The following is a 144,179-nucleotide window of genomic DNA, read 5'->3' on the forward strand; positions in this document are numbered from 1 at the left end:
GATAGAGAGGCCCACGGTACACACAAACAATGGTATTTCAGAGTTTCCTGTTCATTTCTCTAAGAAGTGCACTCAAAGCACCAAACATTAACTTCCATTTCAAAAAGATCATATAATACAGCCAACATATAAAACAACAGTTCTCTACATGAATCAAATCTGTCACCAGATAGATAGATAGTACATAAGATAGTGTCCGTCTCAAATTACACCCTATTCCCTATCTAGTGCACTACTTTAAATGAATGCATCATATAGGGGGGATAGGGTGCGATTTGATAGACAGACACTGTCTAAAACCTATTGATTATGAACACATTACATCGTAAGGCACGTAATAAGTAAATACACAGTAAATATGATTCTGATTTCTCGTCTGATTATAGTGGTACAAAAACCCAGTGAGGTTTTCACATGACTTTTCTTCTTTTCTAGAAAAAAAAGAAGAAAATGACCAAAAAATAAGTAACGTTTTCTTTTTCTTTAAAGAATCTTGACAATCATTTAGGATATAGACTTGAATCGTTCTGCTTTTTGTTAAGATTGTAAACTTCAAAACAATTATTTCAATTGATTTCTTTCTTTTTCTTTTTTTTTGTTGTAGAAGGATTTACCGTTGTTTAGCTTAAGGTAAATCTTAACAGGGACACCATCTCTTGACTTGGGGATATTTTTATTAGTATTCTTCTTCCCCTGGCTATTATGAGACATGACATGGGTAGCGTAGTGGTTAGAGCATTGGACTAGTAACCGAAAGGTTGCGAGGTCAAATCCCCGAGCTGACAACGTAAAACTCTGTCGTTCTGCCCCTGAACAAGGCAGTTAACCCACTGTTCCTAGGCCGTCATTGTAAATAAGAATTTGTTCTTAACTGACTAGCCTAGTTAAATAAAGGTTAGTTTACACAGACACAGTCCTAAATTACCCAGAATGCTACTCAGCGGGTCCACATGACCCTCCTTGGAATGTTAAGGCTAGAACACAGCAGCACCAGACAGACAGCACCTGGAGAGAACCCATAGAATCAGAAGGAATCCATTCTAGAAGGGAATCCACATGGACCATCTCTTGGTTTCTGAAGGACAACTCACTGTCATCTCTTTTTTTGGTTTGATCCCATATGGACGCATGGATGATCTGTAAAACTGCAAGGCGAAAGAGAGGGGAGCCAATCCACTCTGCTAACTGTGTGGGATGGAGAGGTGCACACCCAGAAGAGAGCAAGGAGAGGGACAGGATCGGGGACAGAGTGAATAAGAACAAGGCCATAAGTGCCAGGACACCGAAGCTCTCATCTGTTGAAGAAAAATAGAAAACGTTTGAATCGAGTTAAAGACGTCAGATCAGGGTCAGATCAGGGCTAACAAACAGATCCACTGTTATTCCCATCATCCAAAACCATCGTTACGAGAGCCAGACAGACAGACAGACCATCGTTATGGGAGCCAGACAGACCATCGTTATGGGAGCCAGACAGACAGACAGACAGACAGACCATCGTTACGGGAGATAGACAGACCATCGTTATGGGAGCCAGACAGACAGACAGACAGACAGACCATCGTTATGGGAGCCAGACAGACAGACCATCGTTATGGGAGCTAGACAGTCCATCGTTATGGGAGCCAGACAGACAGACAGACAGACCATCATTATGGGAGCCAGACAGACAGACAGACCATCATTACGGGAGATAGACAGACCATCGTTATGGGAGCCAGACAGACAGACAGACCATCATTATGGGAGATGACAGTCCATCGTTATGGGAGCCAGACAGACAGACAGACAGACCATCATTATGGGAGCCAGACAGACAGACAGACCATCATTACGGGAGATAGACAGACCATCGTTATGGGAGCCAGACAGACAGACAGACCATCATTATGGGAGATGACAGTCCATTGTTATGGGAGCCAGACAGACAGACAGACCATCGTTACGGGAGATAGACAGACCATCGTTATGGGAGCCAGACAGACAGACAGACAGACAGACCATCGTTATGGGAGCCAGACAGACAGACAGACCATTGTTACGGGAGATAGACAGACCATCGCTATGGGAGCCAGACAGACAATCATTATTGGAGCCAGACAGACCATCGTTATGGGAGCCAGACAGACAGACAGACAGACAGACAGACCATCATTATGAGAGCCAGACAGACAGACAGACCATCGTTACGGGAGATAGACAGACCATCGTTACGGGAGCTAGACAGACAGACAGATCATCGTTACGGGAGCTAGACAGACCATCGTTACGGGAGCTAGACAGACCATCGTTACGGGAGACAGACAGACCATCGTTACGGGAGACAGACAGACCATCGTTATGGGAGCCATACAGACAGACCATCGTTACAGGAGACAGACAGACATGGGATGCATCCAAAATGGCAAAATATTCCATATTTAGTGCACTACTTTGTGTACTGGATAGGGAATAGGGTGCTATTTGGGACATTCACATGTCCATTCCCCTCTCAGCAGAGGTTCTCCTCCAGCCAAGCGGAGCTGTGCAGTCCGGTGTGGGCCAGTTGACCTGGGTCGTATTCAGTAGTGTACAAAGTAGCAAAGCGGTTTGCAACGGAAAACAAGAGTTTCGTTTGTTACAGTCCCATCGCTGAAACTCCCCTACGGACTCGGGAGAGGCAAAGGTCGAGTGCCATGCGTCCTCCTGAAACATGACCCTGCCAAGCCGCACTGCTTGCTTAACCCAAAAGCCATCCGCACCAATGTGTCGGAGGAAACACCATCCAGCTGGTGACTGAAGTCAGCTTGCAGGCGCCCGGCCCGCCACAAGGAGTCGCTATATCGCGATAGGACAAGGACATGACGGCTGGCCAAACCCTCCCCTAATCCAAACAATGCTGAGCGACTTGTGTGCCGCCTCATGGGTTTCCTGGTCACGGCCGGCTGTGACACAGCCTGGGATCGAACCCGGGTCTGTAGTGATGCCTTAGACAGCTGCGCCACTTGGGAGGCCCTGAAAACAAGAGTTTCTTATTGGACCAGGTTCAGGATAGTTCATCCCTCTTTCGGTATGTTTTTTTCCCGTTAGTTTCTATTGAATACAACCCAGGACTATGGCTCTGGGAGGCTGTTCTGATAGGTGGATAGACCAGACCTCAGGGTCAAAATTAAAGCACATTGAATTAGCTATGCCTATGATTCACAGGTCATTACTGGAGTCTACTGTACTCCCTGGTCTGGTCTGGTCTGGTCTGGTCCAAGGACTCTGCACAGTAAATTACATTCCCCTTTTCGCTTTTAACTGTTTCACTCTCTTTTTGACATTTCAATGATAACCATCACGGTTAAACAAAACAAAACAGCTGTTGTTGTTGTCATGGTGATCTGAGTGGTGTGGTACAAACGTTTAGCGGAGCTACTCTGATACTCAGCTTCACGCCATGATGATGTCACACCGTGACGTCACAGAGGATGAGGAGGAGGCCTGATCATTGGTCCCCCTCAATCAATGTCCTAATGTTACTTCAAAATGGAGGCGGCCCATTGGTCTGAAGGCGCGTCGCTATCGGCTTCATCAGCCCTTCGATCCTTCCTCAGTGTCCGTGATAATAACCGTTAAACACGTTGTGTCTCGGATTCATCTGTTTATTCTCATCCGGTAAGTCATCCGGTAAGTCATCCGGTAAGTCATCCGCTCAGAAGACATCCAGTAACTGAAGAGAAGCCAGACTACAGGTACACGTGGTTTAAACGACAACGATGTTCACAGTTCACCACTACATGACGTTGGTGTGCTGTTAGTTAAGGAGAAGAGGGGGGTTGGTCTGTAGGTGGGTCTGTAGGTGGTGGGTCTGTAGGTGGTGGGTCTGTAGGTGGGTCTGTAGGTGAGTCTGTAGGTGGTGGGTCTGTAGGTGGTGGGTCTGTAGGTGGGTCTGTAGGTGGTGGGTCTGTAGGTGGTGGGTCTGTAGGTGGGGGTCTGTAGGTGGGTCTGTAGGTGGTGGGTCTGTAGGTGGTGGGTCTGTAGGTGGTGGGTCTGTAGGTGGGTCTGTAGGTGGTGGGTCTGTAGGTGGTGGGTCTGTAGGTGGTGGGTCTGTAGGTGGTGGGTCTGTAGGTGGTGGGTCTGTAGGTGGGTCTGTAGGTGGGTCTGTAGGTGGTGGGTCTGTAGGTGGGTCTGTAGGTGGTGGGTCTGTAGGTGGGTCTGTAGGTGGTGGGTCTGTAGGTGGGTCTGTAGGTGGTGGGTCTGTAGGTGGTGGGTCTGTAGGTGGTGGGTCTGTAGGTGGGTCTGTAGGTGGTGAGTCTGTAGGTGGGTCTGTAGGTGGTGGGTCTGTAGGTGGGTCTGTAGGTGGTGGGTCTGTAGGTGGTGGGTCTGTAGGTGGGTCTGTAGGTGGTGGGTCTGTAGGTGATGAGTCTGTAGGTGTACCTGTGGTATACTTGGCAGAAACCTCCCAAGAGTGTTGAATACCTCTCTCCCATCCCGTGGGTTAGGGTCCTATAATGCCAGATAAAGGATTTAATGATTCACCATGCCACCTCATCCCAACTCACTGTTCTCTTCCCTGCCCTGAATAAATCAACCATCACTCCTTCCAGACCAGCTCAGTCTCTATCTGAAGGCCTTGCATTACAGTAGTCTATTACTCAACAATATCATCTAAACTAGTCAATTGTCTGTTGTTGTTTTTAAGTCAAAGTGGGTCATTCTGTCCCTCACTGCCGCTAGGAGTGAGGCCCTAGGGGTGAGGAAGTGGGGAAGTGGGGTCAGTCGGGTCAGATGGTGCTCTTGGAGAAGGACACGCGGAGGTGATGGTTCTCTCCCAGGTCGTGGTTGTGGAGGTCGATCAGGGCCTGGATGGCCTCCTCCACTGAACCCAACTGGATCAGAGCCATCTTACGGTCCTTCCTGAGAGGACAGACACACAGACAGAGAGACAGGATAAGATAGGTGGATGCATGGATAGATAAATGGATCTCCAAAGGAAAATTCATTCAAAATCATGAGTATAGTGCAGAGAAAGTGGAGTGGAGTTAATTTTCTTGCAATTCTATACAATTTGCCATGCCTAATATTTATTTATGTCGAATGTGATATTTGACTGGCTACAGATACTTGGCTGACGGTATCTCTCCAGGAACAGGGTCGGAGAGTCCTGGACTACATAGATGTAAACCTACAGGATGGTATCTCTCCAGGAACAGGGTTGGAGAGTCCTGGACTACATAGATGTAAACCTACAGGATGGTATCTCTCCAGGACCAGGGTTGGAGAGTCCTGTACTAGATAGATGTAAACCTACAGGATGGTATCTCTCCAGGAACAGGGTTGGAGAGTCCTGGACTACATAGATGTAAACCTACAAGATGGTATCTCTCCAGGAACAGGTTTGGAGAGTCCTGGACTACATAGATGTAAACCTACAGGATGGTATCTCTCCAGGAACAGGGTTGGAGAGTCCTGGACTACATAGATGTAAACCTACAGGACGATATCTTAGAGAACCCTGGACTAGATAGATGTAAACCTACAGGATGGTATCTCTCCAGGAACAGGGTTGGAGAGTCCTGGACAAGATAGATGTAAACCTACAGGATGGTATCTCTCCAGGAACAGGGTTGGAGAGTCCTGGACTACATAGATGTAAACCTACAGGACGATATCTTAGAGAACCCTGGACTACATAGATGTAAACCTACAGGATGGTATCTCTCCAGGAACAGGGTTGGAGAGCCCTGGACTACATAGATGTAAACCTACAGGATGGTATCTCTCCAGGAACAGGGTTGGAGAGCCCTGGACTACATAGATGTAAACCTACAGGATGGTATCTCTCCAGGAACAGGGTTGGAGAGCCCTGGACTAGATAGATGTAAACCTACAAGACCTGCTCTAGGTTTATACTCATTAGAACATGTATGCTGTGTATTGCAGAAGTATTGAGGAAGTAGAAGAAGTACTGTAGGTGTCTGAAAGAGAACTCACTGGAAGAACTTGAAGGCCTTGACTGTGTATCCATTTCCAGAGAAAAGGTCCTTTAGGATGTCATCTGTTATAGACGGGCTGTTGGAAGGAGACGGACGGGTTACAAAGGAAGGAGTGTATAGTTTTAACATCATGTTTAGTATCTCTACTGAAATAGACCACCTTGCCCCCCTGCAGCAACTTGCCTAATAGACCACCCCTCATCACTGTCAAATGCTCCCTAAAACACTTCAGCGAGCAGGCCTTTCTAATCGACCTGGCCCGGGTATCCTGGAATGACATTGACCTCAACCCGTCAGTAGAGGATGCCTGGTTGCTCTTCAAAAGTGCTTTCCTCACCATCTTAAATAAGCATGCCCCATTCAAAAAACGTAGAATTAAGAACAGATATAGCCCTCGGTTCACTCCAGACTTGACTGCCCTTGACCAGCACAAAAACATCCTGTGGCGTTATGCATTAGCATCGAATAGCCCCCGCGATATGCAACTTTTCAGGGAAGTCAGGAACCAATATTCTGAGTCAGTTAGGAAAGCTAAGGCTAGCTTTTTCAAACAGAAATTTGCCTCCTGTAGCACTAATTCCAAAAGGTTTTGGGACACTAAAGTTAATGGAGAATAAGAGCACCTCTTCCCAGCTGCCCAATGCACTGAGGATAGGAAACACTGTCACCACCGATAAATCCACGATAATCGATAGTTTCAATAAGCATTTCTCTACGGCTGGCCATGCTTTCCACCTGGCTACCCCTACCCCGGCCAACATCTCAGTACCCCCTGCAGCAACTGGCCCAAGCCCCCCCCTTCACCTTCACCCAAATCCAGATGGCTGATGTTCTGAAAGAGCTGCAAAATCTGGATCCCTACAAATCAGCCGGGCTAGACAATCTGGACCCTCTCTTTCTAAAATTATCTGCAGAAATTGTTGCAACCCCTATTACTAGCCTATTCAACCTCTCTTTCGTATCGTCTGAGATCCCCAAAGATTGGAAAGCTGCCGCGATCATCCCCCTCTTCAAAGGGGGTAACACTCTAGACTCAAACTGTTATAGACCTATAACTATCCTACCCTGCCTTTCTAAGGTCTTTGAAAGCCAAGTCAACAAACAGATCACCGACCATTTCGAATCCCACCGTACCTTCTCCACTATGCAATTTGGTTTCCGAGCTGGTCATCGGTGCACCGCAGCCATGCTCAAGGTCCTAAATTATATCATAACCGGCATCGATAAATGACAATACTGTGCAGCCGTCTTCATCGACCTGGCCAAGGCTTTCGACTCTGTCAATCACCGCATTCTTATCGGCAGACTCAATAGCCTTGGCATCTCAAATGACTGTCTAGCCTGGTTCACCAACTACTTCTCACATAAAGTTCAGTGTGTCAAATCGGAGGGCCTGTTGTCCGAACCTCTGGCAGTCTCTATGGGTGTGCCACAGGGTTCAATTCTCGGGCCGACTCTTCTCTGTATACATCAAGGATGTTGCTCTTGCTGCTGGTGATTCTCTGATCCACCTCAATGCAGACGACACCATTCTGTATACATCTGGCCCTTCTTTAGACACTGTGCTAACAAACCTCCAAATGAGCTTCAATGCCATACAACTCTCCTTCCGTGGCCTCCAACTGCTCTTAAATGCAAGTAAAACTAAATGCATGCTCTTCAACTTTTCGCCGCCTGCACCCTCCCGCCCAACCAGCATCACTACTCTGGACGGTTCTGACTTAGAATATGTGGACAACTATAAATACCTAGGTGTCTGGTTAGACTGTAAATTCTCCTTCCAGACTCATATCAAACATCTCCAATCCAAAATTAAATCTAGAATCGGCGTCCTATTTTGCAACAAAGCCTCCTTCACTCACGCTGCCAAACATACCCTCGTAAAACTGACTATCCTACTGATCCTTGAGTTCGGCGATGTCATTTACAAAATAGCCTCCAACACTCTACTCAGCAAATTGGATGCAGTCTATCACAGTGCCATCTGTTTTGTCACCAAAGCCCCATATACTACCCACCACTGCAACCTGTATGATCTCGTTGTCTGGCCCTCACTACATATTCGTCGCCAAACCCACTGGCTCCAGGTCATCTATAAGTCTTTGCTTGGTAAAGCCCCACCTTATCTCAGCTCACTGATCACCATAGCAACACCCACCCGTAGCACGCGCTCCAGCAGGTATATTTCACTGGTCATCCCCAAAGCCAACACTCCCTTGGCTGCCTTTCCTTCCAGTTCTCTGCTGCCAATGACTGGAACGAATTGCAAAAATCACTAAAGCTGGAGACTTATATCTCCTTCTCTATCTTTAAGCATCAGCAGTCAGAGCAGCTTACCGATCACTGTACCTGTACACAGCCCATCTGTAAATAGCCCACCCGACTACCTCATCCCCATATTATTACTTACCCTCTTTCTCTTTTGCACCCCAGTATCTCTACTTGCACAGCATCATCTGCACATCTATCACTCCAGTGTTAATGCTAATTATTTATTTTTTCATTCTCTACGGCCTATTTATTGCCTTACCTCTCTAACTCTTCTACATTTGCACACACTGTACATAGATTTTTCTATTGTGTTACTGACTGTACGTTTGTTTATGTGTAACTCTGTTGTTTGTGTTGCACTGCTTTACTTTATCTTGGCCAGGTCGCAGCTGTAAATGAGAACTTGTTCTCAACTCGCCTACCTGGTTAAATAAAAGTGAAATAAAAAAATAGGCTTTTCTGTTTCAGTATAACTTCATGGAAATAATGCGTTTTTGAAGCGTACGGTTTCTAATCTACCAGCCCTTATCCTAATAAAACCTGGTTACAGTTCTCTTGTGACCAGCGTTGGGACTCCTTACATTTAACAAAAGTAATCTTGATACACTATTATGTTGCATGGAAAGTAATCTATTACCTGTTATATTACCTTTTTTTAATGCTGTCCATTCAGCAGGGAGCTAGTCTATAGACCTACCTAGGCTATCAGCATGGAGCTAGTCTATAGACCTACCTAGGCTATCAGCATGGAGCTAGTCTATAGGCCTACCTAGGCTATCAGCATGGAGCTAGTCTATAGACCTACCTAGGCTATCAGCATGGAGCTAGTCTATAGAGGGAGGTATAGTTGGAGAGGGGGAGGAGGAGGGAGGTATAGTTGGAGAGGGGGAGGAGGGAGGTATAGTTGGAGAGGAGGAGGAGGGAGGTATAGTTGGAGAGGGGGAGGAGGAGGGAGGTATAGTTGGAGAGGGGAGGAGGAGGGAGGTATAGTTGGAGAGGGGGAGGAGGGAGGTATAGTTGGAGAGGAGGAAGAGGGAGGTATAGTTGGAGAGGGGGAGGAGGGAGGTATAGTTGGAGAGGGGGAGGAGGGAGGTATAGTTGGAGAGGAGGAAGAGGGAGGTATAGTTGGAGAGGGGGAGGAGGGAGGTATAGTTGGAGAGGAGGAGGAAGGTATAGTTGGAGAGGAGGAAGAGGGAGGTATTGTTGGAGAGGGGGAGGAGGAGGGAGGTATAGTTGGAGAGGAGGAGGAGGGAGGTATAGTTGGAGAGGGGGAGGAGGGAGGTATAGTTGGAGAGGGGGAGGAGGGAGGTATAGTTGGAGAGGGGGAGGAGGGAGGTATAGTTGGAGAGGGGAGGAGGGAGGTATAGTTGGAGAGGAGGATGGAGGTATAGTTGGAGAGGGGGAGGAGGGAGGTATAGTTGGAGAGGGGGAGGAGGAGGGAGGTATAGTTGGAGAGGGGGAGGAAGGTATAGTTGGAGAGGTGGAAGAGGGAGGTATAGTTGGAGAGGAGGAAGAGGGAGGTATAGTTGGAGAGGGGGAGGAGGGAGGTATAGTTGGAGAGGAGGAGGAGGAGGGAGGTATAGTTGGAGAGGAGGAGGAAGGTATAGTTGGAGAGGAGGAGGAAGGTATAGTTGGAGAGGGGGAAGAGGGAGGTATTGTTGGAGAGGGGGAGGAGGAGGGAGGTATAGTTGAAGAGGGAGGTATAGTTGGAGAGGGGAGGAGGGAGGTATAGTTGGAGAGGGGGAGGAGGAGGGAGGTATAGTTGGAGAGGAGGAAGAGGGAGGTATAGTTGGAGAGGGGGAGGAGGGAGGTATAGTTGGAGAGGGGGAGGATGGAGGTATAGTTGGAGAGGGGGAGGAGGAGGGAGGTATAGTTGGAGAGGGGGAAGAGGGAGGTATAGTTGGAGAGGAGGAAGAGGGAGGTATAGTTGGAGAGGGGGAGGAGGGAGGTATAGTTGGAGAGGGGGAGGATGGAGGTATAGTTGGAGAGGGGGAGGAGGGAGGTATAGTTGGAGAGGGGGAGGATGGAGGTATAGTTGGAGAGGGGGAGGAGGGAGGTATTGTTGGAGAGGGGGAGGATGGAGGTATAGTTGGAGAGGGGGAGGAGGGAGGTATAGTTGGAGAGGGGGAGGAGGAGGGAGGTATAGTTGGAGAGGAGGAAGAGGGAGGTATAGTTGGAGAGGAGGAGGAGGGAGGTATAGTTGGAGAGGAGGAAGAGGGAGGTATAGTTGGAGAGGAGGAAGAGGGAGGTATAGTTGGAGAGGGGGAAGAGGGAGGTATAGTTGGAGAGGGGGAGGAGGAGGGAGGTATAGTTGGAGAGGGGGAAGAGGGAGGTATAGTTGGAGAGGGGGAGGAGGAGGGAGGTATAGTTGGAGAGGAGGAGGAGGGAGGTATAGTTGGAGAGGAGGAAGAGGGAGGCATAGTTGGAGAGGAGGAAGAGGGAGGTATAGTTGGAGAGGGGGAGGAAGGAGGTATAGTTGGAGAGGAGGAAGAGGGAGGTATAGTTGGAGAGGAGGAAGAGGAGGGAGGTATAGTTGGAGAGGGGGAGGAAGAGGGAGGTATAGTGAATCTCACGGGATGTTGGAGAGATGGAGGGTGGCAGAGGGAGGGAAGATGTTCTGAAAGTTCTTGGATCCAGGCTTCTTGAAGCGGTGTTTTTTTTTTTTTGTAGCGGGGAGCCGCTGAAGTCTTTAGTGAGGCCCTGGTCTTCCTGTCCCTCCCTGGGCAGCTGGACCGTCTGGTGCTTAGAGATGGTCACTCTGATCACCTTACCGTGCAGCCGCTGGCCATTCAGATGGGACATAGCTGGGGGGGAGACGAGACAGTCAGACACAGTACAGCCTGACACAGCTAGCTATGTATGTCTGCTGGCCATTTGCAGTAGATAACAGGACCAGGGAGAGGAGAAGGGGCCAGGTCAGAAAACTGTACAGACTGATCATTTACGACTGGTTTCCTGGACAAATTAAGACCTCGACTAAAAAGCCCTTTCAATGGAGATTCTCTTTTTTAGTCCAGGACTAGGTAAACCAGCCCTTAGTGATTTACCAAAAGAAAACGGTGTCTAATTCGTTATTCTGAACATTTTATAGAGATATAATAAATTATCATAATATGTTATGATATCCTATTTTCACAGGTGTTTGTGTGTTTATCTGTTCTGTTCTCTCAGTATAACAGTGGGATCTGTTCTCTCAGTATAACAGTGGGATCTGTTCTCTCAGTATAACAGTGGGATCTGATCTGTTCTCTCAGTATAACAGTGGGATCTGATCTGTCAGTTTAACAGTGTGATGGCAGTGGGATCTGTTCTCTCACCAAGCTGTGCCTGAGTAGCGTCGGCCATCTGGATTAAGGCGTTCTCTTTCTTGTTGAACAGAATCTTGACCCGATGCACATCACCATACACCCCTAGAGAGAGAGGGGAGGGGGAGGGAGAGATAGATAGAAGGGGAGGAGGGGGAGGGAGAGATAGATAGAAGGGGGGCAGAGAGGGGGGGAGGAGGGGGCAAGAAGAGATAAGGGGAGGGTAGAGAGGTGTGTGGACATACAGTACATTACTTCTCTGCATTGTTTAGTCCCGTGTGTTAGAGGGAGATAGAGGTTTGTGTGTGTGTGTTTGTGTGTGTGTTTATATGCGTTGACTGACAGAACAGAGAGGATTCCGGATGAGTGGTTGGACAGGAAGTATCCTTATCAGCCAATCACAGATTACCGTGGTTACTGTTAGTCACGGTAACCACGGTAGCCACACACGCAGGCTATGCAGTGCCTAACAACCAAAGCCATTACTACATTTGTCCCATTTCAATGGTTGTCTTTATGAAATCTAATAAATATATTTCAGCCAATAATAAATCCAAGCCTCCTTACCAAACAGGATGAACAGTTCGTGTGGTGATATGCTCTGCAGGGAGGAAGAGGAAGAAGAATGAGGAAGTCAGTCAGCTGGTTAAGTTAAGACCGTTCTGGTGTGGTGTGATATACATTGTTCTCTAATTAAACTGGCTCAGTAGCCAACCAAGCCTGTTCCCTTCCTTGTCTCATATTGATGGCATCATCAGACGTAGCCACCTAGCCATGCAGCCAGCCTGCCAGCCAGGCAGCCACCCAGCCAGACAGCCAGCCAGCCAGCCACCCAGCCAGGCAGGCAGCCAGACACCAGGCCAGCCAGCCAGGCAGCCACCCACCCAGGCAGCCAGCCAGCCAGCCAGCCACCCAGCCAGGCAGGCAGCCAGACACCAGGCCAGCCAGCCAGGCAGCCACCCACCCAGCCAGCCAGCCACCCAGGCAGCCACCCAGCCAGCCAGCCACCCACCCAGCCTGGCAGGCAGGCAGCCAGACACCAGGCCAGCCAGCCAGCCAGGCAGCCACCCACCCAGCCAGGCAACCAGACACCAGGTCAGCCTCCCACCCAGCCAGGCAGCCAGACACCAGGCAAGCCAGCCAGCCAGCCACCCACCCAGCCAGCCAGCCAGGCAGCCAGCCACCCAGGCAGCCAGCCAGCAGGAGCTCAGCCAGCCAGGCAGCAGTAGCTCAGCCAGCCAGCCAGCCAGCCAGCCAGCAGTAGCTCAGCAGGCCAGCCAGGCAGCAGTAACTCAGCCAGCCAGCCAGGCAGCAGTAGCTCAGCCAGCCAGCCAGGCAGCAGTAGCTCAGCCAGCCAGCCAGGCAGCAGTAGCTCAGCCAGCCAGCCAGGCAGCAGTAGCTCAGCCAGCCAGCCAGCCACCCACCCACCCAGCCAGCCAGCCAGCCAGCCAGCAGTAGCTCAGCCAGCCAGCCAGGCAGCCAGGCAGGCAGTAGTAGCTCAGCCAGCCAGCCAGCCAGCCAGCAGTAGCTCAGCCAGCCACCCAGGCAGCCAGCCAGGCAGCAGTAGCTCAGCCAGCCAGCCAGGCAGCAGTAGCTCAGCCAGCCAGGCAGCAGTAGCTCAGCCAGCCAGCCAGGCAGCAGTAGCTCAGCCAGCCAGGCAGCAGTAGCTCAGCCAGGCAGCAGTAGCTCAGCCAGGCAGCAGTAGCTCAGCTAGCCAGCCAGGCAGCAGTAGCTCAGCCAGGCAGCCAGGCAGCAGTAGCTCAGCCAGGCAGCAGTAGCTCAGCCAGCCAGCCAGGCAGCAGTAGCTCAGCCAGGCAGCCAGGCAGCAGTAGCTCAGCCAGGCAGCAGTAGCTCAGCCAGCCAGCCAGGCAGCAGTAGCTCAGCCAGGCAGCAGCAGCTCAGCCAGCCAGGCAGCAGCAGCTCAGCCAGCCAGCCAGCCAGGCAGCAGTAGCTCAGCCAGCCAGCCAGGCAGCAGTAGCTCAGCCAGCCACCCAGCAGTAGCTCAGCCAGCCAGCCAGCCAGCCAGCAGTAGCTCAGCCAGCCAGCCAGCAGTAGCTCAGCCAGCCAGCCAGCAGTAGCTCAGCCAGCTGACCAGGCAGCCATAGCTCAGCCAGCCAGCCAGGCAGCAGTAGCTCAGCCAGCCAGCCAGGCAGCAGTAGCTCAGCCAGCCACCCAGCAGTAGCTCAGCCAGCCAGCCAGCCAGCCAGCAGTAGCTCAGCCAGCCATCCAGCAGTAGCTCAGCCAGCTGACCAGGCAGCCGTAGCTCAGCCAGCCAGCCAGGCAGCAGTAGCTCAGCCAGCCAGCCAGGCAGCAGTAGCTCAGCCAGGCAGCAGTAGCTCAGCCAGGCAGTAGTAGCTCAGCCAGCCAGCCAGGCAGCAGTAGCTCAGCCAGCCAGCCAGCAGTAGCTCAGCCAGGCAGCAGTAGCTCAGCCAGGCAGTAGTAGCTCAGCCAGCCAGCCAGGCAGCAGTAGCTCAGCCAGCCAGCCAGGCAGCAGTAGCTCAGCCAGGCAGCAGTAGCTCAGCCAGGCAGTAGTAGCTCAGCCAGCCAGCCAGGCAGCAGTAGCTCAGCCAGCCAGCCAGCAGTAGCTCAGCCAGGCAGCAGTAGCTCAGCCAGGCAGTAGTAGCTCAGCCAGCCAGCCAGGCAGCAGTAGCTCAGCCAGCCCGCCAGGCAGCAGTAGCTCAGCCAGCCAGCCAGGCAGCAGTAGCTCAGCCAGCCAGGCAGCAGTAGCTCAGCCAGGCAGCAGTAGCTCAGCCAGCCAGCAGTAGCTCAGCCAGGCAGCCAGGCAGCAGCAACTCAGCCAGCCAGCCAGCCAGCAGTAGCTCAGCCAGCCAGCCAGCCAGCCAGGCAGCAGTAGCTCAGCCAGCCAGCCAGGCAGCAGTAGCTCAGCCAGCCGGCCAGGCAGCAGTAGCTCAGCCAGCCGGCCAGGCAGCAGTAGCTCAGCCAGCCGGCCAGGCAGCAGTAGCTCAGCCAGCCGGCCAGGCAGCAGTAGCTCAGCCAGCCGGCCAGGCAGCAGTAGCTCAGCCAGCCAGCCGGCCAGGCAGCAGTAGCTCAGCCAGCCGGCCAGGCAGCAGTAGCTCAGCCCTAATGCTGCTTATCTGAAGAATCCAATAAGACCCAGCAGAATTCTATTCAACACGTTAAGTCCCTAATGTCACCCTATTCCCTATGTAGTGCACTACTTTAGACCCAAAACCCATTGTGCCTTGGTAAAAAGTAGTAAACTATGTAGGGAATAGGGCGCCATTAGGGACGAAGAGGATAGAGGGGATATTTACGGGGTGACAGGGGGTCACTCACATCGGGGTTGAGGTTGGAGACAAGGAGAACAGAGTGAACGGCGGTGGGAGCCATGCCGTGCAGGGTCATCCGTCCCGAGACGAGGGGTCCCATTCCTGCCATCGTGTGCATGGATAGACCTGGGGGCACACACGAGAACAGGTCAAAGGGCGGGCCTACTAGAGAAGGGGGAGGACTCAGGGTAAGTAGGAGGAGGGAGGGGAGGAGAGAGGGCCCAGGGTCAGTAGGAGGAGGGTTGGGAGGAGGGAGGGCCCAGGGTCAGTAGGAGGAGGGAGGGGAGGAGTGAGGGCCCAGGGTCAGTAGGAGGAGGGAGGGCCCAGGGTCAGTAGGAAGAGGGAGGAGGGCCCAGGGTCAGTAGGAGGAGGGAGGGGAGGAGGGAGGGCCCAGGGTCAGTAGGAGGAGGGAGGAGGGCCCAGGGTCAGTAGGAAGAGGGAGGAGGGCCCAGGGTCAGTAGGAGGAGGGAGGGGAGGAGGGAGGGCCCAGGGTCAGAAGGAGGAGGGTTGGGAGGAGGGAGGGCCCAGGGTCAGTAGGAGGAGAGAGGGGAGGAGGGAGGGCCCAGGGTCAGTAGGAAGAGGGAGGAGGGCCCAGGGTCAGTAGGAAGAGGGCCCAGGGTCAGTAGGAGGAGGGAGGAGGGCCCAGGGTCAGTAGGAAGAGGGAGGAGGGCCCAGGGTCAGTAGGAAGAGGGAGGAGGGCCCAGGGTCAGTAGGAGGAGGGAGGAGGGCCCAGGGTCAGTAGGAGGAGGGAGGGCCCAGGGTCAGTAGGAAGAGGGAGTAGGGCCCAGGGTCAGTAGGAAGAGGGAGGAGGGCCCAGGGTCAGTAGGAGGAGGGAGGAGGGCCCAGGGTCAGTAGGAGGAGGGAGGAGGGCCCAGGGTCAGTAGTAGGAGGGAGGAGGGCCCAGGGTCAGTAGGAAGAGGGAGGAGGGCCCAGGGTCAGTAGGAGGAGGGAGGAGGGCCCAGGGTCAGTAGGAGGAGGGAGGGCCCAGGGTCAGTAGGAGGGAGGAGGGCCCAGGGTCAGTAGGAGGAGGGAGGAGGGCCCAGAGTCAGAAGGAGGAGGGTTGGGAGGAGGGAGGGCCCAGGGTCAGTAGGAGGAGGGAGGAGGGCCCAGGGTCAGAAGGAGGAGGGCCCAGGGTCAGTAGGAAGAGGGAGGAGGGAGGGCCCTTGGTCAGAAGGAGGAGGGTTGGGAGGGAGGAGGGCCCAGGGTAAGTAGGAAGAGGGAGGAGGGAGGGCCCAGGGTCAGTAGGAGGAGGGAGGAGGGCCCAGGGTCAGTAGGAAGAGGGAGGAGGGCCCAGGGTCAGTAGGAAGAGGGTTGGGAGGAGGGAAGGCCCAGGGTCAGTAGGAAGAGGGAGGAGGGCCCAGGGTCAGTAGGAAGAGGGTTGGGAGGAGGGAGGGCCCAGGGTCAGTAGGAAGAGGGAGGAGGGCCCAGGGTCAGTAGGAGCTATATAGGGGGTATGGGGCAGGAGGAGGGTAACCTACCTATATAGGGGGTATGGGGCTAGAGGAGGGTGATAGTGGAGTGGTACCCACCTATATAGGGGGTATGGGGCTGGAGGAGGGTGGTACCTACCTATATAGGGGGTATGGGGCTGGAGGAGGGTGGTACCTACCTATATAGGGGGTATGGGGCTGGAGGAGGGTGGTACCTACCTATATAGGGGGTATGGTGCTGGAGGAGGGTGGTACCTACCTATATAGGGGGTATGGGGCTGGAGGAGGGTGGTACCTACCTATATAGGGGGTATGGGGCTAGAGGAGGGTGGTACCTACCTATATAGGGGGTATGGGGCTGGAGGAGGGTGGTACCTACCTATATAGGGGGTATGGGCAGGAGGAGGGTGGGTACCTACCTATATAGGGGTATGGGGCTGGAGGAGGGTGGTACCTACCTATATAGGGGGTATGGTGCTGGAGGAGGGTGGTACCTACCTATATAGGGGGTATGGGGCTGGAGGAGGGTGGTACCTACCTATATAGGGGGTATGGGGCTGGAGGAGGGTGTACCTACCTATATAGGGGGTATGGGGCTGGAGGAGGGTGGTACCTACCTATATAGGGGGTATGGGGCTGGAGGAGGGTGGTACCTACCTATATAGGGGGTATGGTGCTGGAGGAGGGTGGTACCTACCTATATAGGGGGTATGGGGCTGGAGGAGGGTGGTACCTACCTATATAGGGGGTATGGGGCTGGAGGAGGGTGGTACCTACCTATATAGGGGGTATGGGGCTGGAGGAGGGTGGTACCTACCTATATAGGGGGTATGGGGCAGGATGGGGGTGGTACCTACCTATATAGGGGGTATGGGGCTAGAGGAGGGTGTACCTACCTATATAGGGGGTATGGGGCTGGAGGAGGGTGGTACCTACCTATATAGGGGGTATGGGGCTAGAGGAGGGTGGTACCTACCTATATAGGGGGTATGGGGCTGGAGGAGGGTAACCTACCTATATAGGGGGTATGGGGCTGGAGGAGGGTAACCTACCTATATAGGGGGTATGGGGCTGGAGGAGGGTAACCTACCTATATAGGGGGTATGGGGCTGGAGGAGGGTGATAGTGGGGTGTACCTACCTATATAGGGGGTATGGGGCTGGAGGAGGGTGATAGTGGGGTGGTACCTACCTATATAGGGGGTATGGGGCTGGAGGAGGGTGTACCTACCTATATAGGGGGTATGGGGCTGGAGGAGGGTGTACCTACCTATATAGGGGGTATGGGGCTGGAGGAGGGTGATAGTGGGGTGGTACCTACCTATATAGGGGGTATGGGGCTGGAGGAGGGTGTACCTACCTATATAGGGGGTATGGGGCTGGAGGAGGGTGATAGTGGGGTGTACCTACCTGCTTGGGAGAATCCGATAGTGGGGCAAAAACCTGCTGCCCCAGCGTAAGGCGAAGAGATGATACCTGGAGCACCTGGAAACACAAATCAATCAATCAATTAATCAAGTGTGTATTATAAAGCCCTTTTAACCCACCGTAAACCCCAAAGAGCATGCAAATCAGAAGTGAGAGAACAGTCGAAAAACTCCTTAGACCACACAAAGACATATAGGGGAGAGTGGGGTAAAATCTCCTTAGATCAGACAAAGATATATAGGGGAGAGTGGGGTAAAAACTCCTTAGATCAGACAAAGATATATAGGGGTGAGTGGGGTAAAAACTCCTTAGATCACACAAAGACATATAGGGGAGAGTGGGGTAAAAACTCCTTAGATCAGACAAAGATATATATAGGGGAGCGTGGGGTAAGTTAAGCAATTTTTTATATTCAGCATCTCTCTGTCAAGGGAAATTTAGTTTCATTTCTAACAAAGGTATCTACATATATTTCAGGATGTTATTTATCATCAATCAAAATTCATGTAAACATTACAGTTTTGAAAACATAGCTTGCCCCCAAAAAGCGATCTTTTGGCACAACTTACCCCGGGTATGGAGTAAGTTGACCCGCGTTAATCAGCGTACAAATTTCTGTACTGAATGAAATATTACTACTACTATTTCAAAACACGTTTTTTGTTGTTGTATTTTTAAGCATTATTTAAATCTGTAATGTTTACAGGAATTTTGATTGATGATAAATAACATCCTGAAATATATGTAGATACCTTTGTTAGAAATGAAACTAAATTTCCCTTGACAAAGAGATGCTGAATATAAAAAATTGCTTAACTTACCCCACTCTAAAAAAACACTTGGTTAACACAGGCTTAACACCTAACAAACACTTGTTTAACACAGGCTTAACACCTAACAAACACTTGTTTAACATAAGCTTAACACCTAACAAACACTATAGGCAAACATTTTGACTATATTAGCCCACACAGCTACGAGGATGCACTTTCATGCTCAAGTCCTCAACTAGCAGCTTCGTTAAATAGTACCCACAAAACACCAGAGTTCCTCTGTCCAGTGTCTGTGTTCTTTTGCCCATCTTAATATTTTATTTTTATTGGCTAGTCTGAGATATGGCTTTTTCTTTGCAACTCTGCCTAGAAGGCCAGCATCCCGGAGTTGCTCTCCTCTTCACTGTTGACGTTGAGACTGGTGTTTTGTGGGTACTATTTAATGAAGCTGCCAGTTGAGGACTTGTGAGGGGTCTGTTTCTCAAACTAGACACTCTATGTACTTGTCCTCTTGCTCAGTTGTGCACCGGGGCCTCTCACTCATCTTTCTATTCTGGTTAGAGCCAGTTTGCGCTGTTCTGTGAAGGGAGTAGTACACAGCGTTGTATGAGATCTTCAGTTTCTTGGCAATTTCTCACATGGAATAGCCTTCATTTCTCAGAACAAGAATAGACTGACCAGTTTCAGAAGAAAGGTCTTTGTTTCTGGCCATTTTGAGCCTGTAATCGAACCCACAAATGCTGATGCTCCAGATACTCAACGAGTTTAAAGAAGGCCAGTTTTATTGCTTCTTTAATCAGAACAACAGTTCTCAGCTGTGCTAACATAATTGCAAAAGGGTTTTCTACTGATCAATTAGACTTTTAAAATGATAAACTTGGATTAGCTAACACAACGTGCCATTGGAACACAGGAGTGATGGTTGCTGATAATGGGCCTCTGTACGCCTATGTAGATATTCCATAAAACATCTGCCGTTTCCAGCTACAATAGTCATTTACAACATTAACAATGTCTACACTGTGCTGTGTGTAATTTGGGTATAATAAAATACCCTATTACACATTCCTGCGCCTGTCTCCCGACCCTTTATACCAGGGTGACATACACTGTATTTCTGATCAATTTGATGTTATTTTAATGGACAAATGTGTTTTTCTTTCAAAAACAAGTACATTTCTAAGTGACCCCAAGCTTTTGAATGGTAGTGTATATATACATTTGCAAAATATACTTTGGTTTAGATACAAGCATTATATTTGAGTTGGTGAAAATTATTTTTGGAGCCTAACTTGCTTACCAGTTTTTTCATCTGGTTTCCCCTTCACAAACTCCATGAAATTATCACCTCTTCCTAAATATTTGGTCAAATTATTAATTTTGTGTAAAGTGTCCTAGAAACAAGGGTGGATCAACTTACCCCACTCTCCCCTACTGTATAAAACTAACCATTCACAACATTCGGAATATTCAAAGCTGAGATTCGAGCTCCCTACAATCTGTGGAATTCCATAAGACACGTTCCTCTTTTTGCCTCTCAAAACAACACAAAGCAATATCCCAAACGCAACACTGCATTTCAATTTCCTCATAGAGGGAGTTGTTGGATTGGCAGTACAGGAAATTAAAATGTTTACAGTTCATTAAAGAAGAATGTTCACAGGCTCAGTCCCTACAAGCATTTCACTCTCACAGACAGGAGAGTTAGGTTACATCCCAAACGGCTCGTTATTCCCTACATATTGCACTACTTTTGACCAGGGCCCATATAGTGAACTATATAGGGAATGTTACCATTTGGGACGCAGACAGTCTCTACACTACAGAACCAACCAGTTTCCTCCTCAGGACAGCAGAGAGCTAGGTGTCTCAACAACAACACTTGATGATGGTTGGTTCAACCAGTTGACTGTGGTTTAATAATGGGACATCATGGTTTACTAATCTGACATCATGGTTTAATAAACTGACATCATGGTTTAATAATCTGACATCATGGTTTAATAATCTGACATCACGGTTTAATAATCTGACATCATGGTTTAATAATGGGACACCACGGTTTAATAATCTGACATCATGGTTTAATAATCTGTCATCACGGTTTAATAATCTGACATCATGGTTTAATAATCTGACATCATGGTTTAATAATCTGACATCATGGTTTAATAATGGGACATCATGGTTTACTAATCTGACATCATGGTTTAATAATCTGACATCATGGTTTTATAATGGGACATCATGGTTTAATAATCTGACATCATGGTTTTATAATGGGACATCATGGTTTAATAATCTGACATCATGGTTTAATAATCTGACATCATGGTTTTATAATGGGACATCATGGTTTAATAATCTGACATCATGGTTTAATAATCTGACATCATGGTTTAATAATGGGACATCATGGTTTAATAATCTGACATCATGGTTTAATAATCTGACATCATGGTTTAATAATCTGACATCATGGTTTAATAATCTGACATCATGGTTTAATAATGGGACATCATGGTTTAATAATCTGACATCATGGTTTAATAATCTGACATCATGGTTTTATAATGGGACATCATGGTTTAATAATCTGACATCATTGTTTAATAATGGTGAATTCACCAGCAACCACCCCCCTTGGGTTGCCCGTGTGTGTGTGTGTGTGTGTGTGTGTGTGTGTGTGTGTGTGTGTGTGTGTGTGTGTGTGTGTGTGTGTGTGTGTGTGTGTGAGAGAGATTAGGAAGGTGGTGGGTGGTGATGCATCTTGTTGTTCCAGGCTGCTTTATAAATCAGAAGAGCTGTCTGAACAGAGGGTTGCTGGAGATACTGAGAAAACAGACACAGACACACACACACACACACACACACACACACACACACACACACACACACACACACACACACACACACACACACACACACACACATTGAGCGGTGGCTCAGTTCTGTGGGCAGTAGAACAACGTGGCCTTTGTGGCCTTTGTATTGAATGATAAAAAGACACGATTTCTCTTTGATGTATGTGTGCTGCAGTGTACTCCAAGCTGCTAGCATTAACATCACATAGACACACAGGAACACTGTCACCATCATCATCATCATCATCATCATCATCAGCCAGGGAACCAGCCAACCAACAGCAGACATCCACAACATCCCTGGCTAGGTAATAACCATTTAAAAATGGCAGTAATAGGAGAAATCGCATCATTCTAAGGGAAAATATTTATCCAAATCAGCCCAACACAACAGTGATAAGAGGTAGAGTGTTCAACCGTAAACAGAATAACCATTAAACCATGCAGGAGATGGATGACAGGGTATTGTCGAACAATCTATCCCTCGCCAGGGCACTTATCATTCGCTGACGTCACACTTCCACAAGGAGCTTTGTATAGAGTGAGAATAGTAGCTTATTGGACGAGTTGTGAATGAGACAGAGGGAGGAGAAGAGACAGACAGACAGGACATGGAATGGACAGATAGGAAGGGTGAGAGGGGACAGAAAGGAAGGGTGAGAGGGGACAGATAGGAAGGGTGAGAGGGGACAGAAAGGAAGGGTGAGAGGGGACAGAAAGGAAGGGTGAGAGGGGACAGATAGGAAGGGTGAGAGGGGACAGAAAGGAAGTGGATGAGACTGTTAAGCATGGGGGCTAAGAGTGACATTACCTATGGCAGATTATAACTGTTCTTGGTCTTAGTAATAACTGTGTTTGATCTCACCGAAAGCAGCGGTCATAGCAGGGTCCATGGTGGGCTGTCCGTCTCCGGAGGGAAGGTCCAGACGGGTGAAGTCTCGGCTCTTGTCGTTGTTGTACTTCACATTCAGGCTGGTCAGCTTGGAGAACTCCACGCGAAGAGTGCAGCACGCGTTATAGATGTTCTGGCCATCCAAAGTCTAGAGAGACAGACAAACAGAAAAGGGTGTTAGATCAACCAATTGAACAGGACAGACTTTCATTGGGCCAATTGTATACCAAAGTATTCAGAAATGTGTAAACAATTTCATGGTAACTGGTACACAGTTATGTTTTAGTATCTCTCTGACCTCTATAACATGTTGAGTATCTCTGACCTCTATAACATGTTGAGTATCTCTCTGACCTCTATAACATGTTGAGTATCTCTGACCTCCATAACATGTTGAGTATCTCTGACCTCCATAACATGTTGAGTATCTCTGACCTCCATAACATGTTGAGTATCTTAGACCTCTATAACATGTTGAGTATCTCTGACCTCCATAACATGTTGAGTATCTCTGACCTCCATAACATGTCGAGTATCTCTCTGACCTCCATAACATGTTGAGTATCTCTCTGACCTCCATAACATGTTGAGTATCTCTGACCTCCATAACATGTAGAGTATCTCAGACCTCTATAACATGTTGAGTATCTCAGACCTCCATAACATGTAGAGTATCTCTGACCTCCATAACATGTCGAGTATCTCAGACCTCTATAACATGTTGAGTATCTCAGACCTCTATAACATGTTGAGTATCTCAGACCTCCATAACATGTTGAGTATCTCAGACCTCCATAACATGTTGAGTATCTCAGACCTCTATAACATGTTGAGTATCTCAGACCTCCATAACATGTAGAGTATCTCTGACCTCCATAACATGTCGAGTATCTCAGATCTCTATAACATGTTGAGTATCTCAGACCTCTATAACATGTTGAGTATCTCAGACCTCCATAACATGTAGAGTATCTCTGACCTCCATAACATGTCGAGTATCTCAGACCTCTATAACATGTTGAGTATCTCAGACCTCTATAACATGTTGAGTATCTCTGACCTCTATAACATGTTGAGTATCTCTGACCTCTATAACATGTTGAGTATCTCTCAGACCTCTATAAGATGTTTTAGTATCTCTGACCTCCATAAACAGAGACATGTATCACTAGCCACTTTAAACAATGCCGCTTTATATGTTTTCATACCCTACATTACTCATCTCATATGTATATACTGTACTCTATACCATCTACTGCATCTTGCCTATGCCGTTCGGCCATCACTCATTTATATATTTGTTTATGTACAAATTCGTATTCATTCCTTTACACTTGTGTGTATAAGGTAGTTGTTGTGGAATTGGTAGATTACTTGTTAGATATTACTGCATGGTCGGAACTAGAAGCACAAGCATTTCACTACACTCGCATTAACATCTGCTAACCATGTGTATGTGACAAATACATTTGATTTGATACAGAGAAAGACATGGTCCTAGTGAAGAAGGAATTGCCCCTTTATAGTGTAGTGCACAGAGGGACAAATAACTTCTCCCATCATCAGAAAACCACAGTGTTTACATCTAGAAGAAGGAAATTACAGTAATGACATAATATGGGTCACTACAGTTACTGTATCACTCAGAGAATACAGAACAACAAGCTCCTCTGTAAAGCAGCAGTTAGTGAACCACTCAGAGAATGTAGAACAACGAGCTCCTCCATAGAGCAGCAGTTAGTGCATCTGCATCTAGTCCACCCCAGGCCACTGCATCTAGTCCACCCAGGCCACTGCATCTAGTCTACCCCAGGCCACTGCATCTAGTCTACCCAGGCCACTGCATCTAGTCCACCCCAGGACACTGCATCTAGTCCACCCCAGGACACTGCATCTAGTCCACCCCAAGACACTGCATCTAGTCTACCCCAGGCCACTGCATCTAGTCCACCCAGGACACTGCATCTAGTCCACCCCAGGCCACTGCATCTAGTCCACCCCAGGCCACTACATCTAGTCCACCCCAGGCCACTGCATCTAGTCTACCCCAGGCCACTGCATCTAGTCCACCCCAGGCCACTGCATCTAGTCTACCCCAGGCCACTGCATCTAGTTCACCCCAGGCCACTGCATCTAGTCCACCCCAGGATACTGCATCTAGTCTACCCCAGGCCACTGCATCTAGTCCACCCAGGCCACTGCATCTAGTCCACCCCAGGCCACTGCATCTAGTCTACCCAGGCCACTGCATCTAGTCTACCCCAGGCCACTGCATCTAGTCCACCCCAGGCCACTGCATCTAGTCCACCCCAGGCCACTGCATCTAGTCTACCCCAGGCCACTGCATCTAGTCCACCCCAGGCCACTGCATCTAGTCTACCCCAGGCCACTGCATCTAGTTCACCCCAGGCCACTGCATCTAGTCCACCCCAGGATACTGCATCTAGTCTACCCCAGGCCACTGCATCTAGTCCACCCAGGCCACTGCATCTAGTCCACCCCAGGCCACTGCATCTAGTCTACCCAGGCCACTGCATCTAGTTCACCCCAGGCCACTGCATCTAGTCCACCCCAGGCCACTGCATCTAGTCCACCCCAGGCCACTGCATCTAGTCTACCCAGGCCACTGCATCTAGTCCACCCAGGCCACTGCATCTAGTCCACCCCAGGCCACTGCATCTAGTCTACCCAGGCCACTGCATCTAGTCTACCCAGGCCACTGCATCTAGTCTACCCCAGGCCACTGCATCTAGTTCACCCCAGGCCACTGCATCTAGTCCACCCAGGCCACTGCATCTAGTCCACCCAGGACACTGCATCTAGTCTACCCCAGGACACTGCATCTAGTCTACCCAGGACACTGCATCTAGTCCACCCAGGACACTGCATCTAGTCTTCCCCAGGCCACTGCATCTAGTCTACCCCAGGACACTGCATCTAGTCTACCCCAGGCCACTGCATCTAGTCCACCCCAGGCCACTGCATCTAGTCCACCCAGGACACTGCATCTAGTCTTCCCCAGGCCACTGCATCTAGTCTACCCAGGCCACTGCATCTAGTCCACCCAGGCCACTGCATCTAGTCCACCCCAGGCCACTGCATCTAGTCTACCCAGGCCACTGCATCTAGTCTACCCAGGCCACTGCATCTAGTCTACCCCAGGCCACTGCATCTAGTTCACCCCAGGCCACTGCATCTAGTCCACCCAGGCCACTGCATCTAGTCCACCCAGGACACTGCATCTAGTCTACCCCAGGACACTGCATCTAGTCTACCCAGGACACTGCATCTAGTCCACCCAGGACACTGCATCTAGTCTTCCCCAGGCCACTGCATCTAGTCTACCCCAGGACACTGCATCTAGTCTACCCCAGGCCACTGCATCTAGTCCACCCCAGGCCACTGCATCTAGTCCACCCAGGACACTGCATCTAGTCTTCCCCAGGCCACTGCATCTAGTCCACCCAGGCCACTGCATCTAGTCCACCCAGGACACTGCATCTAGTCCACCCAGGCCACTGCATCTAGTCCACCCATGACACTGCATCTAGTCTTCCCCAGGCCACTGCATCTAGTCTACCCCAAGACACTGCATCTAGTCTACCCCAGGACACTACATCTAGTCCACCCAGGACACTGCATCTAGTCCAGACAGAAAGACAGACAGACAGGAGCCACACCTGTCACCACAAAAGGGTGGTATTCCTTAGACATCAAATAGAAGAAAACGGATTACAACAGGGAGGGACGACCTGAATTTTTCCAATAAGAAATAATTATTTAACTAATTTTAGTTTTTTTGCCTAAAAAAGCAACACTGATTTGATACTGTGCGTCCAAATGAATACGACCCAGCCTTCCACTCCACTGTCAGCATAGAGAGATGTAACCTCCACACAACACTGATTACGTAAAAAATGGCACCCTATTCCCTTTATACTGCACAACTTTTAACCAGACCCAATATAACACAGTCACTGTCTGTCTATATCTACCACTCTATCCAGGGAGACAGGGAGACTGCTCTATCACTCCATCCAGGGAGACTGCTCTACCACTCCATCCAGGGAGACTGCTCTACCACTCCATCCAGGGAGACTGCTCTACCACTCCATCCAGGGAGACAGGGAGACTGCTCTACCTCTCCATCCAGGGAGACAGGGAGACTGCTCTTACTCTCCATCCAGGGAGACAGGGAGACTGCTCTACCACTCCATCTAGGGAGACAGGGAGACTGCTCTACCACTCCATCCAGGGAGACTGCTCTACCACTCCATCCAGGGAGACAGGGAGACTGCACTACCACTCCATCCAGGGAGACTGCTCTACCACTCCATCCAGGGAGACTGCTCTACCACTCCATCCAGGGAGACTGCTCTACCACTCCATCCAGGGAGACAGGGAGACTGCTCTACCACTCCATCCAGGGAGACAGGGAGACTGCTCTACCTCTCCATCCAGGGAGACAGGGAGACTGCTCTTACTCTCCATCCAGGGAGACAGGGAGACTGCTCTACCACTCCATCCAGGGAGACAGGGAGACTGCTCTACCACTCCATCCAGGGAGACAGGGAGACTGCTCTCATCCATTAGTGAAGACCTACAGCCGAACTTCATAATGAATGAACGAGAGCAATTTGAGAGCCATTTACAAGCAAACAGTCATAACGGAGAACATGGTCTTGTTTTTCCTTTCCCCTAGCAATTTACAGAGTAGGGATTCTACCTCACTCTCAACCTCTCTTCCCCTGCCCCCCCTCGTCCCCCAACCCCTCCCTCAAAGAAAGCTTGCACTGGACACAGGGCATGTAACATCTGTTCTTCAGAAGCAAAAAGGGAAATAGCTCAAAAGGTAAGAACCTGTAGGACAGTGGTCGCCAACCTGGTCGATCTTCAAGGCATTCCTAGTCGATCACCAAACATGTGGCTATGAATTTGTGCATGAGGCAGATTTCAGTGCGACTGGAGTTTTGCCATCAAGTGGAAGACAGTGTCCCCTCTCTCTGGTTCAGTCTCACCGGAGGAAAGCAAGGAGAGAGTAGGGACCATGAGAGGCTCCCTCCCTCCGCTGAGACTAATGCCGTGTTCAAAACAACTGGGAACTCGGAAATCTCACACTTCCGACTTCAGTGCGTTCAAGACAACTAGAAACTCTAAAAAAATCCCGATCTGACTGGGAAAAATCATTCTGACTGGGAAAAATCACTCAGAATTCCAAGTTGGAAACTCTGGCATCTTTCTAGAGCTCCGACTTTCCGACCTGAAGATCACCAACGTCATGATTTGACCTGTTTTTTTTCGTTTTTTTTTCCAGTTCTCTTGGAAGCACCATAACCATCAGATGCAGATACAAAGCAAATTAAATCTGTGCCTTGCTGGAAGCCCCACCTTCCACAGGTTATAAGTGAGGCTTCGATTCATTATTTCAATTATTCTACTCTTCACCTTGGTCTGAACAGGAACGATTCATGCTACTAAAACAAACAAAGTGGAACACAAGGCTGTCTTACATTGACCCAACTAAACTGTCCCTTAGTGGTAAAGCGTGCTCACCCCCTGGACCCCCTTTCACTCTGCAATAAAACAATGTCAGTGGGCGTTTACAAAAAAGTAGCTGGGTGCCTGAATTACCATTAATTTATAAATAAGTAGTGAAACAGAGGCATTGAGTAGAACCTGTGAGGTTAGTGATGAAAAGTAAATTAGTTGGGTCTTTTCACGAGGATGTGGTGATATACTGCCATCTGGTGGCGACTAGAAACAATTGCATAATAAGACCTATTATAAATTGATAGACTCGACTCGTGACTCGACCATTGGGGACTCGGACTTGGACTCGACTCAGACTTCAGCCATAGGGACTCGTGTCTCGACTTGGCCTTGAGTTTTAGTGACTCGACTACAACACTGGTGGCTGGTGTGTGTGATTTGAGATTTGTGGGCTCTAGCTACAGCCAGGTATAGCATGGAGATGGAGGAGGCCAGGCAGTAAAACACATGGTCCAATCTCTCTTCCTCCTAAAACATGGGAGCTAGACAGCATGTTTATGTTTGCCCTGTGAATAAACAAACATCTATGCTGAAACCGAGTGCTCCGTTTTCTTTATTTTGGGATAGTGACCTGTTGAAGTGTCCTGGAGTAAGGAATATTCTTTGGGATAGTGACCTGTGGAAGTGTCCTGGAGTAAGGAATGTTTTTTGGGATAGTGACCTGTGGAAGTGTCCTGGAGTAAGGAATGTTTTTGGGGATAGTGACCTGTTGAAGTGTCCTGGAGTAAGGAATGTTTTTTGGGATAGTGACCTGTGGAAGTGTCCTGGAGTAAGGAATGTTTTTGGGGATAGTGACCTGTTGAAGTGTCCTGGAGTAAGGAATGTTTTTTGGGATAGTGACCTGTGGAAGTGTCCTGGAGTAAGGAATGTTTTTTGGGATAGTGACCTGTGGAAGTGTCCTGGAGTAAGGAATGTTTTTGGGGATAGTGACCTGTTGAAGTGTCCTGGAGTAAGGAATGTTTTTTGGGATAGTGACCTGTTGAAGTGTCCTGGAGTAAGGAATATCTTTGGGGATAGTGACCTGTTGAAGTGTCCTGGAGTAAGGAATCATTTTGGGGATAGTGACCTGTTGAAGTGTCCTGGAGTAAGGAATGTTTTTGGGATAGTGACCTGTGGAAGTGTCCTGGAGTAAGGAATGTTTTTTGGGGATAGTGACCTGTTGAAGTGTCCTGGAGTAAGGAATGTTTTTGGGGATAGTGACCTGTTGAAGTGTCCTGGAGTAAGGAATAATTTTTTCGGATTATCAAGTCCCTCAGTCGAGCACCTGATTCCCTTCATGTTCAAGCTAGACTGAAGCGTGTTTGGGTATGCTTTGCTACACCCGCAATAACATCTGCTAAATATGTATATGTGACCAATCAAATTTGATACGATTTTTAAGCTCAGGTTTAAAGCATGGTTGGGGTTGTATTGGAAAAAAGACCAAAAGGCTAGATTGATAAAACCAAGGGTTGTAATGGAGACCAAGACTTATCTGGGCTAAACTGAGCTGAGAGGGAATATATGTGACATTATTAAGGCTTTTATCCAAACACATCAGGACATATCTGACATTATTAAGGCTTTTATCCAAACATATCAGGACAGACACAGACAGACTGTAGATCCGGCTTCAGAATAAGATCTTTGTTATGCTCTCTCCTGCCTCTTCTGACTGCTGCGTGATGTTTTAGAGCTGCGCTGCTATTCCTCACAGTTACATCAGGATGTCTGACATCCAAAGACCTAGCCAAATATCTAGCCAGAGACCTAGCCAAAGACCTAGCCAGAGACCTAGCCAAATACCTAGCCAAAGACCTAGCCAGAGACCTAGCCAAATATCTAGCCAGAGACCTAGCCAGAGACGTAGCCAAATACCTAGCCAGAGACCTAGCCAGAGACCTAGCCAGAGACCTAGCCAAATATCTAGCCAGAGACCTAGCCAGAGACCTAGCCAGAGACCTAGCCAAATACCTAGCCAAATACCTAGCCAGAGACCTAGCCAGAGACATAGCCAAATACCTAGCCAGAGACCTAGCCAGAGACCTAGCCAGAGACCTAGCCAGAGACCTAGCCAGAGACCTAGCCTAGCCATTTCAACCCCATGTGAGGAGGTACGTACCACTGGTGTGGTGGGCATTCATCGGGTCAGTACGTACCACTTTGGCGTGATGGGCATTCATCGGGTCAGTACGTACCACTTTGGCGTGGTGGGCATTCATCGGGTCAGCATATTGTAGCAGGGCCTGGAACTGGTTGTTCTTGGTGAATGTGATGATCTTCAGGACTGTCCCGAACTTAGAGAAGATCTATGGAGACATAACAAAAAACCCAGTTCATATAAACATATCTCTTAGGCTACTTAGCACCATACTCTCATTCAGTATTTTGTGTTATGACCTGGGCTCCTCTCAATTCATCTTTCCTTGATTCCTCTCTCCACATCTTCTCAAAGCGCATTTCGGAGAAGGTCAGAGGGGAGGGACTATTAAGATAGAGCCATAGTGCAATGGTGCAGCACCTCCAGAGAGACAAGGTAGAAGAGGTTAAAGGTCAGGGTTACCTGGTGTAGGACCTCCAGAGAGACAGGGTAGAAGAGGTTAAAGGTCAGGGTTACCTGGAGCAACACCTCCAGAGAGACAGGGTAGAGGAGGTTAAAGGTCAGGGTTACCTGGTGTAGGACCTCCAGTGATACAGGGTAGAAGAGGTTAAAGGTCAGGGTTACCTGGTGTAGGACCTCCAGTGATACAGGGTAGAAGAGGTTAAAGGTCAGGGTTACCTGGTGTAGGACCTCCAGAGAGACAGGGTAGAAGAGGTTAAAGGTCAGGGTTACCTGGAGCAACACCTCCAGAGAGACAGGGTAGAGGAGGTTAAAGGTCAGGGTTACCTGGTGTAGGACCTCCAGAGAGACAGGGTAGAAGAGGTTAAAGGTCAGGGTTACCTGGTGTAGGACCTCCAGTGATACAGGGTAGAAGAGGTTAAAGGTCAGGGTTACCTGGTGTAGGACCTCCAGTGATACAGGGTAGAAGAGGTTAAAGGTCAGGGTTACCTGGTGTAGGACCTCCAGTGATACAGGGTAGAAGAGGTTAAAGGTCAGGGTTACCTGGTGTAGGACCTCCAGTGATACAGGTTAGAAGAGGTTAAAGGTCAGGGTTACCTGGTGTAGGACCTCCAGTGATACAGGGTAGAAGAGGTTAGAGGTCAGAGATCAGGGTTACCTGGTGCAGGACCTCCAGTGATACAGGGTAGAAGAGGTTTTCTACAATGATGCGCAGCACGGGGCTCTGTCCTGGCATCAAGGCTCCATCACTGCCCGATGCTGAACCGCCCAACGCCATGTTCCCAGAATGCACTGCGTTGACCGCCTGCAACGCTGCCTGAGCTCTCTGTTGGGGAAAGGAGTAGAGAGGGGAAGAGAGGGAGGAGAGAGGGAGGAGAGGGGGAAGAGAGGGAGGAGAGTTGAGGAGGAGAGGGGAAGAGAAGGAGAAGAGAGGGAGGAGAGTTGAGGAGGAGAGGAGGAGAGGGGAGGAGAGGGAGGAGAGTGGAGGAGAAGAGGAGGAAGAGACAGGGTAGAGGGGGAGGAGAGTGGAGGAGAGAGGGAAGAGAGGGAGGAGAGTGGAGGAGAGAGGGGGAAGAGACAGGGTAGAGGGGGAGGAGAGTGGAGGAGAGAGGGGGATGTTGGGTTTAACACCCCAAACAATAAAAATATGATATACAATAACTTAATAATTTATTGTCATAATGTGGAGAGAGAAAGAGGAAGACAGAGATTGAGAGAGAAAGAGAGACAGACAGAGACAGAGACAGAGAGACAGAGAGAGAGAAAGAGGAAGACAGAGATTGAGATTGAGAGAGAGAGAGAGAGAGAGAAAGAGAGAGAGAGAAAGAGAGAGAAAGAGAGACAGAAAGAGAAAGACAAAAGAGAAAGAGAGAGAGGTTGTAACATGATATTGTACAGTAGATTAGTGCTAGCTAGAATCAGCAGAACATTGTGGACTGGACATGCCTGCTGCTGGACTGGTCATATCACACAATCTATTTCCAAATGGCACCCGATAACCTACAGTATAACCTGTAACCTACAGTATAACCTGTAACCTGTAACCTACAGTATAACCTGTAACCTACAGTACAAACTGTAACCTACAGTATAACCTAAAACCTACAGTATAACCTGTAACCTATAGTATAACCTGTAACCTACAGTATAACCTGTAACCTACAGTATAACCTGTAACCTACAGTATAACCTGTAACCTGTAACCTACAGTATAACCTATAACCTACAGTATAACCTGTAACCTACAGTATAACCTATAACCTGTAACCTGTAACCTAATGTATAACCTATAACCTACAGTATAACCTGTAACCTACAGTATAACCTGTAACCTGTAACCTACAGTATAACCTGTAACCTACAGTATAACCTGTAACCTGTAACCTACAGTATAACCTATAACCTACAGTATAACCTGTAACCTACAGTATAACCTATAACCTGTAACCTGTAACCTACAGTACAACCTGTAACCTATAACCTACAGTATAACCTGTAACCTGTAACCTATAACCTACAGTATAACCTGTAACCTATAACCTACAGTATAACCTGTAACCTACAGTATAACCTGTAACCTACAGTATAACCTATAACCTACAGTATAACCTGTAACCTACAGTATAACCTGTAACCTGTAACCTGTAACCTACAGTATAACCTGTAACCTACAGTATAACCTATAAACTACAGTATAACCTGTAACCTACAGTATAACCTGTAACCTGTAACCTGTAACCTACAGTATAACCTGTAACCTACAGTATAACCTGTAACCTATAACCTACAGTATAACCTGTAACCTATAGTATAACCTGTAACCTACGGTATAACCTGTAACCTACAGTATAACCTGTAACCTATAACCTACAGTATAACCTGTAACCTATAGTATAACCTGTAACCTACAGTATAACCTGTAACCTACAGAATAACCTGTAACCTACAGTATAACCAGTAACCTACAGTATAACATGTAACCTATAACCTACAGTATAACCTGTAACCTATAGTATAACCTGTAACCTATAATCTACAGTATAACCTGTAACCTACAGTATAACCTATAACCTACAGTATAACCTATAACCTACAGTACAACCTGTAACCTACAGTATAACCTATAACCTACAGTATAACCTGTAACCTACAGTATAACCTGTAACCTATAATCTACAGTATAACCTATAACCTGTAACCTACAGTATAACCTATAACCTACAGTATAACCTGTAACCTACAGTATAACCTGTAACCTACAGTATAACCTGTAACCTATAACCTACAGTATAACCTGTAACCTACAGTATAACCTGTAACCTACAGTATAACCTATAACCTACAGTATAACCTGTAACCTATAACCTACAGTATAACCTGTAACCTACAGTATAACCTGTAACCTATAACCTACAGTATAACCTGTAACCTACAGTATAACCTGTAACCTACAGTATAACCTGTAACCTACAGTAAAACCTGTAACCTATAACCTACAGTATAACCTATAACCTACAGTATAACCTGTAACCTATAACCTACAGTATAACCTGTAACCTACAACCTACAGTATAACCTGTAACCTACAGTATAACCTGTAACCTACAGTATAACCTGTAACCTACAGTATAACCTATAACCTACAGTATAACCTGTAACCTACAGTATAACCTGTAACCTACAGTATAACCTATAACCTACAGTATAACCTGTAACCTACAGTATAACCTGTAACCTATAACCTACAGTATAACCTGTAACCTACAGTATAACCTGTAACCTACAGTACAACCTGTAACCTATAACCTACAGTATAACCTATAACCTACAGTATAACCTGTAACCTGTAACCTATAACCTACAGTATAACCTGTAACCTATAACCTACAGTATAACCTGTAACCTACAGTATAACCTGTAACCTACAGTATAACCTATAACCTACAGTATAACCTGTAACCTACAGTATAACCTGTAACCTGTAACCTACAGTATAACCTGTAACCTACAGTATAACCTATAACCTACAGTATAACCTGTAACCTACAGTATAACCTGTAACCTGTAACCTGTAACCTACAGTATAACCTGTAACCTACAGTATAACCTGTAACCTACAGTATAACCTGTAACCTATAACCTACAGTATAACCTGTAACCTATAGTATAACCTGTAACCTACAGTATAACCTGTAACCTACAGTATAACCTGTAACCTATAACCTACAGTATAACCTGTACCCTATAGTATAACCTGTAACCTACAGTATAACCTGTAACCTACAGTAAAACCTGTAACCTACAGTATAACCTGTAACCTACAGTATAACCTGTAACCTATAATCTACAGTATAACCTGTAACCTGTAACCTACAGTATAACCTATAACCTACAGTATAACCTATAACCTACAGTACAACCTGTAACCTACAGTATAACCTTTAACCTACAGTATAACCTGTAACCTACAGTATAACCTATAACCTACAGTACAACCTGTAACCTACAGTATAACCTTTAACCTACAGTATAACCTGTAACCTACAGTATAACCTGTAACCTATAATCTACAGTATAACCTATAACCTGTAACCTACAGTATAACCTATAACCTACAGTATAACCTGTAAAATACAGTATAACCTGTAACCTATAACCTACAGTATAACCTGTAACCTACAGTATAACCTGTAACCTACAGTATAACCTGTAACCTATAACCTACAGTATAACCTGAAACCTACAGTATAACCTGTAACCTACAGTATAACCTATAACCTACAGTATAACCTGTAACCTATAACCTACAGTATAACCTGTAACCTACAGTATAACCTGTAACCCATAACCTACAGTATAACCTGTAACCTACAGTATAACCTGTAACCTATAACCTACAGTATAACCTGTAACCTATAGTATAACCTGTAACCTACAGTATAACCTGTAACCTACAGTATAACCTGTAACCTATAACCTACAGTATAACCTGTAACCTACAGTATAACCTGTAACCTACAGTATAACCTGTAACCTATAACCTACAGTATAACCTGTAACCTATAGTATAACCTGTAACCTATAATCTACAGTATAACCTGTAACCTGTAACCTACAGTATAACCTATAACCTACAGTATAACCTATAACCTACAGTACAACCTGTAACCTAAAGTATAACCTATAACCTACAGCATAACCTGTAACCTATAATCTACAGTATAACCTATAACCTGTAACCTACAGTATAACCTATAACCTACAGTATAACCTGTAACCTACAGTATAACCTGTAACCTATAACCTACAGTATAACCTGTAACCTACAGTATAACCTGTAACCTACAGTATAACCTATAACCTACAGTATAACCTGTAACCTATAACCTACAGTATAACCTGTAACCTACAGTATAACCTGTAACCTATAACCTACAGTATAACCTGTAACCTACAGTATAACCTGTAACCTGTAACCTACAGTATAACCTGTAACCTACAGTATAACCTGTAACCTACAGTATAACCTGTAACCTACAGTATAACCTATAACATACAGTATAACCTGTAACCTACAGTATAACCTGTAACCTACAGTATAACCTGTAACCTGTAACCTACAGTACAACCTGTAACCTACAGTATAACCTGTAACCTACAGTATAACCTGTAACCTGTAACCTACAGTACAACCTATAACCTACAGTATAACCTGTAACCTACAGTATAACCTGTAACCTATAACCTACAGTATAACCTGTAACCTAAAGTATAACCTGTAACCTACAGTACAACCTATAACATACAGTATAACCTGTAACCTACAGTATAACCTATAACCTACAGTATAACCTGTAACCTAAAGTATAACCTGTAACCTACAGTACAACCTGTAACCTACAGTATAACCTGTAACCTACAGTATAACCTGTAACCTGCAACCTACAGTATAACCTGTAACCTACAGTACAACCTGTAACCTACAGTATAACCTGTAACCTATAACCTACAGTATAACCTGTAACCTACAGTATAACCTGTAACCTACAGTATAACCTGTAACCTATAACCTACAGTATAACCTATAACCTACAGTTTAACCTATAACCTACAGTATAACCTGTAACCTACAGTATAACCTGTAACCTATAACCTACAGTATAACCTGTAACCTACAGTATAACCTGTAACCTACAGTATAACCTGTAACCTGTAACCTACAGTATAACCTGTAACCTATAACCTACAGTATAACCTGTAACCTACAGTATAACCTGTAACCTACAGTATAACCTATAACCTACAGTATAACCTGTAACCTACAGTATAACCTGTAACCTACAGTACAACCTGTAACCTACAGTATAACCTGTAACCTATAACCTACAGTATAACCTATAACGTACAGTATAACCTGTAACCTACAGTACAAACTGTAACCTACAGTATAACCTGTAACCTACAGTATAACCTGTAACCTGTAACCTACAGTATAACCTGTAACCTATAACCTACAGTATAACCTATAACCTACAGTATAACCTGTAACCTACAGTACAACCTGTAACCTACAGTATAACCTGTAACCTGTAACCTACAGTATAACCTGTAACCTACAGTATAACCTGTAACCTATAACCTACAGTATAACCTGTAACCTACAGTATAACCTGTAACCTATAACCTACAGTATAACCTGTAACCTATAGTATAACCTGTAACCTATAACCTACAGTATAACCTGTAACCTACAGTATAACCTGTAACCTACAGTATAACCTGTAACCTATAGTATAACCTGTAACCTGTAACCTATAACCTACAGTATAACCTGTAACCTACAGTATAACCTGTAACCTACAGTATAACCTGTAACCTAAAGTATAACCAATAACCTACAGTATAACCTGTAACCTACAGTATAGCCTGTAACCTACAGTATAACGTGTAACCTACAGTATAACCTGTAACCTATAACCTACAGTATAACCTGTAACCTATGACCTACAGTATAACCAATAACCTACAGTATAACCTATAACCTACAGTATAACCTGTAACCTACAGTATAACCTGTAACCTACAGTACAACCTGTAACCTACAGTATAACCTGTAACCTATAACCTACAGTATAACCTGTAACCTACAGTATAACCTGTAACCTACAGTACAACCTATAACCTACAGTATAACCTGTAACCTACAGTATAACCTGTAACCTGTAACCTACAGTATAACCTGTAACCTACAGTATAACCTGTAACCTACAGTACAACCTATAACCTACAGTATAACCTGTAACCTACAGTATAACCTGTAACCTGTAACCTACAGTATAACCTGTAACCTGTAATCTACAGTATAACCTGTAACCTACAGTATAACCTGTAACCTATAACCTACAGTATAACCTATAACCTACAGTATAACCTGTAACCTACAGTATAACCTGTAACCTACAGTATAACCTGTAACCTGTAACCTACAGTATAACCTGTAACCTACAGTATAACCTATAACCTACAGTATAATCTGTAACCTACAGTATAACCTGTAACCTACAGTGTAACCTGTAACCTACAGTATAACCTGTAACCTACAGTATAACCTGTAACCTACAGTACAACCTGTAACCTACAGTATAACCTGTAACCTGTAACCTACAGTATAACCTGTAACCTACAGTATAACCTGTAACCTATAACCTACAGTATAACCTGTAACCTACAGTATAACCTGTAACCTATAACCTACAGTATAACCTGTAACCTATAGTATAACCTGTAACCTATAACCTACAGTATAACCTGTAACCTACAGTATAACCTGTAACCTACAGTATAACCTGTAACCTATAACCTACAGTATAACCTGTAACCTACTGTATAACCTGTAACCTACAGTATAACCTGTAACCTACAGTATAACCTGTAACCTATAACCTACAGTATAACCTGTAACCTATAGTATAACCTGTAACCTGTAACCTATAACCTACAGTATAACCTGTAACCTACATTATAACCTGTAACCTACAGTCTAACCTGTAACCTAAAGTATAACCAATAACCTACAGTATAACCTGTAACCTACAGTATAGCCTGTAACCTACAGTATAACGTGTAACCTACAGTATAACCTGTAACCTATAACCTACAGTATAACCTGTAACCTACAGTACAACCTGTAACCTACAGTATAACCTGTAACCTACAGTATAACCTGTAACCTACAGTATAACCTGTAACCTATAACCTACAGTATAACCTGTAACCTACAGTAAAACCTGTAACCTGTAACCTACAGTATAACCTGTAACCTACAGTATAACCTGTAACCTACAGTATAACCTGTAACCTATAACCTACAGTATAACCTGTAACCTACAGTAAAACCTGTAACCTGTAACCTACAGTATAACCTGTAACCTACAGTACAACCTGTAACCTACAGTATAACCTGTAACCTACAGTATAACCTGTAACCTACAGTATAACCTGTAACCTATAACCTACAGTATAACCTGTAACCTACAGTATAACCTGTAACCTATAACCTACAGTATAACCTGTAACCTATAGTATAACCTGTAACCTATAACCTACAGTATAACCTGTAACCTACAGTATAACCTGTAACCTACAGTATAACCTGTAACCTATAACCTACAGTATAACCTGTAACCTACTGTATAACCTGTAACCTACAGTATAACCTGTAACCTACAGTATAACCTGTAACCTATAACCTACAGTATAACCTGTAACCTATAGTATAACCTGTAACCTGTAACCTATAACCTACAGTATAACCTGTAACCTACAGTATAACCTGTAACCTACAGTATAACCTGTAACCTAAAGTATAACCAATAACCTACAGTATAACCTGTAACCTACAGTATAGCCTGTAACCTACAGTATAACGTGTAACCTACAGTATAACCTGTAACCTATAACCTACAGTATAACCTGTAACCTATGACCTACAGTATAACCAATAACCTACAGTATAACCTATAACCTACAGTATAACCTGTAACCTACAGTATTACCTGTAACCTACAGTACAACCTGTAACCTACAGTATAACCTGTAACCTATAACCTACAGTATAACCTGTAACCTACAGTATAACCTGTAACCTACAGTATAACCTATAACCTACAGTATAACCTGTAACCTATAACCTACAGTATAACCTGTAACCTACAGTATAACCTGTAACCTATAACCTACAGTATAACCTGTAACCTACAGTATAACCTGTAACCTACAGTATAACCTGTAACCTACAGTAAAACCTGTAACCTATAACCTACAGTATAACCTATAACCTACAGTATAACCTGTAACCTATAACCTACAGTATAACCTGTAACCTACAACCTACAGTATAACCTGTAACCTACAGTATAACCTGTAACCTACAGTATAACCTGTAACCTACAGTATAACCTATAACCTACAGTATAACCTGTAACCTACAGTATAACCTGTAACCTATAACCTACAGTATAACCTGTAACCTACAGTATAACCTGTAACCTACAGTACAACCTGTAACCTATAACCTACAGTATAACCTATAACCTACAGTATAACCTGTAACCTGTAACCTATAACCTACAGTATAACCTGTAACCTATAACCTACAGTATAACCTGTAACCTACAGTATAACCTGTAACCTACAGTATAACCTATAACCTACAGTATAACCTGTAACCTACAGTATAACCTGTAACCTGTAACCTACAGTATAACCTGTAACCTACAGTATAACCTATAACCTACAGTATAACCTGTAACCTACAGTATAACCTGTAACCTGTAACCTGTAACCTACAGTATAACCTGTAACCTACAGTATAACCTGTAACCTACAGTATAACCTGTAACCTATAACCTACAGTATAACCTGTAACCTATAGTATAACCTGTAACCTACAGTATAACCTGTAACCTACAGTATAACCTGTAACCTATAACCTACAGTATAACCTGTACCCTATAGTATAACCTGTAACCTACAGTATAACCTGTAACCTACAGTAAAACCTGTAACCTACAGTATAACCTGTAACCTACAGTATAACCTGTAACCTATAATCTACAGTATAACCTGTAACCTGTAACCTACAGTATAACCTATAACCTACAGTATAACCTATAACCTACAGTACAACCTGTAACCTACAGTATAACCTTTAACCTACAGTATAACCTGTAACCTACAGTATAACCTATAACCTACAGTACAACCTGTAACCTACAGTATAACCTTTAACCTACAGTATAACCTGTAACCTACAGTATAACCTGTAACCTATAATCTACAGTATAACCTATAACCTGTAACCTACAGTATAACCTATAACCTACAGTATAACCTGTAAAATACAGTATAACCTGTAACCTATAACCTACAGTATAACCTGTAACCTACAGTATAACCTGTAACCTACAGTATAACCTGTAACCTACAGTATAACCTGTAACCTATAACCTACAGTATAACCTGAAACCTACAGTATAACCTGTAACCTACAGTATAACCTATAACCTACAGTATAACCTGTAACCTATAACCTACAGTATAACCTGTAACCTACAGTATAACCTGTAACCTATAACCTACAGTATAACCTGTAACCTACAGTATAACCTGTAACCTATAACCTACAGTATAACCTGTAACCTATAGTATAACCTGTAACCTACAGTATAACCTGTAACCTACAGTATAACCTGTAACCTATAACCTACAGTATAACCTGTAACCTACAGTATAACCTGTAACCTACAGTATAACCTGTAACCTATAACCTACAGTATAACCTGTAACCTATAGTATAACCTGTAACCTATAATCTACAGTATAACCTGTAACCTGTAACCTACAGTATAACCTATAACCTACAGTATAACCTATAACCTACAGTACAACCTGTAACCTAAAGTATAACCTATAACCTACAGCATAACCTGTAACCTATAATCTACAGTATAACCTATAACCTGTAACCTACAGTATAACCTATAATCTACAGTATAACCTGTAACCTACAGTATAACCTGTAACCTATAACCTACAGTATAACCTGTAACCTACAGTATAACCTGTAACCTACAGTATAACCTATAACCTACAGTATAACCTGTAACCTATAACCTACAGTATAACCTGTAACCTACAGTATAACCTGTAACCTATAACCTACAGTATAACCTGTAACCTACAGTATAACCTGTAACCTGTAACCTACAGTATAACCTGTAACCTACAGTATAACCTGTAACCTACAGTATAACCTGTAACCTACAGTATAACCTATAACATACAGTATAACCTGTAACCTACAGTATAACCTGTAACCTACAGTATAACCTGTAACCTGTAACCTACAGTACAACCTGTAACCTACAGTATAACCTGTAACCTACAGTATAACCTGTAACCTGTAACCTACAGTACAACCTATAACCTACAGTATAACCTGTAACCTACAGTATAACCTGTAACCTATAACCTACAGTATAACCTGTAACCTAAAGTATAACCTGTAACCTACAGTACAACCTGTAACCTACAGTATAACCTGTAACCTACAGTATAACCTGTAACCTGCAACCTACAGTATAACCTGTAACCTACAGTACAACCTGTAACCTACAGTATAACCTGTAACCTATAACCTACAGTATAACCTGTAACCTACAGTATAACCTGTAACCTACAGTATAACCTGTAACCTATAACCTACAGTATAACCTATAACCTACAGTTTAACCTGTAACCTACAGTATAACCTGTAACCTACAGTATAACCTGTAACCTATAACCTACAGTATAACCTGTAACCTACAGTATAACCTGTAACCTACAGTATAACCTGTAACCTGTAACCTACAGTATAACCTGTAACCTATAACCTACAGTATAACCTGTAACCTACAGTATAACCTGTAACCTACAGTATAACCTATAACCTACAGTATAACCTGTAACCTACAGTATAACCTGTAACCTACAGTACAACCTGTAACCTACAGTATAACCTGTAACCTATAACCTACAGTATAACCTATAACGTACAGTATAACCTGTAACCTACAGTACAACCTGTAACCTACAGTATAACCTGTAACCTACAGTATAACCTGTAACCTGTAACCTACAGTATAACCTGTAACCTATAACCTACAGTATAACCTATAACCTACAGTATAACCTGTAACCTACAGTACAACCTGTAACCTACAGTATAACCTGTAACCTGTAACCTACAGTATAACCTGTAACCTACAGTATAACCTGTAACCTATAACCTACAGTATAACCTGTAACCTACAGTATAACCTGTAACCTATAACCTACAGTATAACCTGTAACCTATAGTATAACCTGTAACCTATAACCTACAGTATAACCTGTAACCTACAGTATAACCTGTAACCTACAGTATAACCTGTAACCTATAACCTACAGTATAAACTGTAACCTACTGTATAACCTGTAACCTACAGTATAACCTGTAACCTATAACCTACAGTATAACCTGTAACCTATAGTATAACCTGTAACCTGTAACCTATAACCTACAGTATAACCTGTAACCTACAGTATAACCTGTAACCTACAGTATAACCTGTAACCTAAAGTATAACCAATAACCTACAGTATAACCTGTAACCTACAGTATAGCCTGTAACCTACAGTATAACGTGTAACCTACAGTATAACCTGTAACCTATAACCTACAGTATAACCTGTAACCTATGACCTACAGTATAACCAATAACCTACAGTATAACCTATAACCTACAGTATAACCTGTAACCTACAGTATAACCTGTAACCTACAGTACAACCTGTAACCTACAGTATAACCTGTAACCTATAACCTACAGTATAACCTGTAACCTACAGTATAACCTGTAACCTACAGTACAACCTATAACCTACAGTATAACCTGTAACCTACAGTATAACCTGTAACCTGTAACCTACAGTATAACCTGTAACCTACAGTATAACCTGTAACCTACAGTACAACCTATAACCTACAGTATAACCTGTAACCTACAGTATAACCTGTAACCTGTAACCTACAGTATAACCTGTAACCTGTAATCTACAGTATAACCTGTAACCTACAGTATAACCTGTAACCTACAGTATAACCTGTAACCTACAGTATAACCTATAACCTACAGTATAACCTGTAACCTACAGTATAACCTGTAACCTACAGTATAACCTGTAACCTGTAACCTACAGTATAACCTGTAACCTACAGTATAACCTATAACCTACAGTATAATCTGTAACCTACAGTATAACCTGTAACCTACAGTGTAACCTGTAACCTACAGTATAACCTGTAACCTACAGTATAACCTGTAACCTACAGTACAACCTGTAACCTACAGTATAACCTGTAACCTGTAACCTACAGTATAACCTGTAACCTACAGTATAACCTGTAACCTATAACCTACAGTATAACCTGTAACCTACAGTATAACCTGTAACCTATAACCTACAGTATAACCTGTAACCTATAGTATAACCTGTAACCTATAACCTACAGTATAACCTGTAACCTACAGTATAACCTGTAACCTACAGTATAACCTGTAACCTATAACCTACAGTATAACCTGTAACCTACTGTATAACCTGTAACCTACAGTATAACCTGTAACCTACAGTATAACCTGTAACCTATAACCTACAGTATAACCTGTAACCTATAGTATAACCTGTAACCTGTAACCTATAACCTACAGTATAACCTGTAACCTACATTATAACCTGTAACCTACAGTCTAACCTGTAACCTAAAGTATAACCAATAACCTACAGTATAACCTGTAACCTACAGTATAGCCTGTAACCTACAGTATAACGTGTAACCTACAGTATAACCTGTAACCTATAACCTACAGTATAACCTGTAACCTACAGTACAACCTGTAACCTACAGTATAACCTGTAACCTACAGTATAACCTGTAACCTACAGTATAACCTGTAACCTATAACCTACAGTATAACCTGTAACCTACAGTAAAACCTGTAACCTGTAACCTACAGTATAACCTGTAACCTACAGTATAACCTGTAACCTACAGTATAACCTGTAACCTATAACCTACAGTATAACCTGTAACCTACAGTAAAACCTGTAACCTGTAACCTACAGTATAACCTGTAACCTACAGTATAACCTGTAACCTACAGTATAACCTGTAACCTATAACCTACAGTATAACCTGTAACCTACAGTATAACCTGTAACCTATAACCTACAGTATAACCTGTAACCTATAGTATAACCTGTAACCTATAACCTACAGTATAACCTGTAACCTACAGTATAACCTGTAACCTACAGTATAACCTGTAACCTATAACCTACAGTATAACCTGTAACCTACTGTAGAACCTGTAACCTACAGTATAACCTGTAACCTACAGTATAACCTGTAACCTATAACCTACAGTATAACCTGTAACCTATAGTATAACCTGTAACCTGTAACCTATAACCTACAGTATAACCTGTAACCTACAGTATAACCTGTAACCTACAGTATAACCTGTAACCTAAAGTATAACCAATAACCTACAGTATAACCTGTAACCTACAGTATAGCCTGTAACCTACAGTATAACGTGTAACCTACAGTATAACCTGTAACCTATAACCTACAGTATAACCTGTAACCTATGACCTACAGTATAACCAATAACCTACAGTATAACCTATAACCTACAGTATAACCTGTAACCTACAGTATTACCTGTAACCTACAGTATAACCTATAACCTATAGTATAACCTGTAACCTACAGTATAACCTGTAACCTACAGTATAACCTGTAACCTACAGTATAACCTGTAACCTGTAACCTACAGTACAACCTATAACCTACAGTATAACCTGTAACCTACAGTATAACCTGTAACCTGTAACCTACAGTATAACCTGTAACCTACAGTATAACCTGTAACCTACAGTACAACCTATAACCTACAGTATAACCTGTAACCTACAGTATAACCTGTAACCTGTAACCTACAGTATAACCTGTAACCTGTAATCTACAGTATAACCTGTAACCTACAGTACAACCTGTAACCTACAGTATAACCTGTAACCTACAGTATAACCTGTAACCTACAGTATAACCTATAACCTACAGTATAACCTGTAACCTACAGTATAACCTGTAACCTACAGTATAACCTGTAACCTGTAACCTACAGTATAACCTGTAACCTACAGTATAACCTATAACCTACAGTATAACCTGTAACCTACAGTATAACCTGTAACCTACAGTGTAACCTGTAACCTACAGTATAACCTGTAACCTACAGTATAACCTGTAAGCTGTAACCTACAGTATAACCTGTAACCTGTAACCTACAGTATAACCTGTAACCTACAGTATAACCTGTAACCTACAGTATAACCTGTAACCTATAGTGTAACCTGTAACCTACAGTATAACCTGTAACCTACAGTATAACCTGTAACCTGTAACCTACAGTATAACCTGTAACCTACAGTATAACCTGTAACCTACAGTATAACCTGTAACCTGTAACCTACAGTATAACCTGTAACCTACAGTATAACCTGTAACCTACAGTATAACCTGTAACCTGTAACCTACAGTATAACCTGTAACCTACAGTACAACCTGTAACCTACAGTATAACCTGTATAACCTGTAACCTACAGTATAACCTGTAACCTACAGTATAACCTGTAACCTATAACCTACAGTATAACCTGTAACCTACAGTAAAACCTGTAACCTGTAACCTACAGTATAACCTGTAACCTACAGTATAACCTGTAACCTACAGTATAACCTGTAACCTATAACCTACAGTATAACCTGTAACCTATAGTATAACCTGTAACCTACAGTATAACCTGTAACCTATAACCTACAGTATAACCTGTAACCTACAGTATAACCGGTAACCTGTAACCTACAGTATAACCTGTAACCTACAGTATAACCTGTAACCTACAGTATAACCTGTAACCTACAGTCTTTAGTGCTTTTGACCAGGGCCCATAGGGAATAGGTTGTTTGGGACGCACACACAGTGGCTGTTCAGGGCAAGGACCATGTACTGTCCATGTGGTGGGCTCTGATTGGTCAGGTTGGACTGTCCTAAACCCCTGATTGGTCAGGTTGGACTGTCCTAAACCCCTGATTGGTCAGGTTGGACTGTACTCAGCCCCTGATTGGTCAGGTTGGACTGTACTCAGCCCCTGATTGGTCAGGTTGGACTGTCCTAAACCCCTGATTGGTCAGGTTGGACTGTACTCAGCCCCTGATTGGTCAGGTTGGACTGTACTCAGCCCCTGATTGGTCAGGTTGGACTGTACTCAGCCCCTGATTGGTCAGGTTGGACTGTACTCAGCCCCTGATTGGTCAGGTTGGACTGTACTCAGCCCCTGATTGGTCAGGTTGGACTGTACTCAGCCCCTGATTGGTCAGGTTGGACTGTACTCAGCCCCTGATTGGTCAGGTTGGACTGTACTCAGCCCCTGATTGGTCAGGTTGGACTGTACTCACCCCCTGATTGGGTAGGTTGTCTGTCTTGAGTTCGCGGTGGTTGGAGTACTGGATGTAGACTGGCTGGTTGCGGACGTGAGGTGTTGCTGTGGTGTAGTAGTTCACCATGGTGATCGCTGCCTCTTCAGAAGCCATTTCTATAAAAGCCTGGTTGGTTAGGGAGGGAACACAGGGACACTAAAGTTAGACACTTAGTACAAGACAAAGCTATAGGGGGAAAACGGAAAAGGAAACGTTAACGTGGTATTTCGTTGGCCCTGATCTCACTTCATTAAAGTAGTGTTGAACGTGAGACTGTTGAATGAGAATGATGCTGGGTAATAATCGACCATAGTTTGTTTCAGAAGACAGCTGCACGTTAGCTAGGTAGGTACTGGGCCTGATCATTTCTTACGGATGCTACAGAAGCCTAGGAAATCTCATAAAATCATCTAGTCGTCTCAGTGGTACAAATGTTAACATCTGATCTGCGATGTCATTTAGTTGTCCTTCTGGCTTCTGCACCTTCAAGAGACAATACTATAGGGACAATGAAACTGATTCAGGAAAACCCGTGCAGTGGAGTATAATATGACTAGGATGGTATTGAATAAGAATCACTCAGACTCATCTCATTATGAGATGCTGAACTCTTCGCAGGTAGAACATAGCACCTCTTATGACAGCTAATCAAACCCATCAAGCCAAATAAATTGGACAGTATCAAATACAATACAATGGTATTCGTCACATGCTTGGTAAACAACAGGTGTAGACTAACAGTGAGATGCTTGGTAAACAACAGGTGTAGACTAACAGGTAAATGCTTGGTAAACAACAGGTGTAGACTAACAGGTAAATGCTTGGTAAACAACAGGTGTAGACTAACAGTGAGATGCTTGGTAAACAACAGGTGTAGACTAACAGGTAAATGCTTGGTAAACAACAGGTGTAGACTAACAGTGAAATGCTTGGTAAACAACAGGTGTAGACCAACAGTGAAATGCTTGGTAAACAACAGGTGTAGACTAACAGGTAAATGCTTGGTAAACAACAGGTGTAGACTAACAGGTAAATGCTTGGTAAACAACAGGTGTAGACTAACAGTGAAATGCTTGGTAAACAACAGGTGTAGACTAACAGTGAAATGCTTGGTAAACAACAGGTGTAGACTAACAGTGAAATGCTTGGTAAACAACAGGTGTAGACTAACAGTGAAATGCTTGGTAAACAACAGGTGTAGACTAACAGTGAAATGCTTGGTAAACAACAGGTGTAGACTAACAGGGAAATGTTTACTGACAGGACCTTCCCAACAATACAGAGAGAAAGAAAATAGAGAAACAATAGAAAAGTAATAACACCTAATAATAAATACACAATGAGTAACAATAACGAGTAACGTTAACGGGTAACGATAACGAGTAACGATAACGAGTAACGATAACGAGTATGCATCAGAATTGAGCCTACATCAGTTTTGTGCTGCTGCCATGTTGTGTTGCTACCATGTTGTTGTCATGTTGTGTTGCTACCATGTTGTTGTCATGTTGTGTTGCTACCATGCTGTTGTCATGTTGTGGTGCTACCATGTTGTTGTCATGTTGTGTTGCTGCCATGTTGTTGTCATGTTGTGTTTCTACCATGTTGTTGTCAAGTTGTGTTTCTACCATGTTGTTGTCATGTTGTGTTGCTGCCATGTTGTTGTCATGTTGTGTTGCTACCATGTTGTTGTCATGTTGTGTTGCTACCATGTTGTTGTCATGTTGTGTTGCTGCCATGTTGTTGTCATGTTGTGTTGCTACCATGCTGTGTTGTCATGTGTTGCTGCCATGTTGGTGTCATGTTGTGTTGCTGCCATGTTGTTGTCATGTTGTGTTGCTACCATGCTGTGTTGTCATGTGTTGCTGCCATGCTATGTTGTTGTCTTAGGTCTCTCTTTATGTAGTGTTGTGTCGTCTCTCTTGTCGTGATGTGTGTTTTGTCCTATATTTATATTGTATTTATTTATTTATTTTTAATCCAAGGCCCCAGTCCCCGCAGGAGGCCTTTTGCCTTTTCATTGTAAAATAAGAATTTGTTCTTAACTGAGTTGCCTAGTTAAATAAAGGTTAAATTAAATTAAATTAAATTCTATTAAATGAAAAGAACATCCAGGACATGGAGTACCTCTATTCTGGTCTTAACATTATATTTCCATTTGAATGGGAAAGGGTCCTTGAGCAGAACGTGGGGACACAGGGCATTTCCTTATCTAGCCTCCAATTAACCTTCATTAAAATGTTGAACCCTCCAACCCTGTCCTGCACCCCATTGGTGCTCATTAAAAGTAGTGCACTACATAGGGAATAGGGTGCCATTTGGGACGTCTCCAAAGTTTCCTACTTCTGGTCTGAATTGGCATCTTCGTAATAAAGGCGGACCTCCGTATCCCATGCAGTAGGCCCGCATTAAATCACATCACATTTTATTTGTCACATGCTGAATACAACAAGTTCACCTTAGAGTGAAATGCTTACTTACAAGCCCTAAACCAACAATGCAGTTGAAGAAATAGAGTTAAGAAAATATTTACTAAATAAACTAAAGTAAAAAAATGTAATAAATAGTAACACTATACAATAACGAAGCTATATACAGGGGGTACTGGAACAGAGTCAATGTGGAGGCTATATACAGGGTGTTACGGTACAGAGTCAATGTGGAGGCTATATACAGGGGGTACCGGTACAGAGTCAATATGGAGGCTATATACAGGGGGTACCGGTACAGAGTCAATGTGGAGGCTATATACAGGATGTACCGGTACAGAGTCAATGTGGAGGCTATATACAGGGTGTTACGGTACAGAGTCAATGTGGAGGCTATATACAGGGTATTACGGTACAGAGTCAATGTGGCGGCTATATACAGGGTGTTACGGTACAGAGTCAATGTGGAGGCTATATACAGGGGGTACCGGTACAGAGTCAATGTGGAGGCTATATACAGGGTGTTGCGGTACAGAGTCAATGTGGAGGCTATATACAGGGGGTACTGGTACAGAGTCAATGTGGAGGCTATATACAGGGTGTTACGGTACAGAGTCAATGTGGAGGCTATATACAGGGTATTACGGTACAGAGTCAATGTGGAGGCTATATACAGGGTGTTACGGTACAGAGTCAATGTGGAGGCTATATACAGGGGGTACTGGTACAGAGTCAATGTGGAGGCTATATACAGGGTATTACGGTACAGAGTCAATGTGGAGGCTATATACAGGGGGTACTGGTACAGAGTCAATGTGGAGGCTATATACAGGGTGTTACGGTACAGAGTCAATGTGGAGGCTATATACAGGGGGTACCGGTACAGAGTCAATGTGGAGGCTATATACAGGGGGTACCGGTACAGAGTCAATGTGGAGGCTATATACAGGGGGACCGGTACGGAGTCAATGTGGAGGCTATATACAGGGGGTACCGGTACAGAGTCAATGTGGAGGCTATATACAGGGTGTACTGGTACAGAGTCAATGTGGAGGCTATATACAGGGTGTACTGGTACAGAGTCAATGTGGAGGCTATATACAGGGGGTACTGGTACAGAGTCAATGTGGAGGCTATATACAGGGGGTACCGGTACAGAGTCAATGTGGAGGCTATATACAGGGGGTACTGGTACAGAGTCAATGTGGAGGCTATATACAGGGTGTACTGGTACAGAGTCAATGTGGAGGCTATATACAGGGGGTACCGGTACAGAGTCAATGTGGAGGCTATATACAGGGTGTACTGGTACAGAGTCAATGTGGAGGCTATATACAGGGGGTACTGGTACAGAGTCAATGTGGAGGCTATATACAGGGTGTACTGGTACAGAGTCAATGTGGAGGCTATATACAGGGGGTACTGGTACAGAGTCAATGTGGAGGCTATATACAGGGGTACCGGTACAGAGTCAATGTGGAGGCTATATACAGGGGGTACTGGTACAGAGTCAATGTGGAGGCTATATACAGGGGTACCGGTACAGAGTCAATGTGGAGGCTATATACAGGGGGTACTGGTACAGAGTCAATGTGGAGGCTATATACAGGGGGTACCGGTACAGAGTCAATGTGGAGTCTATATACAGGGGGTACTGGTACAGAGTCAATGTGGAGGCTATATACAGGGGGTACTGGTACAGAGTCAATGTGGAGGCTATATACAGGAGGTACTGGTACAGAGTCAATGTGGAGGCTATATACAGGGGGTACTGGTACAGAGTCAATGTGGAGGCTATATACAGGGTGTTACGGTACAGAGTCAATGTGGAGGCTATATACAGGGAGTACTGGTACAGAGTCAATGTGGAGGCTATATACAGGGGGTACTGGTACAGAGTCAATGTGGAGGCTATATACAGGGGGTACTGGTACAGAGTCAATGTGGAGGCTATATACAGGGGGTACCGGTACAGAGTCAATGTGGAGGCTATATAAAGGGGGTACCGGTACAGAGTCAATGTGGAGGCTGTGGAGACTATATACAGGGGGTACCGGTACAGAGTCAATGTGGAGGCTATATACAGGGGGTACCGGTACAGAGTCAATGTGGAGGCTATATACAGGGGGGTACCGGTACAGAGTCAATGTGGAGGCTATATACAGGGGGGGTACCGGTACAGAGTCAATGTGGAGGCTATATACAGGGGGTACCGGTACAGAGTCAATGTGGAGGCTATATACAGGGGGTACCGGTACAGAGTCAATGTGGAGGCTATATACATGGGGTACCTGTACCAAGTCAATGTGGAGGCTATATACAGGGGGTACCGGTACAGAGTCAATATGGAGGCTATATACAGGGGGTACCGGTACAGAGTCAATGTGGAGGCTATATACAGGGGCCACCGGTACCGAGTAAATGTGCGGGGGTGCAGGTTAGTTGAGGTAATTTGTACATGTAGGTGAAGTGACTATGCATAGATAATAAACAGCGAGTAGCAGCAGTGTAAAAACAAAGGGGGGGGGGGGTCAAAAGTCAAGGTAAATAGTCCGGTGGCCATTTTATTAACTGTTCAGCAGTCTGATGGCTTGGGGGTAGAAGCTGTTAAGGAGCCTTTTGGTCCTAGACTTGGCACTCCAGTACCGCTTGTCATGCAGTAGCAGAGTGAACAGTCTATTATTTGGGTGACTGGAGTATCTGACAATTTTATGGGCCTTCCTCTGAAACCGCCTGGTATAGAGGTCCTGGATGACGGGAAGCTTGGCCCCAGTGATGTACTGGGCCGTACGCACTACCCTCTGTAGCGCCTTACGGTCAGATGCCGAGCAGTTGCCATACCAGGCGGTGATGCAACCAGTCAGGATACTCTTGATGGTGCAGCTGTAGAACGTTTTGAGGATCTGAGGACCCATGACAAATCTTTTCTGTCTCCTGTGAGGGAAAAGGTGTTGTCGTGCCCTCTTCACGACTGCCCTGGTGTGTTTGGACCATGATTGTTCGTTGGTGATGTGGACACCAAGGAACTTGAAACTCTTGACCCGCTCCACTACAGCCCCGTCAATGTTAATGGGGGCTTGTTCAGCCCGCCTTTTCCTGTAGTCCACGATCAGCTCCTGAGGAGAGGTTGTTGTCCTGGCACCACACTGCCAGGTCTCTGACCTCCTCTCTATAGGCTGTCTCGTCGTTGTGGGAGAGGTTGTTGTCCTGGCACCACACCGCCAGGTCTCTGACCTCATAGGCTGTCTCGTCGTTAAGGGAGAGGTTGTTGTCCTGGCACCACACCGCCAGGTCTCTGACCTCATAGGCTGTCTCGTTGTTAAGGGAGAGGTTGTTGTCCTGGCACCACACTGCCAGATCTCTGACCTCATAGGCTGTCTCGTCGTTAAGGGAGAGGTTGTTGTCCTGGCACCACAGTGCCAGGTCTCTGACCTCATAGGCTGTCTCGTCGTTAAGGGAGAGGTTGTTGTCCTGGCACCACACTGCCAGGTCTCTGACCTCCTCTCTATAGGCTGTCTCGTCGTTAAGGGAGAGGTTGTTGTCCTGGCACCACACTGCCAGGTCTCTGACCTCCTCCTATAGGCTGTCTCGTCGTTGTCCGTGATCAGGCCTATCACATGATCTTGACACTAGATATACATCCCAAATGGCACCCTATTCCCTATAATAAAATCCCTATGGGCCCTTGTCAAAAGTGCACTACTGTGGGCCCTGACCTATATAGTACACTACTTTTGACCAGGGTCGATAGGGCTCTACCTGGTTTTAACCTGGTTGGAGAATCTTTTTTCCTACCTGGTTTTTCCCTTTCAGCATCAACAGGTTGGTGACTCTACCGAATGGGACTCCTAGAGAGATGAGCTCAGCCTCAGACACCTCGATGGGAACCTTGCGGACGTGGAGCACTCGGGAAGGACCACAGGGAGAACGGTCTCCTTTAAACTGTCTGCTATCGTTGCCATTAGCTGTAGGAGGAGGAGGAGGAAGAAAGAGAGAGAGAGAGAGAGAGAGAGAGAGAGAGAGAGATCCACAAAGAATTTGAAAACAAACCCAATTTTGATAAATCTGATAAATTCATCCCATTTAACCAGCCAGCAGATCCCATTTAACCAGGCAGATCCCATTTAACCAGGCAGGTCCCATTTAACCAGCCAGCTGATCCCATTTAACCAGCCAGCAGATCCCATTTAACCAGCCAGCAGATCCCATTTAACCAGGCAGGTCCCATTTAACCAGCCAGCAGATCCCATTTAACCAGCCAGGCAGATCCCATTTAACCAGGCAGGTCCCATTTAACCAGCCAGCAGATCCCATTTAACCAGCCAGCAGATCCCATTTAACCAGCCAGCAGATCCCATTTAACCAGCCAGCAGATCCCATTTAACCAGCCAGCAGATCCCATTTAACCAGCCAGATCCCATTTAACCAGCCAGATCCCATTTAACCAGGCAGGTCCCATTTAACCAGGCAGATCCCATTTAACCAGCCAGCAGATCCCATTTAACCAGGCAGCAGATACCATTTAACCAGGCAGATCCCACTGCATATAGAGTAGATTCATGTTGTTTGATCTCTAATTTGCAGTGGAAATTAAATGAATAAAATGATAGCACTGATTGAACTGTGAAAGAGGATCCATCGAATGTTCTGATCATCAGTTGATTGACATAAAGTATGGCTGTGCCCAAAATAGCACTATATTCCCTATAGGGCGGCAGGTAGCCTAGTGGTTAGAGTGGAGGGGCGGCAGGTAGCCTAGTGGTTAGAGTGGAGGGGCGGCAGGTAGCCTAGTGGTTAGAGTGGAGGGGCGGCAGGTAGCCTAGTGGTTAGAGTGGAGGGGCGGCAGGTAGCCTAGTGGTTAGAGTGGAGGGGCGGCAGGTAGCCTAGTGGTTAGAGTGGAGGGGCGGCAGGTAGCCTAGTGGTTAGAGTGGAGGGGCGGCAGGTAGCCTAGTGGTTAGAGTGGAGGGGCGGCAGGTAGCCTAGTGGTTAGAGTGGAGGGGCGGCAGGTAGCCTAGTGGTTAGAGTGGAGGGGCGGCAGGTAGCCTAGTGGTTAGAGCGTTGGACTAGTAACCAAAAGGTTGCAAGATTGAATCCCCGAGCTGGATAGGTAAAAAATATATCGTTCTGCACCTGAACAAGGCAGTTAACCCACTGTTCCTAGGCCTGACATTGAAAATAAGAATTTGATCTTAATTAACTGACTTGCCTCGTTATATAAAGAAACAATAGGACTCAAAGTATTTGCTCCAGTTGATGTGATGTATTGTACTGGTATAGTGCATAATGGCTGCTTGTAGCTATAATATTACTGGAGTTGACATAAGACATGATGATCATTGCATTTCCACCACTAGCTACCTGAAATAAGACCGGTCCTCATGGGTTAACTGAGAGGCAATGTGCGCATCCCAAACGGCACCTTATACGGCCCTGGTCAAAACTGAAAGTAGATTGGAACACTCCTAGTACTACTACTCCTACTATACTATTAGAATACTATCCCTACTACCATACTACTCCTACTATACTATTAGAATACTATCACTACTACCATACTACTCCTACTACTATTAGAATACTACTACTCTACTACTGCTACTACCACTACTACTATACTATTAGAATACTATTACTACTACTATACTACTCCTACTATACTATTAGAATACTATTACTACTAATATACTACTCCTACTGTACTATTAGAATACTATTACTACTACTATACTACTCCTACTATACTATTAGAATACGACTACTATACTACTACTACTCCTACCACTACTACTATACTATTAGAATACTACTACTACTCCTACTACTCCTACCACTCCTACTATACTATTAGAATACTACTACTCCTCCTACTCCTTCTCCTACTCCTACTACTACTACTCCTACCACTACTACTACTACTACTCCTACTACTACTACTCCTCCTACTCCTTCTCCTACTCCTACTACTACTACCCCTCGTACTCCTACTACTCCTACTACTCCTACTACTCCTCCTACTCCCACTACTACTACTCCTACTCCTACTACTCCTCCTACTCCCACTACTACTCCTACTACTACTACCCCTACTCCTACTACTACTACCCCTACTCCTACTACTCCTACTACTCCTACTACTCCTACTACTCCTACTACTCCTCCTACTACTACTACTACTACTCCTACTCCTACTACTCCTCCTACTCCCACTACTACTCCTACTACTACTACCCCTACTCCTACTACTACTACCCCTCGTACTCCTACTACTACTACTACTCCTCCTACTCCTTCTCCTACTCCTACTACTCCTCCTACTACTCCTCCTCCTCCTACTCCTCCCACTACTACTACTAGTACTACTACTACAACTACTAATACTACTACTCATACTCCTAGTACTACTACTCCTACTACTCCTGCTACTACCACTCCTACTATTACTAGTACTACTACTACCACTCCTAATCCTACTACTACTCCTACTATTACTACTATTACTAGTACTCCTACTCCTCCTACTCCTACTACTCTTCCTACTACTACTACTCTGACTGAAGCAGGTCTAAACAATCTGTCGAATCAAACAGGCCTCTCCCCTGAGGCAACCATGACACAGTACTTTGGCTATAGAGAGCTAGGGAAGTCATAGCTGATTGGGTATGTTAGACCACATTAGAGAGGAACCAATGACAGGCAGACACAAGGGAAGAGGGGAAAGTAAAGCCTTTGCTCCTCTGACAAGATATTCAGAGAATGTCCTCAGCAGAGATGACAAGGTATTCAGAGAATGTCCACAGCAGAGATGACAAGGTATTCAGAGAATGTCCTCAGCAGAGATGACAAGGTATTCAGAGAATGTCCTCAGCAGAGATGACAAGGTATTCAGAGAATGTCCTCAGCAGAGATGACAAGGTATTCAGAGAATGTCCTCAGCAGAGATGACAAGGTATTCAGAAAATGTCCTCAGCAGAGATGACAAGGTATTCAGAGAATATCCCCAGCAGAGATGACAAGGTATTCAGAGAATGTCCTCAGAAGAGATGACAAGGTATTCAGAGAATGTCCTCAGAAGAGATGACAAGGTATACAGAGAAAGTCCTCAGCAGAGATGACAAGGTATTCAGAGAATGTCCACAGCAGAGATGACAAGGTATTCAGAGAATGTCTTCAGCAGAGATGACAAGGTATTCAGAGAATGTCCTCAGCAGAGATGACAAGGTATTCAGAGAATGTCCTCAGCAGAGATGACAAGGTATTCAGAGAATGTCCTCAGCAGAGATGACAAGGTATTCAGAGAATATCCCCAGCAGAGATGACAAGGTATTCAGAGAATGTCCTCAGAAGAGATGGCAAGGTATACAGAGAATGTCCTCAGCAGAGATGACAAGGTATTCAGAGAATGTCCTCAGCAGAGATGACAAGGTATTCAGAGAATGTCCTCAGAAGAGATAATAAGGTATTCAGAGAATGTCCTCAGAAGAGATGACAAGGTATTCAGAGAATGTCCTCAGAAGAGATGACAAGGTATTCAGAGAATGTCCTCAGCAGAGATGACAAGGTATTCAGAGAATGTCCTCAGCAGAGATGACAAGGTATTCAGAGAATGTCCTCAGAAGAGATGACAAGGTATTCAGAGAATGTCCTCAGAAGAGATGACAAGGTATTCAGAGAATATCCCCAGCAGAGATGACAAGGTATTCAGAGAATGTCCTCAGCAGAGATGACAAGGTATTCAGAGAATGTCCTCAGAAGAGATGACAAGGTATTCACAGAATGTCCTCAGAAGAGATGACAAGGTATTCAGAGAATGTCCTCAGAAGAGATGACAAGGTATTCAGAGAATATCCCCAGCAGAGATGACAAGGTATTCAGAGAATGTCCTCAGCAGAGATGACAAGGTATTCAGAGAATGTCCTCAGAAGAGATGACAAGGTATTCACAGAATGTCCTCAGAAGAGATGACAAGGTATTCAGAGAATGTCCTCAGAAGAGATGACAAGGTATTCAGAGATTGTCCTCAGCAGAGATGACAAGGTATTCAGAGAATGTCCTCAGAAGAGATGACAAGGTATTCAGAGAATGTCCTCAGAAGAGATTGGTTATTAGAGCGTAAATAACATGGACATATCAGCTATGTTCCGGGGATTCCAAGGTGTCCTGGCAACACTACAAGGGGGCGGATCCTGCTGTATGGCATGATAGACTGGCTCATAACCTACCTGCCGCAAGGCTGTAAAGACTGTCAGAGCTAGGTTATTAGTGAAAGTCAACAGTGCCACCATGCAAATGATAAGCAAATAGTGTCAACTCACTAACTCACGCAGTTTGCATTGGGTGTGTTAGTATGTAGTCAGGCCTCAGTAGAAACAGACAGTCTGGGTGTGTTAGTATGTAGTCAGGCCTCAGTAGAAACAGACAGTCTGAGTGTGTTAGTATGTAGTCAGGCCTCAGTAGAAACAGACAGTCTGGGTGTGTTAGTATGTAGTCAGGCCTCAGTAGAAACAGACAGTCTGGGTGTGTTAGTATGTAGTCAGGCCTCAGTAGAAACAGACAGTCTGGGTGTGTTAGTATGTAGTCAGGCCTCAGTAGAAACAGACAGTCTGGGTGTGTTAGTATGTAGTCAGGCCTCAGTAGAAACAGACAGTCTGGGTGTGTTAGTATGTAGTCAGGCCTCGGTAGAAACAGACAGTCTGGGTGTGTTAGTATGTAGTCAGGCCTCGGTAGAAACAGACAGTCTGGGTGTGTTAGTATGTAGTCAGGCCTCAGTAGAAACAGACAGTCTGGGTGTGTTAGTATGTAGTCAGGCCTCAGTAGAAACAGACAGTCTGGGTGTGTTAGTATGTAGTCAGGCCTCAGTAGAAACAGACAGTCTGGGTGTGTTAGTATGTAGTCAGGCCTCAGTAGAAACAGACAGTCTGGGTGTGTTAGTATGTAGTCAGGCCTCGGTAGAAACAGACAGTCTGGGTGTGTTAGTATGTAGTCAGGCCTCAGTAGAAACAGACAGTCTGGGTGTGTTAGTATGTAGTCAGGCCTCAGTAGAAACAGACAGTCTGGGTGTGTTAGTATGTAGTCAGGCCTCAGTAGAAACAGACACAGAGTCTTGGAGCTGTTCTACAACACATCATATGATGTGAGGGAAGCTTCCCATCTGATAGCCATACCCTACCCATCCATTTCCTGTCTGAGAGCCTGTGTGTGTGTGTGTGTGTGTGTGTGTGTGTGTGTGTGTGTGTGTGTGTGTGTGTGTGTGTGCGTGTGTGTGTGTGTGTGTGTGTGTGTGTGTGTGTGTGTGTGTCCATTACAGGAGATGGGATCTTAGTTAATCTCTTTAAAGCCAATAAGATCAGTCAACAGCACAATTAGATTAATCTCCTCTCTGTCAGCCAACCAGAGGTTACCAGCACGTTACCATGGAAACACAGGGTCAAGGATGGGAATGGACCAATCAGGAGCTGCTCTTTTCACTCACTTGTTATGCGTTGTATTCTGCATCACGTCTCCAGGGGAACCTCCTGGGTAGCATTGCATTATAACCAGTAACCAATGCTCTATGGGACCAACGAGGGTACACGATAATGTTCTTACCATAGGCCAACTGGGTCGCAGACTATGGGCCGGGATGAAATCCCACCGTGTCGACAACGCAGCTTTTATTAAAGGAAATCTCCAATTGAGCCGTTATCTACGCAGCATTTACCGTGAATGCCGTCTCCAAAAACCCAATGAGGGATGGGGTTGAATCCCAGCCTACAGTACATGTTCACAGATGCAGGGTAGAGGTCAGAGGCATGTTTATGAGGATGGTGAGAGAGCAGACGTACCTGTGGATGGAGTAGAAGTGCTCATGGTAGTACGGCCGCACAGGACAGCAGAAGAAAGAGGCAGAACAGATCCCTGTTGACAGACAAGACAGGACAGAGACGTTAGGTTACTGGTACTCCCTGCTGACAGACAAGACAGGACAGAGACATTAGGTAACTGGTACTCCCTGCTGACAGACAAGACAGGACAGAGACGTTAGGTTACTGGTACTCCCTGCTGACAGACAAGACAGGACAGAGACGTTAGGTAACTGGTACTCCCTGCTGACAGACAAGACAGGACAGAGACATTAGGTAACTGGTACTCCCTGCTGACAGACAAGACAGGACAGAGACGTTAGGTTACTGGTACTCCCTGCTGACAGACAAGACAGGACAGAGACGTTAGGTAACTGGTACTCCCTGCTGACAGACAAGACAGGACAGAGACGTTAGGTAACTGGTACTCCCTGCTGACAGACAAGACAGGACAGAGACATTAGGTAACTGGTACTCCCTGCTGACAGACAAGACAGGACAGAGACGTTAGGTAACTGGTACTCCCTGCTGACAGACAAGACAGGACAGAGACGTTAGGTTACTGGTACTCCCTGCTGACAGACAAGACAGGACAGAGACGTTAGGTAACTGGTACTCCCTGCTGACAGACAAGACAGGACAGAGACATTAGGTAACTGGTACTCCCTGCTGACAGACAAGACAGGACAGAGACATTAGGTAACTGGTACTCCCTGCTGACAGACAAGACAGGACAGAGACGTTAGGTAACTGGTACTCCCTGCTGACAGACAAGACAGGACAGAGACGTTAGGTTACTGGTACTCCCTGCTGACAGACAAGACAGGACAGAGACGTTAGGTTACTGGTACTCCCTGCTGACAGACAAGACAGGACAGAGACGTTAGGTTACTGGTACTCCCTGCTGACAGACAGGACAGAGACATTAGGTAACTGGTACTCCCTGCTGACAGACAAGACAGGACAGAGACGTTAGGTTACTGGTACTCCCTGCTGACAGACAAGACAGGACAGAGACGTTAGGTTACTGGTACTCCCTGCTGACAGACAAGACAGGACAGAGACATTAGGTAACTGGTACTCCCTGCTGACAGACAAGACAGGACAGAGACGTTAGGTTACTGGTACTCCCTGCTGACAGACAAGACAGGACAGAGACGTTAGGTTACTGGTACTCCCTGCTGACAGACAAGACAGGACAGAGACATTAGGTAACTGGTACTCCCTGCTGACAGACAAGACAGGACAGAGACGTTAGGTAACTGGTACTCCCTGCTGACAGACAAGACAGGACAGAGACGTTAGGTTACTGGTACTCCCTGCTGACAGACAAGACAGGACAGAGACGTTAGGTAACTGGTACTCCCTGCTGACAGACAAGACAGGACAGAGACATTAGGTAACTGGTACTCCCTGCTGACAGACAAGACAGGACAGAGACATTAGGTAACTGGTACTCCCTGCTGACAGACAAGACAGGACAGAGACGTTAGGTAACTGGTACTCCCTGCTGACAGACAAGACAGGACAGAGACGTTAGGTTACTGGTACTCCCTGCTGACAGACAAGACAGGACAGAGACGTTAGGTTACTGGTACTCTCACCGGCCCCTCCTCATGTCGACTAGCTTAGCAAATCAACATAACAAACAGAGACTGATGGACAAATACTATAGAGACTGATGGACTAATAGTATAGAGACTGATGGACTAATAGATTGGACTGATGTACTAATAGTATAGAGACTGATGGACTAATAGTATAGAGACTGATGGACTAATAGTATAGAGACTGATGGACTAATAGTATAGAGACTGATGGACTAATAGTATAGAGACTGATGGACTAATAGTATAGAGACTGATGGGCTAATAGTATAGAGACTAATAGTATAGAGACTGATGGACTAGCAGTATAGAGACTGATGGACTAATAGTATAGAGACTGATGGACTAATAGTATAGTCCATCCGTCTCTATACTATTAGTTCGTCAATCTCTATACAATTAGTCCATCAGTCTCTATACTATTAGGGAATGGTGTGCTATCAGGATCTGATCTAAAGTAGTGCACTATATAGGGAATAGGGTGCCATTAGGCTCTGGTCTAAAGTAGTGCACTACATAGGGAATAGGGTTCTATTAGGCTCTGGTCTAAAGTAGTGCACTACATAGGGAATAGGATGCCATCAGGCTCTGGTCTAAAGTAGTGCACTACATAGGGAATAGGGTGCCATCAGGCTCTGGTCTAAAGTAGTGCACTACATAGGGAATAGGGTTCTATTAGGCTCTGGTCTAAAGTAGTGCACTATATAGGGAATAGGGTGCCATCAGGCTCTGGTCTAAAGTAGTGCACTACATAGGGAATAGGGTGCCATCAGGCTCTGGTCTAAAGTAGTGCACTACATAGGGAATAGGGTTCTATTAGGCTCTGGTCTAAAGTAGCTTAATTTAATATGGATCACACCAGCTAACAGGATGTGTTGTCATTTAATATGGATCACACCAGCTAACAGGATGTGTTGTAGTGTCATTTAATACGGATCACACCAGATAAAGATGGTATAGAGTGTGTTTAATACGGATCACACCAGATAAAGATGGTATAGAGTGTGTTTAATACGGATCACACCAGATAAAGATGGTATAGTGTGTGTTTAATACGGATCACACCAGATAAAGATGGTATAGAGTGTGTTTAATACGGATCACACCAGATAAAGATGGTATAGTGTGTGTTTAATACGGATCACACCAGATAAAGATGGTATAGAGTGTGTTTAATACGGATCACACCAGATAAAGATGGTATAGAGTGTGTTTAATACGGATCACACCAGATAAAGATGGTATAGAGTGTGTTTAATACGGATCACACCAGATAAAGATGGTATAGAGTGTGTTTAATACGGATCACACCAGATAAAGATGGTATAGAGTGTGTTTAATACGGATCACACCAGATAAAGATGGTATAGAGTGTGTTTAATACGGATCACACCAGATAAAGATGGTATAGAGTGTGTTTAATACGGATCACACCAGATAAAGATGGTATAGAGTGTGTTTAATACGGATCACACCAGATAAAGATGGTATAGAGTGTGTTTAATACGGATCACACCAGATAAAGATGGTATAGAGTGTGTTTAATACGGATCACACCAGATAAAGATGGTATAGAGTGTGTTTAATACGGATCACACCAGATAAAGATGGTATAGAGTGTGTTTAATACGGATCACACCAGATAAAGATGGTATAGAGTGTGTTTAATACGGATCACACCAGATAAAGATGGTATAGAGTGTGTTTAATACGGATCACACCAGATAAAGATGGTATAGAGTGTGTTTAATACGGATCACACCAGATAAAGATGGTATAGAGTGTGTTTAATACGGATCACACCAGATAAAGATGGTATAGAGTGTGTTTAATACGGATCACACCAGATAAAGATGGTATAGAGTGTGTTTAATACGGATCACACCAGATAAAGATGGTATAGAGTGTGTTTAATACGGATCACACCAGATAAAGATGGTATAGAGTGTGTTTAATACGGATCACACCAGATAAAGATGGTATAGAGTGTGTTTAATACGGATCACACCAGATAAAGATGGTATAGAGTGTGTTTAATACGGATCACACCAGATAAAGATGGTATAGAGTGTGTTTAATACGGATCACACCAGATAAAGATGGTATAGAGTGTGTTTAATACGGATCACACCAGATAAATATGGTATAGTGTGTGTTTAATACGGATCACACCAGATAAAGATGGTATAGAGTGTGTTTAATACGGATCACACCAGATAAAGATGGTATAGAGTGTGTTTAATACGGATCACACCAGATAAAGATGGTATAGAGTGTGTTTAATACGGATCACACCAGATAAAGATGGTATAGAGTGTGTTTAATACGGATCACACCAGATAAAGATGGTATAGAGTGTGTTTAATACGGATCACACCAGATAAAGATGGTATAGAGTGTGTTTAATACGGATCACACCAGATAAATATGGTATAGTGTGTGTTTAATACGGATCACACCAGATAAAGATGGTATAGAGTGTGTTTAATACGGATCACACCAGATAAAGATGGTATAGAGTGTGTTTAATACGGATCACACCAGATAAAGATGGTATAGTGTGTTTAATACGGATCACACCAGATAAAGATGGTATAGAGTGTGTTTAATACGGATCACACCAGATAAAGATGGTATAGAGTGTGTTTAATACGGATCACACCAGATAAAGATGGTATAGAGTGTGTTTAATACGGATCACACCAGATAAAGATGGTATAGAGTGTGTTTAATACGGATCACACCAGATAAAGATGGTATAGAGTGTGTTTGAAACAAGAACACCTACTCTCAGATGGACAAAGAGGTTCAGAGTTGTTTTTGCTAAACATCCAACTCGCTGTTTGCAATATTTGCAAATGGCTTTGAATTTCTCTGCAGTATTTTCAGGTATCATTAAATTAATTGCAGCTTTCGACCTTTTTAGTGGCATGTTGAAAGAGTCATACAGAAGTTGAGCGTCACACCATATTTATACTTATCTGTGCAAAATATCATTGGTTAATTGGTTTGACTTGATTGTGTACACCTGGGGACATTGATATTTAGGAGAATGACATTTACAAAATGTTCAGATAGACATCCAATCCAACATGCAGTTCCAGATACAGTCCTGTCATTAGTAGAAGACAGCCAATCCATGTAGATACAGCCCTGTCATTAGTAGAAGACAGCCAATCCATGTAGATACAGCCCTGTCATTAGTAGAAGACAGCCAATCCATGTAGATACAGCCCTGTCATTAGTAGAAGACAGCCAATCCATGTAGATACAGCCCTGTCATTAGTAGAAGACAGCCAATCCATGTAGATACAGTCCTGTCATTAGTAGAAGACAGCCAATCCATGTAGATACAGCCCTGTCATTAGTAGAAGACAGCCAATCCATGTAGATACAGTCCTGTCATTAGTAGAAGACAGCCAATCCATGTAGATACAGTCCTGTCATTAGTAGAAGACAGCCAATCCATGTAGATACAGTCCTGTCATTAGTAGAAGACAGCCAATCCATGTAGATACAGCCCTGTCATTAGTAGAAGACAGCCAATCCATGTAGATACAGCCCTGTCATTAGTAGAAGACAGCCAATCCATGTAGATACAGTCCTGTCATTAGTAGAAGACAGCCAATCCATGTAGATACAGTCCTGTCATTAGTAGTAGACAGCCAATCCATGTAGATACAGCCCTGTCATTAGTAGAAGACAGCCAATCCATGTAGATACAGTCCTGTCATTAGTAGAAGACAGCCAATCCATGTAGATACAGCCCTGTCATTAGTAGAACACAGCCAATCCAATGGTTTCTGAAATGTAGTTATTTACTGAGATCTCAATTCAAAAAGTTTTAAAAAGTAGTAATTTTTTGGGATCTGTATTCAAATAATTGTAGTCACCTCCCCTGGGAATTAGAAGAAAAAAAAATCCACAAAGCATAGTTAAAACTATAGTTATCCCAGGTCTGATAAATAAACAATGAAGTTATGGTAAACTATGTGACAAACAGTCACCATGGAAACAGTGGTAAGGTCTATATGGTCAAGCTACATGCAACAACAGCATATCTTGTGCTTTTGACTTCATCTGAAGCCTATATCACACGATATGCCTAAACACAGGAGGTTGGCGGCACCTATTATTATAAGCCTGTCCTCCACTCAGCAGCTCCAACTGATGCCTAAATATTTACATACAACCACAAGCCACTAACAAATAATCACATATTTTGATTTTGATTATTTAATCAACACACATCATGTTATCTCTTTGGAGTGCAATATCCTGTTGCTAAAAAAAATATATAAATTGGGCATGCCTATAAGTTGGGCAATTAAAGGCATCTAGGGCTATTGTTAAATTTGATTGTGCTCGATGAACGTGATAAACTTTTCAAACATTATTGGCAAGTGACTTGATACCTACTGTGCCAAAGAGATTTAGGGTTTGTTGAACGGAAGTGATGAGTGTGTTAATATAATGGTAATATTATCAAAATTCCACTTCTAACAAGCATCAGATATTGGTTAAAAAAAAGGTGACGCATGCCAAACGATTTAGCTTTACAACATTTGATGCCCAGTCACATTCACTGTGGTTGTCTGAACTGTGCTGTAGAGTTCACAGCAGGCGATGCCTCGTCGTGATTGGTTATTGCCAATCATTTGCAACGATGTCAATGAACATCATCACCATCTTTCCTTTCCTCCAACTGTCGTGATTACCAGCTGATATAAACTCTTAGGGAGTTGATTTTACTCCTGGCTCAGAGTTTGTCTAGGAAGTGTCTTATTATAACATCATCCTAAAACCTACTCTGAACAGTGTCTTAACATCATCCTAAAACCTACTCTGAACAGTGTCTAAACATCATCCTAAAACCTACTCTGAACAGTGTCTAAACATCATCCTAAAACCTACTCTGAGCAGTGTCTAAACATCATCCTAAAACCTACTCTGAACAGTGTCTAAACATCATCCTAAAACCTACTCTGAACAGTGTCTTATCACATCCTAAAACCTACTCTGAACAGTGTCTTAATAACACCATCATGCTTGATTGGTTTTCAGACTATTAATTAGCTGGACAAAAAGTAGGCTCCATGAGAAGTGCAATACTGTTTATACGGTATAACCGTATGTTACTTTTGGTTTTCTCTGAATGAATGTAAATCACAAAGCTCGTCTGCATTTTCTGCGGTGCAGGAAAATTCTCGCGCCACAAGAGTAATCAAATTAATATCCGACATCTGTAGGCAATAGGGTGCCATTTGGAACACCACCTCAGTGTAAAAAGAACAAAATGGCAGCCGACAGAATATGAATGGCTGCACCTGGCAATATAAAGACACTTCAACAGAAACCTTCTAGTATTTCTCTATTACAGAGAGACCTCAAGAGTCTGACAAAGCAACAAAGCTAGTTTACTTCACTTTAAATATATTTGGTTTATTATACACTTTATCAAAAATGTAAAAAGTCAACAACCAGATATGGCTGAAATAAGAGAGTTACATACTAAGACTCAGAACACAAAGTATGTTCAAAGGTGTTTGTTTACATGTAAACGTACAGAAGCTAAAGGTTAGTACACCTCGTGGTTAAAGGTAGGACGTTTACCCTCCTAGCTCTCCAGGTGAACAAACAAGTTCCACAACTAATTCTAGTATTTTACATTACTATAAACTGCTTCTCGGGAAAGCAGGTAACCTAGTGGTTAGAGTGCAGGGCCGGTAACCCGAAAAGGTCGATAGTTTGAATAACCGAGCCAACAACGTGAACAATACGTCAATGTGCCCTTGAGCAAGGCACTTAACCCTAAATTTGTTCCAGTAAGACGCTCTGGATAAGAGTGTCTGATAAATGACTACAAACGTAAATGTCCTCAAAACCAATACAATACAAAACAAAACAAAAAGCAACACAGAATGGTCTGTCTGTTCAACAGGTGATTAGTAACACCAAGCAGCAGTGAGTAGCAGTATTGTTCCCATGAATACCACCAGCTAGTGGTACGGTACTATACCTGAAAGTCATTGGTCAGTCTAGTCCTCAGTAATAATAGATATTCAAAGAGGAAGGGTAGAAGAACAGAGAGAAGAGGGAAATAAAAGACAGGTTTTCAGGACCAAGAGAAGAAGAGTGAGAGAGACAAAGCACTAGATAAGCAAGTGGAACAGTGTGTTGGAGAGAGAGAGAGAGAGAGAGAGCGAGAGCGAGAGAGAGAGAGAGAGAGAGCGAGAGAGAGCGAGAGAGTGAGAGAGAGAGAGAGAGAGAGAGAGAGAGAGAGAGAGTGAGAGAGTGAGAGAGAGCGAGAGAGAGCGCGAGAGAGAGAGAGAGACCACAGAATAGGAGGAGGGATAAAAGAGGGGGAGGGAGGATGTGTTCATGCACACAGGTCTAGTGGATGATGATGTGTTGAAGACAGATTGACGGAGGAAAGAGAGAACAGAGAGAATATGGTCTGTTGTCCATACATACATAAAAAAAAAATAACTTACGATAAACAAGCTGGATTCAGCGGAAAGAAAAAATTATGTTGTTCTGATGGTAGGAAAAATACATAGCAACCACATGACAGAGAGGGGTGAGGGAGAGAGGGGGAGGCTGGAGACTGGGAGACTAGGGGGCAGGGCTGTGGGAGGCAAGGGGGCAGGGCTGTGGGAGACTAGGGGGCAGGGCTGTGGGAGGCAAGGGGGCAGGGCTGTGGGAGGCAAGGGGGCAGGGCTGTGGGAGGCAAGGGGGCAGGGCTGTGGTAGACTAGGGGGCAGGGCTGTGGGAGGCTGAGTTGGGATGCATGCGCTCCATTGTCTGTGATATCTATTATTGAAACTGGCCTGGCCCCTTCATCAGTAACCTGATACCACTGACCAAACAAACGCTGCATAACACTCCAATTAACAAGTGCTGCTGAAAGACACACACACACACAAACCAAGCCTGAAAGGCGAGCAGCAGCTGAGTCAGGTCTGTATCTCTACGTACAGAAAGATGATGTTTGACCACATCAGACAGAGAGGCCATAAGGCTGTACCACAGTAGGGGAGAGCACATCAGACAGAGAGGCCATAAGACTGTACCACAGTAGGGGAGAGCACATCAGACAGAGAGGCCATAAGACTGTACCACAGTAGGGGAGAGCACATCAGACAGAGAGGCCATAAGGCTGTACCACAGTAGGGGAGAACACATCAGACAGAGAGGCCATAAGACTGTACCACAGTAGGGGAGAACACATCAGACAGAGAGGCCATGAGACTGTACCACAGTAGGGGAGAACACATCAGACAGAGAGGCCATGAGACTGTACCACAGTAGGGGAGAGCACATCAGACAGAGAGGCCATAAGGCTGTACCACAGTAGGGGAGAGCACATCAGACAGAGAGGCCATAAGGCTGTACCACAGTAGGGGAGAGCAGGATAAGGTGATCCAATGGTTGAGCCACTCTTGTTTCTAGGAAATCCATACACAAAATTAAGAATTTGACCAAATATTTAGCAAGAAGTAAATCATTTCATGGAGTCTGTGAAGGAAGAAACTACATGGAAAAAGAGGTAAACAAGTTAGGTCCCTAAAAACAGATTTTCACAAAGTCAAATTATATTTGTGTTAAGAGGTTTCATGATGGTTGTATTTAAACTAAAGTAGATCATTTTAACATTGTTCTATACATCAGCTGGGGGTCTCTATAAGCTTCAATATGAGGTCTTAAACCTAGCATGAAAGTGTATCCTTGTATTTGTGTGGGATAATATTTATTTACTTAACCTTTATTTAACCAGGAAAAGCCCATTGAGAGCCAGAGTGTCTTTTTCAAGGGAGACCCGGACAAGAAGGCAGCAACAATCAATACATTATAGAACTAAAACATACAACAATACAATATAACAACATGATCCAGCCTAAAAAAAAAAAGCATTTACACTCCTCTGTAATAGAGTCTCCCATCAATATGGTCAAAATGTTTGCCTTGGGGTAAGTTGAGCCAATGGCCATGGGGTAAGTTGAGCCAATGGCCTTGGGGTAAGATGAGCCAATGGCCATGGGGTAAGATGAGCCAATGGCCATGGGGTAAGTTGAGCCAATGGCCTTGGGGTAAGATGAGCCAATGGCCATGGGGTAAGATGAGCCAATGATTAAGCCAATGGCAAGTTGAGCAAATTGAAGTGTTTCTTCTCAGGGGTAATGCAAGTCATTATCGCTGGGATATGAGGTAACAACAGGGTCTGGCCTACGTTAAAAGTATTTTTTTTTAAAAGTACAACGTGTTTGTTAGGTGTTAAGCCTGTGTTAAAAGATGTTTAATATATATATATATATATATATATATATATATATATATATATATATATATATATATATATATATATATATATTTAAACAAAACTATTGTGATTGTGTTGAATTGTGGGAAACAGAGATAATAGTCTATTAAAAAGCACACACAGAGAAAATGATTTTGTGTCAAGGTGCTGACTAACGCTGAATAAAGTGGAAGCTATAAAAACAGAGAGAGTCACACACTCCATATGTATAACCTCCCAGTCATTTATTGGGTAAAAAAACACCAACGTCTCAGGCACAGTTATGCAAAAAAAATGTAAAATAAACAATTTGACCCAATAAATTACTAGGAGGTTATAAATATGGAGTGTGCGAATCTTTTTATTTTTATGGGAAATAAAGATAGATATGGTTTTTAAAAAGTTAGTATTTTAATATTTCATTCAGTACAGAAATTTCTAGGCGGATTAATGTACCCTGTCCCGTGGCTCAATTTACCACATAACCGAGGTAAGTTGTGCCAAGAGATCACTTATTGGGACAAGCTATGTTTTCAAAAGAGTAATGTTTACATGAATTCTGATTATTTCCAGAGATACACAACATCCTGAAATATATGTAGATATCTTTGTTAGAAAGAGTACTATATTTCCCTTGATGGAGTGATGCTGAAAGCCAGTGAGGGCTATGTCAAAAACTGAGCATTTTCTACCAAAAAAATACATATTTAAATGGCTAAATAATAGAACAGTGCAGCAGGAGGACTTGTTACTGTGATTCCTGAAATGCAGAGCCTGTTGATGGAGTATTTTCTGATCCGAAATTATACTTTTGTTACATTAATTGCTATCTCAGCTTGTTAGCTAGCTCTCGGTCTCATTGACCACCAAACATTGCCCAACGCTAGCTAGCCACCTAATATAACTTGTTTTCTCAAAATGTATGTTAGCTAGCTAAGTTAGCCATGTTATGAAACTCCCATCTGCTGTCGACATCAGGATACGATTTGAGAGCGCTAGTTAGCTCAAAAAGTGGTTACAGCTTTGACTGCATGCTGACAGTGAATTTAGAGCCATTCAGTGGCTGGCTACACCACAAACACAATTTTACCAAGTTGTCGTGAAGCAGTTATAATGACAGTCCACCGCAACATAACCAAGACGTTCCTGATTAGCAAGGGGGTAGTCTGTGTTCAATTTCATGATGTATTATTAAACACAGTTTGAAATCATTGTGAGGTTATTTCACCAGTGGATGATTGGGGAGTTGGGTTGCAACCTGTAACCTGGGGGCGGGGCGGGGCTTAGAGAAAGGTCAATTCAGTTCTATTTTACTACTTGTAGGCTACGGTCTGTAATTTATCTCACTATATTTCATGATGTGTAGCCTAACGTGCCCAATGATGTGGCAAATTTGGGATTTAGTGCATTAATATTGGGTAAGCATTAGAATAAGTCGCCTCAATATTAGCAGCGGTAGGTGGTAATATGTCTTCTAGGAGCTGATCCTTCATCAGTATTGTGAAATAATTCTAATGTTAAAGTAAGAGGGGTTTGAATGGAGAAAGCTGGTCTGAGAGCAGCGCTCCCTTTATTTTCGATCATATCAGTATCGACACTATGCCTCAACGACGCACTTAGCGACCGCTCTCTCTCTCTGTGCATAGTGTTTTGGGAAACGCACGTTACATCTTCGGTCGTTGTAGAAAAGACGCATCGTTAAAACACTCCGTAACCGTAAATTCTATCGTTATGCGGACACCGGGCCCAGTTTATTTATGTGGATCATAAAGCACAAACAGATCCAACAAGTGTCTCAAATTGCACCCTATTCCCTATAGCCTACAGTGCACTACTTTTGACCAAAGCCCATAGGGTAGTGCACTGCTTTTGACCAGAGCCCGTAGGGAATAGGGTGCCATTTGGGATGGAGTACCAGGTATCTGAGAGGGTGAGGAGATAGGGATGTCTCTCTGTCTAGTCATATGGTATAGTGATCTCTGCTTGGATGTAGACAGAACATGATGTCAACACACAGCTAGCACACAACGTTCTGAGAACCATATGTTTCTTAGAGCCATGGTTAATTGGCATTCAACCTTCCCACAACGTTCTGGGAAAGGTGCAGGATAGTTGGAACATTAAGTAACTTGACAAAATCAAGTCATTTTCTTGGTATTTCATTACTTTAACAGAACATTTCCTAAAAAGTTCAAACATGGCTAGTTACGTTCTCCAACTGTTTTGGCATTGGGAAGGTTCTCAAATAGTTCAGAGAACGTTAAGAAACGTTAAGATATTTCAATACTTCAGCATAATGCTTCCATCAGGTTTCCTCATGGTTTTATTTAAAGTAATATTCTCATAACATTAAGAACATTGGGAATGTTCTCAAATAGTTCAGAGAACGTTAAGAAACAACATTCTTCTGTGGGAATTTCAATAGGTTTTCTGCAGGTTTCCTCAAAGTTCTATTTAAAGTCATGCTCTCAGAACATTAACAACATTTTTCATAAAAAAAAAAAAAAAAACATTAGTAACGTTCAAAAAACATTCTAAGAATGTTATTGAAAAACATACATTCTGTTCTCAGCATCAACAAAACTATCTCTATCCTCTATCTTGTTAAGTGTGTTCAGGTGTGTTGGCCACTCAATAATTGGCCACACCTGATCTTAATGACTGCTTGTTTACTTTGAAATGGGGTCTGTTTGAATAGACTAAAATTAACAGCTTTTTAAGAGTAAAATAGATCAGGCATGCTAGCTCCATCCTGGTGGTGCAGTGGTCTAATCCCATGTGCCAAGAAACAGAAGATCATAGGTTCAAATCTTAATGACGCTGTGCTACAATAAAAAATGTTTTGATTAATGCCTAAGCAAATTAATTTCCATATATCCTATCTGAGCTTGGAGTTCAAAACAGTTAACCTAAGCTAGCAGTCTTACTAAAATGTTCAGTTAAAGTTTTAAGAAAGGTATTAAAAAACCTCCAAACTGTTAACCCAAACTCAGCTAGCAGTATTATAAGAATTTATTGAAACGTTCAATTAAAGGAAAATTACTCCAAATAACCTAAAATGTTCTCAGAACCTCCTTGCAACATAAAAATGTATGTTCCCAGAACAGGAAAAATGTTCACTTCCGTTCTCAGAACTTTTAAAAACATTCAGTTAAACCGGTCAGGAAACTTAAGGCTTCGTTCCCAGAACCAATGGAGAGGAAAAACTTACGTTACCACAACTACCAAGGAACTAAATGTGCTACCTGGGCGGTCCTTCGCAGGATATGTTATCAACAACCAGACCCAGCTAGCTAATATCAGCAACTAGACACTATCAACAACTAGATACTATCAACAACTAGATACTATCAACAACTAGCTACTATCAACAACTAGCTATTATCAACAACTAGCTATTAACAACAACTAGATACTATCAACAACTAGCTACTATCAACAACTAGCTACTATCAACAACTAGCTACTATCAACAACTAGCTATTATCAACAACTAGCTAATATCAACAACTAGCTACAGTATTATCAACAACTAGCTACTATCAACAACTAGCTACTATCAACAACTAGATACTATCAACAACTAGATATTATCAACAACTAGATATTATCAACAACTAGATACTATCAACAACTAGCTAATATCAACAACTAGCTAATATCAACAACTAGCTACAGTATTATCAACAACTAGCTACTATCAACAACTAGCTATTATCTAGAATCTATAGTCAACAAACAGTTACAGTCTTTTCTTTCTGCTAACAGTATTCTTAGCACCAATCAATCTGGTTTTAGATCTAAACACAGTACCACATCGGCCACTATGCTTGTTGTAAATGATATTGCAAATGCCTTAGATGATAGAAAGCACTGTGCTGCGTTGTTTGTAGATTTGTCAAAAGCTTTTGACACTGTAGACCATGCTATCCTTTTGAGTAAGCTGTCATCTATAGGAGTGGGCACGGATGCCTGCCGATGGTTTTATGACTATCTTAAAGATAGAACTCAGGCCGTCATGGTCGACGGGGTCAAGTCTGACTCCTTACAGTTACTTAAAGGGGTCCCTCAGGGTTCAATAATTGGCCCACTATTGTTCTCACTTTATATAAACAACATTGGTGATGATGTCAGATATTGTAAATTCCATTTATATGCAGATGACACAGTAATGTACTCTATTGCTCCAACAGCGGACCAAGCTTTAATGCAGTTGGAGTCTGATTTTAGGATACTACAGGGGTCTCTTTTAAAGCTTAAACTTGTTTTAAACGCTAAGAAAACAAATGTCATGTTTTTTTCTAGGTCTAAACTCTCAGTTAGAAACACTTTTGTAATCACTAGCTTGGATGGTACTCAAATCAAACAGGTCTCTGCATATAAATATTTAGGGGTATGGTTAGATGATAGGCTTTCTTTTAAAAAACATGTCACTGAATTGGGAAAAAAGCTCAAATTCAAGATAGGGTTCCTTTATAGAAACAGGGCTTGTCTGTCCTTTGTAAATAGAAAACAAATTGTGCAGGCTACTTTTATGTCCGTTTTAGATTATGGTGAAATTATCTATATGCATGCATCGGCAAACACATTAAAACCACTGGATGCTATTTACCATTGTGCACTCAGGTTTATCACGGGTGATAGTTACAAAACTCATCACTGTATCCTTTATCAACATGTGGGTTGGGCCTCTCTATCTGTTAGGCGAGAGCAACATGCTCTCTTGTTTATTTATAAAGCGCTTCTTTTAAAACTACCTCCATATATATCATCATTAATTTCCACTAGATATACAAATTTTAAAACCAGATCACAGATGTGGATTACATTAGAGACTCCTGCGGTCTCCACAGAGTTGGGTAGGACTGCCTTTAGTTCCTTTGCGCCTTATTTATGGAACAAACTGCAGATCCAACTTAAGTTAGACACTCTGGTGTCCCTTGCCATTTTAAAAATGTTATGGAGGATCAATATGATGTTATCTGTGATTGTTTCTGTTGAATTGTGTCTTTGTTTTGTATGTTAGAAATGTTCTTGTCTGTATGCCTAAAACTGTATATGTCAACATGTTTACACAGGGCACAGCCGTAAAAGAGATCCAGGTCTCAGTCTGTTTTCCCTGTTAAAATAAAGATTTTAAAAAATTTAAAAAAAAATTAATAAATAAATTATCAACAACTAGATACTATCAACAACTAGCTAATATCAAAAACTAGACACTATCAACTAGCTACAGTATTATCAAAAACTAGATACCATCAACAACTAGCTATTATCAACAACTAGCTACTATCAACAACTAGACACTATCAACTAGCTACAGTATTATCAAAAACTAGATACCATCAACAACTAGCTATTATCAACAACTAGATACTATCAAAAACTAGATACTATCAACAACTAGCTACTATCAACAACTAGCTATTATCAACAACTAGATACTATCAACAACTAGATACTATCAACAACTAGCTACTATCAACAACTAGATATTATCAACAACTAGATATTATCAACAACTAGCTACTATCAACAACTAAATACTATCAACAACTAGATTTTTAAATTTTTTTATTTTATTTCACCTTTATTTAACCAGGTAGGCAAGTTGAGAACAAGTTCTCATTTACAATTGCGACCTGGCCAAGATAAAGCAAAGCAGTTCGACAACATACAACGACACAGAGTTACACATGGAGTAAAACAACATACAATCAATGATGCAGTAGAAAAAAATAAAAAATAAGACTATATACAATGTGAGCAAATGATGTGAGATAAGGGAGGTAAAGGCAAAAAAATGCCATGGTGGCAAAGTAAATAAAGTATAGCAAGAAAAACACTGGAAAGGTAGATTTGTAGTTTGAAGAAAGTTCAAAGTTAAAATATAAATAATATGGTGCAAAGGAGCAAAATAAATACAGTAGGGGAAGAGGTAGTAGATTGGGCTAAATTATAGATGGGCTACGTACAGGTGCAGTGATCTGTGAGCTGCTCTGACAGCTGGTGCTTAAAGCTAGTGAGGGAGATAAGTGTTTCCAGTTTCAGAGATTTTTGTAGTTCGTTCCAGTCATTGGCAGCAGAGAACTGGAAGGAGAGACGACCAAAGGAGGAGTTGGCTTTAGGGGTGACCAGAGAGATATACCTGCTGGAGCGCGTGCTACAGGTGGGTGCTGCTATGGTGACCAGTGAGCGGAGATAAGGGGGGACTTTACCTAGCAGGGTCTTGTAGATGACCTGGAGCCAATGTGTTTGGCGACGATTATGAAGCGAAGGCCAGCCAACGAGAGCGTACAGGTCGCAGTGGTGGGTAGTATATGGGGCTTTGGTGACAAAACGGATGGCACTGTGATAGACTGCATCCAGCTTGTTGAGTAGGGTATTGGAGGCTATTTTGTAAATGACATCGCCGAAGTCGAGGATTGGTAGGATGGTCAGTTTTACGAGGGTATGTTTGGCAGCATGAGTGAAGGATGCTTTGTTGCGAAATAGGAAGCCAATTCTAGATTTCACTTTGGATTGGAGATGATTGATGTGAGTCTGGAAGGAGAGTTTACAGTCTAACCAGACACCTAGGTATTTGTAGTTGTCCACAAATTCTAAGTTAGAACCGTCCAGAGAAGTTATGCTGGACGGGCGGGCAGGTGCAGGCAGCGATCGGTTGAAGAGCATGCATTTAGTTTTACTTGTGTTTAGGAGCAGTTGGAGACCACGGAAGGAGAGTTGAATGGCATTGAAGCTCGTCTGGAGGGTTGTTAACACAGTGTCCAAAGAAGGGCCAGAAGTATACAGAATGGTGTCGTCTGCGTAGAGGTGGATCAGAGATTCACCAGCAGCAAGAGCGACATCATTTATGTATACAGAGAAAAGAGTTGGCCCAAGAATTGAACCCTGTGGTACCCCCATAGAGACTGCCAGAGGTCCAGACAGTAGGCCCTCCGATTTGACACACTGAACTCTGTCAGAGAAGTAGTTGGTGAACCAGGCGACGCAATCGTTTGAGAAACCAAGGCTACTGAGTCTGCCGATGAGGATGTGGTGATTAACAGAGTCAAAAGCTTTGGCCAGGTCAATGAATACGGCAGCACAGTATTGTTTCTTATCGATGGCGGTTACGATGTCGTTTAGGACCTTGAGCGTGGCTGAGGTGCACCCATGACCAGCTCTGAAACCAGATTGCATAGCGGAGAGGGTGCGGTGGGATTCGAAATAGTCTGTAATCTGTTTGTTGACTTGGCTTTCGAAGACCTTAGAAAGGCAGGGTAGGATGGATATAGGTCTGTAGCAATTTGGGTCAAGAGTGTCACCTCCTTTGAAGAGGGGGATGACAGCAGCTGCTTTCCAATCTATGGGAATCTCAGACGACACGAAAGAGAGGTTGAACAGGCTAGTAATAGGGGTTGCAATAATTTCGGCAGATAATTTGAGAAAGAAAGGGTCCAGATTGTCAAGCCCAGCTGATTTGTAGGGGTCCAGATTTTGCAGCTCTTTCAGAACATCAGCTGAATGGATTTGGGAGAAGGAGATATGGGGGAGGCTTGGGCGAGTAGCTGTGGGGGGTGCAGTGCTGTTGAATGCAGTAGGGGTAGTTAGGTGGAAAGCATGGCCAGCCGTAGAAAAATGCTTATTGAAATTCTCAATTATAGTGGGCTTATCGGTGGTGACAGAGTTTCCTATCCTCAGTGCAGTGGGCAGTTGGGAGGAGGTGTTCTTATTCTCCATGGACTTTACAATGTCCCAGAACTTTTTAGAGTTGGAGTTGCACGAAGCAAATTTCTGTTTGAAAAAGCTAGCCTTGGCGTTTCTAACTGCCTGTGTGTATTGGTTTCTAACTTCCCTAAAAAGTTGCATATCGCGGGGGCAGTTCGATGCTAATGCAGAACGCCACAGGATATTTTTGTGTTGGTTAAGGGCAGTCAGGTCTGGGGAGAACCAAGGGCTATATCTGTTTCTGGTTCTAAATTTCTTGAAAGGGGCATGCTTATTTAAGATGGAGAGAAAGGCATTTTTAAAAAATAACCAGGCATCCTCTACTGACGGGATGAGGTCAATATCCTTCCAGGACACCAGGGCCAGGTCGATTAGAAAGGCTTGCTCGTTGAAATGTTTCAGGGAGCGTTTGACAGTGATGAGTGGAGGTCGTTTGACCGCTGACCCATTACGGGTGCAGGCAATGAGGCAGTGATCGCTGAGATCTTGGTTGAAAACAGCAGAGGTGTATTTAGAGGGCATGTTGGTTATGATGATATCTATGAGGGTGCCAGTGTTTGCGGCTTTGGGGTTGTACCTGGTGGGTTCATTAATAATTTGTGTGAGATTGAGGGCATCAAGCTTGGATTGTAGAATGGCTGGGGTGTTAAGCATGTCCCAGTTTAGGTCACCTAGTAGCACGAGCTCTGAAGATAGATGGGGGGCAATCAGTTCACATATGGTGTCCAGAGCACAGCTAGGGGCCGAGGGGGGTCTATAGCAGGCGGCAACGGTGAGAGACTTGTTTTTGGAGAGGTGAATTTTTAAAAGTAGAAGTTCAAATTGTTTGGGTACAGACCTGGATAGCAGGACAGAACTCTGCAGGCTATCTCTGCAGTAGATTGCAACACCGCCCCCTTTGGTCGTTCTATCTTGTCTGAAAACGTTGTAGTTAGGGATGAAGATTTCACAGTTTTTGGTGGACTTCCTAAGCCAAGATTCAGACACAGCTAGGACATCCGGGTTGGCAGAGTGTGCTAAAGCAGTGAATAAAACAAACTTAGGGAGGAGGCTTCTAATGTTAACATGCATGAAACCAAGGTTATTACGGTTACAGAAGTCATCAAAAGAGAGCGCCTGGGGAGTAGGAGTGGAGCCAGGCACTGCAGGGCCTGGATTCACCTCTACATCCCCAGAGGAGCAGAGAAGAATAAGTATGAGGGTACGGCTAAAAGCTATAACTAGATACTATCAACAACTAGATACCATCAACAACTAGCTATTATCAACAACTAGATACTATCAACAACTAGATACTATCAACAACTAGCTACTATCAACAACTAGCTACTATCAACAACTAGATACCATCAACAATTAGCTATTATCAACAACTAGCTATTATCAACAACTAGATACTATCAACAACTAGCTATTAGCTACAACTAGCTCATAGAAATCAGATCAAAGGTTATTACATCACCAAGTATGGATCCAGAATGAAACATCACCTGAGACCTACAACACTGGGTCAGCCCTACAACACTGGGTCAGCCCTACAACATTGGGTCAGCCCTACAACACTGGGTCAGCCCTACAACACTGGGTCAGCCCTACAACATTGGGTCAGCCCAACAACACTGGGTCAGCCCTACAACACTGGGTCAGCCCTACAACACTGGGTCAGCCCTACAACATTGGGTCAGCCCTACAACACTGGGTCAGCCCTACAACACTGGGTCAGCCCTACAACATTGGGTCAGCCCTACAACACTGGGTCAGCCCTACAACACTGGGTCAGCCCTACAACATTGGGTCAGCCCTACAACACTGGGTCAGCCCTACAACACTGGGTCAGCCCTACAACATTGGGTCAGCCTTGCAACATTGGGTCAGCCTTGCAACATTGGGTCAGCCCTACAACATTGGGTCAGCCCTACAACATTGGGTCAGCCCTGCAACATTGGGTCAGCCTTGCAACATTGGGTCAGCCTTGCAACATTGGGTCAGCCCTACAACATTGGGTCAGCACTACAACATTGTGGGTGTCCCAAATGGCATACTGGTCCCTATATAGTGCACTACCTCTGACCACAGCTCCATGGGCTGGTCAAACTGGTACACTACTTCTGACCACAGCTCTTTGGGTTGGTCAAACTGGTACACTACTTCTGACCACAGCTCTATGTGCTGGTCAAACTGGTACATTACTTCTGACCACAGCTCTTTGGGCTGGTCAAACTGGTACATTACTTCTGACCACAGCTCTTTGGGCTGGTCAAACTGGTACACTACTTCTGACCACAGCTCTTTGGGCTGGTCAAACTGGTACACTACTTCTGACCACAGCTCTCTGGGCTGGTCAAACTGGTACACTACTTCTGACCACAGCTCTTTGGGCTGGTCAAACTGGTACACTACTTCTGACCACAGCTCTATGTGCTGGTCAAACTGGTACACTACTTCTGACCACAGCTCTTTGGGCTGGTCAAACTGGTACACTACTTCTGACCACAGCTCTATGTGCTGGTCAAACTGGTACACTACTTCTGACCACAGCTCTATGTGCTGGTCAAACTGGTACACTACTTCTGACCACAGCTCTATGGGCTGGTCAAACTGGTACACTACTTCTGACCACAGCTCTACGAGTTGGGCAAACTAGTAGCAACTACCAGGCCTGTGCTCTGTAGAAACAGGAAGTAACAGGAACTGTTAACTCGGGTTGCGATGGCACGGCCGAGCATGGTGTTGGTTTCCTTTTAATATTGGATGGGGGGGTAATAAAGAAGAGTAAACTGAAACCCAACCAGGAACAACAGACAACCATTTCCCTTGCTCCTCCTCTGCTGGTCTCCTTGTCTTCCTCCCATTCCGTCACTCCACCATGGGTGCCCGGGCCTTCAGCTGCTCTGCACCCAGGCTGGAATGCACTCCCGCCACACATACAAGATGCAGACACAGTCATCTCATTCAAAAACCTCTTCAAGGATGCCTATAAACCTATAGAATGTCTTCTATGATTGACCGTCTGTGCATTCTCAGTATCCCTATGTATTCCCCAACCCACACCCTTACCCTAAACTGGTTCCCTATGCTATACCTAGCCTTACCCCCTAGACCGGGTCTGTATCCTATACCTAGCCTTACCCCCTAAACCCGGTCTGTATCCTATACCCAGCCCTACCCCCTAAACCGGGTCTGTATCCTATACCCAGCCCTACCCCCTAAACCGGGTCTGTATCCTATACCCAGCCATATCCCCTAAAACGGGTCTGTATCCTATACGCAGCCCTACCCTCTAAACCGGGTCTGTATCCTATACCCAGCCCTATCCCCTAAACCGGGTCTGTATCCTATACCCAGCCCTATCCCCTAAACCGGGTCTGTATCCTATACCCAGCCTTATCCCCTAAACCGGGTCTGTATCCTATACCCAATCCTACACCCTAAGCTAGGTCTGTATCCTATACCCAGCCCTACCCCCTAAACCGGGTCTGTATCCTATACCCAATCCTACACCCTAAGCTAGGTCTGTATCCTATACCCAGCCCTACCCCCTAAACCGGGTCTGTATCCTATACCCAATCCTACACCCTAAGCTAGGTCTGTATCCTATACCCAGCCCTACCCCCTAAACCGGGTCTGTATCCTATACCCAGCCCTACCCCCAAAACTAGGTCTGTATCCTATACGCAGCCCTACCCCTTTACCCTACCAACAGGACATTAAAAACTGTAATGTGTGTCTATTTGTCAATAACTGCTGGTGTGCGATGACTAATATTAAAGAAGTCCCGAGGTATTGCTCGCCTGAGGTAGAATACTTCATGATAAGCTATAGACCACACCATCTACCAAGAGAGTTATCATCTATATTATTCGTAGCTGTCTATTTACAACTACAAACGGACGCTGGCACTAAGACCGCACTCAACGAGCTGTAACAGGCCATAAGCAAACAAGAAAATGCTCATCCAGAAGTGGCGCTCCTAGTGGCCGGGGACTTTAATGCAGGCAAACTTAAATCCGTTTTACCTCATTTCTACCAGCATGTTAAATGTGCAACCAGAGAAAAAAACTCTAGATCACCTTTACTCCACACACAGAGACGCATACAAAGCTCTCCCTCACCCTCCATTTGGCAAATCTGACCATAATTCCATCCTCCTGACTAAACTAAAGCAGGAAGTACCAGTGACTTGCTCAGTACGGAAGTGGTCAGATGACGCGGATGCTACGCTACAGGACTGTTTTGCTGCACAGACTGGAATATGTTCTGATGACAATGACATTGAGGAGTATACCACCTCAGTCACCGGCTTCATCAATAAGTGCATCGACGACGTCGTCCCCACCGTGACCGTACTTACATTTCCCAACCAGAAGCCATGGATTACAGGCAACATCCGCACCGAGCTAAAGGCTAGAGCTGCCATTTTCAAGGCATTAATGTGGATGCTACCATGATTAAGGATAGTCCTGAATGAATTGTGAATAATGATGAGTTAAAAAGTTACAGACGCACAAAAATCATACCCCCAAGACATGCTAAACCTCTCAACATTACAACAACAGGGAAGGTTAGCATTTTATATCATACCCCCAAGACATGCTAACCTCTCATTAATACAATAACAGGGGAGGTTAGCATTTTATATCATACCCCCAAGACATGCTAACCTCTCACCATTACAATAACAGGGGAGGTTAGCATTTTTGGGGGGAGGGTTCTGATATTTGCGCGTCTGTAACTTTCTCACTCATCATTATTCACGATACACTGAGGATTATCCACATTAATATTGACATGTTTTGAAACATATTCTATTCATATTTACAAAAAAAATGACTCCAAAACGACACAATACATTATTTACCATTCATTTCTATTGGTCACAAAATAATCAGAAACACAACCAAAACAAACAGCAAATTTCTATAGTCACAAGCTTGATGTAATCATTGTGTGCTAGGATTATGGGACCAAATACTAAACTCTGGACTACTTTAATACACATACAGTGCCTTCGGAAAGTATTCAGACCCCCTTTGACTTTTTCCACATTCTGTTACGTCACAGCCTTATTCTAAAATGTATTAAATTGTTTACACATAATGACAAAGCAAAAGGTTTAGATTTTTTTTGCCAATTTATAAAAAATTAAATACTGAAATATCACATATACATAAGTATTCAGACCCTTTACTTTGCTGCAGCACCTTTTGCAGCGATTAAATCCTCGAGTCTTCTTGGGTATGACACTACAAACTTGGCACAACTGTATTTGGGGAGTTTCTCCCATTCTTCTCTGCAGATCCTCTCAAGCTCTCTCAGGTTGGATGGGGAGCGTTGCTGTACAGCTATTTTCAGGTCTCTCCAGAGATGTTCGATAGGGTTCAAGTCCGGGCTCTAGCTGGGCCACTCAAGGACATTCAGAGACTTGTCCTCCCAAAGCCACTCCAGTGTTTTCTTGGCTGTGTGCTTAGGGTCGTTTTCCTGTTGGAAGGTGAACCTTCAGCCTAGTCTGAGGTCTTGAGTGCTCTGGAGAAGGTTTTCATCAAGGATCTCTGTGCTTTGCTCTGTTCATCTTTCCCTTGAGCCTGACTAGTCTCCTAGTCCCTGCCGCTGAAAAATATCCCCACAGCATGATTCTGCCACTACCATGCTTCACCGTAGGGATGGTGCCAGGTTTCCTCCAGACAAGCAGGGTCTGCAAACTCCAAGCAGGGTGTCATGTCCCTTTTACTGAGGAGTGGCTTCCGTCTGGCCACTCTACAATAAAAGACCTGATTGGTGGAGTGCTGCAGGGATGGTTGTCCTTCTGGAAGTTTCTCCCATCTCTACAGAGGAACTCTAGAGCTCTGTCAGAGTGACCAATTGGGTTCTTGGTCACCTCCCTGACCAAGGCCCTTTTCCCCCGATTGCTCAATTTGTCCGGGTGGCCAGCTCTAGGAAGAGTCTTGGTGGTTCCAAACTTCTTCCATTTAAGAATGATGGAGCCCACTGTGTTCTTGGGGACCGCAGAAATGTTTTGGTACCCTTCCACAGATCTCTGCCTCAACACAATCCTCTCGGCGTTCTATGGACAATTCCTTCAACCTCATGGCTTGGTTTTTGCTCTGACATGCACTGTCAACTGTGGGACCTTATATTGACAGGTGCCTTTCCAAATCATGTCCAATCAATTGAATTTACCGCAGGTGGACTCCAATCAAATTGTAAAAGCATCTCAAGGATGATCAATGGAAACAGGATGCACCTGAGCTCAATTTCGAGTCTCATAGCAAAGGGTCTGACTACTTAAGTAAATGAGGTATTTCTGTTTTTTTTTATTTTTAATACATTTGCACACACAAAAAAACGTTATCGCTTTTGTCATTATGGGGAATTGTGATGTCATTATGGGGTATTGTGATGTCATTATGGGCTATTGTGTGTAGATTGCTGAGGATTTTTTTTATTTAATCCATTTTAGAATAAGACTGTAACGTAACAAAATGTGGAAAAAGTCAAGGGGTCTGAATACTTTTCGAATGCAATGTAAGTGAATTTGTCCCAATACTTTTGGTCCTCTAAAATGGTGGGACTACAGTATGTACAAGAAGTGCTGTAATTTCAAAACGGTTCACCTGATATGGATGAAAATCACTAATCAAATCCAAAGTGCTGGAGTACAGAGCCAAAACAACACAAATATGTCACTGTCCCAATACTGTTGGAGCTCACTGTAGGTGTTCCTCTTGTCCAGATATATTACGTCTCTGTGTATGGCGACGTAAATGGCACCTTCTGTGGATCTTTTAGTAAATTGTGTGTCCAGTGTGCCTGGCATGCTGGCCTTGACGTGAGCCAAAACCAGACTCTTGAAACACTTCATGATGATTGGGGGTGAGTGCGATGGGGGCGATAGTCATTTAGGCATGTCACCTTTGTTTTTCTTGGGCACACAGACAATTGTAGTCTCCTTGAAGCAGGTGTGGACTATAGGTACAGGTCAAAGATGTCTGAGAAGATGCCTGCCAGCTGGTCAGCACAGACTCTGAGGATGCAGCCAGGGATGCCATCTGGACTGGCGGCTTTGTGAGTATTCACTCTTATAAGAGTTTTCCTCATGTCAGCCTCAGAGAGCAAAAGCCCACGGTCGTCCGGAGCAGCGAGAGTCCTCCTGGATGGTTCGGTATTGTCTGCCTCGAAGCAAGCATAGAATATGTTAAGCTCATCTGGGAGGGAGGCTTCGATGGGCACCACACAGCTGGATTTGCAATTGTAGTCTGTGATAGTCTGCATTGCTAAATGCCTCATGAGTCTGAGTTGTCGAACATCAATTCAAGTTTGAGTCTGTATTGTCTTTTTGCGTCCATAATGGATTTGAGGAGCTCGTACCTGCTTTCGCACGCCACCAAGTCATCTGGGCTTGTTCTGCTGACATTGAACGCTGCAGTACGGGCTCTAAACATGGTACGGATGTCTCTGTTCGTCCAGGGTTTTTGGTTGGGGTACAGATTGTTAAGCCTGTGACTGACACCAACAACAACTTGGCCTCTTTTAGGATGCAGGTTAACATGCCGGGTGAATAAAACTCCAGTTGCAATTCCAAACAAGGTGTGCAGCCCAAATGGCACCCTATTCCCTATGCAGTGCATTACTTTGGTCCAGAGCCCTGTGGGATGCACAAGGGGTTATGAACATAGTGAAATGTTCAACAACTGAAGCCATCTGCCATGACAGTGAAGCCCTTTCTCCTCTCTTCCTTCAGCAGGATGCCAGAGCACACAACACACCTGTGATACCACAACACCCCTCCCCCGGAATTCTCTCTCTCTCGCTCTCTCTCTCTCTCTCTCTCTCTCTCTCTCTCTCTCTCTCTCTCTCTCTCTCAGACAGTGCTGAGGTGAGGTCTGGCACATAGCTGACATTCCACTGAACTGAGCCCTGGGCTGAGGAGAGAGGAGTATCTAGGAAGCTCAGTGGTACAGCAGGCTAGGAGAACAATGCTACCCACCCACCCCTCCCTCTCTCCATCCCAACCCTCCTCTCCTAGCCTGCAGAGCGCTAACAATGCTTAGCAGTAACAAATAAAGTGGGGAGAGGGTGTGGGGCATGAGAAAAGACAGCCCTGGCTGCCATCATGGAGTTGTAGAAACACAACATGGAGTAGTAGAAACACATCATGGAGTAGTAGAAACACATGGAGTAGTAGAAACACATCATGGAGTAGTAGAAACACATGGAGTAGTAGAAACACATCATGGAGTAGTAGAAACACATCATGGAGTAGTAGAAACATATCATGGAGTAGTAGAAACACATCATGGAGTAGTAGAAACACATCATGGAGTAGTAGAAACACATCATGGAGTAGTAGAAACACATCATGGAGTAGTAGAAACACATCATGGAGTAGTAGAAACACATCATGGAGTAGTAGAAAGCACATCAGTGGAGTAGTAGAAATCACATCATGGAGTAGTAGAAACACATCATGGAGTAGTAGAAACACATCATGGAGTAGTAGAAACACATCATGGAGTAGTAGAAACACATCATGGAGTAGTAGAAACACATCATGGAGTAGTAGAAACATATCATGGAGTAGTAGAAACACAATCATGGAGTAGTAGAAACACATCATGGAGTAGTAGAAACACATCATGGAGTAGTAGAAACACAGCATGGAGTAGTAGAAACAAAGATGGAGTAGTAGAAAACATCATGGAGTAGTAGAAACACATCATGGAGTAGTAGAAACACATCATGGAGTAGTAGAAACACAACATGGAGTAGTAGAAACACATCATGGAGTAGTAGAAACACATCATGGAGTAGTAGAAACACATCATGGAGTAGTAGAAACACATCATGGAGTAGTAGAAACACAAGATGGAGTAGTAGAAACACATCATGGAGTAGTGGAAACACAAAATGGAGTAGTAGAAACACAACATAAAGTAGTAGAACACATCATGGAGTAGTAGAAACACATGGAGTAGTAGAAACACAAGGAGTAGTAGAAACACATCATGGAGTAGTAGAAACACATGGAGTAGTAGAAACACATCATGGAGTAGTAGAAACACATGGAGTAGTAGAAACAAAAGATGGAGTAGTAGAAACACATGGAGTAGTAGAAACACATCATGGAGTAGTAGAAACACATCATGGAGTAGTAGAAACACATCATGGAGTAGTAGAAACACATCATGGAGTAGTAGAAACACAACATGGAGTAGTAGAAACACATCATGGAGTAGTAGAAACACATCATGGAGTAGTAGAAACACATCATGGAGTAGTAGAAACACATGGAGTAGTAGAAACACATCATGGAGTAGTAGAAACACATGGAGTAGTAGAAACACAACATGGAGTAGTAGAAACACATCATGGAGTAGTAGAAACACATCATGGAGTAGTAGAAACACATCATGGAGTAGTAGAAACACAAGATGGAGTAGTAGAAGCACATCGTGGAGTAGTAGAAACACAACATGGAGTAGTAGAAACACATCATGGAGTAGTAGAAACACATCATGGAGTAGTAGAAACACAACATGGAGTAGTAGAAACACATCATGGAGTAGTGGAAACACAACATGGAGTAGTAGAAACACATCATGGAGTAGTAGAAACACAACATGGAGTAGTAGAAACACATCATGGAGTAGTAGAAACACATCATGGAGTAGTGGTGTCTGAATACAGAAGTATTCCATGTAAGTATTTACATAATGATGTGTTTGTGTTGTTCCAGAATAATAACAAATAATAACATTGTATAAATAAGTCTGTGTGTGTGTGTGTGTGTGTGTGTGTGTGTGTGTGTGTGTGTGTGTGTGTGTGTGTGTGTGTGTGTGTGTGTGTTCATGACCAGGTAGATTCAAAGCATAGAAAGAAAGCTTGAGAACTTGGCTGCTATGTCACGGAGAGAGAGAGAGAGAAACTACAAGATTTCATAGTCATATGATCGTGACATTCTTCCCAGAATTAACCACCAAACCAAGTCAAAAGGACATGGTCACGAGAAAGAAAGTGTGAGGAGAAAATAAAAAAATGACAGAGAGAACACATTTCCCTGTCAACCAGTCCCCTATCGTTCAGCTGCTCTGCTACCATGTTGTTGTTATGTCATGTCTCAGGTCCCCTATCGTTCAGCTGCTCTGCTACCATGTTGTTGTTATGTCATGTCTCAGGTCCCCTATCGTTCAGCTGCTCTGCTACCATGTTGTTGTTATGTCATGTCTCAGGTCCCCTATCGTTCAGCTGCTCTGCTACCATGTTGTTGTTATGTCATGTCTCAGGTCCCCTATCGTTCAGCTGCTCTGCTACCATGTTGTTGTTATGTCATGTCTCAGGTCCCCTATCGTTCAGCTGCTCTGCTACCATGTTGTTGTTATGTCATGTCTCAGGTCCCCTATCGTTCAGCTGCTCTGCTACCATGTTGTTGTTATGTCATGTCTCAGGTCCCCTATCGTTCAGCTGCTCTGCTACCATGTTGTTGTTATGTCATGTCTCAGGTCCCCTATCGTTCAGCTGCTCTGCTACCATGTTGTTGTCACGTTGTGTTGCTACCATGTTGTTGTCACGTTGTGTTGCTACCATGTTGTTGTCACGTTGTGTTGCTACCATGTTGTTGTCACGTTGTGTTGCTACCACGTTGTTGTCCCGTTGTGTTGCTACCATGTTGTTGTCACGTTGTGTTGCTACCATGTTGTTGTCACGTTGTGTTGCTACCATGTTGTTGTCACGTTGTGTTGCTACCATGTTGTTGTTATGTTGTGTTGCTACCATGTTGTTGTCATGTTGTGTTGCTACCATGCTGTTGCCATGTTGTGTTGCTACCATGTTGTGTTGTCATGTGTTGCTACCATGTTGTTGTCATGTTGTGTTGCTACCATGCTGTTGTCATGTTGTGTTGCTACCATGTTGTTGTCATGTGTTGCTACCATGCTGTTGTCATGTTGTGTTGCTACCATGTTGTTGTCACGTTGTGTTGCTACCATGTTGTTGTCATGTTGTGTTGCTGCCAAGTTATGTTGTTGTCTTAGGTCTCTCTTTATGTAGTGTTGTGTTGTCTCTCTTGTCGTGATGTGTGTTTTGTCCTATATTTATATTACATTTATTTTGTATTTTTAATCCCAGGCCCCCTGTACCCGCAGGAGACCTTTTGCTTTTTGGTAGGCCGTCATTGTAAATAATAATTTGTTCTTAACTGACTTGCCAAGTTAAATAAAGGTTAAATGAAAAAAGAAAAAAATATATGTTTCAGGTTGTGTTCCCTATCGCTCAGCTGCTCTGTCAGTCCAGTCAGTCATGTCTCAGGTTCCCTATCGCTCAGCTGCTCTGTCAGTCCAGTCAGTCATGTCTCAGGTTCCCTATCGCTCAGCTGCTCTGTCAGTCCAGTCAGTCATGTCTCAGGTTCCCTATCGCTCAGCTGCTCTGTCAGTCCAGTCAGTCATGTCTCAGGTTCCCTATCGCTCAGCTGCTCTGTCAGTCCAATCAGTCATGTCTCAGGTTCCCTATCGCTCAGCTGCTCTGTCAGTCCAATCAGTCATGTCTCAGGTTCCCTATCGCTCAGCTGCTCTGTCAGTCCAGTCAGTCATGTCTCAGGTTCCCTATCGCTCAGCTGCTCTGTCAGTCCAGTCAGTCATGTCTCAGGTTCCCTATCGCTCAGCTGCTCTGTCAGTCCAGTCAGTCATGTCTCAGGTTCCCTATCGCTCAGCTGCTCTGTCAGTCCAGTCAGTCATGTCTCAGGTTCCCTATCGCTCAGCTGCTCTGTCAGTCCAGTCAGTCATGTCTCAGGTTCCCTATCGCTCAGCTGCTCTGTCAGTCCAATCAGTCATGTCTCAGGTTCCCTATCGCTCAGCTGCTCTGTCAGTCCAGTCAGTCATGTCTCAGGTTCCCTATCGCTCAGCTGCTCTGTCAGTCCAGTCAGTCATGTCACAGGTTCCCTATCGCTCAGCTGCTCTGTCAGTCCAATCAGTCATGTCTCAGGTTCCCTATCGCTCAGCTGCTCTGTCAGTCCAGTCAGTCATGTCTCAGGCAGTGTTCCAAATGGCACCCTATTCCCTATATAGTGAACTACTTTTGACACGGCCAAACTGACAATATGCTAGGAGCACAGTAGCTAAATGCCAAAGCTATATTCTTCTGTCACACAGTACATATAGCCTATGGTGATGTTTTTTTGTTTTACCCCAGAGACATCCACATGCAGTTTTGACAATCGAAAAGAGAAAACCTTAAACCTTTCAGGTGTCTTTGGATATCGTTGCAAAACAAAATAGGGAAATGACTAAAAACATTGACAATTTCTCTCTTCCTTTTTTTTTTGGAGAAAAAAAAAGACACCAGTCATACAAGCATAGAAAGCAGCCCCTTGCAGCATCGATCTTTCCCAACACGATGACAAAGGTTTAAAGGCTGGCAGAGGAAAGATGTTCATTTCCTGTTGAGTAATCAGATAATGTTGTTTGGTTGACCATTTTGTGTTGAGTAATGTTGATTGACTCCTTTTTTAGTCTAGTGTTTGTGTTGAATCTGAGAGGTATTCACCTACAGGAACAATGTCACTGAGCAGGAAACTAAAGCAGCACCCCAGATGACTCACATCATCAGACAACCAACCAGGAAGAGACAGACACATTCCATCTCTCTTTCCTGCCTGGCCCAACCAGGAAGAGACAGAGACATTCCATCTCTCTTTCCTGCCTGGCCCAACCAGGAAGAGACAGACACATTCCATCTCTCTTTCCTGCCTGGCCCAACCAGGAAGAGACAGACACATTCCATCTCTCTTTCCTGCCTGGCCCAACCAGGAAGAGACAGACACATTCATTCTCTCTTTCCTGCCTGGCCCAACCAGGAAGAGACAGACACATTCCATCTCTCTTTCCTGCCTGGCCCAACCAGGAAGAGACAGACACATTCCATCTCTCTTTCCTGCCTGGCCCAACCAGGAAGACAGACACAGACCAGGAAACAGTCACAACAGCTTCCTGTCTCTACAGGCCCAACAAACATGCAGGCCTGTGACTGGGCCATACCGGTCTGTCTGTTTAGAAAGGAAAGATATAGGAGGCTCATATGTAGGGTCTGATATTGGGCCTGATATTGGGTCTGATATAGGGCCTGATATAGGGTCTGATATAGGGTCTGATATAGGGCCTGATATAGGGCCTGATATAGGGCCTGATATAGGGCCTGATATAGGGCCTGATATAGGGTCTGATATAGGGCCTGATATAGGGCCTGATATAGGGCCTGATATAGGGTCTGATATAGGGCCTGATATAGGGCCTGATATAGGGTCTGATATAGGGTCTGATATAGGGCCTGATATAGGGCCTGATATAGGGTCTGATATAGGGCCTGATATAGGGTCTGATATAGGGTCTGATATTGGGCCTGATATAGGGTCTGATATTGGGCCTGATATTGGGTCTGATATAGGGCCTGATATAGGGTCTGATATAGGGCCTGATATAGGGTCTGATATAGGGTCTGATATAGGGCCTGATATAGGGTCTGATATAGGGTCTGATATAGGGCCTGATATAGGGCCTGATATAGGGTCTGATATAGGGCCTGATATAGGGTCTGATATAGGGTCTGATATAGGGTCTGATATTGGGTCTGATATAGGGTCTGATATAGGGTCTGATATAGGGCCTGATATAGGGTCTGATATTGGGCCTGATATAGGGTCTGATACAGGGCCTGATATAGGGTCTGATATTGGGCCTGATATAGGGTCTGATATTGGGCCTGATATAGGGTCTGATACAGGGCCTGATATAGGGCCTGATATTGGGTCTGATATTGGGCCTGATATAGGGTCTGATACAGGGCCTGATATAGGGCCTGATATAGGGTCTGATACAGGGCCTGATATAGGGCCTGATATAGGGTCTGATATTGGGTCTGATATAGGGCCTGATATAGGGTCTGATATAGGGTCTGATATAGGGTCTGATATTGGGCCTGATATTGGGCCTGATATTGGGTCTGATATAGGGCCTGATATAGGGTCTGATATTGGGCCTGATATAGGGTCTGATATTGGGCCTGATATTGGGTCTGATATAGGGCCTGATATAGGGCCTGATATTGGGCCTGATATAGGGTCTGATATTGGGCCTGATATTGGGTCTGATATAGGGCCTGATATAGGGTCTGATATAGGGCCTGATATAGGGTCTGATATAGGGTCTGATATAGGGTCTGATATAGGGCCTGATATAGGGTCTGATATAGGGCCTGATATTGGGCCTGATATTGGGTCTGATATTGGGTCTGATATAGGGCCTGATATTGGGTCTGATATAGGGTCTGATATTGGGCCTGATATTGGGTCTGATATAGGGTCTGATATAGGGCCTGATATAGGGTCTGATATAGGGTCTGATATAGGGCCTGATATAGGGTCTGATATAGGGCCTGATATATGGCCTGATATAGGGTCTGATATAGGGTCTGATATAGGGCCTGATATAGGGTCTGATATAGGGCCTGATATAGGGCCTGATATAGGGCCTGATATAGGGCCTGATATAGGGTCTGATATAGGGCCTGATATAGGGTCTGATATAGGGTCTGATATAGGGCCTGATATAGGGTCTGATATAGGGTCTGATATAGGGTCTGATATAGGGTCTGATATAGGGCCTGATATTGGGCCTGATATAGGGTCTGATATAGGGTCTGATATAGGGCCTGATACATGGCCTGAAATATGGCCTGATATATGGCCTGATATAGGGTCTGATATATGGCCTGATACATGGCCTGATATAGGGCCTGATATAGGGTCTGATATAGGGTCTGATATAGGGTCTGATATTGGGCCTGATATTGGGTCTGATATAGGGCCTGATATAGGGTCTGATATAGGGCCTGATATAGGGTCTGATATAGGGTCTGATATTGGGCCTGATATTGGGTCTGATATAGGGCCTGATATAGGGTCTGATATAGGGTCTGATATAGGGTCTGATATAGGGCCTGATATAGGGTCTGATATAGGGCCTGATATTGGGCCTGATATAGGGTCTGATATTGGGTCTGATATAGGGCCTGATATTGGGTCTGATATAGGGTCTGATATTGGGCCTGATATTGGGTCTGATATAGGGTCTGATATAGGGCCTGATATAGGGTCTGATATAGGGTCTGATATAGGGCCTGATATAGGGTCTGATATAGGGCCTGATATATGGCCTGATATAGGGTCTGATATAGGGCCTGATATAGGGTCTGATATAGGGCCTGATATAGGGCCTGATATAGGGTCTGATATAGGGCCTGATATATGGCCTGATATAGGGTCTGATATAGGGCCTGATATAGGGTCTGATATAGGGTCTGATATAGGGTCTGATATAGGGTCTGATATAGGGTCTGATATAGGGTCTGATATAGGGCCTGATATTGGGCCTGATATAGGGTCTGATATAGGGTCTGATATAGGGCCTGATACATGGCCTGAAATATGGCCTGATATATGGCCTGATATAGGGTCTGATATATGGCCTGAAATATGGCCTGATATAGGGTCTGATATATGGCCTGATACATGGCCTGATATAGGGCCTGATATAGGGTCTGATATAGGGCCTGATATATGGCCTGAAATATGGCCTGATATAGGGTCTGATATAGGGTCTGATATATGGCCTGATACAGGGCCTGATATAGGGCCTGATATAGGGTCTGATATAGGGCCTGATATATGGCCTGATATAGGGTCTGATATAGGGTCTGATATAGGGCCTGATATTGGGCCTGATATAGGGTCTGATATAGGGTCTGAAATATGGCCTGATATATGGCCTGATATAGGGCCTGATATAGGGCCTGATATAGGGTCTGATATAGGGCCTGATATAGGGTCTGATATAGGGTCTGATATAGGGTCTGATATAGGGCCTGATATTGGGCCTGATATAGGGTCTGATATAGGGCCTGATATAGGGTCTGAAATATGGCTTGATATATGGCCTGATATAGGGCCTATGTCAGGCCCTAATCAGGTCTATTTGCATCCCAAATGGCACAGCATTTCCTATATAAACTAAGCAAAAAAAGTAACGTCACTTTTTCAGGACCCTGTCTTTCAAAGATAATTAGTAAAAATCCAAATAACTTCACAGATATTCATTGTAAAGGGTTTAAACACTGTTTTCCCATGCTTGTTCAATGACCCATAAACAATTAATGAACATGCACCTGTGGAACGGTCGTTAAGACACTAACAGCTTACAGACGGTAGGCAATTAAGGTCACAGGTACGAAAACTTAGGACACTAAAGAGGCCTTTCTACTGACTCTGAAAAACACCAAAAGAAAGATGCCCAGGGTCCCTGCTCATCTGTGTGAACGTTCCTTAGGCATGCTGCAAGGAGGCATGAGGACTGCAGATGTGGCCAGGGCAATAAATTGCAATGTCCGTACTGTGAGACGCCTAAGACAGCGCTACAGGGAGACAGGACGGACAGCTGATCGTCCTCGCAGCGGCAGACCACGTGTAACAACACCTGTACAGGATTTGTACATTCGAACATCACACCTGCGGGACAGGTACAGGATGGCAACAACAACTGCCCGAGTTACACCAGGAACGCACAATCCCTCCATCAGTGCTCAGACTGTCCGCAATAGGCTGAGAGAGGCTGGACTGAGGGCTTGTAGGCCTGTTGTAAGGTAGGTCCTCACCAGACATCCCCGGAAACAGCGTCGCCTATGGGCACAAACCCACCGTCGCTGGACCAGACAGAACTGACAAAAAGTGCTCTTCACTGACGGGTTGCGGTTTTGTCTCACCAGGGGTGATGGTCAGATTCACGTTTATCGTCGAAGGAATGAGAGGTACACTGAGGCCTGTACTCTGGAGCGGGATCGATTTGCTTCTACACCTGCATTGTGCTTCTACACCTGCATTGCTTGCTGTTTGGGGGTTTTAGGCTGGGTTTCTGTACAGCACTTTGAGATATCAGCTGATGTAAGAAGGGCTATATAAATACATTTGATTTGATTTGGAGGTGGAGGGTCCGTCATGGTCTGGGGCGGTGAGTCCACAGCATCATCAGACTGAAGTTGTTGTCATTGCAGACAATCTCAACGCTGTGCGTTACAGGGAAGACATCCTCCTCCATCATGTGGTACCCTCCCTGCAGGCTCATCCTGACATGACTCTCCAGCATAACAATGCCACCAGCCATACTGATCGTTCTGTGCATGATTTCCTGCAAGACAGGAATGTCAGTGTTCTGCCATGGCCAGCGAGAGCCCGGCACGTCTGGGACCTGTTGGATCGGAGGGTGAGGGCTAGGGCCATCCCCCCAGAAATGTCCGGGAACTTGCAGGTGCCTTGGTGGAAGAGTGGGGTAACATCTCACAGCAAGAACTGGCAAATCTGGTGCAGTCCATGAGAAGGACATGCACTGCAGTACTTAATGCAGCTGGTGGCCACACCAGATACTGACTGTTACTTTTGATTTTGACCCACCCTTTGTTCAGGGACATATTATTCCATTTCTGTTAGTCACATGTCTGTGGAACTTGTTCAGTTTATGTCTCAGTTGTTGAATCTTGTTATGTTCATACAATTATTTACACATGTTAAGTTTGCTGAAAATAAACGCAGTTGACAGTGAGAGGACGTTTCTTTTTTTTTGCTGAGTTTATATGCATTTGCCATTTAACATACTGCAAACCACACATAGAGCAAGTTCACTCCACGGACAGAACCAAGGAAACCAAGCGGATGTTACATTTGTGTTTATTCTAATCCCGTCTTCTTCAAATAGTTCTGAATTTAAAGACAGTGTTCCAATCACCACTGCATATCTTCTCACCCTCCCAGGAAAGAAAGGCAGGTGTTGATGATTCTATAAGAAAAGACTGTACAATGGCTACAAAGAAGGTAGCTAGTCTTACAAGTTTAAGTGGAGAGAGTTAGTATATTTGACATCCACATCAGATGGTGTTGTATAGCATTTTAGTTCATGTTTATGTGGGACAGGACATTCAGAATACAGGTTAAGGACCTCAATTTGGGAATTTGTACATTGTTCTCCAAACAGAGGATAAAATAAATTAAATTAATATTATAATAATAAATGAATATAGGCCTATGCCACATAACAGGTGCTTTCATCCAAAACGACTTGCAGTAGTGTTCAGTATGTGTATGTTATAACTGCGGAATCACAGTTATAAACCAACAGGTTTCCTGCGTCCAGGAATCACAGTTATAAACCAACAGGTTTCCTGTGTCTGGGAATCACAGTTATAAACCAACAGGTTTCCTGTGTCTGGGAATCACAGTTATAAGCCAACAGGTTTCCTGTGTCTGGGAATCACAGTTATAAACCAACAGGTTTCCTGTGTCTGGGAATCACAGTTATAAACCAACAGGTTTCCTGCGTCCAGGAATCACAGTTATAAGCCAACAGGTTTACCTGATGTCTGATAATATGTATTATGTGAAATGCCAGGAGGTTTTTATTGACGTTATTCATGTTGCCATGTTCAAGCAGTGAGACACATGTTGGTAAGTTACAGATGGATCTCCTGTTGATATGTCTGCATTTTCACATAACCATGTCCCAAATGGCAACCGATTCTCTTTGTAGTGTACTACTTTTGACCAGGGCCCATTGTTCAGAAGCAGTGCACTACAAAGGGAATAGGGTTCCATTGGGACACACACATTGTATCAACAACAAAGTAATTTAATGGATAACTTATGTCATAATGTTTTGATAAGAGAGCGTTGATGGCAGTGACTGTACCATAGACCTGGACTGTACTCATCACCATTTACACATTAAACAAAATCTTGCATTTAATTCATATTAAAAAGAGTGTCAAATAAATATTAGCCTATTCTAATAGTGTGCTGGCTGCAGACAGAGCTGCAATACTGCTCATTTTGTGCTTATGAATGTATAAAAATTATATATGAGTGAATGGTAGATATTAGATTATTGTACTTTATGTTCACATTGCTTGAAAGCCAATTTCAGCATGAGTATCCAGGTGTGCTAACATTTGACGCCTGCTTGCATCATATGTATTCAGCTCGGTAAAAATGCAAACATATTATTTCTATATGAGCCCTGGTTTAGTTGGAGCTGGTTGGCATGTCGTTAGTAAAGATTGAGAAAAAGTAAGGGTCCTAGACCGCTGCCCTGGGGAATTCCTGATTCTACCTGGATTTTGTTGTAGAGGCTTCTATTAAAGAACGTGTTCTGTTAGACAGGTAAGTCTTAAGCCATAACACACACTTTTTTTTTTCAGCAACAGACTATGATCTATAATGTCAATAAAGCCGCACTGATGTCTAACAAAACAGTCCCCACAATATTTTTATCATCAATTTCTCTCAGCCAATAATCAGTCATTTGTGTAAGTGCTGTGCTTGTTGAATGTCTTTCCCTATAGCGTGCTGAAAGTCTGTTGTCAAACACAATTTTTTCTAAAAGTTTACTAAACTGTTGGTAACAGGCTGATTGGTCGACTATTTGAGCCAGTAAAGGGGGCTTTACTGAGCCTCCTGAGTAGTGCAGTGGTCTAAGGTACTGCATCGCAGTGCTAGCTGTGCCACTAGAGATTCTGGGTTCGAGTCCAGGCTCTGTCGCAGCCGGCCGCGACCGGGAGGCCCATGGGGCGGCGCACAATTGTCCCAGCATCGTCCGGGTTAGGGGAGAGTTTGGCCAGCAGGGATGTCCTTGTCCCATTGCGCACTAGCGACTCCTGTGGCGTGCCGGCCGCAGTGCACGCTGACCAGGACGTCAGGTGTACGGTGTTTCCTCCGACACATTGGTGCGGCTGGCTTCCGGGTTAAGTGGGCATTGTGTCAAGAAGCAGTGCAGCTTGGTTGTGTTTTTGGGTTGTGTTTCGGAGGACGAACTGCTCTCGACCTTTGCCTCTCCCGAGTCCGTACGGGAGTTGCAGCGATGAAACAAGACTGTAACTACCAATTGGATACCACGAAATTGGAGCGAAAAAGGGGTAAATAAAATTAAAAAGTGGGCTTTACTATTCTTAGGTAGGGGAATAACTAGCTTCTCTCCAGGCCTGAGGGCAACACACTTTTTAGTAGACTTAAATTGAAGATAAGGCAAATAGGGGTGGCAATATCGTCCACTAATATCCTCAGTACTTTTCCATCCATGTTGTCAGACCCTGGTGGCTTTGTCATTGTTGAAAGACAACAATAATGTTTTCTCCTCTTCCACACTTACTTTACGGAATTCAAAATGACAATGCTTGTCTTTTATAATTTGGTCAGATATACTTGGATGTGTAGTGTCAGCGTTTATTGCTGGCATGTCATGCCTAAGTTTGCTAATTTTGCCAATGAAAAAATCATTAAGACATCTGATTCAGTAAATAATAATAACCCAAAATTTCATTTAAGGTGCTCTTTTTATTCAATTTAGTCACATGATTTTTCAATTTGAAGCACGTTTGCCATTCGTGGTACAGCCAGACCTATTTTCCATCTCTTTTGCCTCATCCATCTCATAAGGTCTAGCGTGTAGAGTTTAGTGTGTAGGGTTTAGTGTGTAGGGTCTAGGGTCTAGTGTGTAGGGTCTAGTGTGTAGGGTTTAGTGTGTAGGGTTTAGTGTGTAGGGTCTAGGGTCTAGTGTGTAGGGTCTAGTGTGTAGGGTTTAGTGTGTAGAGTTTAGTGTGTAGAGTTTAGTGTGTAGGGTCTAGGGTCTAGTGTGTAGGGTCTAGCGTGTAGGGTTTAGTGTGTAGAGTTTAGTGTGTAGGGTCTAGGGTCTAGTGTGTAGGGTCTAGTGTGTAGGGTTTAGTGTGTAGAGTTTAGTGTGTAGGGTCTAGGGTCTAGTGTGTAGGGTCTAGTGTGTAGGGTCTAGTGTGTAGGGTCTAGTATGTAGGTCTAGTGTGTAGGGTCTAGTGTGTAGAGTTTAGTGTGTAGGGTTTAGTGTGTAGAGTTTAGTGTGTAGGGTCTAGGGTCTAGTGTGTAGGGTCTAGTGTGTAGGGTCTAGTGTGTAGGGTCTAGTATGTAGGTCTAGTGTGTAGGTACAGAGAAAAAAAGTTAAAAAATGTATGAAATGTATGCATTCACTACTGTAAGTCGCTCAGGATAAGAGCGTCTGCTAAATGACGAAAATGTAAAATGTAAATGTAGGTCTAGTGAGTAGGTCTAGTGTGATAGGGTCGAGTGTGTAGGGTGATTGTCTACGAAAACAGTTTGTCAAAAGCGATTCCTGATAGCAATAAACCTGCTCTATTGCAGCAGGTCCGTTGGACAGACCTTGCTATTGCAACACGTCGATTGGACAGACCTTGCTATTGCAACAGGTCCGTTGGACAGACCTTGCTATTGCAGCAGGTCCATTGGACAGACCTTGCTATTGCAACAGGTCCATTGGACAGACCTTGCTATTGCAACAGGCCCACTGGACAGACCTTGCTATTGCAGCAGGCCCATTGGACAAACCTTGCTATTGCAGCAGGTCCATTGGACAGACCTTGCTATTGCAACAGGCCCACTGGACAGACCTTGCTATTGCAGCAGGCCCATTGGACAGACCTTGCTATTGCAGCAGGTCCATTGGACAGACCTTGCTATTGCAGCAGGTCCATTGGACAGACCTTGCTATTGCAACAGGCCCACTGGACAGACCTTGCTATTGCAACAGGTCCGTTGGACAGACCTTGCTATTGCAACAGGTCCATTGGACAGACCTTGCTATTGCAGCAGGCCCATTGGACAGACCATGCTATTGCAACAGGTCCATTGCACAGACCTTGCTATTGCAGCAGGCCCATTGGACAGACCTTGCTATTGCAACAGGTCCGTTGGACAGACCTTGCAATTGCAACAGGTCCGTTGGACAGACCTTGCTATTGCAGCAGGTCCATTGGACAGACCTTGCTATTGCAACAGGTCCATTGGACAGTGACAAATACTTAATTCTTATCAGCATTGCTGTAGGTTGCGTAAAGGAAACACACAGCAGACCATTTATAATTCATAATTACTAAAACACTGAAAATCCCTGTATGAGATGAGTTTTCAGATTTAATAAACAAGACAGGGCGAAAGGGAACTGAACAAAAACTAGTCTCATCATTCATGCATGGTTCAACATTTGGTGCAAATACAGTGGTGGAAAATACTTCAAAGTACTACTTAAGTCGTTTTTGTCTGTATCTGTACTTTACTATTTATATTTTTGACAACTTTTACTTTTACTCCACTACATTGCTAAAGAAAGTATGTACACAAATACTGTGTTTATAAATTATGTCCAAGTGTTGGAGTGTGCCCCTGACTGTCCGTAAACAAGAAAATTGTGCCGTCATGTTTGCTTTACAAGGAATTTGATTCATGTACAGCCTTTACTTTTACTCAAGTATGACAATTGAGTACTTTTTCCACCGCTGTACTTACGTACACTTAAAACCAGATTATTTTAGACTTTTACTCAAGTAGTATTTTACTCAGTGACATTCCTTTTTACTTGAGCCATTTTCTATTAAGGTTGGCATGGGTCCTCAGATCCTCAAAAAGTTATACAGCTGCACCATCGAGAGCATCCTGACTGGTTGCATCACTGCCTGGTATAGCAACTGCTATGCATCCGACCGCAAGGCGCTACAGAGGGTAGTGAGTACGGCCCAGTAAATCACTGGGGCCAAGCTTCCTGCCATCCAGGACCTCTATACCAGGCGGTGTCAGAAGAAGGCCCTAAATATTGCCAAAGACTCCAGCCAACTTAGTCATAGATTGTTCTCTCTGCTACAGCACGGCAAGCGGTACCGAAGCGCCAAGTCGAGGTCCAAAAATACTTTTTAAAAGCTAGTCAAACGGCTACCCCAGCTATTCAGTGTTTATTATCTATGCATAGTCACTTTACCCCGACCTACATGTACAGTTGAAATGGGAAGTTTACATACACCTTAGCCAAATGCATTTAAACTCTCTTTACTTTTACTCAAGTATGAAAATATTATACTTTTTCACCACTGTGCAAATATGTTGGGTTAAACGCCTACCATTGGCAGTGTGTTCAGCAAACACACATATCACTTAGACCTATTTCCCCATGTCATAAACAACTTCTTGATAAATGTATTTGTTATCACTATAGCTAGGTTTACATCCAATTGGTGACTGATTTCCATGCGAATATTCTATAATCTATATAAAAACAATATGCGCATTCTCCCACAAGTTTCCATCAAATAGACCTGCTGTAGATAAAAGGATATGCGTGGTGACGTAGCCTATTGCACAGAGATACAGTTGAGGTAGGAAGTTTACATACACTGAGGTTGGAGTCATTAAAACTCATTTTTCAACCACTCCACAAATTTCTTGTTCACAAACTATAGTTTTGGCAAGTCGGTTAGGACATCTACTTTGTGCATGACACAAAGAATTTTTCCAACAATTGTTTACAGACAGATTATTTCACTTATAATTCACTGTATCACAATTTCAGTGGGTCAGAAGTTTGCATACACTAAGTTGACTGTGCCTTTAAACAGCTTGGAAAATTTCAGAAAATTATGTCATGGCTTTAGGAGCTTCTGATAGGCTAATTGACATCATTGGAGTCAATTGGAGGTGTACCTGTGGATGTATTTCAAGGCCTACCTTCAAACACAGTGCCTCTTTGCTTGACATCATGGGAAAATCAAAAGAAATCAGCCAAGACCAAACTGTAGACCTCCGCAAGTCTGGTTCATCCTTGGGAGCAATTTCCAAACGCCTGAAGGTACCACGTTCATCTGTACAAACAATAGTACGCAAGTATAAACACCATGGGACCACGCAGCCGCCATACCGCTCAGGAAGGAGATGCGTTCTGTCTCCTAGTGATGAACGTACTTTGGTGCGAAAAGTGCAAATCAATCCCAGAACAACAGCAAAGGACCTTGTGAAGATGCTGGAGGAAACAGGTACAAAAGTATTTATATCCACAGTAAAACGAGTCCTATATTGACATAAACTGAAAGGCCGCTCGGCAAGGAAGAAGCCACTGCTCCAAAACCGCCATAAAAAAAGCCAGACTACGGTTTGCAACTGCAGATGGGGACAAAGATCATACTTTTTGGAGAAATGTCCTCTGGTCTGATGAAACAAAAATAGAACTGTTTGGCCATAATGACCATCGTTATGTTTGGAGGAAAAAAGGGGGAGGCTTGCAAGATGAAGATCACCATCCCAACCGTGAAGCACGGGGGTGGCAGCATCATGTTGTGGGGGTGCTTTGCTGCAGGAGGGACTGGTGCACTTCACAAAATAGATGGCATCATGAGGATGGAAAATTATGTGGATATATTGAAGCAACATCTCAAGACATCAGTCACGAAGTTAAAGCTTGGTCGCAAATGGGTCTTCCAAATGGACAATGACCCCAAGCATAATTCCAAAGTTGTGGCAAAATGGCTAAAGGACAACAAAGTCAAGGTATTGGAGTGGCCATCACAAAGCCCTGACCTCAATCCTATAGAAAATTTGTGGGCAGAACTGAAAAAGTGTGTGCGAGCAAGGAGGCCTACAAACCTGACTCAGTTACACCAGCTCTGTCAGGAGGAATGGGCAAAAATTCACCCAACTTATTGTGGGAAGCTTGTGGAAGGCTACCCGAAACGTTTGACCCACGTTTGACCCAAGTTAAACAATGTATAGGCAACGCTACCAAATACTAATTGAGTGTATGTAAACTTCTGACCCACTGGGAATGTTATGAAAGAAATAAAAGCTGAAATAAATCATTCTCTCAACTATTATTCTGACATTTCACATTCTTAAAATAAAGTGGTGATCCTAACTGACCTAAGACAGGGAATTATTACTAGGATTAAAATGTCAGGAATTGTGAAAAACTGAGTTTAAATGTATTTGGCTAAGGTGTATGTAAACTTCTAACTTCAATTATATATAAATGTTGAGGTAAAATTCCCATGTACTGAATAAAAAAATACAGGTTAAATGGGTTTCCATCGCATGTGTCCTCTAAACAAACATACATGATGAGATTATAACGGACAAAAGAGAGATGTTATTTGTATTTGTGAAACAGGCAGTGGAGCATCGATGATCACGTCACCAGAATAAGACCCTGGATGTTTATTGGAAAGCAGCAGCTGATCATCTTGTAGTTTCACCACCTTGTAAAGTTCATAACTTATTTCATCTGTAGCCTAATAAACTGCCTGTTTTCCCGACGAGTCGCAGTGGTCAGGAACACAACATGTCCTATGTTGGTTATTATATCAATATCCGCGTATAATGTCGTTTCCATCGACATTTCTTGCATAATTAATTTTACCGACACAAAAAGATCCCACCTTTGTCGAGGGTATTTTTTTTTTTTTTCGTAAATGTGGAAAGTTTACGGATAAAATGTGTTACCATCAGGCCCTGTGATGACATGTTTTATCCGACATGGAGGCCTCCTTTACGGCATAAAACGGTTCGATAGAAACCTGGGTCGTGTTCTGGTCACACGTTCATCAACAGTAGGACAGCTGTTGTGTTCTGGTTCACAGCAAGACGAGATGATGTGACAAACAGCTTCCACGCCAACAGAAGAGCCTGTCTTATCACTGACAGTTACCGTAGACATGTGTGGTGTTACACGCACGCAAATCCCCACAACACACATCATCCACTATATCTCACGCTACTTGTATATCCATATCCTACACGAAGCCCCAACTAAGTAACTAAGTGGGGATCCACGTCCACGTCGTTACACTGTATTTGTTAGATGAACTTAGAGGAGGCAGAGCGGACAGTTCAGCAGCGACACAACGTTGTCTTTTGTTTCAGAACAGAAGGCAGGCAGCGTGGCACCATGACAACTTGGAGGTGGCATAGACTGAAATGAAATGCTACAAATTGGCGAACCAAACTGCACAATTATGGTCACCAGTTGCAAGTTAGTTTATAGGCCAAAAAAAAATAGGATACAAAAAAAAAACCGCGTCATAGGCTATGACGGTTGCATGACATGTTATTACTAAGTTATAACATGAATATCTGTGTTCATGTCTGCAGCCCAACGCCGATACACCTGTTAGATAGTTGAGCATATGGAGCAAATGGATCTGAAATAATAATTGTCTGAAAATGTTGTAGGAGGAAGATGTTATAAATGTATCGACCAGCCCACCGCCCACATGCCGTTATTTTCCCACGCACACCAGTAGTAAACAATGATTTACAGTAGCTCATATTCCGCTGTTAAAACAGCTCTGATATCATGTATATCTATGTTTAAATAACATCATTTCACTTGAAGATGATTCTGTTGAAAGTAGTTGTACATATTGTGAAAATGATGCATTAGGGTAGTGTGTGTATCAGAGCCTCTGTTGTTTTCGCGAAGAAAGAAACGCCCCTTACATATCTTAAAATGGCAGCATATCTTCATCTAATGTCTTCATTTGGGACTTTTACTGGCCATGTGTGGCCATACTCCATTACTTACAGTAATGACACATATCATGCGAGAGTACAGACAATAGAAAAAGCGTTGGCAACTAACTCAACAAGCGAAGGAAAAACGGGCTATTTTCTATTACTTTATTAAGTCAAGTCTAGATAATGAACAAGCAAACGTCCCTGCGCATACACACAGAGATGGTCTCTCTAATCTATAGTTTATTTCAGTGACCTGAAGTCCTTAACTGAATAGAATAAGACCAATAAATCTATGTGAACACTTCAAAGAAGGTTAGGTTTAGGCTGCGAGGGGCTTGTTTGCGCCCCCCTTCCCCCCCTTCCTGCGTTCAATTCTCTACATTTTCTATCCGTGACTATAATTCCACTACACATTAAACAGTGCGAGGTGCTATGCAAAAATGTTACATGCGTTTGTGTAATGGGCAATTACTGTAAAGAAAAAAACAACATACCCATCCATTGCACAGAGGAAACAGTGTAGAAAGGACAGTGAACGCTCAGGAAAGTGAAGACATCGGTTTGGGTGTTGTTACTACTGCTCAGCTAGATCGCGCCCCTCCAACACTGAAATGTTCACTCTCATACGCACAATGGCACGCTTCCTGTTAATAAACTGACGTGAAAATACACAGACATGTACAGACGCCTTGCCTGCCTGCCTCGCTGTACAAAATGGCCTCTCCTCTCAGGCAGCTCCAACATAGACACACACACACACGCACACACCTTTGTCACTTACAACAACGAACGCACATCCATGTATACACCACTCTGCGCCCTAGCGCGCCATCACCGCGCACACAGTTTGGATAGAAATTAGGATAGAATAGCTCTGTGCCGCCATGTCAGCGATAAAGACTGCGATCTCATCTAGGGACAGAGTGGACTCTAGTCGAATGCTGCAGACTAGCACTTAGTTGAACAGGAATAATCTTGTTCAATGGCAGGTGTTAATTCATTAAGTTAATGGATCACACTGATCCAAGACTCACTTTAATTAATTGGTCACATTAATTTATCCATGAGAGACACCGTGAAATCGTAGCACTTTTTGTTTTTTGGGGGGCTTAATAAAGAAATTCTTTAACATATACAGTTTTAAAGAATAATTAACACAAACATGTTTATTTTACTATCATTGTGGGACCAAACAATTTAGTCCCATTCAAAATACTATTTTTCCTAACCTTAAACTAAACTTAAACCCAAACCTAATCCTAATTGTAACCCTAAACCTAAAACAGCATTTTTCCTTGTGGGGACCGGTGAAATGTCCCCACTTATCCGAATTCAAATCAAATCAAATCAAATTTATTTATATAGCCCTTCGTACATCAGCTGAAATCTCAAAGTGCTGTACAGAAACCCAGCCTAAAACCCCAAACAGCAAGCAATGCATGTGAAAGAAGCACGGTGGCTGGGAAAAACTCCCTAGGAAAAACTCCTGAGAAAGGCCAAAAACCTAGGAAGAAACCTAGAGAGGAACCAGGCTATGAGGGGTGGCCAGTCCTCTTCTGGCTGTGCCGATGGATATTATAACAGAACATGGTCAAGATGTTAAAATGTTCGTAAATGACCAGCATGGTCAAATAATAATAATCATAGTAATTGTCGAGGGTGCAACAAGCACGTCCGTGAACAGGTCAGGGTTCCGTAGCCGCAGGCAGAACAGTTGAAACTGGAGCAGCAGCATGGCCAGGTGGACTGGGGACAGCAAGGAGTCATCATGCCAGGTAGTCCTAGGGCTCAGGTCCTCCGAGAGAAAGAGAGAAAGAAGAGAGAATTAGAGAGAGCATATTTACATTCACACAGGACACTGGATAAGACAAGAGAATACTCCAGATGTAACAGACTGACCCTAGCCCCCCGACACATAAACTACTGCAGCATAAATACTGGAGGCTGAGACAGGAGGGATCAGAAGACACTGTGGCCCCATCCGATGATACCCCCGGACAGGGCCAAACAGGCAGGATATAACCCCACCCACTTTGCCAAAGCACAGCCCCCACACCACTAGAGGGATATCTACAACCACCAACTTACCGTCCGAAGACAAGGCCGAGTATAGCCCACAAAGATGTCTGCCACGGCACAACCCAAGGGGGGGGCGCCAACCCAGACAGGAAGACCACGTCAGTGGCTCAACCTACTCAAGTGACGCACCCCTCCCATGGACGGCATGGAAGAACACCAGTAAGTCAGTGACTCAGCCCCTGTAAAAGGGTTAGAGGCAGAGAATCCCAGTGGGAAGAGGGGAACCGACAAGGCAGAGACAGCAAGGGCGGTTCGTTGCTCCAGCCTTTCCGTTCACCTTCACACTCCTGGGCCAGACTATACTTAATCATAGGACCTACTGAAGAGATAAGTCTTCAGTAAAGACTTAAAGGTTGAGACTGAGTCTGCGTCTCTCACATGGGTAGGCAGACCATTCCATAAAAATGGAGCTCTATAGGAGAAAGCCCTACCTCCAGCCGTTTGCTTAGAAATTCTAGGGACAATTAGGAGGCCTGCGTCTTGTGACCGTAGCGTACGTGTAGGTATGTACGGCAGGACCAAATCGGAAAGATAGGTAGGAGCAAGCCCATGTAACGCTTTGTAGGTTAGCAGTAAAACCTTGAAATCAGCCCTTGCCTTAACAGGAAGCCAGTGTAGGGAAGCTAGCACTGGAGTAATATGATCAAATTTTTTTGGTTCTAGTCAGGATTCTAGCAGCCGTATTTAGCACTAACTGAAGTTTGTTTAGTGCTTTATCCGGGTAGCCGGAAAGTAGAGCATTGCAGTAGTCGAGCCTAGAAGTAACAAAAGCATGGATTAATTTTTCTGCGTCATTTTTGGACAGAAAGTTTCTGATTTTTGCAATGTTACGTAGATGGAAAAAAGCTGTCCTTGAAGCAGTCTTGATATGTTCTTCAAAGAGAGATCAGGGTCCAGAGTAACGCCGAGGTCCTTCACAGTTTTATTTGAGACGACTGTACAACCATCCAGATTAATTGTCAGATTCAACAGAAGATCTCTTTGTTTCTTGGGACCTAGGACAAGCATCTCTGTTTTGTCCGAGTTTAAAAGTAGAAAATTTGCAGCCATCCACTTCCTTATGTCTGAAACACAGGCTTCTAGCGAGGGCAATTTTGGGGCTTCACCATGTTTCATTGAAATGTACAGCTGTGTGTCGTCCGCATAGCAGTGAAATTTAACATTATGTTTTCGAATGACATCCCCAAGAGGTAAAATATATAGTGAAAACAATAGTGGTCCTAGAACGGAACCTTGAGGAACACCGAAATTTACAATTGATTTGTCAGAGGACGAACCATTCACAGAGACAAACTGATATCTTTCCGACAGATAAGATCTAAACAGATAAGATCTAAACCAGGCCAGAACTTGTCCATGTAGACCAATTTGGGTTTCCAATCTCTCCAAAAGAATGTGGTGATCGATGGTATCAAAAGCGGCACTAAGATCTAGGAGCACGAGGACAGATGCAGAGCCTCGGTCTGACGTCATTAAAAGGTCATTTACCACCTTCACAAGTGCAGTGAAGGTGGTAATGCTATGTGCTATGTGCTATGTGCTATGATGGGGTCTAAAACCAGACTGAAGCGTTTCGTATACATTGTTTGTCTTCAGGAAGGCAGTGAGTTGCTGCGCAACAACTTTTTCTAAAATTTTTGAGAGGAATGGAAGATTCGATATAGGCCGATAGTTTTTTATAATTTCTGGGTCAAGATTCGGCTTTTCAAGAGAGGCTTTATTACTGCCATTTTTAGTGAGCTTGGTACACATCCGGTGGATAGAGAGCCGTTTATTATGTTCAACATAGGAGGGCCAAGCACAGGAAGCAGCTCTTTCAGTAGTTTAGTTGGAATAGGGTCCAGTATGCAGCTTGAGGGTTTGGAGGCCATGATTATTTTCATCATTGTGTCAAGAGATATAGTACTAAAACACTTTAGTATCTCCCTTGAGCCAGGGTCCTGGCAGAGTTGTGCAGACTCTGGACAATGAAGCCCTGGAGGAATACCCAGATTTAAAGATGAGTCCGTAATTTGCTTTCTAATGATCATGATCTTTTCCTCAAAAAAGTTCATAAATTTATTACTGCTGAAGTGAAAGCCATCCTCCATTTGCGAATGCTGCTTTTTAGTTAGCTTTGCGACAATGTCAAAAAGAAATTTCGGATTGTTCTTATTTTCCTCAATTAAGTTGGAAAAATAGGATGATCGTGCAGCAGTGAGGGCTCTTCGATACTGCACGGTACTGTCTTTCCAAGCTAGTCGGAAGACTTCCAGTTTAGTGTGGCGCCATTTCCGTTCCAATTTTCTGGAAGCTTGCTTCAGAGCTCGTGTATTTTCTGTATACCAGGGAGCTAGTTTCTTATGACAGATGTTTTTAATTTTTAGGGGTGCAACTGCATCTAGGGTATTGCGCAAGGTTGAATTGAGTTCCTCGGTTAGGTGGTTAACTGATTCTTGTCCTCTGACGTCCTTGGGTAGGCAGAGGGAGTCTGGAGGGAGTCCTTGTTTTTATTTTACTAATGCCCCCCCCCCCTCCCCACACACACACACACTTACCAAAACACCCTGAGACTGCAGCATGTACAAACTTGTTGCACCAGTCTGACTAGAAAGACTGAAGTCTTGTATACATAGGCTATGCAATTAAAACATTACTCAAATACAAGGGAAAACTAGTTCCTAACATTCTACTGCCCCCTATGTCACTCGCTTTCTCTCTCTCACCCTCTCTCTCTCTCTCTGTATGTGTGTGTGTGTGTGTGTGTGTGTCCACGTCACATGGTCAAGAGTAATGCATTTGATATTCATTGACATCAGAGGACTGCATTACAGCTAGCTGTGAAAAATATATTGATTCATCTTAATATAGCCTACAGGAATCCCATTCAAAATCCTGTTTTCCCAAACCCCTAAACCTAACATTTACGACAGCATTTACGACAGCATTTTTGACAGCATTTACGACAGCAAATTTCAATTTACAAAAAATGAAATGACTGTTTTTGTCCTTTGAGCTTCTAGTCATGAAATCTATGCAGTCTACTCACACACTTTTTTATAGCTACTGTTTACAGGCCTCCTGGGCCATATACAGTGTTCCTCACTGAGTTCCCTGAATTCCTATTGGACCTTGTAGTCATGGCAGAAAATATTCACATTTTTGGTGACTTCAATATTCACATGGAAAAGTCCACAGACCCACTCCAAAAGGCTTTCGGAGCCATCATCGACTCAGTGGGTTTTGTCCAACATGTCTCTGGACCTACTCACTGCCACAGTCATACTCTGGACCTAGTTTAGTCCCATGGAATAAATGTTGTGGATCTTAATGTTTTTCCACATAATCCTGGACTATCGGACAACCATTTTATAACTTTTGCCATCGCAACAAATAATCTGCTCAGACCTCAACCAAGGATCATCATAAAGCTGTGCTATAAATTCACGGACAACCCAAAGATTCCTAGATGCCCTTCCAGACTCTCTCCACCTACCCAAGGACGTCAGAGTACAAAAATCGTTTAACCACCTAGCTGAAGATCGAAATTTAACCCAGCGTAATACCCAAGATGCAGTTGCACCCCAAAAATAAAAAACATTTGTCACAAGAAACTAGCGCCATGGTATACAGAAAATACCCGAGCCCTGAAGCTTCCAGACAATACCCGAGCCCTGAAGCTTCCAGAAAATACCTGAGCCCTGAAGCTTCCAGAAAATACCTGAGCCCTGAAGTTCCAGAAAATACCAGAGCCCTGAAGCTTCCAGAAAATACCCGAGCCCTGAAGCTTCCAGAAAATACCTGAGCCCTGAAGCATCCAGAAAATACCTGAGCCCTGAAGCATCCAGAAAATTGGAACGGAAATGGCACTACACCACACTGGAAGTCTTCCGACTAGCTTGGAAAGACAGTACCGTGCAGTATCGAAGAGCCCTCACTGCTGCTCGATTATCCTATTTTTCCAACCTAATTGAAGAGAATAAGAACAATCTAACATGTATTTTTGATACTGTCACAAAGCTAGCTAAAAAAGCAGCATTCCCCAAGTGTCACGTCCTGGCCAGTATATAAGGTTAATTGTTTGTAGTTTGGTCAGGGCGTGACAGAGGGTATTTGTTTTATGTGGTTCAGGGTGGTGTGTTTGGTTTAAGGGTGTTTGTTTTAGTAATTCCGGGTGTTGGTTTATGTTTAGGTATTTCTATGTGGAGTCTAGTATGTCTGTTTCTATGTCTGGTGAATTGGTGTTGGGACTCTCAGTTGAAGGCAGGTGTTTTCTATCTGCCTTTGATTGAGAGTCTCATATATGAGGGTGTGTTTGTGTTTGTGTTTGTGGGTGATTGTTCTGTGTAAAGCCCTATGCTTTGCCAGACTGTTAGTTGTTCGTCTTCGTATTTTGTTATTTTGTATGTTCATTCTTATATTAAATAAAAGTCAAGATGAGCATTCACGTACCTGCTGCATATTGGTCCTACTTCACCGACGACAACCGTGACAGAATCACCCACCACTCAAGGACCAAGCAGCAGAGGAAGGAGCAGAAGGCGTTCGAGTTGGACTGGCGGGAGAAGTGGACTTGGGAAGAAGTTCTGGACGGGGCCGGACCTTGGCATCAGGCTGGGGAGTATCGCCGCCCGCAGTGGGAAATAGAAGCAGCCAAGGCAGAGAGGCGTTGGTACGAGGCCAGAGTGGACGCGCTGAAGGAGATGCACGAGAGGCACCCCCAAGAAATTTTTTGGGGGGGGCACACGGGTAGTTTGGCTAGGAGAAGGAAGAGCCGGAAGCCAGCTACCCGTGGTTATATGGAGGAGCGTATGAGGTGGGGAGCCCCATGTTTCGCTGAGAAGCGCAATATCTCACCCATACGCACGCACAGTCCGGTGCGAGTTATTCCAGCCCCTCGCAGGTGCCGTGCTAGAGCGGGCATCCAGCCTGGTAGGAGGATGCCTGCGCAGCGCATCTGGTCGCCGGTACGCCCCCGAGGACCAGGCTACCCAACTCCCGCTCTACGCACGGCTACCATCAAGCCCCTGCACAGCCCAGTCTGCCCTGTACGAGCACTCCGCTCGTGCAGGGCTACTAGTTCCATCGAGCCAAGGCGGGTTGTGCAGGAGGTAAGATCTAGACCGGCTGTGCGCCTCCATAGCCCTGGGTTTCCAGCTCCTGTCTCTCGTGCGGACCCGGAAGTGCGTCCACCCAGTCCGACTCGTCCTGTTCCCGCTCCCCGCACTAAACGGCAAGTGCGTAAACCCAGCCTCGCCAGTCAACAGTCGTCGGAGCTGCCCGCCAGTCAACAGTCGTCGGAGCTGCCCGTCAGTCAACAGTCGTCGGAGCTGCCCGTCAGTCAACAGTCGTCGGAGCTGCCCGTCAGTCAACAGTCGTCGGAGCTGCCCGTCAGTCAACAGTCGTCGGAGCTGCCCGTCAGTCAACAGTCGTCGGAGCTGCCCGTCAGTCAACAGTCGTCGGAGCTGCCCGTCAGTCAACAGTCGCCGGAGTGGTCAGACTGCGCTGAACTGCCGGAGTGGCCAGACTGCGCTGAACTGCCGGAGTGGCCAGACTGCGCTGAACTGCCGGAGTGGCCAGACTGCGCTGAACTGCCGGCGTGGCCAGACTGCGCTGAACTGCCGGAGTGGCCAGACTGCGCTGAACTGCCGGAGTGGCCAGACTGCGCTGAACTGCCGGAGTGGCCAGACTGCGCTGAACTGCCGGAGTGGCCAGACTGCGCTGAACTGCCGGAGTGGCCAGACTGCGCTGAACTGCCGGAGTGGCCAGACTGCGCTGACCTGCCGGAGTGGCCAGACTGCGCTGACCTGCCGGAGTGGCCAGACTGCCCTGACCTGCCGGAGTGGCCAGACTGCCCTGACCTGCCGGAGTGGCCAGACTGCCCTGACCTGCCGGAGTGGCCAGACTGCCCAGACTGCCCCGAGCCGCCAGACTGCCCCGAGCCGCCAGACTGCCCCGAGCCGCCAGACTGCCCCGAACTGCCAGATTGCCTGGAACGGCCAGAACCTGAGCCGCCTCCAATATAGGTGGGTTGGGGAGGGGGGGTGTAGCACAGTGCCGTCGTTGACGGCAGCCACCCTCCCTTCCCTCCCTTTAGTAAGGGGGAATTTTTCTTTTAGGTATTGTTTGGGAGTATTTTTTGTTTTTGTTTTTGTTTTTAAGGTGCTTCTGGGGTAGCACCTTTAAGGGGGGGGTACTGTCACGTCCTGGCCAGTATATAAGGTTAATTGTTTGTAGTTTGGTCAGGGCGTGACAGAGGGTATTTGTTTTATGTGGTTCAGGGTGGTGTGTTTGGTTTAAGGGTGTTTGTTTTAGTAATTCCGGGTGTTGGTTTATGTTTAGGTATTTCTATGTGGAGTCTAGTATGTCTGTTTCTATGTCTGGTGAATTGGTGTTGGGACTCTCAGTTGAAGGCAGGTGTTTTCTATCTGCCTTTGATTGAGAGTCTCATATATGAGGGTGTGTTTGTGTTTGTGGGTGATTGTTCTGTGTAAAGCCCTATGCTTTGCCAGACTGTTAGTTGTTCGTCTTCGTATTTTGTTATTTTGTATGTTCATTCTTATATTAAATAAAAGTCAAGATGAGCATTCACGTACCTGCTGCATATTGGTCCTACTTCACCGACGACAACCGTGACACCAAGAGAGGATGGCTCTCACTTCAGCAGTGATGAATTCATGAACTTCTTTGAGGAAAAGATCATGATCATTAGAAAGCAAATTACGGACTCCTCTTTAAATCTGCGTATTCCTCCAAAGCTCCGTTGTCCTGAGTCTGCACAACCCTGCCAGGACCTAGGATCAAGGGAGACACTAAAGTGTTTTAGTACTATATCTCTTGACACAATGATGAAAATAATCATGGCCTCTAAACCTTCAAGCTGCATACTGGACCCTATTCCAACTAAACTACTGAAAGAGATGCTTTCTGTGCTTGGCCCTCCTATGTTGAACATAATAAACGGCTCTCTATCCACCGGATGTGTACCAAACTCACTAAAAGGGGCAGTAATAAAGCCTCTCTTGAAAAAGCCAAATCTTGACCCAGAAATTATTAAAAACTATCGGCCTATATCGAATCTTCCATTCCTCTCAAAAAAAATTGAAAAAGCTGTTGCGCAGCAACTCACTGCCTTCCTGAAGACAAACAATGTACACAAAACACTTCAGTCTGGTTTTAGACCCCATCATAGCACTGAGACTGCACTTGTGAAGGTGGTAAATGACCTTTTAATGACGTCAGACCGAGGTTCTGCGTCTGTCCTCGTGCTCCTAGATCTTAGTGCTGCTTTTGATACCATCGATCACCACATTCTTTTGGAGAGATTGGAAACCCAAATTGGTCTACATGGACAAGTTCTGGCCTGGTTTAGGTCTTATCTGTCGGAAAGATATCAGTTTGTCTCTGTGAATGGTTTGTCCTCTGACAAATCAATTGTAAATTTCGGTGTTCCTCAAGGTTCCGTCTTAGGAGCACTATTGTTTTCACTATATATTTTATCTCTTGGGGATGTCATTCGAAAACATAATGTTAAATTTCACTGCTGTGCAGATGACACACAGCTGTACATTTCAATGAAACATGGTAAAGCCCCAAAATTGCCCTCGCTAGAAGCCTGTGTCTCAGATATAAGGAAGTGGATGGCTGCAAACTTTCTACTCTTAAACTCGGACAAAACAGAGATGCTTGTTCTAGGTCCCAAGAAACAAAGATATCTTCTGTTGAATCTGACAATTAATCTGGATGGTTGTACAGTCGTCTCAAATAAAACTGTGAAGGACCTCGGCATTACTCTGGACCCTGATCTCTCTTTTGAAGAACATATCAAGACTGTTTCAAGGACAGCTTTTTTCCATCTACGTAACATTGCAAAATTCAGAAACTTTCTGTCCAAAAATGACGCAGAAAAATTAATCCATGCCTTTGTTACTTCTAGGTTGGACTACTGCAATGCTCTACTTTCCGGCTACCCGGATAAAGCACTAAATAAACTTCAGTTAGTGCTAAATACGGCTGCTAGAATCCTGACTAGAACCAAAAAAATTGATTATATTACTCCAGTGCTAGCCTCCCTACACTGGCTTCCTGTTAAGGCAAGGGCTGATTTCAAGGTTTTACTGCTAACCTACAAAGCATTACATGGGCTTGCTCCTACCTATCTTTCCGATTTGGTCCTGCCGTACATACCTACACGTACGCTACGGTCACAAGACGCAGGCCTCCTAATTGTTCCTAGAATTTCTAAGCAAACCGCTGGAGGTAGGGCTTTCTCCTATAGAGCTCCATTTTTATGGAATAGTCTGCCTACCCATGTGAGAGACGCAGACTCAGTCTCAACCTTTAAGTCTTTACTGAAGACATATCTCTTCAGTAGGTCCTATGATTAAGTGTAGTCTGGCCCAGGGGTGTGAAGGTGAACGGAAAGGCTGGAGCAACGAACCGCCCTTGCTGTCTCTGCCTGGCCGGTTTCCCCTCTTTCCGCTGGGATTCTCTGCCTCTAACCCTATTACAGGGCTGAGTCACTGGCTTATTAGTGCTCTTCCATGCCGTCCCTAGGAGCGGTGTGTCACTTGAGTGGGTTGAGTCACAGACGTGATCTTCCTGTCCCGTTTTGCGCCCCCTCGGACTCGTGCGGTAGAGGAGATCTTTGTGGGCTATACTCAGCCTTGTCTCAGGGTAGTAAGTTGGTGGACTGTTGATATCCCTCTAGTGGTGTGGGGTCTATACTCAGCCTTGTCTCAGGGTAGTAGGTTGGTGGACTGTTGATTTCCCTCTAGTGGTGTGGGGGCTTTACTCAGCCTTGTCTCAGGGTAGTAAGTTGGTGGTCTGTTGATATCCCTCTAGTGGTGTGGGAGATGTGCTTTGGCAAAGTGGGTGGGGTTATATCCTGCCTGGTTGGCCCTGTCCGGGGGTATCGACAGACAGGTCCACAGTGTCCCCCAACCTCCACCTGTCTCAGCCTCCAGTATCTATGCTGCAATAGTCTATGTGCCGGGGGGCTAGGGTCAGTCTGTTATCTGGTGTAATTCTCCTGTCTTATCTGGTGTCCTGTGTGAATTGAAATATGCTCCCTCTAATTCTCTCTCTCTCCCTCTCTCCCTCCCCTCTCAGAAGACCTGAGCCCTAGGACCATGCCTCAGGATTTGCCTAGCCTGATGACTCTTGGCTGTCTCCAGTTTCAACTGTTCTGCCTGCGGCTATGGACCCCTGACCTATTCACCAGACGTGCTACCTTGTCCCGGACCTGCTGATTTCAACTCTCTCTCTCTCTCTCTCTCTCTCTCTCTCTCTCTCTCTCTCTCTCTCTCTCTCTCTCTCTCTCTCTCTCTCTCTCTCTCTCTCTTTCTTTCTCTCTCTCTCTCTCTCTCTCTTTCTCTCTACTGCACCTGCCGTCTCTAACTCTGAATGATCTGCTTTGAAAAGCCAAATGACATTTACTCCAGAGGTACTGACCTGTTGCACCCTCTAAAACCACTGTGATTATTATTCGACCCTGCTGATCATATATGATCGTTTGAACATCTTGAAGAACAATCTGGCCTAAATGGCCATGTACTATTATAATCTCCACCTGGCACAGCCAGAAGAGGACTGGCCACCCCTCAGAGCCTGGTTCCTCTCTACCCAGTACAGCCAGTAGAGGACTGGCCACCCCTCATAGCCTGGTTCCTCTCTAGGTTTCTTCCTAGGTTCCTGCATTTCTAGAGAGTTTTTCCTAGTCACCGTGCTTCTACATCTGCATTGCTTGCTGTTTGGGGTTTTAGGCTGGCTTTCTGTATAGCACAGTGACATCTGCTGATGTAAAAAAGGGCTTTATACTGTTGAAGTTGGAAGTTTACATACACTGAGGTTGGAGTCATTAAAACTTGTTTATCAACTACTCCACAAATGTTTTGTTAACAAACTATAGTTTTGGCAAGTCGGTTAGGACGTCTATTTTGTGCATGAAACAAGTAATATTTCCAAAAATTGTTTACAGACAGATTATTTCACTTATAATTCACTGTATCACAATTCCAGTGGGTCAGAAGTTTACATACACTAAGTTGACTGTGCCTTTAAACAGCCTGGAAAATTCCATGAAATTATGTCATGGCTTTAGAAGCTTCTGATAGGCTAATTGACATAATTTGAGTCAACTGGAGGTGTACCTGTGGATGTATTTCAAGGACTACCTTCAAACTCAGTGCCTCTTTGCTTGACATCATGGGAAAATCAAAAGAAATCAGCCAAGACCTCAGAAAAAAATTGTAGACCTCCACAAGTCTGGTTCATCCTTGGGAGCAATTTCCAAATGCCTGAAGATACCACGTTCATCTGTACAAACAATAGTACGCAAGTATAAACACCATGGGACCACACAGCCGTCATACCGCTCAGGAAGGAGATGCGTTCTTTCTCCTAGAGATGAACGTATGTCACGATTCCCACTGACGGTGGCGCCCCCTCCTGCTCGGGTGGCCGTCGTCACCGGCCTATTAGCTACCACTGATTCCCTTTTGGTTTTCCCTTCTTTTTGGTTTTGTGCACCTGTGTTAGTTTGGTTAATTAGCGGGGCTAATTATGTTATCTGGTCCGCTTCCGTGTTGTTCGGGATTATTTCTATTGTGACGGCTCATGTTCGTGTCGGCGCTATTTTACGCTGTGTGTATGGGAGTATTTGTTTGATGAGTGAGTGTAAATTAAATACGCCACTACCCTGTGCTCGCTGCTTCCTGTGCCTCATTCCTTCACCACGACTGCCAACCCGTTACAGAATCCCGCACCACGAAAAGGAATCAGCAGGAGCAGCGATGGAGGAACGCATCCTCCACCACACTACGGTCCTACACCGCATAGGATCCACAATGGACCAGATGATGGAGGGGATGGACCGATGGGAGAGAACTGGTCTCCTCTCTCCACCTCCGGCTCCTCCGATGCAGCCACCTCCTCCTCCCACTACGTCTGGCTCAGGCGCTCTTCGTTTGGCCCGAGAGAGTATGATGGGACGGCGGCTGGGTGCCAGGGATTTCTGCTCCAGCTCGAGCTGTACCTGGCCACCGTCAGACCTGCTCCCTCAGGAGAGGAGAGCGCGAGGGCCCTCGTTTCCTGCCTGACGGGCCAAGCTCTGGAGTGGGCTAATGCGGTCTGGAATGGCCCAGACTCGGCGAGGGACCATTATCCAGAGTTCACCCGCCGCGGTGAACGGCTGTTCCACCTCAAGCAGGAGACGAGGAGCGCTCAGGACTTTGCGTTGGAGTTCAGGACCTTGGCTGCTGGGACGGGGTGGAACGACAGGGCCCTCATAGACCATTCTAGATGCAGTCTCCGGGCGGTCGTCCGCAGGGACCTGGCCTGTCGAGATGTCGCTCTATCCCTGGACGAGCTCATCGACATGTCCATTCGTTTGGACAATCTGCTGGCTGCCCGCAGGCGTTCGGAGAGGGTCCTGCCCGTTCCACCTCCGTGCACCCCCGCCCCTACCCCTATGGAGGAAGGGGGGGCCGTGCCAAGGGGCACCGGAGGAGCTGGCTCCTCCTGCACCAGCTGTGGTCGGAGAGGACACACGGCCGACCGGTGCTGGAGGAGCCAGTCTGGGAGTCGAGAGGGCAGGCAGAACACTTCTCGGTCACCTCAGGTGAGTCAGCACCAGATTCACCCAGAACCCCCTGTTGGTCACGTGTTCTTACCTGTTTTGTTTTCTAATTTTTTTCCCTCTTCCCAGCATAGGGCGCTAGTCGATTCAGGCGCAGCTGGGAACTTTATGGATCGTGGACTTGCCATTAAGCTGGGCATTCCGCGGGTGCCGATAGATTCCCCCTTCCCCGTGCACTCCCTAGATAGCCGACCATTAGGGCCAGGGCTAGTCAGGGAGTCTACGGTGCCACTGGACATGGTAACACAGGGGAATCATAAGGAACGCATTAGTTTTTTCCTTATTGATTCGCCTGCATTTCCGGTGGTGCTGGGGTCCCCTGGCTGGCTGGTCACAATCCCCGTATTTCAGAGGAGTGTTCAGGGAGGTGTCTAGGAGTTTCCATAGGTGCCTGCCGTCTCCTCCCGTTGCCCGGTCTCCCTACGGCCCTGCAGACTGCGGAGGCCCTATTTACCCACGTCTTCCGGCACTACGGGGTGCCGGAGGACATTGTCTCTGATCGAGGTTCCCAGTTCACATCCAGGGTCTGGAGGGCGTTTATGGAGCGGCTGGGGGTCTCGGTCAGTTTGACTTCCGGTTTTCACCCCGAGAGCAATGGGCAGGCGGAGAGGGAGGGACTCCCTGAAGGAGGCCAGTGGACGGCAGAAGAGGAATGCTTACCGCCACCGCAGTGAGGCACCCGTGTTCGTACTGGGAGACAGGGTCTGGCTCTCGACCCGGAACCTGCCCCTCCGCGTGCCCTGCCGGAAGCTGGGGCCGCAGTGTGTGGGGCCCTTTAAAGTCCTGAGGAGGATAAACGAGGTGTGTTATCAGTTACAACTCCCTTCCTATTACCGTATTAACCCCTCGTTTCATGTGTCTCTCCTCAGGCCGGTGGCTGGTCCCCTGCAGGAAGCTGAGGTGCCGGAGGTCCCTCCACCCCCTCTGGACATCGGGGGTCCCCGGCGTACAGCATATGGGCCATTCTGGACTCGAGACGCCGGGTGAGGGGCCTGCAGTACCTCGTGGACTGGGAGGGGTACGGCCCGGAGGAGAGGTGCTGGGTGCCGGCGGCGGACGTCTTGGACCCATCCATGTTGAAGGATTTCCATCGCCTCCGTCCGGATCGCCCTGCGCCTCGCCCTCCGGGTCGTCCTCGAGGCCAGTGTTGGCGCGCTGCGGGAGCCGCTTCCTGTGCCTCATTCCTTCACCACGACTGCCAACCCGTTACAACGTACTTTGGTGTGAAAAGTGCAAATCAATCCCAGAACAACAGCAAAAGGACCTTGTGTAGATGCTGGAGGAAACAGGAACAAAAGTATTTAAATCCACAGTAAAACGAGTCCTATATCGACATAACCTGAAAGGCCGCTCAGCAAGGAAGAAGCCACTGCTCCAAAACCGCTTCCTAGCTCCAACAGTACAGTAATACATAACTAAATGCTTGTGTTCCCAGCTCCAACAGTACAGTAATACATAACTAAATGCTTGTGTTTCTAGCTCCAACAGTACAGTAATACATAACTAAATGCTTGTGCTCCAACAGTACAGTAATACATAACTAAATGCTTGTGTTCCCAGCTCCAACAGTACAGTAATACATAACTAAATGCTTGTGTTTCTAGCTCCAACAGTACAGTAATACATAACTAAATGCTTGTGCTCCAACAGTGCAGTAATACATAACTAAATGCTTGTGCTCCAACAGTACAGTAATACATAATACATAACTAAATGATTGTGCTCCAACAGTACAGTACTACAAAAAATAAAAACGCAACATGCAACATTTTTGTCAAGTCCTGACCAGTAAAGGGGTCTATTTGTTATTGTAGTTTGGTCAGGACGTGGCAGAGGGTATTTGTTTTCATGGTTTTGTGTATGGGTTTAGATAGAGGGATATTTTGTGTAGTGTTTCTGGGGTTTATTGGTGTAAGTGTCGATGTAGAGGGGGTAGTTGATTTAGGTGGTTCGGGGTGTGTCTGTATTGTAGAGGGGTATTTAATTTATGTGTTCCGGGGTGTTGGGTATGTTCTTGTGTTTGTATTTCTAAGCGGCTGTTCTAGTTTTGTATTTCTGTGTTGGCCTGGTATGACTCTCAATCAGGAACAGCTGTACATCGTTGTTGCTGATTGAGAGTCATACTTAGGGAGCCTGTTTCACCTGTCACTTTGTGGGAGGTTATTTCCGTGTTTAGCTTTATGCCTTACAGGACTGTTATTCGTCGTTGTGTTTTTGTATACGTGTTTGTTTTGGTTTCCCTTCTTTGTCCTAATAAAAGAAGATGAGTGTACATATACCTGCAGCGTTTTGGTCTCAACCCTTCAACTACCGTGACAATTTTCAACAATTTTACTGAGTTTACAGTTCGTCAGATTTCTCCTGTACTCCCTGTTCACCCACGACTGTGTGGCCAAGCACGCCTCCAACTCAATCATCTAGTTTGCGGACGACACTACAGTGGTAGGCTTGATTACCAACAACGACGAGACGGCCTCCAGGGAGGAGGTGAGGGCCCTCAGAGTGTGGTGTTAGGAAAATAACCTCACACTCAACGTCAACAAAACAAAAGAGGTGATCGTGGACTTCAGGAAACAGCAGAGGGAGCTCCCCCCCATATCCACATCGATGGGTCAGTAGTGAAGAAGGAGGAACGTTTTTTTTAAGTTCCTTGACATACACATCATGGACGAACTGAAATGGTCCACCCACACAGACCTCTTCAACCTCAGAAGGCTGAAGAAATTTGTCTTGTCACCTAAAACCCTCACAAACTTCTACAGATGCACAATTAAGAGCATCCTGTCGGGCTGTATCACCACCTGGTACGGCAACTTCACCGCCCTCAACCGCAAGGCTCTCCAGAGGGTAGTGAGGTCTGCACAACGCATCACCGGGGGCAAACTACCTGCCCTCCAAGACACCTACCGCACCCAATGTCACAGGAAGGCCAAAAAGATCATCCAGGACAACAACCACCCGAGCCACTGCCTGTTCACCCCGCTATCATCCAGAAGGCGAGGTCAGTATAGGTGCATCAAAGCTGGTACCGAGAGACAGAATCTGTTTTTCAATCTCAAGGCCATCAAACAGCCATCACTAACATAGAGAGGCTGCTGCCAACATACAGACTGAAATCACTGGCCACTTTAAGAAATGGAATTATTAATGGTATCACTAGTCACTTTAAATAATGCCACTTTAATCATGTTTACATATCCTACATTACTCATCTCTTATGTATATACTGTATTTGTCACGTTCGTCGTAGGAAGGAGACCAAAGCGTAGCGTGGGTATCATTCCACATCTTTTATCTTCTCTAGGGTAGGGGGCAGTATTTTGACGTCCGGATGAAAGGCGTGCCCAAATTAAACTGCCTGCTACTCAGGCTCAGAAGGTAGGATATGCATATCATTAGTAGATTAGGATAGAAAGCACTCTGAAGTTTCTAAAACCGTTTGAATGATGTCTGTGAGTATAACAGAACTCATAAGGCAGGCAAAAACCTGAGAAAAATCCAACCAGGAAGTGTGGAAATCTGAGGGTTGTAGTTTTTCAAGTGATTCCCTATCCAGCATACAGTGACTCTGGGTTCATTTTGCACTTCCTAAGGCTTCCACTAGATGTCAACAGTCTTTAGAATGTTGTTTCATGCTTTTACTGTGAATATGGAGCGAACAAGAGGGCCTGGAAGTTGATGAGTGAGAAAATGACATGAGCTCAGAGGTGCGCTCACATGAGAGTTAGCTGTGTTCCTTTTCTTTTTTGAATACATTGGAATTGTCCGGTTGGAATATTACTGAAGATTTATGTTAAAAACGTCCTAAAGATTGATGCTATACATCGTTTGACATATTTCTACGAACGTAAATATAACTTTTTTTGACTTTTCGTCGTGACATTTGCGTGCGCTTCCTGCATTTGGAGTAGTGGACTGAACGTGCGAGCAAAAGGAGGTATTTGGACATAAATAATGGACTACTAACGAACAAAACAACATTTATTGTGGACCTGGGATTCCTGGGAGTGCATTCTGATGAAGATCATCAAAGGTAAGTGAATATTTATAATATTATTTCTGAGTTTTGTTGACTCCACAAAATGGCGGGTTTGGTTTCGTGTCTGAATGCTGTACTCAGATTATTGCAAAGTGTGCTTTCGCTGTAAAGTTTTTTTGAAATCTGACACAGCGGTTGCATTAAGGAGAAGTGTATCTATAATTCTTTGAATAACAGTTTATTATTTTATCAACGTTTATGATGAGTATTTCTGTAAATTGATGTGCTCCTTCACCGGAAGTTTTGGGAGGCAAAACATTTCTGAACATCACGCGCCAATGTAAAATGGGGTTTTTGGATATGCATATGAACTTTATCGAGCAAAACATACATGTATTGTGTAACATAAAGTCCTATGAGTGCCATCTGATGAAGATCATCAAAGGTTAGTGATTCATTTTAGCTGTATTTCTGGTTTTTGTGACGCTTCTCCTTGCTTGGAAAATGGCTGTGTGGTTTTTCTTGTTAGGTGCTGTCCTAACATAATCTAATGTTACGCTTTCGCCGTAAAGCCTTTTTGAAATCGGACAATGTGGTTGGATTAACGAGAAGTGTATCTTTAAAATGGGATATACTAGTTGTATGTTTGAGAAATATGAATTATGAGATTTTTGTTGTTTTGAATTTGGCGCCCTGCTATTTCACTGGCTGTTGGCAGTGTGTCCCGCAGGTGGGACGCTAGCGTCCCATATACCCCAGAGAGGTTAATTTAATGTGAAACTTTGCAAAACAAACAATAAACTACAAACAAAACGCAAACCGTGACGAAAGAGGTGCAACATGCACTAACTCAAAATAATCTCCCACAAACACAGGTGGGAAAAACAACTACTTAAATATGATCCCCAATTAGAGACAACGATGGGGATCATACAAAAATCCCAACATAGAAAAAAGAAACTAGAACCAAAACAACATAGAACTAAATAAACTAGATAAACTCCCCAGTCACGCCCTGACCTACTCTACCATAGAAAATAAGAACTCTATGGTCAGGACGTGACAGTACCCCCCCAAAGGTGCGGACTCCGGCCGCAAAACTTGAAACCAAAAAGGCAGGGTTGGGGGGGTGTCTAGTGTTGGTGGCGGCTCTGGTGCAGGACGACGAACCTTCTCATCCTGTGGATCCCCCAGCAGCGGAGGCGGTTCTGGTGCGGGACGAAGAACCCTCTCATCCTGCGCATCCCCCAGCAGCGGAGGCGGCTCTGGTGCAGGACGAAGAACCCTCTCATCCTGCGAACCCGCCAGCATCGCTGGAGGCTCCGGACTGCCGACCGTCGCTGGAGGCTCCGGACTGCCGACCGTCGCTGGAGGCTCCGGACTGGGTACCGTCGCTGGAGGCTCCGGACACTGGGGAGCCAAGCCCAACCAATCTGAATGAATTTTTTTCCCCAACAAAAAGGCTTTATTACAGACAGAAATACTCCTTGGTTTCATCTGGTGACTGGTCTCAGACGATCCTACAGGTGAAGAAGACTGATGTGGAGGTCCTGGGCTTGCGGGAGCGTATAGTTTTATGCTTTCCCCAAACCATAGCCCTAACCTTAACCACTTGGAATTAATACCTAAACCTTTTGAGTTGTTTCTGTTTTTTAACCTGTAACTATGTAGAATTAATGGGTACAAAAATCTACGTTCATCCAATAACGTCAAATCCCGAGGTGAAACTATGAGAGCAGGTTGGATGTTCCATAGTGTCATCGACAGTCCGGAACTAGCCTATCCTACAGTTCAACCCTTTCTTTACTGTATGTGACTTACAGGAAGCTGGCAGGACAAACCCTGTTCATCACAGGAGCAAGTCGTGGAATAGGGAAAGCTATCGCACTCAAAGCTGCCAGGGACGGTGCCAATGTTGTCATAGCTGCTAAAAGAGCACAGGTCCACACCAAACTTCCTGGGACCATCTACACAGCTGCAGAAGAAAGTGAGTACAGCTTGACTTTACCTTAGCTTTGTTATGCTTTTTGGTTAAATGAATGACCAACCATAGAAGCGAGGTAACTTTGCGTTAAGACTTGTTTCTAAGCATATTATATGTGTCAAAGTACCACCTGAAAGTGAACAAATCTTTACATTTCCAGCACTTAACTGCGACTGTGACGTGTAACTTTGTCTTTCTTAAACTCACTATTTAGTCCCTCCCAGTTTACCCGATTGTTCTTTGGGCTCCCAAGTGGCGCAGCGGTCTAAGGCACTGCATCTCAGTGCAAGAGGCAACACTACAGTCCCTGTTTCAAATCCAGGCTGCATCACATCTGGCTGTGATTGGGAGTTCTGTAGGGCGGTGCACAATTGGCCCAGCGTCATCTGCGATAGGCTGTCATCATAAATAGGAATTTGTTCTTAACTGACTTGCCTAGTTAAAGTAAAATGTTTTAATAAACTCAACCATTTAGTCCCAGTTTACCGGACATTCTTCAGTTTCATGACTATTGAAGTATATGTGATACTAAGTACATTGGTATGTGTTGGGTTTTCTCTCTCCGTGTGTGTGTGTTGCTAGTCGAGGCATTGGGAGGCAAAGCGTTGCCTTGTATCGTAGATGTCAGAGATGAGAAGCAGATTTGAGATGCAGTGGAACAGGCCTTGCAGAAGTTTCGAGGTGATCATCAACAACAGACTAGGCTACGCTATAGAGACTGCTTCGCACATAGAGAGACAACTTCTTCTGGAGTGGATGGATCTGAATGGTATTATGATGAACCTCCAAGTGGCACCCTATTCCCTATATATTGCATCATTTTTTAGTTATTTTAAAAAATATATATATTTTTTTTAGTTGGGGGTGACAGGCACAATACCCATTTCAATGAATATATAAAGTTTTATATAACCTGTGCCTGTGGGTTACGACTTAATACATCGAGTACATTTAAGTAATAATGAATTCAGTATAAACAGAACAATTCAACAAAAAAAAAAGTGGGCTTCAATCAATCAATCAATCAATCAATCAATAAATCAAACAATCAATCAATCAAATGTATTTATAGCCCTTCTTACATCAGCTGATATCTCAAAGTGCTGTACAGAAACCCAGCCTAAAACCCCAAACAGCAAGCAATGCAGGTGTAGAAGCGCGGTGGCTAGGAAAAACTCCCTAGAAAGGCCAGAACCTAGGAAGAAACCTAGAGAGGAATCAGGCTATGAGGGGTGGCCAGTCCTCTTCTGGCTGTGGAGATAAGAGTACATGGCCATTAAGGCCAGATTGTTCTTCAAGATGTTCATAGATGACCAGCAGGGTCGAATAATAATCACAGTGGTTGGCTTTTCATAGCCGAGCATTCAGAGGTCGAGACAGCAGGTGTGGTAGAGAGAGATTTGAAAACAGCAGATCCGGGACAAGGTAGCACGTCCAGTGAACAGGTCAGGGTTCCCTAGCCGCAGATAGAATACAATTTAACGTTTGGTACAGATTGTCCTCCCACGTCTGTCCCTCTTTGTAAATTTGTTCATTTCATCCAGGATCGCTTACATTGCCATGTCAATTTTGAATTGAGTTTAGCGTTCTGTTTAGTTACTGACTGTTTTTTTTTATAAGGAAGGAAATCTATTTATTAAAATGGAAACGTTTGGGATTCTGTAAGTGGAGATGGAGTCCTCCATCGGGGTCTTGATAGGCAGTAGGGCTGATTTTGTTCGATTCATTTCATAACTTGAGAAATAAGCTGAATTGATCTATGATTTTTTATGTGTTTGGGTGTGCACGTTTTGTGTAGCCAGTTGTTGTGATAACCATCTTGTGTCTTGACAGAAATACTTTCCACAAAACCTTCTCAATTAAATGTTAACTTCAAAGTAGGCTTACCTGGCAGAAGTAAAGTACCAGTCAAAAGTTTGGACACACCAACTCATTCAAGGGTTTTTCTTTATTTTACTATTTTCTACATTGTAGAATAATAGTGAAAACATCAGAACTGTGAAAAGACACATATGGAATCATGTATTAACCAACAAAAAGTGTTAAACAAATGAAAATATATTTTAGATTATTCAAAGTAGCCAAGATTGTGCAAAACTGTCATCAAGGAAAAGGGTAGCTACTTTGAAGAATCTCAAATATTAAATATATTTAGATTTGTTTAACACTTTTGTTGTTTTCTTCCAGGCATGTGTATTCAGATGTGATTTAAGCTGTCACGCCCTGACCTGAGAGAGAGTTTCTCTATGTGGTTAGGTCAGGGTGTGGGGTGGGCATTCTATGTGTTGTATTTTTTTGTGTTGGGCCGAGTATGGTTCCTAACCAGAGGCAGCTGTCTATTGTTGTCTCTGATTAGGAACCATACTTAGGCAGCCTGTTTTTCCTTTGGGTTTTGTGGGTAGTTGCTTTCTGTTTAGTTGTAAGTATCTGACAGAACTGTCGGCTGTCATTTTTGTTTGATTTGTAAAGTGTTCATTTTTTGCATTAAAACTACAAGATGAACATATTCCACGCTGCACCTTCTACTCATTTTGACGCCTTGTGACATAAGCATTGACATGGACTCCGAACATTAATTTCCGTTGTTTCTCTATGAACCATTGTAATTTTGAGAGTGGAAAAACAAAATAAACATAATTTGGTCAATAAATCAGATTTTTATAGGGCCCTCCTTGAAGTTGTTTTATTAACCATTATTTTACCAGATATATTGACAGAAAAACGTGCACTGGGCCAAGGGGTTTCACGGATAATAAAAAATAACAACAGAGAACTTTGGATCACTGGGTCTGCTGCTTCTAGTGATTCTGAACGGAGCAGAGCAGATATTGCCTGTTATAACTATGGCTGAGGGATTGGCGTATAGCATTTTAATCATGTTGCTGAAGTTGCCGCCATTTCCCATGTGTTCCAAGACAGACCAGAGATATCACCATTCTAATCTATCAAAAAGCTTTTTCTGCATCGAGAGAGAAAACGGCCCTAGGAGCTGTTGTTTCTGAAGAAGCATTTAACATATGTAATAGTCGACGGAGGTTATTCGAGAATAATAATGTTTTAAAAAACCCGCTGTGGTCCATGTGAACCATTTAATAAAGGCAATTGTCTTTCCTTTATGGAAACATCTAAGGAAAGTGATTATTCCTCTTTACCCAAGATGGTGACTGAGGTTCTTCTGCAGTCATTATGATTACATCTTTAGTTGTGTTTGGGGCTGATGGGGAAAAACAGACAGTTTGTACAAATGGTTCTCTATTCCATATGGGTCCTTATGGACCAGGTGATCTCTATTCTATATGAGTCCTTATGGACCAGGTGTTGTCTATCTATATGAGTCCTTATGGTCCAGGTGTTCTCTATTCTATATGAGTCCTTATGGACCAGGTGTTCTCTATTCTATATGAGTCCTTATGGGGCAGGTGTTGCCTATTCTATATGGGTCCTTATGGACCAGGTGTTGTCTATTCTATATGGGTCCTTATGGACCAGGTGTTCTCTATTCTATATGAGTCCTTATGGTCCAGGTGTTCTCTATTCTATATGAGTCCTTATGGGGCAGGTGTTGTCTATTCTATATGAGTCCTTATGGACCAGGTGTTCTCTATTCTATATGAGTCCTTATGGTCCAGGTGTTCTCTATTCTATATGAGTCCTTATGGACCAGGTGTTCTCTATTCTATATGAGTCCTTATGGACCAGGTGTTCTCTATTCTATATGAGTCCTTATGGACCAGGTGTTCTCTATTCTATATGGGTCCTTATGGGGCAGGTGTTGTCTATTCTATATGAGTCCTTATGGACCAGGTGTTCTCTATTCCATATGAGTCCTTATGGTCCAGGTGTTCTCTATTCTATATGAGTCCTTATGGACCAGGTGTTCTCTATTCTATGTGATGGGTAATGGAGGCTTGATGAATTATGGGGCGAGGTGGTAATAGAGGCTTGATGAATTATGGGGCGAGGGGGTAATGGGGAGTTGATGAATTATGGGGCGGGGGGGTAAGGGAAGACCCCCATGAAATGGATAAAAATGAATGGCATCTTATTGCCATTGGGTGAAACATATACACGATCGCAAATACCACTCAAATGGATGGCAGTTCATTCAAAGCTTATGGCAACTGGCATATGGCAAATGCCAAGTGTCATAAAGTAAAAATCCCAAAGATGGTGAGTGCGCTCCACTGGACATTTTGATGTTGCTAACGGACATAAAGTCAAGACCCAAAGTTCAAATTTCTTAAATTAGATTTTTTTTTCACATTCATCACCTTCTAAAAAAGAGCTTTCTGGACCATTTTTCGATTTTCTTTTCTTTTCTTTTAATTTTTTTGTCAATTATACATATATAACAACTGTATGAACATACCTTTGTCTTATTTATTGAGTTGTCCATAAGGCCTATGGTTTGTCCATTTGCAATATATGACCATAGAAAGTCGAAAGTCAGTGAACCATGGCCAAATGGCATAAGAAATGTCCAAATGCCATATATAAGTATTGAAAGTGCCAAATCAGGATGTTATGTCCATTTGCCATATATGATCATAGGAAGTTGGTTTCCAAACCCAAAAGTCAGTGAACCATGTCCAAATGGCATTTATACTGGAATTTAAGTATGCTCTCTCTAATTCTCTCTCTCTCTCTCTCTCTCTCTCTCTCTCTCTCTCTCTCTCTCTCTCTCTCTCTCTCTCTCTCTCTCTCTCTCTCGGAGGACCTGAGCCCTAGGATCATGCCTCAGGACTACCTGGCATGATGACTCCTTGCTGTCCCCAGTCCACCTGTTCTGCCTGCGGCTATGGAACCCTGACCTGTTCACCGGACGTGCTACCTGTCCTAGACCTGCTGTTTTCAACTCTCTAGAGACAGCAGGAGCGGTAGAGATACTCTCAATGATCGGCTATGAAAAGCCAACTGACATTTACTCCTGAGGTGCTGACCTGTTGCACCCTCTACAACCACTGTGATTATTATTATCTGACCCTGCTGGTCATATATGAACATTTGAACATCTTGGCCATGTTCTGTTATAATCTCCACCCGGCACAGCCAGAAGAGGACTGGCCACCCCTCATAGCCTGGTTCCTCTCTAGGTTTCTTCCTAGGTTTTGGACTTTCTAGGGAGTTTTTCCTAGCCACCGTGCTTCTACACCTGCATTGCTTGCTGTTTGGGGTTTTAGGCTGGGTTTCTGTACAGCACTTTGAGATATCAGCTGATGTAAGAAGGGCTATATAAATACATTTGATTTGATTAGTATTGTGGTTATTGTACAGGTATAAACATGTAGTATTGTGGTTATTATACAGGTATAAACGTGTAGTACTGTGGTTATTGTACAGGTATAAACGTGTAGTACTGTGGTTATACAGATATAAACGTGTAGTACTGTGGTTATTGTACAGGTATAAACGTGTAGTACTGTGGTTATACAGGTATAAACGTGTAGTACTGTGGTTATTGTACAGGTATAAACGTGTAGTACTGTGGTTATACAGGTATAAACGTGTAGTACTGTGGTTAATGTACAGGTATAAACGTGTAGTATTGTGGTTATTATACAGGTATAAACATGCAGTATTGTGTTTATTGGTCAAGTATAAACGTGTAGTATTGTGGTTATACAGATATAAACATGTAGTATTGTGGTTATACAGGTATAAACATGCAGTATTTCCTCCTTGGTCCTTAAAGGTATTAATATCCCGGTGAACAATTCCAGTGCCATCAACCAGGAAGCCTGGAGACACCCATGTAGAAGGTGGACCTTTATGTTGGGCGTCAACCTCAGAGGGACCTATCTGACGTGAGTGAATGGCTCAAATGGAACCCTGTTCCCTTTTTTTTATTTTTTTATTTCACCTTTATTTAACCAGGTAGGTTAGTTGAGAACAAGTCCTTTATTTAACCAGGTAGGCCAGTTGAGAACAAGTCCTTTATTTAACCAGGTAGGTTAGTTGAGAACAAGTCCTTTATTTAACCAGGTAGGCTAGTTGAGAACAAGTCCTTTATTTAACCAGGTAGGTTAGTTGAGAACAAGTCCTTTATTTAACCAGGTAGGTTAGTTGAGAACAAGTCCTTTATTTAACCAGGTAGGTTAGTTGAGAACAAGTCCTTTATTTAACCAGGTAGGTTAGTTGAGAACAAGTCCTTTATTTAACCAGGTAGGCTAGTTGAGAACAAGTCCTTTATTTAACCAGGTAGGCTAGTTGAGAACAAGTCCTTTATTTAACCAGGTAGGCAAGTTGAGAACAAGTCCTTTATTTAACCAGGTAGGCTAGTTGAGAACAAGTCCTTTATTTAACCAGGTAGGCAAGTTGAGAACAAGTCCTTTATTTAACCAGGTAGGCAAGTTGAGAACAAGTCCTTTATTTAACCAGGTAGGCAAGTTGAGAACAAGTCCTTTATTTAACCAGGTAGGCAAGTTGAGAACAAGTCCTTTATTTAACCAGGTAGGCAAGTTGAGAACAAGTCCTTTATTTAACCAGGTAGGCAAGTTGAGAACAAGTTCTCATTTACAATTGCGACCTGGCCAAGATAAAGCAAAGCAGTTCGACAACATACAAAAACACAGAGTTACACATGGGGTAAACAACATACAATCAATGATGCAGTAGAAAAAAAATAAGACTATATACAATGTGAGCAAATGAGGTGAGATAAGGGACGTAAAGGCAAAAAAGTCCATGGTGGCAAAGTAAATACAATATAGCAAGTAAAACACTGGAATGGTAGATTTGTAGTGGAAGAAAGTGCAAAGTAGAAATAGAAATAATGGGGTGCAAAGGAGCAAAATAAATAAAATAAATACAGTAGGGGAAGAGGTAGTTGTTTGGGATAAATTATAGATGGGCTATGTACAGGTGCAGTGATCTGTGAGCTGCTCTGACAGCTGGTTATGTAGTCTTGTGTGTTATTTACCAAACTGAAAAGGTGTTTATTCATTGCAAGCTTTGAAAAAAATGAAGTAGTAGTATTTAATGCCAGCAGATGGCAGTGTAATCTTGTCTACAGTACTCTATGGTTGTCAGCTGATTACCCATGTTATACAGGGCCGTCAGCTGATTACCCATGTTATACAGGGCCGTCAGCTCATTACCCATGTTATACAGGGCCGTCAGCTCATTACCCATGTTATACAGGGCCGTCAGCTCATTACCCATGTTATACAGGGCCGTCAGCTCATTACCCACGTTATACAGGGCCGTCAGCTCATTACCCATGTTATACAGGGCCGCTGATTACCCATGTTATACAGGGCCGCTGATTACCCATGTTATACAGGGCCGCTGATTACCCATGTTATACAGGGCCGCTGATTACCCATGTTATACAGGGCCGCTGATTACCCATGTTATACAGGGCCGCTGATTACCCATGATATACAGGGCCGCTGATTACCCATGATATACAGGGCCGTCAGCTGATTACCTTCAGTGTGTTCGGAAAGTATTCAGACCCCTTCCCCTTTGCCACTTTTGTAGTGTTACAGCCTTATTCAAAAAAAATTTTTTTTTTTAAATGCCCTCATTAATTTACACAGAATACCCCATAATGACATCACAATACCCCATAATGACAAAGCGAAACAGGATTTTAGAAAGTTTAGCAAATATATTACAAATTAAAAACTGAAATCCCATTACATAAGTATTCAGACCCTTTCCTATGAGACTCAAAACTGAGCTCAGGTGCATCCTGTTTCCATTGATCATCCTTGAGATGTTTCTACAACTTGATTGAAGTCTATCATAAATTCAATTGACTGGACATGATTTGCAGTGGCGGTTCTAGACCATTTCAACTGGTGGGGCCAAGCTGGGGCCAGTTGTACTGTTAGAGGGGCCAGTTACATTAGACGTTATATCGTTTTCTTCACTGCATTGCAGGCATTAGCAGGCAAAAGACCATGTTCATAATCATTCAACAATTTATTTGCATTTCCATTATAATTTTCATTTGCATTACATATTCAGTATCAGGTCACATCAACTGTATTCTCCGGTTTTTGTGGGTTTTTTTGCAAAAAATATCAGCAAATTCATCTAGAGACTCAAGGCCTTTGCCCTCCTTGACTCAATACTTAATACACCTAAATTGCTTAATCTGTCATCTGACATTGTGGGCCTGAGAATCGTTTTCACCAGCTTTAGTGCAGAAAAACTCGGTTCACAAGAAGCAGTACTAACAGCGATTGAAACAGCTATCTTGCACAGTTTAAAGAGCTCAAAGAAAACTTCTTAATAAGGCTCAATGAATAACTGCTACACTGCAGGGTCTCTGCATGCCACTCTGTATTCTCCTTTCTAAAAGTCTTCTGAACTGATGTAGTTAATGCCCCAAGTCCTCAATATTTGATTCATACATTCTAACAAATGGAAACAGGGACTTCTCTTTGAGAAACACATCACTTGTAGGGTTTAGAGTTTGGATGCCATTCATTATGTCACAGTTTTTGCTAGGGAACCTTCTGTTAAGCTCGTTGAGCATATGATCTAAAACAGGGTAGAAAAGGGTTGTACGAAAACTGCCTTTTTCTTGTTCTGAATCTGACCTCTGATCCACTGTACTGAGTACACAGTCTCCATTAAATTGAGAGCTTCGCTTTTTTTTGGTCGTGTTGCAGGGGGTGTATTTGCAGTATCACATTGCTCAGCTGTGTTCTACACTTCATTCCATAGGTCATCAAAAAATGACTCATCCCTGTAGTCATTCTAAGTTTGAACTAAGGCTTCAACTAAATCAACAGCCTTTGACAGGTCAAGTGATGAAGACTGTAGCATATCTGATAGAAATGTTGCTTTTCCAAACACTTTATGGAGTGTAGTAACAAGGCACACAATGAGTTGTAAATCTATCTGTGCGAGCAGACCTCGTGCCTCAACAGACCTCGTGCCTCAACAGACCTCGTGCCTCAACAGACCTCGTGCCTCAACAGACCTCGTGCCTCAACAGACCTGTCACCATTGTGTTCTTGGACTATGTCTTGCAGGACTCGCTTAATGGCAGGTAATCTTATCCATAATAGTATGTAGAGCCATATATCGACATGCCCAGCGAGTGTCACTTAGTCTCTGAAGCTCTCTAGGTGCACCTGGGTACATCTCTTTTTGCTAAGCCATTTTTTGATGCACATATCACCCAGATGTGAAGATGTAAGGAGAAGAACTGTCCTACCTCAGGGACAGCTTTGACTGTATCCACTAAAACTAAGTTTAGACAGTGTGCACTGCAGTGGATATAAAAGGCATGCTTTGCTTGTTCTTTAATGCGTGCCTGGACGTCTGAATGTTTACCACTCATAGCGGAAGCATCGTCATATGCTTGGCCTACTAGGTTGTTTTTGTATTCAAGACCATGACTTTCTAATATGTGTCTGATTTTTGTCAGTAAGCCCTGCTGCATCTAGTCGATCAGCCGATTGTCATGGGTGTCGTAGGGTTGAGACCAAAACGCAGCGGGTATATGTACACTCATCTTCTTTTATTAGGACAAAGAAGGGAAACCAAAACACGTATACAAAAACTCAACGACGAATAACAGTCCTGTAAGGCCTAAAGCTAAACACGGAAATAACCTCCCACAAAGTGACAGGTGAAAACAGGCTCCCTAAGTATGACTCTCAATCAGCAACAACGATGTACAGCTGTTCCTGATTGAGAATCATACCAGGCCAACACAGAAATACAAAACTAGAACAGCCGCTTAGAAATACAAAGACAAGAACATACCCAACACCCCGGAACACATAAATCAAAATACCCCTCTACAATACACACACACCCCGAACCACCTAAATCAACTACCCCTTCTACATCGACACTTACACCAATAAACCCCAGAAACACTACACAAAATATCCCTCTATCTAAACACATACACAAAACCATGAAAACAAATACCCTCTGCCACTTCCTGACCAAACTACAATAACAAACAGACCCCTTTACTGGTCAGGAGGTGACACAGATTCAAAGCGGAGAAAGCTCTCATTGGACAGCTCCTCTGAGATAGTATCTGAGTACTAGAGATATCTGCTCCTCCTTTTAATTTTTTTTTTTTACATCTTTTGTTTCGTCTGCCATTATGTTAAAGATCCTCACTGTCTTTCACTTCTTCTATCATTTTTGTTGGAACCATGTCTGCCAAACAACTCATTCTGAATCCCTTTGCTTGTATATTTTGCATTATGAATGGAAGTCAACCTTTTTTTTTCAACAGTTGTGTCATACTTAGCTATTGTTTCTAGCCATGAAGTCCCCTTTATTATCTGACTCTGCAGACTCATCGTGTCCTCTTTGTGCAATGTTTTGTGTGGCTGTAAGTAGTAGTACTTCTCCTATTGTTTTAATATAGTCCCGATTTTTCTTGAACCTGTTTGTTGTGTTCCTTGTTTAGGGCATTTACCAGTGTTGCATTACGTTTTACAGCTTTCTGATAGTCTCTCCATGTAATCATTGCTTGTTTGTGCCGCTCAGACCTTACATGAATTGCAATTCCCCCCCCTCTTTGTAAAGTTGCCTTCTTCCAGTTGTTAAAACCCCATTGTGAATCAAATACAGTCTCTGAGACTTTGGGAGGGCTAAAATGCCTGCAGGCGTAACAAAACAGAGTCTGATTTATTTTGAATATTCAAGCCAGGGGTGGATATGGTACCAGGCCGCCTTGAAGCTCCTCCTCCGGTCCCCCATCAGAGTTCTTGGGTATATGTTCATCATTGGCTGCACCGGTGGTTACTCCCGGGATTTGCTGATATCTGCCAAAGAAAAAAATATATAATTAAAAGTATCTATTTCGGTGAATTTTTAGATATACCATTGCCATCAGGCAACTTCTGAAATCCATCTGATATCTATATCACAAGCCCAATAGCATGTTAAATAAGAATTCATTTCAAATCACAAACCGACTCATTTCTATACACCATATAAACTGACTAATTACACTGCTTTACAAGTAAGATTTATTCAACATCACAAACCTGATGGTCCACTGCTGCTTCCGGTGAATTTACTAAATTACTCACGATAAACGTTCACAAAAAACATAACAATTATTTAAAGAATTATAGATACAGAACTCCTTTATACAATCGCGGTGTCCGATTTTAAAATAGCTTTTCGGTGAAAGCACATTTTGCAATATTCTGAGTACATAGCCCGGCCATCATGGCTAGCTAATTTGACACCCACCAAGTTTGGCCCTCACCAAACTCAGATTTACTATAAGAAAAATTGGATTACCTTTGCTGTTCTTCGTCAGAATGCACTCCCAGGACTTCTATTTCAACAACAAATGTTGTTTTGGTTCGAAATAATCCATAGTTATATCCAAATAGCTCCGTTTTGTTCGTGCGTTCATGTCAGTATCCGAAGGGTGACGCGCGAGCGCATTTCGTGACAAAAAAATTCAAAATATTCCATTACCGTACTTTGAAGCATGTCAAACGCTGTTTCAAATCAATTTTTATGCTATTTTTCTCGTAAAATAGCGATAATATTCCAACCGGGTGACGTTATATTAATTCATAGACTGAAAGAAAAACATGGAGTCGTCTCTTGCACGCGCACTCCATTGTCATTGTTCCCTGCCTGACCACTCACAAAAACTCCTGCTTTTTTTCGCCCAGAGACTGCAGAGACGTCATTCCGCTTTCTGGCGCCTTCTGAGAGCCAATTGAAGCCTTAGAAAATGTCACGTTACAGCAGAGATGCTGTATTTTTGATAGAGATGCCCTAGAAGGAGAACAATTTGTCAGACACGGCACTTCCTGTATGGAATCTTCTCAGGTTTTGGCCTGCCATATGAGTTCTGTTATACTCACAGACACCATTCAAACAGTTTTAGAAACTTTAGAGTGTTTTCTATCCAAATCTACTAATTATATGCATATTCTAGTTTCTGGGCAGGAGTAGTAACGAGATTAAATCGGGTATGTTTTCTATCCGGCCGTGAAAATACTGCCCCCTATCCCAAACAGGTTTTAAGTAAAAACACTCAGCAACATGAGTTTGTTGATCATATATTTGATCTTTTTTCATACTGCCACAAAGTAACAAACGGTCAGGTTAAGTTAAGCTGATCTAACGTTACACTTCTGTAATGCATTTAATACAAACACAACATATTAACAATTTGACTCACCTCTATATTTCCTTCTTTGTGTTTGTACTATAATATTCGTAAGGAATATTTTACAACTTCTGAATAGAAAAAAATACTTGCAGATGCATGTGGTACGATACTGTTGTGTTCCGCCTAAAGCTGTCCCTCTAGAAAATGTGTGGGTTAAATTAGTGTTCCGCGTTGCCACTGTCTAATAACGGATGTAAAAAAAGAACGACAGAAAAAATGTGTTATGTCAAAATTATTTCATACCCCCCCCACAAGGGGGTCCAAAATTGTTGTCACAGGGGCACTGCCCCCCCCCCCCCCCCCCAGAACTGCTAGTGATGATGTGGAAAGGCACACACATTTCAGAGCTAAAAACCAAGCCATGAGGTCGAAGGAATTGTTCCGTAGACAGGATTGTGTCGAGGCAAAGATCTGGGGAAGGGTACCAAAACATTTCTGCAGCATTGAAGGTCCCCAAGAACACAGTGGCCTCCATCGTTCTTAAATTGAAGAAGTTTGGAAGCACCAAGACTCTTCCTAGAGCTGGCCGCACGGCCAAACTGAGCAAATCGGGGGAGAAGGGCCTTGGTCAAGGAGGTGACCAAGAACCTGATGGTCACTCAGACAGGGCTTCCAAGTTCCTCTGTGGAGATGGGAGAACCTTCCAGAAGGACAACCATCTCTGCAGCACTCCACCAATCAGAGCTTTATGGTAGAGTGGCCAGATGGAAGCCACTCCTCAGTAAAAGGCACATGACAGACCGCTTGGAGTTTGCCAAAAGGCACCTAAAGGAGTCTAAGACCATGGGAAACAAGATTCTCTGGTCTGATGAAACCAAGATTGAACTCTTTGGCCTGAATGCCAAGCGTCAGGTCTGAAGGAAACCTGGCACCATCCCTACGGTGAAGCATGGTGGTGGCAGCATCATGCTGTGGGGATGTTTTTCAGCAGCAGGGACTGGGAGACTAGTCAGGATCAAGGGAAAGATGAACGGAGCAAAGTACAGAGAGATCCTTGATCCCTGCTCCAGAGTACTCAGGACCTCAGACTGGGGCGAAGGTTCGCCTTCCAACAGGACAACAACCCTAAGCACACAGTCAAGACAACGTAGGAGTGGCTTTGGGACAAGTCTCTGAATGTTCTTGAGTGGCCCAGCCAGAACCCGGAATTGAACCCGATCGAACATCTCTGGAGAGACCTGAAAATAGCTGTACAGCAACGTTCCCCATCCAACCTGACAGAGCTTGAGAGGATCTTCAGAGAAGAATGGGAGAAACTCCCCAAATACAGGTGTGCCAAACTTGTAACATCATACCCAAGAAGACCCGAGGCTGTACTCACTGTGAAAGGTGCTTCAACCAAGTACTGAGTAGAGGGTCTTCTAAAAAAAAAAGAATTATACTTATGCAAAAATGTCTAAAAACCTGTCTTTGTTTTGTGATTATGTAGTATTGTGTGTAGATTTATGAACAAAAACAAATCAAATCCATTTTAGTATAAGGCTGTAACGTAACAAAATGTGGAAAAGTCAAGGGGTCTGAATACTTTCCAAATGCACTGTATATTGCAATGACCCTAGGCTTTCTAGGTGCTACCTAATCTGTGTTTCCATTACATTTGGTGGAGAATGCAGGCAACTCCAAAAGTCATTCATGTTTTGTGTTGATTGACTGCAGGGTCAATATTTTTATACACATGTCAATAAACTGAACCTTGGCAGTATGACTAGACTTCAGTAGTATTACATTGTCCTGTGTGTTCTGTTGGTGTTTCTCTGAAGAACGATGTGGGCAGTGCAGGTAGTGGAGAACACCCCCCCCCAGTCAAAGCTGACGTGGTCATGACCATGGACAGTGCTGACTTCACCAAGATGTTTGCAGGTCAGTCATTGGCCAAGACAGCTGTTTGCTATCTAGGATTGCTCATGTACCCTGGTCCCAGATCTGTTTTTGCGGTCTTGTCAACTCTTATTGTCAAGACCGCACAAACAGACCTGGGACCAGCCTAGTGCTCATCTAATCCAAACAGACCTGGGACCAGCCTAGTGCTCATCTAATCCAAACAGACCTGGGACCAGCCTAGTGCTCATCTAATCCACAAAAATCATGCTTTTCAAATCAGTCTTTCACAAGTCCTCCTCGCCACTATAGCTCTCAGTAATACATGTCATTAGTAACGCGGTGTGGCTGTCATTAGTAACGCGGTGTGGTTGTCATTGGTAACGTGGTGTGGTTGTCATTAGTAACGCGGTGTGGTTGTCATTGGTAACGCGGTGTGGTTGTCATTGGTAACGCGGTGTGGTTGTCATTGGTAACGCGGTGTGGTTGTCATTGGTAACGTGGTATGGTTGTCATTAGTAACGCGGTGTGGTTGTCATTAGTAACGCGGTGTGGCTGTCATTAGTAACGCGGTGTGGTTGTCATTAGTAACGCGGTGTTGCTGTCATTAGTAGCGCGGTGTTGCTGTCATTAGTAACGCGGTGTGGTTGTCATTGGTAACGCGGTGTGGTTGTCATTGGTAACGCTGTGTGGTTGTCATTAGTAATGCGGTGTGGTTGTCATTAGTAACGCGGTGTGGTTGTCATTGGTAACGCGGTGTGGTTGTCATTAGTAACGCGGTGTGGTTGTCATTGGTAACGCGGTGTGGTTGTCATTGGTAACGCGTTGTCTCTCTCCAGGGGGACTAAAGCCCACCGTGGTCTTCGTGTCAGGGAAGCTGAAGGAGACATGAGCCTGGTTGTCATTAGTAACGCGGTGTGGTTGTCATTGGTAACGCGGTGTGGTTGTCATTGGTAACGCGTTGTCTCTCTCCAGGGGGACTAAAGCCCACCGTGGTCTTCGTGTCAGGGAAGCTGAAGGAGACATGAGCCTGGTTGTCATTAGTAACGCGGTGTGGTTGTCATTGGTAACGCGTGGTCTCTCTCCAGGGGGACTAAAGCCCACCAGGGAAGCTGAAGGAGACATGAGCCTGGTTGTCATTAGTAACGCGTGGTCTCTCTCCAGGGGACTAAAGCCCACCAGGGAAGCTGAAGGAGACATGAGCCTGGTTGCCAAGATGGAGAAGATGTCCCTGATGAAGAAGTCTAAACTCTGAATAATAACTATTAGAAGATGATGTGTCTGAAATGGCTCTATAGTCTCTATAGTCTCCATAGTCTCCATAGTCTCCATAGTCTCTATAGTCTCTATAGTCTCTATAGTCTCTATAGTCTCCATAGTCTCCATAGTCTCCATAGTCTCCGTAGTCTTTATAGTCTCCATAGTCTCCGTAGTCTCCATAGTCTCCGTAGTCTCCATAGTCTCCGTAGTCTCCATAGTCTCCGTAGTCTCCATAGTCTCCATAGTCTCCATAGTCTCCGTAGTCTCTAGTCTCCATAGTCTCCATAGTCTCTATAGTCTCTATAGTCTCTATAGTCTCTGTAGCCTCTATATGTGGTGCATTTCAGATAACTGTGAACAATACATATCACTTTCTGACTGCATACCTTTTGATTGGAACAATACCTTCCCAGGCTACATGTTTGCCCAGGGTAGAAACGTCTTCATCACAGAAAAACATAAACGGTTGAGTTTGATCAAATTTGAACTCTTACAAACAATTTTATAATTTCTTGAATATTTGTCATTTTTTTATGTCTATTTTTTTTTTAAACTCGTAGCCCTTTACAACTCACAACTCGTTTACAGGTTGAAAATGGCAGATTTGGTCACTGATAAGAGCCTAAATTGTAACGCCGTCGCTGTACAGTAACATGTTATACATGACGTCAGAACTCAGGCAAGATGCCACCCATCCCTCCCTCTAATTGGACTACTTTTCCTCATTTGTTGTCTGAGAGAGAGGAAATTCTGTAAATGGAGAGGAGTCAATGTGTTCTAAAAAGATGAAAAGTTGAGGATTATAATAAATACCGCTTTGATGTCATACAAGCAAACCACACACACCGTGAGGCCAAACGTGACTTCACATTTCCATATTATAAAAGTCATGTCATTTACAGTGTCCATGTTTATAATCCCCATGTTTAGTGTACAGTTACAAGGATGACATGGTGTGATACTGTGTGTAGGTCTAAGCTCAGGATCCTGGGACTGAACACCTCCTTCTGCAACTGGATCCTGGACTTCCTGACGGGGCCGCCCCCCAGGTGGTGAGAGTAGGCACCTCCGCAACGCCGGCCCCTCAGGGGTGCGTGCTCAATCCCCTCCTGTACTCCCTGTACATGTAGGTAGGGGTGAAGTGACTAGGCATAGATAATAAACAGCGAGTAGCAGCAGTGTAAAAACAAATGGAGGGGGGGTCAAGGTAAATAGTCCGGTGGCCATTTGATTAATTGTTCAGCAGTCTCATGGCTTGGGGGTAGAAGCTGTTAAGGAGCCTTTTGGTCCTAGACTTGGCACTCTGGTACGGCTTGCCGTGCGGAAGAAGAGAAAACAGTCTGACTTGGGTGACCGGAGTCTCTGACAATTTTTAGGGCCTTCCTCTGACACCGCCTGGTATAGAGGTCCTGGATGGCAGGAAGCTTGGCCCCAGTGATGTACTGGGTCATTCGTACTACCCTCTGTAGCTCTTTATGGTCAGATACTAAGCAGTTGCTATACCAGGCGGTGATGCAACCAGTCAGGATGCTCTCGATGCTGCAGATGTAGAACTTTATGAGGATCTGGGTCCCATGCCAAATCTTTTCAGTCTCCTGAGGGGGAAAAGGTGTTGTCGTGCCCTCTTCACAACTGTCTTGGTGTGTTTGGACCATGATAGTTTGTTGGTGATGTGGACACCAAGGAACTTGAAACTCTCAACCTGCTCCACTACAGCACCGTCAATGTTAATGGGGGCGTGCTCGGCCCTCCTTTTCCTTGTAGTCCACGATCAGCTCCTTTGTCTTGCTCACGTTGAGGGAGAGGTTGTTGTCCTTGCATCACACTGCCAGTTCTGACCTTATAGGCGTGCATAAAAGGCATTTAGTTTGTTTGGGAGTTCTGCATCGCTGGGCAGCTCATGACTGCGTTTCCCTTTGTCCATTATCGTCTGCAAGCCCTGCCAAGTGGAGCTTGTGTAATAGGATTCCATCGTTCTGCTATATTGTCCTTGATGTTTGATGTCTCTTACGAGGGGTTTTCTTCCTGTATGAGTCCATGTCTGTGTCCCATTCATTATAAGCAGTAGCTCTAGCCTTTAGCCCAGCAAGGATATTGCCTGTAATCCATCGTTTTTTGGTTTGGATACGTCCTTATAGTCACTGTGGAGGATGACATTGTCTTATTGATGAAGCCTGTGATTGTTGTGGTAAACAGTCTTCAAATCAAATTTTATTGGTTCATACACATGGTTAGCAGATGTTAATGCGAGTGTAGCGAAATGCTTGTGCTTCTAGTTCCGATCATGCAGTAATATCTAACAAGTAATCTAACAATTTCACAACAACTACCTTATACACACAAGTGTAATGGAATGAATAAGAATATGTACATATAAATACATGGATGAGTGATGGCCGATCGGCATAGGCAAGATGCAGTGGATGGTATAGAGTACAGTATATACATATGAGATGAGTAATGTAAGGTATGTAAACATTATATAAAGTGGCATTGTTTAAAGTGGCTAGTGATACCTTTATTACATCTGATTTTTCATTACTAAAGTGGCTAGAGATGAGTCAGTATGTTGGCAGCAGCCACTCAATGTTAGTGATGGCTGTTTAACAGTCTGATGGTCTGGAGATAGAAGCTGTTTTTCAGTCTCTCAGTACCAGCTTTGATGCACCTGTACTGACCTCGCCTTCTGGATGATAGCGGAGGGAACAGGCAGTGGCTCGGGTGGTTGATGACCTTGATGATCTTTTTGGCCTTCCTGTGACATCGGGTGGTGTAGGTGTCCTGGAGGGCAGGTAGTTTGCCCCCGGTGATGCGTTGTGCAGACCTCACTACCCTCTGGAGAGCCCTGCGATTGCGGGCGGTGCAGTTGCCGTACCAGGCGGTGCAGTTACCGTACCAGGCGGTGCAGTTGCCGTACCAGGCGGTGCAGTTGCCGTACCAGGCGGTGATACAGCCCGACAGGTTGCTCTCCATTGTGCATCTGTAAAAGTTTGTGAGGGTCTTGGGGGCCAAACAAATTTCTTCAGGCTCCTGAGGTTGAAGACGCGTTTGCTCTGTTCTCAACGGCACCAAACAGCAGACCTCACACAGAAAGTATTCACACCCCTTGACTTTTTCCACAAAATTGATTTAAATTGATATTTTGTCACTGGCCTATACACAATACAGCATAATGTCAAAATGGAATTATGTTTTTAGAAGTTTACAAATGAATAAAAAATAAAAAGCAGAAATGTCTTGAGTCAATATGTATTTAACCCCTTTGTTATGGCAAGCCTAAATAAGTTCAGGAATAAATATTTGCTTAACAAGTTACATGTTGCATGGTCTCACTATGTGCAATAATCAAATCAAATTTTATTTGTTACATGTGCCGAATACAACAGGTGTAGATCTTACCGTGAACTGCTTACTTATAAGCCCTTAACCAACAATGCAGTTTTAAGAAAATAGAGTTAAGAAAATATTTACAAAATTAACTTAATTAAGTAAATTAAAAAAATTAACACAATAAAATAACGAGGCTTTATACAGGGGGTACCGGTACAGGGTCAAACAAAGATGCCTCCCTGGCCACCAGAGCATATTTCCAAATTATGTTTGCATATAATGACAAATTAAAACTGTTATTCTTTTGTCCATTTATTTAGTTGTTTATTAAATTATATTCTAAGTTCAAAATATTATTATTTAATAATAGTAGCCATAATTCATAAATGGTACCATGCAGGGTTCAGTGAAGAAGAACCTCTAGGGTTCTGACAGGGTTCTATATAGAACCTCTTGGGTTCTGACAGCGTTCTATATAGAACCTCTAGGGTTCTGACAGGATTCTATATAGAATGTTTATGAGTTCCATTTACAGTGTGTTTGGAAAGTATTCAGATCCCTTGACTTTTTCAACATTTTGTTACGTTACAGCCTTATTCTAAAATGGATTAAATAGTTTTTTCCCCCTCAATCTACACACAGAATCCCATTTTAACTAAGCAAATACAGGTTAAAAAATGTTTGCAAATGTATTTATTTTTAAACCCTGAAATATCACATTTACATAAATATTCAGACCCTTCTTCTGCAGAGAAGAATGGGCGAAACTCCCCAAATACAGGTGTGCCAAGCTTGTAGCGTTATACCCAGGAAGACTCGAGGCTGTAATCGCTGCCAAAGCTGCTTCAACAAAGGACTGAGTCTGTGATACATTTACATTTAGCAGACACTCTTATCCAGAGCGACTCGCAGTAGTGAGAGCATACATTTTACATTTTCTAATACTAGATGTGATATCCGTTTTTTTTTTATTTCATACATTTGCAAAAAATTCTAAAAACCTGTTTTTGCTTTGCCATTATGGGGTATTTTGTGTAGATTGATGAGGAAAAAAACGATTTAATACATTTTAGAATAAGGCTGTAACGCAACAAAATGTGGATGCACTGTACACTAACCCGATTTATTTGTGGGTAAAGTTGATAACATTACCGGTGGAGGGTTCTTATCAACAGTCTAAAGCCATCTACATTTCTAGAAATGAAAAAAACGAAAAACAAACAGCTAGTGTGAGTTATTTTTGAATTCTCCCTTTTAATTTAATGAATGTAAACATGTTTTTTTTTTTTTTTAAGTTTAATTTTCCTGTTTTGTTCAAATAAGTATACAATGAGCCTAACATCAACCCATGCATTGTCTTTAAAGTTTCTCATCCTTCCATTTTGTATATGTTACAAATTGTCATGTATTGTATTTATTATGATAATAAGATTTTAATTTTTCATCTCTCGTGACCACACGATGACGTAGCTACAAAAAAACCGAGAAAAAAAACCCGATGACGTAGCTACATATCCGATTCGACGTATTTCCGGTTAGGCCTCGTGCCCCTTCAACGTCTTTTATTTATATGTTTTAGGAGGAGAAGAAGAAGAAGAAGAAGCTATCCAGCTAGCTTGGCTAGTTGACCGCTGTGTTACTTACTATCATCCCAAACAACTCCTTCCTTTATGTTAGAAGAAATAGCTATATGAAGAGTCTCCGGTGTAAAGGTAAGTGTTTATTGACAGTACAGAGAGATTAGGCGTCTCTTTGTTCTATGAGGAGTCGGATCACGCTAACGAACGTAGCTAGCCGGGCCGTAGACGAAAGCTAAGCTTGATATTCTGGCTGCTGTTGATTTGAAATAGCTGAATAGCTAGCAAGATAACTGGCTAGCTCGAGTGTGTTATGTTAGCCGCGGGCCCAGCTAGATAATTAGCGAGCTAGCTAGATAGCGAAATGCAGAATGGTTGAAATGACTAGCCAGCCTAGAACTAACGTTAAATCAATGTGCTAGCCACTGATAACGAAACGGGCTATGAACCATATTTTTATTTGGTTGTTATATATCTAACAACTTTAACAGTAGGCCGTTCTTTGCCTTAGTTGACTTATGCTCGGCACACACTCCCATCGACTTAACAACTTGGACGTGCTCACATTTCCCGATGTCCTTGTCCCCAATCTTTCCTCCCATCCATCCTAAACCCCAGGACGTGGGTGTTCACATTACACAATGATTCCCTAGTTGATCCTGCCCTGCTTTTCTCGGTTGTCGTAGGAAGAAAACAAATATGTGCAGAAACATCAAAGTCTGAGGCGCAGAATATGGTCTTGATTTCATGTCATTTATTATTGTTTATTTCTGTCATGTAACGCGTATGTAATGTAGGACACAGATGTAATAATGGTTCGTTTTACTTGGCCTGTTGCCTCGGGTGAGTGGAGGTTTTACTTAAGTGCCAAGGATTCTGTTTTCCCTTGCAAAAGGGATTGCTTTTGATAAAACGTTTTTTTTTCTTCCTTCCCAATGAAAATGAAAATATGTATTTTATGGAAAAGAGATGTTTATGGAAGATGCACCATGCTGCCTTGTTGACAACATGACAGAGCTGTTCCATTTGAGAAGGGCATGCCTCCCTCCCTGCCAGATGTGACAGGTATAGGCCCTGGCTCAACATGATTGAATCCACCCATTGTTTTGGTCTCACATGCTGAATGCTCCATGGCTATTGGCAGCAGTCCTTGCCCAATCATGCCGAAGCAATGCTCATACTATAAAATGCACAACCAACATTTACATTTTACATTTACGTCATTTAGCAGACGCTCTTATCCAGAGTGACTTACAAATTGGTGCAACCAAAATGTAGGACATGTCAGAAACTGATCAGAACATCCGACAGGGGTCTGGAGAACAGAACAGCCATCATTGGTGCGTCCTTGACCTGCTCAAACTATGCGAGTCTCGATGTAATGATCCTAGCCCAAGTTCATAGGATTTTACCCAGATCATGAAAATTCGTCTGGGATGGCAAAATTGTGTAGTGTATGCCTGGCCTTAAGCCCTCTACAGATGGTATGATTTTAGCTGTTTTATGCCGTGATTTTGCCTTCTCAGACAACATTTCCACATCGTTGGCAAATTCTTAAGTCGTAAACGATTGTTGGACATCTTGGCTCGTTCAGTGTAACAGGGTCTAGGTCTGCCGATTTAAAAAAAAAAAAAATAAAAAAAAAAAAAAACACAAATACCTAATAAAAATGAAAAAAAAAAATTAC

General features: G+C 44.2%; 3 protein-coding genes and 1 long non-coding RNA gene across 7 annotated transcripts in view; 1 reads left to right on the forward strand and 3 right to left on the reverse strand.

Annotated features, from left to right (window-relative positions):
* Positions 1–3,782: 3,782 nt before the first annotated feature.
* Positions 3,783–4,454, reverse strand: LOC115159835 (repetitive proline-rich cell wall protein 1-like). The gene has a single exon (XM_029709888.1). The coding sequence runs from the start codon at positions 4,452–4,454 to the stop codon at positions 3,783–3,785; it is 672 nt and encodes a 223-aa protein (XP_029565748.1).
* An 84-nt stretch (positions 4,455–4,538) lies between these two features.
* LOC115160185 (polypyrimidine tract-binding protein 3-like) lies at positions 4,539–103,432 on the reverse strand. The gene is given in 15 exon segments (XM_029710567.1): positions 4,539–4,881; positions 5,959–6,036; positions 10,805–10,884; positions 10,887–11,035; positions 11,549–11,641; positions 12,104–12,137; positions 14,834–14,952; positions 17,666–17,740; positions 22,186–22,360; positions 29,940–30,050; positions 30,960–31,127; positions 46,413–46,559; positions 52,658–52,827; positions 58,684–58,756; positions 103,210–103,432. Coding segments are annotated over 14 exon segments (1,557 nt in total). The 5' UTR covers positions 58,709–58,756; positions 103,210–103,432; the 3' UTR covers positions 4,539–4,748.
* LOC115160186 (uncharacterized) lies at positions 30,128–30,886 on the reverse strand. The gene is made up of 2 exons (XR_003869026.1): positions 30,803–30,886; positions 30,128–30,532 (listed from the first exon to the last, which is right to left on the reverse strand). It is a non-coding gene; the product is annotated as an uncharacterized LOC115160186 (long non-coding RNA).
* A 39,004-nt stretch (positions 103,433–142,436) lies between the features above and the next one.
* LOC115160187 (uncharacterized protein KIAA1958) overlaps positions 142,437–144,179 on the forward strand; it is a 46,514-nt gene continuing 44,771 nt past the window's right edge. For 2 of the 4 annotated variants that reach the window (XM_029710568.1, XM_029710569.1), the window contains exon 1: positions 142,437–142,627. The gene's annotated coding sequence lies outside the window, so the exon portion shown is untranslated. The remainder of the gene's footprint in view (positions 142,628–144,179) is intronic. The other 2 variants (XM_029710570.1, XM_029710571.1) reach the window with 1 other exon arrangement.

This window comes from Salmo trutta, chromosome 23, assembly GCF_901001165.1.
Source record: "Salmo trutta chromosome 23, fSalTru1.1, whole genome shotgun sequence".
In the NCBI taxonomy this organism is placed as follows: Eukaryota; Metazoa; Chordata; class Actinopteri; order Salmoniformes; family Salmonidae; genus Salmo; species Salmo trutta.

Coding starts and splice junctions, on each gene's coding strand:
- LOC115159835 (XM_029709888.1), bottom strand. CDS start 4,454: ATGGGAGAGAGGTATTCAACACTCTTGGGAGGTTTCTGCCAAGTATAC.